The following is a 144,179-nucleotide window of genomic DNA, read 5'->3' on the forward strand; positions in this document are numbered from 1 at the left end:
TGTAGAACGGCTAATAGGACGTACATATCTTTCCTAATAATACACCCCGTAAGTGGCTGTAGTACAATGTAACTTCACCGCAGAATGGCAATTAAAATGTATGCTTTTTCCTATTAATACACCTCCCAAAAAGAAGTATAACAATCAAAATTCACCACAGAAAGGATAATAGGACATACGTATGTTTCCTATTAATACACCCAGTAAATGGCTGTAGTACAATGTAACTTCCTCGCAGAACGGCAATTAAGACGTATTCTTTTTCCTATTAATACACCCCCCCAAAAAAAATCTAACAATCAAAATTCACTGCAGAGCAGGTAATAGGACGTACGTATTTTTCCTATTAATAGAGCCCTTAAATGGTTATTGTACATATGTAACTTCACCGCAGAACGGCAATTAAGAAGTATTGTTTTTCATATTAATACACCCCCCAAAAAAAAAATTCACTGCAGGTAGGCACCTGTGGCATGTTTGGCTCCCGACCTCCCACTGCTGTCATCCTGCTGACTCACAGCCACACTACCACTTTGCTGGTTCAGTCACTGCCTCACGCGCAAGTTGACACCCTCTTCTCCGGATGATGGTGAAGCCCTTTCTTCGTGTGGCTCCCAAGTGCGATCGGCTACATCATCATCATTCACTACTGTCTGCACGTCATTGATGTCTCACAGGAGCCTGACTGCTAGCAACACCTGCTCCCATGCATCTCTCATCATCACTACTTGCCCCCGTACCAGAGGAAGCGGCAGATGTCTCCTCCATATCTTGGCTGGGCAGTAGCTGCTGATTGTCCTCTAGTAGCTCATTCTTGCTGAGAAGTGGATCCGAGCCTATAATACTTCTCGCTCTGAGGGAACAGAAAATGACAGAGGCAGGTTGAGGACAGTTGGGGGCATTTTCCCGGGCCAACCCTGGGAGCTCAGGCCTCTCGTTGCGACTCCTGCTGCCACCTCTTGGCTGGTGGTGTCTGATGTCACTTCCGACGAAGTCAAAGACTAAGTCAACCATTCAAGCACCGCTGGGTTAGATGGTCAGGCCTCTCGCTACTGCCCCCCCCCCCTTTTTCTGTTGCTACTTCTGCCTGCAACAGAAACATTTTGGCCACTGCCCATTTCCTTTGAAGAGCCTGTCACTTGTCTGTCTGACATACTGCATAATAAAAGAATTAAATTAAAATTAAAATATTATACCCCAAAAAAGGCTGTAGTACAAGGTAACTTCACTGCAGAACAGCAATTAAGATGTATTCTATTTCCTATTAATACACCCATCCACAAAAATATATAGCAATCAAAAATCACTGCAGAACGGCTAATAGGACGTACGTATCTTTCCTAATAATACACCCCATAAAGGGCTGTAGTACAATGTAACTTCACCACAGAACAGCAATTAAGACGTGTTCTTTTTCATATTAATACACCCCCCAAAAAAATATAACAATTAAAATTCACTGCAGAGCAGCTAATAGGACGTACGTATCTTTCCTATTAATACAGCCCGTAAATGCCTGTAGTACAATGTAACTTCACCGCAGAATGGGTAGCAGAGCAGAGTATTAAGACATACTCTGTTTTCTATTAATACACCCCCCAAAAAAATATAACAATCAAAAGTCACTACAAAAAAGCTAATAGTGTGTACGTATCTTTCCTATTAATACACCCCATAAATGGCTGTAGTACAATTTAACTTTACAAAGCAGAACGAAAATTAAGACGTATTCTTTTTTTTTATTAATACATCCCCCCCCCCCAATTTTTTTACCGCAGAATGGCTAATAGGACGCACGTATCTATTCTATTAATACACCCCAGAAATGGCTGTAGTACAATTTAACTTCACAGCAGAACGACAATTAAGACGTATTCTTTTTCCTATTAATACACCCCACAAAAAAGATATAACAATCAAAATTCATAGAAATGAATAGGTCCGCAATTCCGTTCCGCAAAATGCGGAATAGTGGATGTGTGAATGGACCGTTGAGCATAAATAAATAAAGAACACTTCTTTATAGGATGGCAGTCAGTAATTAGCTTTTAGGTTATACTAAAAACTATAATTGCCAGTGTTATATTCTAGTACAGACAAGTTTGTTTTACTACTATTTTTTGTATGCAACATATATTTAAGAAATATATTTTTTCCCGACTTACACACATTCCTTATTTTAATTACCAATCTTTGCCTTAACAGCATGTCTGACTTGGCTGCCAATGTGCAAATTAGCAGTGAACTATGTGAACTGAAAATACCTCAGTTTTGAAGTGAACTGTTCATAGAGAGGACATAAGACACCCAGGGTTAGGTTCAATATTACTTGTCTTTGAATATCACCTAATGATACAGTGCTGCTTGGAAAGTCATCACACAATGACATATTCTGTAAAATGTGCTGATACAAAAATGTTATCATTAAAGATGCCGAAAACTCTGGAAACTGAAAACAGTGCACACTGTATAAGCAAAAAACAAAACAAAAAAAACATTAGTTTAAAGAGGATCTCTCGCTGGGTGTCAGCCTTATTTAATATCGACCATGTTCCCTAATTCCTTAGAATTCCATTTCTGATACTGACCTGTGTCTAGACAAATATTCAAACGGCTGGAGAGCTACAGGTTGGTAAACATAGGTCTACAGTATTGTAGGAAGCGATGTAGTAAAATGAAAGCTGTTCTGTGATTAGTTGCTATGGGCAAACAACAGCTTGTATTGTAGACAACACATGTAGGGAGATGAGAGGCAGGCTCAAATGCAGGGGAGATGAGAGGTAGAGTGAGAAGCAGTGCTCTAGCAGTTACGGTTACATCAGTGTATACATTTTAATGCAGGCTGCATCATGAACACATTACTTCCAGAACCCAGTCGGTTGGACTTGACAGCTGCTGAGTTGGATCATGAATAGGGATGAGCGAACTCGAACTGTATAGTTCGGGTTCGTACCGAATTTTGGGGTGTCCGTGACACGGACCCGAACCCGGACATTTTCGTAAAAGTCCGGGTTCGGGTTCGGTGTTCGTCGCTTTCTTGGCGCTTTTGTGACGCTTTCTTGGCGCTTTTTGAAAGGCTGCAAAGCAGCCAATCAACAAGCGTCATACTACTTGCCCCAAGAGGCCATCACAGCCATGCCTACTATTGGCATGGCTGTGATTGGCCAGAGCACCATGTGACCCAGCCTCTATTTAAGCTGGAGTCACATAGCGCCGCCCGTCACTCTGCTCTGATTAGCGTAGGGAGAGGTTGCGGCTGCGACAGTAGGGCGAGATTAGGCAGATTAACTCCTCCAAAGGACTTGATTAACTGATCGATCTGCAGCTGTGGATCATTGAGCTGCTGATCCTCAATTGCTCACTGTTTTTAGGCTGCACAGACCGTTTGTCAGTCTCATTTTTCTGGGGTGATCGGCGGCCATTTTGTGTCTTGTGGTGCGCCAGCACAAGCTGCGACCAAGTGCATTTAACCCTCAATGGTGTGGTTGTTTTTTGGCTAAAGCCTACATCAGGGTGAAGCTGTCACACCAAGTGCATTTAACCAGCAATAGTCTGTTCATTTTTTGGCCATATACAAAATCTGGGGCAAGCTGCGCCTGTCACCAAGTGCATTTAACCCTCAATGGTGTGGTTGTTTTTTGGCTAAAGCCTACATCAGGGTGAAGCTGTCACACCAAGTGCATTTAACCAGCAATAGTCTGTTCATTTTTTGGCCATATACAAAATCAGGGGCAAGCTGCGCCTGTCACCAAGTGCATTTAACCCTCAATGGTGTGGTTGTTTTTTGGCTAAAGCCTACATCAGGGTGAAGCTGTCACACCAAGTGCATTTAACCAGCAATAGTCTGTTCATTTTTTGGCCATATACAAAATCAGGGGCAAGCTGCGCCTGTCACCAAGTGCATTTAACCCTCAATGGTGTGGTTGTTTTTTGGCTAAAGCCTACATCAGGGTGAAGCTGTCACACCAAGTGCATTTAACCAGCAATAGTCTGTTTATTTTTTGGCCATATCCCAGTCTAATTCTGTCACTAAATCCATACCGGTCACCCAGCGCCTAAATACTAGGCCTCAAATTTATATCCAGCTAAATCTGTCCCTAGTGCTGTAGCTGGGCGAGTTATTTAGTGTCCGTTCAAGCACATTTCTTGTTCTGGGTTGAAATACAATTCCCAATTTAGCAATTTCATAATTTAGTGGTTCCTGCTATATCAGAGCTATTTGAAATCTATCCCAAAAAGGGTATATAATATTGAAGGTGCACATTGGGTCATTCAGAATAACTTCACACACACCCGCTACTGTGTATTTCCAAGTCTAATTCTGTCACTAAACCCATACCTGTCACCCAGCGCCTAAATACTAGGCCTCAAATTTAAATCCCTCTAAATCTCTCGTTACCGCTGTACTGTTGTTGCTGGGCAAGATATTTAGTGTCCGTCAAAGCACATTTTTTGTTCTGGGTTGAAGTACAATTCCCAATTTAGCAATTTCATAATTTAGTGGTTCCTGCTATATCAGAGCTATTTGGAATCTATCCCTAAAAGGGTATATAATATTGAAGGTGCACATTGGGTCATTCAGAATAACTTCACACACACCCGCTACTGTGTATTTCCAAGTCTAATTCTGTCACTAAACCCATACCTGTCACCCAGCGCCTAAATACTAGGCCTCAAATTTAAATCCCTCTAAATCTCTCGTTACCGCTGTACTGTTGTTGCTGGGCAAGATATTTAGTGTCCGTCAAAGCACATTTTTTGTTCTGGGTTGAAGTACAATTCCCAATTTAGCAATTTCATAATTTAGTGGTTCCTGCTATATCAGAGCTATTTGGAATCTATCCCTAAAAGGGTATATAATATTGAAGGTGCACATTGGGTCATTCAGAATAACTTCACACACACCCGCTACTGTGTATTTCCAAGTCTAATTCTGTCACTAAACCCATACCTGTCACCCAGCGCCTAAATACTAGGCCTCAAATTTAAATCCCTCTAAATCTCTCGTTACCGCTGTACTGTTGTTGCTGGGCAAGATATTTAGTGTCCGTCAAAGCACATTTTTTGTTCTGGGTTGAAGTACAATTCCCAATTTAGCAATTTCATAATTTAGTGGTTTCTGCTATATCAGAGCTATTTGAAATCTATCCCTAAAAGGGTATATAATATTGAAGGTGCACATAGGGTCATTCAGAATAACTTCACACACACGCTTCTGTGCATTTCCAAGTCTAATTCTGTCACTAAATCCATACCGGTGACCCAGCGCCTAAATACTAGGCCTCAAATTTATATCCCGCTAAATCTCTCGTTACCGCTGTACTGTTGTTGCTGGGCAAGATATTTAGTGTCCGTCAAAGCACATTTTTTGTTCTGGGTTGAAGTACAATTCCCAATTTAGCAATTTCATAATTTAGTGGTTCCTGCTATATCAGAGCTATTTGAAATCTATCCCAAAAAGGGTATATAATATTGAAGGTGCACATTGGGTCATTCAGAATAACTTCACACACACCCGCTACTGTGTATTTCCAAGTCTAATTCTGTCACTAAACCCATACCTGTCACCCAGCGCCTAAATACTAGGCCTCAAATTTAAATCCCTCTAAATCTCTCGTTACCGCTGTACTGTTGTTGCTGGGCAAGATATTTAGTGTCCGTCAAAGCACATTTTTTGTTCTGGGTTGAAGTACAATTCCCAATTTAGCAATTTCATAATTTAGTGGTTTCTGCTATATCAGAGCTATTTGAAATCTATCCCTAAAAGGGTATATAATATTGAAGGTGCACATTGGGTCATTCAGAATAACTTCACACACACGCTTCTGTGCATTTCCAAGTCTAATTCTGTCACTAAATCCATACCGGTGACCCAGCGCCTAAATACTAGGCCTCAAATTTAAATCCCTCTAAATCTCTCGTTACCCACCGCTGTACTGTTGTTGCTGGGCAAGATATTTAGTGTCCGTCAAAGCACATTTTTTGTTCTGGGTTGAAGTACAATTCCCAATTTAGCAATTTCATAATTTAGTGGTTTCTGCTATATCAGAGCTATTTGAAATCTATCCCTAAAAGGGTATATAATATTGAAGGTGCACATAGGGTCATTCAGAATAACTTCACACACACCCGCTACTGTGTATTTCCAAGTCTAATTCTGTCACTAAACCCATACCTGTCACCCAGCGCCTAAATACTAGGCCTCAAATTTAAATCCCTCTAAATCTCTCGTTACCGCTGTACTGTTGTTGCTGGGCAAGATATTTAGTGTCCGTCAAAGCACATTTTTTGTTCTGGGTTGAAGTACAATTCCCAATTTAGCAATTTCATAATTTAGTGGTTTCTGCTATATCAGAGCTATTTGAAATCTATCCCTAAAAGGGTATATAATATTGAAGGTGCACATTGGGTCATTCAGAATAACTTCACACACACGCTTCTGTGCATTTCCAAGTCTAATTCTGTCACTAAATCCATACCGGTGACCCAGCGCCTAAATACTAGGCCTCAAATTTAAATCCCTCTAAATCTCTCGTTACCCACCGCTGTACTGTTGTTGCTGGGCAAGATATTTAGTGTCCGTCAAAGCACATTTTTTGTTCTGGGTTGAAGTACAATTCCCAATTTAGCAATTTCATAATTTAGTGGTTTCTGCTATATCAGAGCTATTTGAAATCTATCCCTAAAAGGGTATATAATATTGAAGGTGCACATAGGGTCATTCAGAATAACTTCACACACACGCTTCTGTGCATTTCCAAGTCTAATTCTGTCACTAAATCCATACCGGTAACCCAGCGCCTAAATACTAGGCCTCAAATTTAAATCCCTCTAAATCTCTCGTTACCCACCGCTGTACTGTTGTTGCTGGGCAAGATATTTAGTGTCCGTCAAAGCACATTTTTTGTTCTGGGTTGAAGTACAATTCCCAATTTAGCAATTTCATAATTTAGTGGTTTCTGCTATATCAGAGCTATTTGAAATCTATCCCTAAAAGGGTATATAATATTGAAGGTGCACATAGGGTCATTCAGAATAACTTCACACACACGCTTCTGTGCATTTCCAAGTCTAATTCTGTCACTAAATCCATACCGGTGACCCAGCGCCTAAATACTAGGCCTCAAATTTAAATCCCTCTAAATCTCTCGTTACCCACCGCTGTACTGTTGTTGCTGGGCAAGATATTTAGTGTCCGTCAAAGCACATTTTTTGTTCTGGGTTGAAGTACAATTCCCAATTTAGCAATTTCATAATTTAGTGGTTTCTGCTATATCAGAGCTATTTGAAATCTATCCCTAAAAGGGTATATAATATTGAAGGTGCACATAGGGTCATTCAGAATAACTTCACACACACGCTTCTGTGCATTTCCAAGTCTAATTCTGTCACTAAATCCATACCGGTGACCCAGCGCCTAAATACTAGGCCTCAAATTTATATCCCGCTAAATCTCTCGTTACCGCTGTACTGTTGTTGCTGGGCAAGATATTTAGTGTCCGTCAAAGCACATTTTTTGTTCTGGGTTGAAGTACAATTCCCAATTTAGCAATTTCATAATTTAGTGGTTCCTGCTATATCAGAGCTATTTGAAATCTATCCCAAAAAGGGTATATAATATTGAAGGTGCACATTGGGTCATTCAGAATAACTTCACACACACCCGCTACTGTGTATTTCCAAGTCTAATTCTGTCACTAAACCCATACCTGTCACCCAGCGCCTAAATACTAGGCCTCAAATTTAAATCCCTCTAAATCTCTCGTTACCGCTGTCCTGTTGTAGCTGGGAAAGTTATTTAGTGCCCGTCAAAGCACATTTTTTGTTCTGGGTTGAAGTACAATTCCCAATTTAGCAATTTCATAATTTAGTGGTTCCTGCTATATCAGAGCTATTTGAAATCTATCCCAAAAAGGGTATATAATATTCAAGGTGCACATTGGGTCATTCAGAATAACTTCACACACACGCTTCTGTGCATTTCCAAGTCTAATTCTGTCACTAAATCCATACCGGTCACCCAGCGCCTAAATACTAGGCCTCAAATTTATATCCCGCTGAATTTGAATACAATACATTGGGCCAAATAATATATTTGTTGTTGTGGTGAACCATAACAATGAGAAAAACATCTAGTAAGGGACGCGGACGTGGACATGGTCGTGGTGGTGTTAGTGGACCCTCTGGTGCTGGGAGAGGACGTGGCCGTTCTGCCACATCCACACGTCCTAGTGTACCAACTACCTCAGGTCCCAGTAGCCGCCAGAATTTACAGCGATATATGGTGGGGCCCAATGCCGTTCTAAGGATGGTAAGGCCTGAGCAGGTACAGGCATTAGTCAATTGGGTGGCCGACAGTGGATCCAGCACGTTCACATTATCTCCCACCCAGTCTTCTGCAGAAAGCGCACAGATGGCGCCTGAAAACCAACCCCATCAGTCTGTCACATCACCCCCATGCATACCAGGGAAACTGTCTCAGCCTCAAGTTATGCAGCAGTCTCTTATGCTGTTTGAAGACTCCGCTGGCAGGGTTTCCCAAGGGCATCCACCTAGCCCTTCCCCAGCGGTGAAAGACATAGAATGCACTGACGCACAACCACTTATGTTTCCTGATGATGAGGACATGGGAATACCACCTCAGCATGTCTCTGATGATGACGAAACACAGGTGCCAACTGCTGCGTCTTTCTGCAGTGTGCAGACTGAACAGGAGGTCAGGGATCAAGACTGGGTGGAAGACGATGCAGGGGACGATGAGGTCCTAGACCCCACATGGAATGAAGGTCGTGCCACTGACTTTCACAGTTCGGAGGAAGAGGCAGTGGTGAGACCGAGCCAACAGCGTAGCAAAAGAGGGAGCAGTGGGCAAAAGCAGAACACCCGCCGCCAAGAGACTCCGCCTGCTACTGACCGCCGCCATCTGGGACCGAGCACCCCAAAGGCAGCTTCAAGGAGTTCCCTGGCATGGCACTTCTTCAAACAATGTGCTGACGACAAGACCCGAGTGGTTTGCACGCTGTGCCATCAGAGCCTGAAGCGAGGCATTAACGTTCTGAACCTGAGCACAACCTGCATGACCAGGCACCTGCATGCAAAGCATGAACTGCAGTGGAGTAAACACCTTAAAACCAAGGAAGTCACTCAGGCTCCCCCTGCTACCTCTTCTGCTGCTGCCGCCTCGGCCTATTCTGCTGCTGCCGCCTCGGCCTCTTCCTCCGCCTCTGGAGGAACGTTGGCACCTGCCGCCCAGCAAACAGGGGATGTACCACCAACACCACCACCACCACCTCCGTCACCAAGCGTCTCAACCATGTCACACGCCAGCGTTCAGCTCTCCATCTCACAAACATTTGATAGAAAGCGTAAATTCCCACCTAGCCACCCTCGATCCCTGGCCCTGAATGCCAGCATTTCTAAACTACTGGCCTATGAAATGCTGTCATTTAGGCTGGTGGACACAGACAGCTTCAAACAGCTCATGTCGCTTGCTGTCCCACAGTATGTTGTTCCCAGCCGGCACTACTTCTCCAAGAGAGCCGTGCCTTCCCTGCACAACCAAGTATCCGATAAAATCAAGTGTGCACTGCGCAACGCCATCTGTAGCAAGGTCCACCTAACCACAGATACGTGGACCAGTAAGCACGGCCAGGGACGCTATATCTCCCTAACTGCACACTGGGTAAATGTAGTGGCAGCTGGGCCCCAGGCGGAGAGCTGTTTGGCGCACGTCCTGCCGCCGCCAAGGATCGCAGGGCAACATTCTTTGCCTCCTGTTGCCACCTCCTCCTTCTCGGCTTCCTCCTCCTCTTCTTCCACCTGCTCATCCAGTCAGCCACACACCTTCACCACCAACTTCAGCACAGCCCGGGGTAAACGTCAGCAGGCCATTCTGAAACTCATATGTTTGGGGGACAGGCCCCACACCGCACAGGAGTTGTGGCGGGGTATTGAACAACAGACCGACGAGTGGTTGCTGCCGGTGAGCCTCAAGCCCGGCCTGGTGGTGTGTGATAATGTGCGAAATCTCGTTGCAGCTCTGGGACTAGCCAATTTGACGCACATCCCTTGCTTGGCGCATGTGCTGAATTTGGTGGTGCAGAAGTTCATTCACAACTACCCCGACATGTCAGAGCTGCTGCATAAAGTGCGGGCCGTCTGTTCGCGCTTCCGGCGTTCACATCCTGCCGCTGCTCGCCTGTCTGCGCTACAGCGTAACTTCGGCCTTCCCGCTCACCGCCTCATATGCGACGTGCCCACCAGTTGGAACTCCACCTTGCACATGCTGGACAGACTGTGCGAGCAGCAGCAGGCCATAGTGGAGTTTCAGCTGCAGCACGCACGGGTCAGTCGCACTACAGAACAGCACCACTTCACCACCAATGACTGGGCCTCCATGCGAGACCTGTGTGCCCTGTTGCGCTGTTTCGAGTACTCCACCAACATGGCCAGTGGCGATGACACCGTTATCAGCGTTACAATACCACTTCTATGTCTCCTTGAGAAAACACTTAGGGCGATGATGGAACAGGAGGTGGCCCAGGAGGAGGAGGAGGAGGATGAGGAAGAGGGGTCATTTTTAGCACTTTCAGGCCAGTCTCTTCGAAGTGACTCAGAGGGAGGTTTTTTGCAACAGCAGAGGCCAGGTACAAATGTGGCCAGCCAGGGCCCACTACTGGAGGACGAGGAGGACGAGGATGAGGAGGAGGTGGAGGAGGATGAGGATGAAGCATGGTCACAGCGGGGTGGCACCCAACGCAGCTCGGGTCCATCACTGGTGCGTGGCTGGGGGGAAAGGCAGGACGATGACGATACGCCTCCCACAGAGGACAGCTTGTCCTTACCCCTGGGCAGCCTGGCACACATGAGCGACTACATGCTGCAGTGCCTGCGCAACGACAGCAGAGTTGCCCACATTTTAACCTGTGCGGACTACTGGGTTGCCACCCTGCTGGATCCACGCTACAAAGACAATGTGCCCACCTTACTTCCTGCACTGGAGCGTGATAGGAAGATGCGCGAGTACAAGCGCACGTTGGTAGACGCGCTACTGAGAGCATTCCCAAATGTCACAGGGGAACAAGTGGAAGCCCAAGGCCAAGGCAGAGGAGGAGCAAGAGGTCGCCAAGGCAGCTGTGTCACGGCCAGCTCCTCTGAGGGCAGGGTTAGCATGGCAGAGATGTGGAAAACTTTTGTCAACACGCCACAGCTAACTGCACCACCACCTGATACGCAACGTGTTAGCAGGAGGCAACATTTCACTAACATGGTGGAACAGTACGTGTGCACACCCCTCCACGTACTGACTGATGGTTCGGCCCCATTCAACTTCTGGGTCTCTAAATTGTCCACGTGGCCAGAGCTAGCCTTTTATGCCTTGGAGGTGCTGGCCTGCCCGGCAGCCAGCGTTTTGTCTGAACGTGTATTCAGCACGGCAGGGGGCGTCATTACAGACAAACGCAGCCGCCTGTCTACAGCCAATGTGGACAAGCTGACGTTCATAAAAATGAACCAGGCATGGATCCCACAGGACCTGTCCGTCCCTTGTCCAGATTAGACATTAACTACCTCCCCATAACCATATATTATTGGACTCCAGGGCACTTCCTCATTCAATCCTATTTTTATTTTCATTTTACCATTATATTGCGATGCTACCCAAAGTTGAATGAACCTCTCCTCTGCCTGTGTGCTAGGCCTAAATATATGCCAATGGACTGTTGCAGTGGTGGCTGACATGAAGCCTGATTCTCTGCTATGACATGCAGACTAATTCTCTGCTGACATGAAGCCAGATTGTCTGTTACGGGACCTCTCTCCTCTGCCTGGGTGCTGGGCCTAAATTTATGACAATGGACTGTTGCAGTGGTGGCTGACGTGAAGCCTGATTCTCTGCTATGACATGCAGACTGATTCTCTGCTGACATGAAGCCAGATCCTCTGTTACGGGACCTCTCTCCTCTGCCTGGGTGCTGGGCCTAAATTTATGACAATGGACTGTTGCAGTGGTGGCTGACGTGAAGCCTGATTCTCTGCTATGACATGCAGACTGATTCTCTGCTGACATGAAGCCAGATCCTCTTTTACGGGACCTCTCTCCTCTGCCTGGGTGCTGGGCCTAAATTTATGACAATGGACTGTTGCAGTGGTGGCTGACGTGAAGCCTCATTCTCTGCTATGACATGCAGACTGATTCTCTGCTGACATGAAGCCAGATCCTCTGTTACGGGACCTCTCTCCTCTGCCTGGGTGCTGGGCCTGAATATATGCCAATGGACTGTTGCAGTGGTGGGTGACGTGAAGCCTCATTCTCTGCTATGACATGCAGACTAATTCTCTGCTGACATGAAGCCAGATTGTCTGTTACGGGACCTCTCTCCTCTGCCTGTGTGTGTGCTGGGCCTAAATATATGCCAATGGACTGTTGCAGTGGTGGCTGACGTGAAGCCTCATTCTCTGCTATGACATGCAGACTGATTCTCTGCTGACATGAAGCCAGATCCTCTGTTACGGGACCTCTCTCCTCTGCCTGGGTGCTGGGCCTAAATTTATGACAATGGACTGTTGCAGTGGTGGCTGACGTGAAGCCTGATTCTCTGCTATGACATGCAGACTGATTCTCTGCTGTCATGAAGCCAGATTGTCTGTTACGGGACCTTTCTCCTCTACCTGGGTTCTGGGCCTAAATTTATGAAAATTGACTCTTACAGTGGTGGGTGACGTGAAGCCTGATTCTCTGCTATGATATGAAGACTGATTCTCTGCTGACATGAAGCCAGATTGTCTGTTACGGGACCTTTCTCCTCTGCCTGGGTTCTGGGCCTAAATTTATGAAAATTGACTCTTACAGTGGTGGGTGACGTGAAGCCTGATTCTCTGCTATGATATGAAGACTGATTCTCTGCTGACATGAAGCCAGATTGTCTGTTACGGGACCTTTCTCCTCTGCCTGGGTTCTGGGCCTAAATTTATGAAAATTGACTCTTACAGTGGTGGGTGACGTGAAGCCTGATTCTCTGCTATGATATGAAGACTGATTCTCTGCTGACATGAAGCCAGATTGTCTGTTACGGGACCTTTCTCCTCTGCCTGGGTTCTGGGCCTAAATTTATGAAAATTGACTCTTACAGTGGTGGGTGACGTGAAGCCTGATTCTCTGCTATGATATGAAGACTGATTCTCTGCTGACATGAAGCCAGATTGTCTGTTACGGGACCTTTCTCCTCTGCCTGGGTTCTGGGCCTAAATTTATGAAAATTGACTCTTACAGTGGTGGGTGACGTGAAGCCTGATTCTCTGCTATGATATGAAGACTGATTCTCTGCTGACATGAAGCCAGATTGTCTGTTACGGGACCTTTCTCCTCTGCCTGGGTTCTGGGCCTAAATTTATGAAAATTGACTCTTACAGTGGTGGGTGACGTGAAGCCTGATTCTCTGCTATGATATGAAGACTGATTCTCTGCTGACATGAAGCCAGATTGTCTGTTACGGGACCTTTCTCCTCTGCCTGGGTTCTGGGCCTAAATTTATGAAAATTGACTCTTACAGTGGTGGGTGACGTGAAGCCTGATTCTCTGCTATGATATGAAGACTGATTCTCTGCTGACATGAAGCCAGATTCTCTGTTACGGGACCTCTCTCCTCTGCCTGGGTGCTGGGCCTAAATTTATGACAATGGACTGTTGCAGTGGTGGCTGACGTGAAGCCTGATTCTCTGCTATGACATGCAGACTGATTCTCTGCTGACATGAAGCCAGATTCTCTGTTACGGGACCTCTCTCCTCTGCCTGTGTGTGTGCTGGGCCTAAATATATGCCAATGGACTGTTGCAGTGGTGGCTGACGTGAAGCCTCATTCTCTGCTATGACATGCAGACTAATTCTCTGCTGACATGAAGACAGATTCTCTGTTACGGGACCTCTCTCCTCTGCCTGGGTGCCGGGGCCTAAATATCTGAGAATGGACTGTTCCAGTGGTGGGTGACGGGAAGCCAGATTCTCTGCTATGGAACCTCTCTCCAATTGATTTTGGTTAATTTTTATTTATTTAATTTTTATTTTAATTCATTTCCCTATCCACATTTGTTTGCAGGGGATTTACCTACATGTTGCTGCCTTTTGCAGCCCTCTAGCTCTTTCCTGGGCTGTTTTACAGCCTTTTTAGTGCCGAAAAGTTCGGGTCCCCATTGACTTCAATGGGGTTCGGGTTCGGGACGAAGTTCGGATCGGGTTCGGATCCCGAACCCGAACATTTCCGGGATGTTCGGCCGAACTTCTCGAACCCGAACATCCAGGTGTTCGCTCAACTCTAATCATGAAGAAAAAAAATATACCAAGTTTGGTTGAGATCCTTTTGCTGTCTGTTGAAAAGGCAGCAATGGAGATGTGCAGTTACTGTATGTATATGGCACGTGACTGTCACTCTTCTCATCAGTCTCATGCCATATATTGATGTGAACAGTGACTGGACACGTGCTATATAAAAATATTCTAGAAATCTTGCGGTTTTCTGTCCACTATAGACTGATACTTCCTGTTCAGCAGAGATCACTTAGCAGTTATCCCATTACTATAGGATCAAGATGTATAATTTCCCTGACAATAGGTCATGGACACTGTTCACTTCCTCCCCCTCCCTGCACAATGTCCTCTGGATAGGTCACAAGGCATGCCTAGAACACTCCCCTATTAGTCCATCTCCAGATCTCAGTTACATGTGGCTGCTGTAAAGCATATCTCTGAACTATTGAGCTGATGACCAGTTCAGGCCAAATAGCTGTCCACATAATAATGTACAAAAAAATAAAAAAGGGCCACAATCATAAAATACATGTTTTTAGATATTACAAAAAAATTTCAGTTTTCAGTTGAAAAGGTTATGCCATGTAAAGTATTTATCACCTATTAACAGTATAGGAGATAAATATGGTATAGCAGGAGGTCTGACTGTACTGGGACCCCCAGTGATCTCAAGAGTGGGGGCTCCCACTCTGAATGTAGCAGTAGTATGCACATCGGTCCATAGCTCCATTCACTTTCATGGGACAGACGGGGCGCTGTCTATGTCGGTGGACCCATTGTCATTTCAATATTTCTCACCTATCCTGTGAAAAAAAATTGAAGCATTTTTTTTATCTGAAGTAGGTTTTAATAATGATTGGTAGTGTTACTTCGGAGACTTACTCCCATTTAGAATTACATGATTTCACTAACATTTTTACACTCACATAATTTACAACATAATGGCAGTGAAGTGATATATCCTTATGTCCACCAGAACCACCCTGTCACTGATAGACTGCAGGATTGGGACTTCTCCATGATTGCTTACAAATAGGAAAAATTAACTTCCAGTACTTTGTACATGATTGAGTGTAAGGATAGTCCTCTCTGATTAGCCATGTACCAAGTGTATGTAGTGTTCTTGTTTAGCTTGCAGTTACTTAACTAATCAGAAAGGTGCACTTTCCCCTCAGTCCATCAGAGACAAAGTCCACAGAGACATTTGAGATATTTCTTGCCACTTAGGGGACAGCTGTCATCTCAGATTGATTGCTCACTTTCTTTACCTAAGATTCTGTTACTTTAGTTCTATTGATATTCTTCATATTCTAAACTGATGGCTACTGGTTGTTAAAAACAATCTAATATTGCATTAGTTTCTCAGGCCATTAATTGTGTGGGTGTGACAAGTGACAAGCACTTTTTTTGATCCAGAAATATGCTCTGAGAATTCGACACTTCCCATCACCCATTCCCTTAACAGGTTATATAAAGTGCGTATTAGGAAGGTGCTGAAAGTGAGAACTCGTACAGATCATTATAAATTAGTGGCCCATCCTAATGCATAAGTGAAATTCAGAAAAGAGGATCTTTTTTTTTTTTTTTTCATCTGACTCCAAAATTGTTAAATCTTGGCATTTAAATGAATAATAAAATCTGCGAGAATTTTCAAATGTACTTGAAAAAGTATGCTTCATGTGCTCATTTAAACTATAACAGCATTGTGTTTGAGCAAATATAGACTTTTTGTGAAGCAGAACAATTTCTCCTCTACGCGTTTAGTCCCTGAGTGTAGACTACTTACAATTATGACTGATACTTGCATTAGGTAGAAAGCTATGATCATTTTCTACATACGCTTCATTATTTGACCAGTTTTGTACCTTGAAAGCTAGAAATCGTTATTCGGCAATGCAATTAAATGTTTTATTCACTATGGTAATTTAACACTTAACATTGTAAAGTAAAATTGAGAGTATTCTCCAATTATTGCAGGCTAAAAATATATAGGTCACTAAAAGAGGCATAATGCCATAGGTTATATATATATATATATACACACACATTCACCACACCAAGGCAAAAATACACAGCATATAGTAAATCTGAATAAATATTTTATCAATTACATATCAGACAACATTTAAAAAGCAGTAGTAGCGGCATACATATACAGGAAAAAAAAGAACCACAGTTAATGTGTCATATGCCAAAAACAAGACCCATTGATGAGTAGTAACCCAAATACATTTACAAGGAAAAGTCACATTTCTAAATTAAATATATCCAAGCGAAATGCCTAGTGCAATACATCATATATAGAATTCACCAAGGAGTACATAATGAACTAAGTAATACCGACCAGTGTGAAACGTGCGTAGGGGTCAGAACCACACTGGTCGGTATTACTTAGTTCATTATGTACTCCTTGATGAATTCTATATATATGATGTATTGCACTAGGCACTTCGCTTGGCTATATTTAATGTAGGAATGGGACTTTTTCCTTTTAAATGTATTTGGGTTTATTTGCATGAAAGGGTTGCACTTGGCAATTTTATATACTTTTCCAACCCCTTTTAATGATGGTGATGAATATCATATATTAGTAGGGATGAGCGAACTCGAACTGTATAGTTCGGGTTCGTACCGAATTTTGGGGTGTCCGTGACACGGACCCGAACCCGGACATTTTCGTAAAAGTCCGGGTTCGGATTCGGTGTTCGTCGCTTTCTTGGCGCTTTTTGAAAGGCTGCAAAGCAGCCAATCAACAAGCGTCATACTACTTGCCCCAAGAGGCCGTCACAGCCATGCCTACTATTGGCATGGCTGTGATTGGCCAGAGCACCATGTGACCCAGCCTCTATTTAAGCTGGAGTCACATAGCGCCGCCCGTCACTCTGCTCTGATTAGCGTAGGGAGAGGTTGCGGCTGCGACAGTAGGGCGAGATTAGGCAGATTAACTCCTCCAAAGGACTTGATTAATCGATCGATCTGCAGCTGTGCATCATTGAGCTGCTGAAATTCAATTGCTCACTGTTTTTAGGCTGCCCAGACCGTTTGTCAGTCACTTTTTTTCTGGGGTGATCGGCGGCCATTTTGTGTCTTGTGGTGCGCCAGCACAAGCTGCGACCAAGTGCATTTAACCCTCAATGGTGTGGTTGTTTTTTGGCTAAAGCCTACATCAGGGTGAAGCTGTCACACCAAGTGCATTTAACCAGCAATAGTCTGTTCATTTTTTGGCCATATACTACATCAGGGGCAAGCTGCGCCCGTCACCAAGTGCATTTAACCCTCAGTAGTGTGGTTGGTCAAGCTGTCACACCAAGTGCATTTAACCAGCAATAGTCTGTTCATTTTTTAGCCATATACTACATCAGGGGCAAGCTGCGACCATCACCAAGTGCATTTAACCCTCAGTAGTGTGGTTGGTCAAGCTGTCACACCAAGTGCATTTAACCAGCAATAGTCTGTTCATTTTTTGGCCATATACTACATCAGGGGCAAGCTGCGCCTGTCACCAAGTGCATTTAACCCTCAGTAGTGTGGTTGGTCAAGCTGTCACACCAAGTGCATTTAACCAGCAATAGTGTGGTTATTTTTTGGCCATATCCCAGTCTAATTCTGTCAGTAAATCCATACCGGTCACCCAGCGCCTAAATACTAGGCCTCAAATTTATATCCCGCTAAATCTGTCGTTACCGCTGTACTGTTGTGGCTGGGCAAGTTATTTAGTGTCCGTCAAAGCACATTTTTTGTTCTGGGTTGAAATACAATTCCCAATTTAGCAATTTCATAATTTAGTGGTTTCTGCTATATCAGAGCTATTTGAAATCTATCCCTAAAAGGGTATATAATATTCAAGGTGCACATAGGGTCATTCAGAATAACTTCACACACACGCTACTGTGCATTTCCAAGTCTAATTCTGTCAGTAAATCCATACCGGTCACCCAGCGCCTAAATACTAGGCCTCAAATTTATATCCCGCTAAATCTGTCGTTACCGCTGTACTGTTGTGGCTGGGCAAGTTATTTAGTGTCCGTCAAAGCACATTTTTTGTTCTGGGTTGAAATACAATTCCCAATTTAGCAATTTCATAATTTAGTGGTTTCTGCTATATCAGAGCTATTTGAAATCTATCCCTAAAAGGGTATATAATATTCAAGGTGCACATAGGGTCATTCAGAATAACTTCACACACACGCTACTGTGCATTTCCAAGTCTAATTCTATCAGTAAATCCATACCGGTCACCCAGCGCCTAAATACTAGGCCTCAAATTTATATTCAGCTGAATTTGAATACAATACATTGGGCCAAATAATATTTTTGTTGTTGTGGTGAACGATAACAATGAGGAAAACATCTAGTAAGGGACGCGGACGTGGACATGGTCGTGGTGGTGTTAGTGGACCCTCTGGTGCTGGGAGAGGACGTGGCCATTCTGCCACATCCACACGTCCTAGTGTACCAACTACCTCAGGTCCCAGTAGCCGCCAGAATTTACAGCGATATATGGTGGGGCCCAATGCCGTTCTAAGGATGGTAAGGCCTGAGCAGGTACAGGCATTAGTCAATTGGGTGGCCGACAGTGGATCCAGCACGTTCACATTATCTCCCACCCAGTCTTCTGCAGAAAGCGCACAGATGGCGCCTGAAAACCAACCCCATCAGTCTGTCACATCACCCCCATGCATATCAGGGAAACTGTCTGAGCCTCAAGTTATGCAGCAGTCTCTTATGCTGTTTGAAGACTCTGCTGGCAGGGTTTCCCAAGGGCATCCAATTAGCCCTTCCCCAGCGGTGGAAGACATAGACTGCACTGACGCACAACCACTTATGTTTCCTGATGATGAGGACATGGGAATACCACCTCAGCATGTCTCTGATGATGATGAAACACAGGTGCCAACGGCTGCATCTTTCTGCAGTGTGCAGACTGAACAGGAGGTCAGGGATCAAGACTGGGTGGAAGACTATGCAGGGGACGATGAGGTCCTAGACCCCACATGGAATGAAGGTCGTGCCACTGACTTTCACAGTTCGGAGGAAGAGGCAGTGGTGAGACCGAGCCAACAGCGTAGCAAAAGAGGGAGCAGTGGGCAAAAGCAGAACACCCACCGCCAAGAGACTCCGCCTGCTACTGACTGCTGCCATCTGGGACCGAGCACCCCAAAGGCAGCTTCAAGGAGTTCCCTGGCATGGCACTTCTTCAAACAATGTGCTGACGACAAGACCCGAGTGGTTTGCACGCTGTGCCATCAGAGCCTGAAGCGAGGCATTAACGTTCTGAACACCTAGTAAACACCTTAAAAACAAGGAAGTCACTCAGGCTCCCCCTGCTACCTCTTCTGCTGCTGCCGCCTCGGCCTCTTCCTCCGCCTCTGGAGGAACGTTGGCACCTGCCGCCCAGCAAACAGGGGATGTACCACCAACACCACCACCACCTCCGTCACCAAGCGTCTCAACCATGTCACACGGCAGCGTTCAGCTCTCCATCTCACAAACATTTGAGAGAAAGCGTAAATTCCCACCTAGCCACCCTCGATCCCTGGCCCTGAATGCCAGCATTTCTAAACTACTGGCCTATGAAATGCTGTCATTTAGGCTGGTGGACACAGACAGCTTCAAACAGCTCATGTGGCTTGCTGTCCCACAGTATGTTGTTCCCAGCCGCCACTACTTCTCCAAGAGAGCCGTGCCTTCCCTGCACAACCAAGTATCCGATAAAATCAAGTGTGCACTGCGCAACGCCATCTGTAGCAAGGTCCACCTAACCACAGATACGTGGACCAGTAAGCACGGCCAGGGACGCTATATCTCCCTAACTGCACACTGGGTAAATGTAGTGGCAGCTGGGCCCCAGGCGGAGAGCTGTTTGGCGCACGTCCTTCCGCCGCCAAGGATCGCAGGGCAACATTCTTTGCCTCCTGTTGCCACCTCCTCCTTCTCGGCTTCCTCCTCCTCTTCTTCCACCTGCTCATCCAGTCAGCCACACACCTTCACCACCAACTTCAGCACAGCCCGGGGTAAACGTCAGCAGGCCATTCTGAATCTCATATGTTTGGGGGACAGGCCCCACACCGCACAGGAGTTGTGGCGGGGTATAGAACAACAGACCGACGAGTGGTTGCTGCCAGTGAGCCTCAAGCCCGGCCTGGTGGTGTGTGATAATGGGCGAAATCTCGTTGCAGCTCTGGGACTAGCCAGTTTGACGCACATCCCTTGCTTGGCGCATGTGCTGAATTTGGTGGTGCAGAAGTTCATTCACAACTACCCCGACATGCCAGAGCTGCTGCATAAAGTGCGGGCCGTTTGTTCGCGCTTCCGGCGTTCACATCCTGCTGCTGCTCGCCTGTCTGCGCTACAGCGTAACTTCGGCCTTCCCGCTCACCGCCTCATATGCGACGTGCCCACCAGGTGGAACTCCACCTTGCACATGCTGGACAGACTGTGCGAGCAGCAGCAGGCCATAAGGGAGTTTCAGCTGCAGCACGCACGGGTCAGTCGCACTACAGAACAGCACCACTTCACCACCAATGACTGGGCCTCCATGCGAGACCTGTGTGCCCTGTTGCGCTGTTTCGAGTACTCCACCAACATGGCCAGTGGCGATGACGCCGTTATCAGCGTTACAATACCACTTCTATGTCTCCTTGAGAAAACACTTAGGGCGATGATGGAAGAGGAGGTGGCCCAGGAGGAGGAGGAGGAGGAGGAGGAAGAGGGGTCATTTTTAGCACTTTCAGGCCAGTCTCTTCGAAGTGACTCAGAGGGAGGTTTTTGGCAACAGCAGAGGCCAGGTACAAATGTGGCCAGCCAGGGCCCACTACTGGAGGACGAGGATGAGGATGAGGATGAAGCATGGTCACAGCAGGGTGGCACCCAACGCAGCTCGGGTCCATCACTGGTGCGTGGCTGGGGGGAAAGGCAGGACGATGACGATACGCCTCCCACAGAGGACAGCTTGTCCTTACCCCTGGGCAGCCTGGCACACATGAGCGACTACATGCTGCAGTGCCTGCGCAACGACAGCAGAGTTGCCCACATTTTAACCTGTGCGGACTACTGGGTTGCCACCCTGCTGGATCCACGCTACAAAGACAATGTGCCCACCTTACTTCCTGCACTGGAGCGTGATAGGAAGATGCGCGAGTACAAGCGCACGTTGGTAGACGCGCTACTGAGAGCATTCCCAAATGTCACAGGGGAACAAGTGGAAGCCCAAGGCCAAGGCAGAGGAGGAGCAAGAGGTCGCCAAGGCAGCTGTGTCATGGCCAGCTCCTCTGAGGGCAGGGTTAGCATGGCAGAGATGTGGAAAACTTTTGTCAACACGCCACAGCTAACTGCACCACCACCTGATACGCAACGTGTTAGCAGGAGGCAACATTTCACTAACATGGTGGAACAGTACGTGTGCACACCCCTCCACGTACTGACTGATGGTTCGGCCCCATTCAACTTCTGGGTCTCTAAATTGTCCACGTGGCCAGAGCTAGCCTTTTATGCCTTGGAGGTGCTGGCCTGCCCGGCGGCCAGCGTTTTGTCTGAACGTGTATTCAGCACGGCAGGGGGCGTCATTACAGACAAACGCAGCCGCCTGTCTACAGCCAATGTGGACAAGCTGACGTTCATAAAAATGAACCAGGCATGGATCCCACAGGACCTGTCCGTCCCTTGTCCAGATTAGACATTAACTACCTCCCCTTAACCATATATTATTGGACTCCAGGGCACTTCCTCATTCAATCCTATTTTTATTTTCATTTTACCATTATATTGCGAGGCTACCCAAAGTTGAATGAACCTCTCCTGTGTCTGGGTGCCGGGGCCTAAATATATGCCAATGGACTGTTCCAATGTTGGGTGACGTGAAGCCTGATTCTCTGCTATGACATGCAGACTAATTCTCTGCTGACATGAAGCCAGATCCTCTGTTACGGGACCTCTCTCCTCTGCCTGGGTGCTGGGCCTAAATTTATGAAAATGGACTGTTACAGTGGTGGGTGACGTGAAGCCTGATTCTCTGCTATGACATGAAGACTGATTCTCTGCTGACATGAAGCCAGATTGTCTGTTACGGGACCTCTCTCCTCTGCCTGGGTGCTTGGCCTAAATTTATGAAAATGGACTGTTGCAGTGGTGGCTGACGTGAAGCCTGATTCTCTGCTATGACATGCAGACTGATTCTCTGCTGACATGAAGACAGATTCTCTGTTACGGGACCTCTCTCCTCTGCTTGGGTGCCGGGGCCTAAATATCTGAGAATGGACTGTTCCAGTGGTGGGTGACGTGAAGCCAGATTCTCTGCTATGGGACCTCTCTCCAATTGATTTTGGTTAATTTTTATTTATTTATTTTTTATTTTAATTCATTTCCCTATCCACATTTGTTTGCAGGGGATTTACCTACATGTTGCTGCCTTTTGCAGCCCTCTAGCCCTTTCCTGGGCTGTTTTACAGCCTTTTTAGTGCCGAAAAGTTCGGGTCCCCATTGACTTCAATGGGGTTCGGGTTCGGGACGAAGTTCGGATCTCCGAACCCGAACATTTTTGGGAAGTTCGGCCGAACTTCTCGAACCCGAACATCCAGGTGTCCGCTCAACTCTATATATTAGTACTACTCATCAATGGGTCTTGTTTTTGGCATATGACACATTACCTGTGGTTCTTTTTTTCCTGTATATGTATGCTGCTGCTGCTACTGATTTTTAAATGTTGTCTGATATGTAATTAATAAAATATTTATTCAGATTTACGATATGTATTTTTGCCTTGGTGTGGTGAATCTGATTTTGTTATACACAGCAACTATTTATCTGGGAGCTAGTTTATTCTTTTGGTGGAAATTATATACATACTTTACAAGTATAAAATGCGTATGTGTGAAATAGAAACAGTTGTTTAGTAGCTGGAAACTGACCTTGATTTATCAAAGCTGGCATGTGCTACGCACGCCTCATCATAAATTACCTACCGTAGATATCAGTCATTATTTAAGTCAGTTTCTGGCATAAATAATGAAGAATTTGCAGGGGGCCGATGGTCCCCCCCCCTTCCAATGCTCTCACTTCGCCCTCACTATACCCCCATGTTCGTAGGCGTAAAATGCAGATTACAACTAGAGAAAAATCGCAAATGCAATAAAAAGTCACAAATCTGGTAGATTTGCAACTCTTTTTTACGCCAAAGGCAAAAGGGGAATAATGAAGCAATTTAAATTTTTATCTATATAGGTTCAAAATTTAGTGTTGATTTGTTTAGACATATACATAAAAGAACATTTAAGAATCTAATCAGAACAAAATTTTTAATTCTTTAATGCTGGAAAATGCTGTAACAAAAATTGAGACTGGTATTAACCTATGCATTTATTTATCATCCATTAAGGTCAGGCCACAAGCTAAACCTATTTGCTAGACATATATCGGTATCTATTTTATGATTTTATGACTTAACATACAGTATACATACAGATCTCACAAAAAAATAATAATAATGCTGTTGAAAACAACTTCACGTGCTTGAGGGTAGGTTGCATAGAAAACAATTAACTTATTTTTTTCCATTTTGTGATACTGTGATTTTTGAAGTTCCAACCAGCTTGCTGAGAATGTCATGGCTTTTGCAGGTTTTCTATTTTTGAAGTGAAGGCCTCTTCCTGAACCCTTAACTGTTCATTTATCTCGACCTGCAGAGAGAATGAAAAAGGATTTAGGGAAAAGCTGCCCTCCGCTGTACTTTGTCTTTCTAGGTCTGACATATCCATCTAGCCTTTACGTTGAGGTTACACTTCACATGCCTTCCTGTTTTACAAGCACTACAAGCCTGCCTTCAAGTGATAACAGTTATCATATTAGTGGACATAATAGGGATTACATTAGTAATAAGGCACATAGCCTATTATGTAATATTGGTTACAGAAAATTATTTATTTAAATCAACATTCAAAATCTGGGTAATACTCACAAATTTTTTAATTACTGGTGTCATTTTAAACATCAATTTCTTGCTTTCAGACTTTTTATTTAGCTTGTTCTCTATACTAACCCTCTTCCCATGCTCTGTCTCCCCCATCTAAGTCTGGTCCTGCAGGTCATTCTAAACTGGAGGGTGCAAGGTGAATATGAGTCCTATGTAATGGAGTCAGTATATAGTAAATCCATCCTTACCTTGGACCACTTAGCCTTGTTCCACAGTTGGGGTAAATCTATCCAGCAGCTGTTCCGGCACCTTAAGAGCCCAGCCCGGCATGAGAGCGTCAGCTGAAAAATGGTGCGTGCAAGCACCAAAATCCTGCTGGATCAAACTATAGTCAATGGGCTCTGGGGGTGCACAGCAGTTTCAGGCTAGGCCAGACACCGTGAACTCCTCTGTAGGAACAGCCTTCCGGATGTATTTAAGGCCTCATGCACACGACCGTTGTGTGCATCCGTGGCCGTTGTGCCGTTTTTTCAGTTTTTTTCCCCGGACCCATTGACTTTCAATGGGTCCGTGGAAAAATTGGAAAATGAACCGTTTTGCAGCCGAGACCGTGATTCGTGTATCCTGTCCGTTAAAAAAATAAGACCTGTCCTATTTTTTTAACGGAAAACGGTTCACGGACCCATTCAAGTCAATGGGTCTGTGAAAAAACACGGATGCACACAAGATTGGCATCCGTGTCCGTGATCCGTGGCCTTAGGTTACTTTCATACAGACGGATCCGAAGAGCCGTCTGCATAAAAGCTTTTTCAGATCTAAGTTTTCACTTCATGAAAACTCATATCCGACAGTATATTCTAACACAGAGGCGTTCCCATGGTGATGGGGACACTTCTAGTTAGAATACACTACAAACTGTGTACAAGACAGCCCCTTGCTGCCTGGCAGCACCCGATCTCTTACAGGGAGCTGTGATCCGTACAATTAACCCCTTCAGGTGCGGCACCTGAAGGGGTTAATTGTACTATCATATCCCCCTGTAAGAGATCAGGGCTGCCAGGCAGCAGGGGGCAGACCCCCCCACTCCCCAGTTTGAATATCATTGGTGGCCAGTGCGGCCCCCCCCTCCCTCCCTCTATTGTAATAATTTGTTGGTGGCACAGTGTGCGCCCCCCCGCCCCCCCTTCCTCCCTCTATTGTAATAATTTGTTGGTGGCACAGTGTGCGCCCCCCCGTCCCCCCTTCCTCCCTCTATTGTAATAATTTGTTGGTGGCACAGTGTGCGCCCCCCCCGGCCCCCCTCTATAGCATTAACAACATTGGTGGCCAGTGTGCGGCCTCCCATCTCCCCCCCCCCCCGATCATTGGTGGCAGCGGAGTTCTGATTGGAGTCCCAGTTTAATCGCCGGAGCTCCGATCGGTAACCATGGCAACCAGGACGCTACTGCAGTCCTGGTTGCCATGGTTACTTAGCAATAGTACAATAGTAGAAGATTCATACTTACCTGCTGGCTGCTGCGATGTTCGTGTCCGGCCGGGAGCTCCACCTACTGGTAAGTGACAGGTCTGTGCGGTGCATTGCTAAATGAACTGTCACTTACCAGTAGGAGGAGCTCCCGGCCGGACACAGACATCGCAGCTCCCAGGTAAGTATGAATCTTTTACTATTGTACTATTACAATAGAGGGAGGAAGGGGGGGGGGGCGATGGGGGGCGCATACTGTGCCACCAACGAATTATTACAATAGAGGGAGGGAGGGGGGGCGGGGGGCCGCACACTGTGCCACCAACGAATTATTACAATAGAGGGAGGGGGGGGGCCGCACACTGGCCACCAATTATATTCAAACTGGGGAGGGGGGGGTCTGCCCCCTGGTGTCTGGCAGCCCTGATCTCTTACAGGGGGATATGAGGGGTTAATTGTGCTGATCACGGCCCCCTGTAAGAGATCAAGTGCTGCCAGGCAGTAGGGGCAGTCATGTACACAGTTTGTAGTATATTCTAACTAGAAGCGTCCCCATCACCATGGGAACGCCTCTGTGTTAGAATATACTGTCGGAAATGAGTTTTCACGATCTAACTCATATCCGACAGTATATTCTAACATAGAGGCGTTCCCATGGTGATGGGGATGCTTCAAGTTAAAATATACCATCGGATTGGAGAAAACTCCGATCCGATGGTATAAAAGGGACTCCAGACTTTACATTGAAAGTCAATGGGGGACGGATCCGTTTGAAATGGCACCATATTGTGTCAACGTCAAACGGATCCGTCTCCATTGACTTGCATTGTAATTCAGGACGGATCCATTTGGCTCCGCACGGCCAGGCGGACACCAAAACGACTTTTTTTTCATGTCCGTGGATCCTCCAAAAATCAAGGAAGACCCACGGACGAAAAAACGGTCACGGATCACGGACCTACGGACCTACGGACCCCGTTTTTGCGGTCGTGTGCATGAGGCTTTACGCAGGCATGAACCTTACGCAGGCATGAAACTAGCCTTATCGGACTCCATTAGATGTCTTAATTTTTACATTTTGCACACAACTCTAGAGTACCATTAAAAGAAGGGGGCTGTAATTTATGGATTAAAAAATAACAACACAACGCTGCCAGGTTACAATCTGCTCGTTCCTGTAGTACTATAGAGAAGGAATGACACCTATCATACAGGATCAGACTTTCACTGTATGACAGGAGCCGAGTGATTGCACAGAGCAAGTATTATGCATTGTAGGGATAAGTAATAAAGGGGCGCAGCAGGACATAGATTTATGACTGCCCATGTCAAATGCTTAACTTCAGAAAGCAAGGGTGTTGCGCACATTTTGCTGTTTCCTGCCTCTGCATTACACTGCAGGGAATTTGGCCCTTGGCATGAGATAGACAGAGCTCTGACTCCTTTTACCTTATGGTATTAAAATGATTCACACATCTTGTATTTGGTGGATAATTTGTTTCATATTATTGTTAACAACTATGATTGCATAAAAAAACATTTATAAATAATAGATTTTTTTTATTTTCAAATGCGTTGTTTGCATATTCAAAGGTGCCCACCCTTCCCTTCCCTTGATTTTTCTTAAAGGGTATGTCCAGGATTAGAAAAACATGGTTAACTTCTTCCAAAAACACCACCACCCCTGCCCATGGATTGTGTCTAGTATTGCAGCTCAGCTCTACTGGAATCAACATTGTAGAGCTGCAATAACGCACACAACCTGTGGACAGGGGTGCTGTTGCTTCTTGGTTAAAGCAGCCACGTTTTTGGAACCCGGACAACCTTTAAGGACTTCATTTATGGTGACATGCTAGCAAAACCATCAACAGGCTGACATTTAGATTATAACCACTGGGTGGCCACATAGAGACAGACATAGTGTGTAAACAAGTCTTGACAGAGTATTGAAAAATCATGTATTTTTTTTTGTTTGTTGTTGTTGTTTCAAAGTTGGTCATCTTGCACCACTCATCCCAGGAGAATATGTCAAGCTGCGAGAAAAGGTAAGGAAGGCAGGGTTGCCAACCTAATTTTTATTTATTTTTTCTGAACAATTTATCCAATAATGACAGACATTTTTTGCCTACTGATACAATTTATAAAAAATAAATAAAAAATCTGCAACATTTAAAGTGCATTCAGAAGGCAATGGTTCTTGGCACCTTTAGTACAGAACACTAATCTTGGCAGTTTTTTCCCACAACTGGAGAGTGTTAGCAAAGGAGAAGATGTTGAGCACTAATAAATGAGAAATAAGGTGCTAACAAAGTAATAGGTTTCTGGGTTAACGCTTTCCATTATATCGTCTTCATAATCTTTTTATGAAAATGTTACCTGTGCATATCTTACAGCTGTAGTATAGCATACAGTAGTACTAATTTAGTGTGGTTGTTACCTTCCAATTCATGAGACATCACTTGTATTTCTCTGTGCTGCACTTTGAAGGTCTAAACACAGGTTACAGCAGAGATTGAAAGACAGAGGTCTGCAACATGATCCTCACTATATGACTACACTGCAGCCATGTCTCAAATAACAGATATATGGGAACCTACAGCAAATCAGATGCATATCTTCATATAGATGGCTTCTAGTGACCAGCAGTGTGACTTACTTTTTAGAGACAGTGCTATAATAGGGTACTTTAGTAGGAACTGTAACAGTTTCTAGGGCTTGATGCAAAATGTGTAGCAGTCCACTTTCCCAACTTTAAATTCAATTTATTGTACTGATATCTTCTTATGTGATAGGACCACAGGGGCACCTCAGGCACCAGTTCCCAGGTCTAACTGCAACCTGAAAACGCACAATTGATTTCACTTCACAAGAATAATTCAGACAATTATGTCACAGAACCTGGAAAATGCACACAGTGATAGCTCATCACTGGGAAATAAACACATTAATGTTACAATATGGGAATAATAAACACTGTGATGTCACAATACAGAGATTGAAAAAACAATACATCTGCACAAAGATAGTGATGTCACAGTACAGGAAAAAACGGTAAATTTATAGCATATAAAATCACTGGAAATGGTTATTTCTAGTGTTGAGCGAATTAAAGCCAAATTAACTGACTTTGATGCAAAGTTTCAGGAAAAAATTGATTTGCCGTGAAGCTGAATATCCTCGCACTTCGTGGTAACTATTTTTCTTGAAATGGTGGTAAAAGAAAAAACATACACACCTCATCCATTTGCTCGCAGAGAGGTCGTCACGGCCATCCAGACTGGAGACGCCAGTGCACTGGTCCGGCGCGGTGACGTCATCAGTGATGACATGTGGTTTCTTGAATCAAGCGAGCAAATGGATAAAGTGAGTATGTTTTTTTAACCTGATTAACCACTGAAAGACCTCAATTATAGCATCAGATGCCATGATCAGCAATGAACGCAGCATCTGAGGGGTTCAATCATTTGGGGGGGGGGGGGGTGCGATTGCCGCTCCATGTCATTGTGCCTGCTACATACAAAGGAATGTGCTTCGTTGCAAAATAACTCATTATGAAATCAAGCCAATTATTATTTTTTTATAACATCGCTTATCACTAGTTATTTCCCTTAGTGATGCCACTAAGGGAAATAACTAGTGATGTCACAGAGTAAGGATTCTAAACAAAGTGATGTCACATCTGTGGGGCAAAAGATCACAGTGATGTCAATACACAATAATTATAAACATGGCATCAAAATACAAGATGGATTCACAGTGATTTCACAGCTTTGGACATTCTCTTTTAGTTAGAAGGTTCTCCTGGTGATAAACTTAATCACAGGATGTTTGGTTGCTGGGATGCCTAGTGAACAGCTGTAGTCTGTATGGAAGCCCAGCACTAAGTCTTCAGTCATAATTCAGCACTACCATAGGGGAAATGAGACTGTATTCACTAATAAAAGGGCAGCAGTGTAAAATATGGATATGCCGATTCCTCCAGAGTTGGAGATGCTATCTGCAGCCACTCTCTGCTCTGGTTTATTAAAGGTGCTGAACCTGAATCTCAAGTATCAAAGAGAATCTGTTACCAGGAAATCCACAGTTAGACCAGGCACAATGCCTCGTAGGGCTAGCTCAACTGAATGTAAAGATACCTTTACTTAATGATCAATTGCTTCATTCTAGAGAAAATGTACTTTTAATTAATATTCAAAAAAACTATTAAGTGTACTGTGGGAGAGCCCAAGATAGTCCCTCTCCTTCATGATTTATGGAGCCAGGTGAGATAACAATGCAGGAACATGGCTCTGTCAGTCAGGAAGGAGAGGGGCCAGGCAGAGGAAGTAAAAGAAGCAAGAGTGTCTTGTGCCCACCCTCAGTGCACTGAATTGCTCATTTGCATATGGATTAAAAGTAATTTTCCTCCAGAATGAAGAAACAGACCACTAAATGAAAGGTATCATTACATTCAGTTGAGCTAGTCCTACAAGACATTGTGCCTGGTTTACTGTGAATTTCCTGGTGACTGATTCTCTTTAACTCTAGATTCCTCAATAAGATATTTAAAAATGTTTTTTGCAACTGCTGTAGCTGACACTACTATATTTTCTCTTTAACTGCTATTATTATGTTGGTACTGTGGCTGCACCTATTATATATATGGCTTCTACGGTTAACATCATTATATTGGTGCTATATTGGCTGCTATTATTTGGAAATCCTAAATATTTCCAAACATAGAAATATCTCAGGATCCATTGTCTCTGTGCTCTGTCTACATATTCATAATTGTGTGTGTGTATGTATGTTTGTGTGTGTGTATATGTGAGTGTGTGTATATATGTGTGTATGTGAGTGTATATGTGTGTGTGTATATATGTATGTATGATTGTGTGTGTATGTATGTATATGTGTGTGTATGTATCTATGTTTGTGTGTATGTGAGTGTATATGTGTGTGTGTATGTGAGTGTATATGTGTGTGTGTGGGGGGGGGGGGGTTCTGTTTGCAACAAGATGCTCATGTTGTTCTGACTAAAGTCAGAAATACTTTTTGGCAAGCACGGCCGTCTGTTCTAAAGAAAACATAACTACACCCCTTACATTTCTATATCTAGAACAAACATAAACTAATCTACGCTTCAGCTTCACAAAATGTCACAGTCCAGTCTGCACACTTCCTTACAATAACTGTAGTAAGCTTGCTTATATATCAAAGTCAATGTTCAGACAAGTTAACAAGCTATTCATGAGATAAATCCACTTCCTGCAATGACGGTACAATACATTTTTGTGTAACATAAAACCACTGTGTATCTTATACTCCTTTTTATATGTTTTTTATATTATACTGAGCATTATAGTACATTAATCTTGGTGAGGGCACATCTAAACCTGCTCCCAAGTGAAACTAAGGTACTCTCTGACAGCTGCCTGAACGTTTGAAATGGACAGGCAGTAATGCATTGAAATATATAGGTATTATGCATTATAATAAAAAGAAGTAAAAAAAATTAACGTTTCCTTATAATTAAGGAATACACAATGATTAAAATAAAGAAAACCAAACAACAGTAACAAAATATAAAAATATATACATTATATTATGTAGTCCTTTCATCGTAACACCATACAATTATTTTAAAGTGTAACTGTCATTTTTTTTTTTTAAATCCGTAATGTGTAGGGGGAAGTGATACTAAGCATTTCAATAATATACTTTAATTACTGAAATCGTACATTTCTATTAGAAAAATAGCTCTAAAGTGGGCCATATTGAGCCTTAACAACGCTCCTCTGTCTTCTGTTTACCTAGTAAGTAACAGTGTTATGTAAACAGAAGACAGAGGAGCGTTGCTAAGGCTCAAAATGGGCCACTCTAGAGCAATTTTTCAAATAGAAATGTACGATTTCAATAATTAAAGTATATTACAGAAATGCTTAGTATCACTTCTCCCTACACATTATGAAAATAAAAGTAGAATGACAGTCACACTTTAACAACTTCAGGACCTTGTGAATTTCAGTTTTTGCATTTTTGTTTTTTACTTCCTGCCTTCCCACAGCCATAACTTTTTATTTTTTCATTCACATAATCGTATGGCGAATTGTTTTTGTGGGACAAGTTGTACTTTCTCATGGCACCATTTACTATTGCATATGGGTTTTGCTTTTAGGACGTTCACTATGCTGTAAAACTGACCTGTGTTGTTCATTTTCTCAGTCAGTATGATTACAATGATACCATATTTATATAGTTTTTCTTGTTTTAATACTGAAAAAAATATTTTTATTATCATCTCCATATTCTGACCCCCATAACTTTTTTTTTATAGTTAATGGAACTGCATGAGGGCTAATTTTTTTGGGAGTGTTAGTTTTTACTGATACCATTATGGATCTTCTTTTTTGGGAGGTGATGAAAAAATGGTGAATTGGTTATTTTTTCCATTACACTGTTCACCGTGTGGGAAATATATTTTTATAATTTAATAGTATGGGTGTTTTTGGATGTGTGATGCCTATGATGTTGTTTTTTTGTTTTGTTTTTTATTCTAGGGAAAGGGGAGTGATTTAAATTTTTATATATTTTCTAACTTTTTTTTTTACTTTTTAAAGTCATCATAGGTGACTATAACATGCAATCAGTAGATTGCAATGTGTATTCTGTAATGCATTTCTTTCCATTACAGAAAACAGGATTCAGTATATTCTAATGCTGTGCTGCCACCTACAGGCCAGCATTGGAATATACTAGTAATCGGCCTGGGAGCTTTGTACAGGCTCAGGCCTATTACTAATCCACCTTCCCTGTTCTCAGCCACGGGAAGGAAGTCCGTGCTGGGAAGCGTGCAGCTGCTGGTTATATCGCTCCCAGATGCATGGTCACCTTTGACTATGGCATCTGATGGGTTGAAAACAGCAGAAACCCGGCAGTTATGGCGCCTCTGTGCTTGCAAGCAGGCACCATCTATTGTTTAGTGTAGGTCCGGAAGGGGTTAAAACATAATCTAAGCCGTTTGGGCAAATACAGAAAAAGGAAATTGTGCATTACAATAAAAAAAATATATAAACACACTCTTAACATTTAGGTGGTGCAGAATTACACAGAAAAAGAGCTCAAAATGAATAAACAAGACTTCATATAGCAATGTAAAAAAAAAAAAAGTTATGGCTCCAGTAATGCAATGAGAGAAGAAAAAATAAATGTTGCACTCTCAAGGTAAAAAAAAACGAACTGAGTGCTTAAGGGGTTAAAAGCTCCTATGAACAATGGTCAAAAGATCTTGACTAATCAGGATTGCTTACAAGCAATGGTAAAAATGTTTAAAATATTGAAAATTTCTGTACCTAAAATGATAGATCATGGAGACCTCTGCGTTGGCTACGACTGCTTTTTCTTTATAGAACTTTACATAGTCCCAAGCATTTGGATATTAGGTGTTCCCTTGAGATGTACTTTAAAATGCATTTTCCAAGGCTAGTCTGCATTTTACAATCTTATAAACAGAGCCAGAAGTAATTTATTTTCCAGACCAAATTGATGCAAGTACTTGTACTTTTAGACTATATAACCTGCATCTGCTTTGAATTGTATGAAGATTAATACAAGTACTACTCCATGAAACATGGACATTTATTTTTGCAAAGAGGAACTTAAATGTTCTATAATGCCTATCTTAAATGTTTATAGTGCTACTTTTCTACTTATTTTTAAAGTTAATAAAACCTGAAATCGAAGGATAAACTCCATCTCTTACATGTTTGCTTGATCTGCTTATGACTAAAACTTTTTTTATAATAATATAAAAGAAATTGCAAAGAAATGTTATTACCGTATTTTTTGCCCTATAAGACGCACCGGCCCATAAGACGGTCTTTAACCAAAAGGTGTGCTTTTGGTGGGTTTGGAACTAATGGTGGTCTGTGGATGGCTCTATTACTGGGGATCTGTGAAGGACACTGTTATGGGGGGATCTGTGGATGACGCACTGTTATGGGGGATCTGTGGATGACGCACTGTTATAAGGGGATCTGTGGATGACGCACTGTTATGGGGGGATCTGTGGATGACGCACTGTTATGGGGAGATCTGTGGATGACGCACTGTTATGGGGGGATCTGTGACGGACACTGTTATGGGGGGTCTGTGACGGACACTGTTATGGGGGGGTATCTGTGGTTGACACTGTTACAGGGGGGATCTGTGGCTGACACTGTTACAGGGGGGATCTGTGGCTGACACTGTTACAGGGGGGATCTGTGGGTGGCACTGTTGCAGGGGGGATCTGTGGGTGGCACTGTTGCAGGGGGGATCTGTGGGTGGCACTGTTGCAGGGGGTATCTGTGGCTGGCACTGTTGCAGGGGGGATCTGTGGGTGGCACTGTTGCAGGGGGATCTGTGGGTGGCACTGTTACAGGGGGATCTGTGGGTGGCACTGTTATATATGTGTCATCCACAGACCCCCCCCACCCCATAACAGTGCCATCCACAGACCCCCCAGCCCATAACAGTGCCATCCACAGACCCCCCCAGCCCATAACAGTGCCATTCACAGACCCCCCACCACTTAACTGTGCCATCCACAGATGTTCCCCTTAAAACTGTCATCCACAGACCCCCCCCCTCCCCCCCCCCCGCCGTTCCAGTGCTGCAGTATACAGACGTGGACAAAATTGTTGGTACCCTTTGGTCAATGAAAGAAAAAGTCACAATGGTCACAGAAATAACTTTAATCTGACAAAAGTAATAATAAATTAAAATTCTATAAATGTTAACCAATGAAAGTCAGACATTGTTTTTCAACCATGCTTCAACAGAATTATGTAAAAAAATAAACTCATGAAACAGGCATGGACAAAAATGATGGTACCCCTAACTTAATATTTTGTTGCGCAACCTTTTGAGGCAATCACTGCAATCAAACGCTTCCTGTAACTGTCAATGAGACATCTGCACCTCTCAGCAGGTATTTTGGCCCACTCCTCATGAGCAAACTGCTCCAGTTGTGTCCGGTTTGAAGGGTGCCTTTTCCAGACTGCATGTTTCAGCTCCTTCCAAAGATGCTCAATAGGATTGAGGTCAGGGCTCATAGAAGGCCACTTTAGAATAGTCCAATTTTTTCCTCTTAGCCATTCTTGGGTGTTTTTAGCGGTGTGTTTTGGGTCATTGTCCTGTTGCAAGACCCATGACCTGCGACTGAGACCAAGCTTTCTGACACTGGCTAGTACATTTCTCTCTAGAATTCCTTGATAGTCTTGAGATTTCATTGTACCCTGCACAGATTCAAGACACCCTGTGCCAGACGCAGCAAAGCAGCCCCAGAACATAACAGAGCCTCCTCCATGTTTCACAGTAGGGACAGTGTTCTTTTCTTGATATGCTTCATTTTTTCGTCTGTGAACATACAGCTGATGTGCCTTGGCAAAAACTTCGATTTTTGTCTCATCTGTCCACAGGACATTCTCCCAGAAGCTTTGTGGCTTGTCAACATGTAGTTTGGCATATTCCAGTCTTGCTTTTTTATGATTCGTTTTCAACAATGGTGTCCTCCTTGGTCGTCTCCCATGTAGTCCACTTTGGCTCAAACAACGACGGATGGTGCGATCTGACACTGATGTTCCTTGAGCATGAAGTTCACCTTGAATCTCTTTAGAAGTCTTTCTAGGCTCTTTTGTTACCATTCGGATTATCCGTCTCTTAGATTTGTCATCAATTTTCCTCCTGCGGCCACGTCCAGGGAGGTTGGCTACAGTCCCATGGATCTTAAACTTATGAATAATATGTGCAACTGTACTCACAGGAACATCTAGTTGCTTGGAGATGGTCTTATAGCCTTTACCTTTAACATGCTTGTCTATAATTTTCTTTCTGATCTCTTGAGACAGCTCTTTCCTTTGCTTCCTCTGGTCCATGTCGAGTGTGGTACACACCATATCACCAAACAACACAGTGATTACCTGGAGCCATATATATAGGCCCAATGGCTGATTACAAGGTTGTAGACACCTGTGATGCTAATTAGTGGACACACCTTGAATTAACATGTCCCTTTGGTCACATTATGTTCTGTGTTTTCTAGGGGTACCATCATTTTTGTCCATGCCTGTTTCATGAGTTTATTTTTTTACATAATTCTGTTGAAGCATGGTTGAAAAACAATGTCTGACTTTCATTGGTTAACATTTATAGAATTTTAATTTATTATTACTTTTGTCAGATTAAAGTTATTTCTGTGACCATTGTGACTTTTTCTTTCATTGACCAAAGGGTACCAACAATTTTGTCCACGTCTGTACAAATATAAAATGTCTCATTCAATTAAGTGATTAAACATGCCCCCTCATGCCTGATATTACCGTCCATCCTAACAGCTTCTGTACAATGCAGGCAGGCAGGCAGGCAGGACGGCCGGAGCGTCACTCACTGGCGTCACTTGCCTGCTTCATTCATAAAGTAGGCGGCGCAGGCATGTGACATCAGGGAGTTACGCTGCCGCCTGCCTGCATTCTACAGAAGCGGTTAGGGTGTATGGTAATAGTAAAAGTGGGGGGGCATGTTTAATCACATTTTATATTTGTACAGTGCAGCACTGGAGAGGCAGGGCCGGACTACAGTGACTGCACTGCCCCGCCGCAATTGCCGGCCCGCAGCATATCCACCCAGTCCCTCCCCGCTCGCATATACATCGCAGCCTGCGATGTAAAACTTCAGCATTCACCCCATAAGACGCAGGGGCATTTTCCCCCAAAAAATAAATTTAAATCCTATAACCCGGCACCCGCCATCCCCGAAATACAGCGAGTCTGGAATCCCAATTGACCTCTTGTTTGCAAAAAGTTTGAAAAAAAATTACAAAATGTCCCTATATATCACCAATAGCCTGCACAGGAACTGCAGAACTGATATAATGTTATGGCTACTGCAAGGGTGTGGTGCACATTATAAACATTCGGAGTTTAGTGGTCGGATCCCTGAGTTCCAGAATTTCACTGGTGTCTACAACCTCTTCATGCCAAACATCTTCCCATATCTCAACTTACAGGACAAGAAGGTAACAGAAGTTAAAGGGGTTGCTCACCCTTAGAAAAGCATGGCTGCTGTCTCCCACAAACAGCACCACACCTGTCAACAGGTTCTGTGTGGTATTGCAGCTCAGCCTAGAAGAAGCATTTACCTACCGCCTCACCTGCTGCCGCTGCCATTCTGATGCTTATTATGTCCCCGATGGTCTCCGATATCTGGTCCCGGCTCACCAACAAGGAAATACCGGAAGATGTCAGCGACTACCTGAACAGGCATCTCCTGCAATTTTTTATGTATTGAGCCCATACAAGGATGCAGAAGCCAGCAGAAACCTGGTCAAAAATCTGTAAGGTGAGTAATGCTTAATGCTTTTTTTCCCCACCATTCTACCTTAATGTATCATGTCAAAAAACTTCTATGCCTCCACTGCACCAATCACTGGTCTTAGCATTAATACTAGCATGCACTGTACAATACCACTCAAGCCAGTGACTGGGTTCAATGGTCATGTGTATGTACTGCACATCATTGTGCAGGTAAATAAGCAAAGAGCAATGGGGACCACCAGGGATGGTGGAAAATTTGACATTTTTTTAGACATTTATGGCTCCTAACTTATTTCTTAGTCTTAATGTAATTAATAAAAGAACAGTTACACCAAGTGACCCATTCTGCATAATGTAAGATTTGCTTTTCCATGAGTAACTGCAAGCCTGCAAAGGCCAAGGCAACCAGGAATGACATGTGATATTTTATGTGAATTTTTAATAGTTATGTTTAGATTCTGCCATCTGTTTTATGTAGAATTTAAATATCGTAAAGTGAAGTTCAGGAATAGTTATTTATATTATAGAAGGATATAGCATCTAAAATAACCTGAGAGAGAAGACAGCCACGTAAAAGCAGGGTTATTGGAAATAACAGTTACATTTAATGTCATACTGCATTTTTTTACAGTTATATTTCTATTTCAGGAAACAATTAGAATAATAGATTCCATCCACTCACCACCCCCGACGCTACATTGAAATAAGAACAGCTTGGAAGAAAAGAATCTTCTAAATACAACTGAATATTCTAAAATTATGATTTTTAGCCCAAAAAATGAATATTTCTCCAATAATTACTACATTCTTTAAAAGCAATTTCAAGTTAGACAAATTTGAACTGAAAGTACTAACATGATTATATGTATATAATAACTATAAAATCGCATCATCTGCGGATATCAGGTGATATGTCTGGTGATTCTTAAAAGGGTTTTCCGACATATTTTCACTGATCCTCTGGAAAGTGATCAAATAACAGATGATGGCAGCATCTCCAGAAATTCCTCTTTATTCTTCGCACTTAGGGTCCATTCACACGTCCGTTTTTTCTTTCCTGATCTGTTCCGTTTTTTCAGGAACAGATCAGGACCAGATCTGGACCCATTCATTTTCAATGGGTCCTGGAAAAAATCGGACAGCACAATGTGTGCTGTCCGTTTCCGTTGTTCCGTTCCGCATGTCCGTTTAAATATAAAACATGTCCTATTCTTGTCCTGAAAAATCGGATCCTGGTACAATACAAAGTCAATGGATCCGCAAAAAACGGATGACATTCGGATGTCATTCCGTATGTCATCCGTTTTTTGCGGATTCCGTTCCTGGAAACACATAACAAATTTTTTTTATTTTTTTTTTCAATTTTTTTTCAAAGAAATCCAAACAACTTTATTTGATTATTGAAATGTATACATGTTTCCGTTTTTTGCGGATCCGCAAAAAACGGATGACATACGGATGACATACGGAAACATTTTCAGGAACAACGGATCCGCAAAAAACGGACCGTTTTTCAGGATGAAAAAAAACAGGACGTGTGAATGGACCCTAACAGAAATGTGTACAAACAGAGCAAAAACTGCAACTTTCGGCTACAAGGAAGCCTTTGTCAAGCATAATAACCAGTGCTAGGATCACAAACATATATAGTGCATGTAACACCTCCCAATACTACGAAGAGGCCAATCAAGCAAATTGCACAATGCCCCAAAATTTAAAACCTCCAGTACCATAGTGGTCTTAATCAGATATGTATTACTTACAATTGTGTTCAATTAAAAGGACCTGTATTACCTCATGGAGGGTGGGAGCCAATGGAGCATATCCACCAAGTGCCTCGGTTCAACATTGGCGTGCATCAGATAGGATAAGTGTCTCCATCACCATGGAGATCAACTCTGTAATAAATAGAGGGTACAATCTATCCATGTCATTGTGACTATAACCAATCCAAGTGGTGCCACCAGTATTCGGGGCAACCCATAATGTTGAGGACTCCAGATACCGTGTGATCACACAATAAGAAGGTATATTGCTATCCGATTTCTAAAAATAATACTTCTGCGGGCAAAAAAAAACAAAAAAAAAAACATTAAATACCGGTGCCCAATAATGTGTCGATAGTTGAAACCGGGCGCTAGGATTGCCCCAATCTGCTCCGCCCTCCATCTATAAAAGATAGTGAGAAAATAGTGACATGTAAAGATAAAAACATAATACTTAAAAACATGATCAACAAATGCTCTATACTGTTGAGGACATATAAGGTATAGAGTCATTCACTCTGACCTAATCTGGGCCACACACATTGAACTCAATATTGAGTCCATGCGGTTGTAATGCCTGCAAGGTGAAGATCCATTTCAATTCCTTCCTCCTCAGGATTTTCTCTCTATCACCAACTCTTCTCAACATGCCAACTGAATCAATAACTCGGAATCTCAACTGATTGACAGAGTGACCACACTGCACAAAATGTTTGGCCATCGGTTTGTCCAACATCTTCTTCCTGATTGTACTCTTATGTTTGTTTCTTCTTTCCCTAATTTCCATAGTCGTCTCACCCACATATATTAAACTGCAAGGGCATTGTGTCATGCATATAACATTCCTAGATCTACATGTGTAGAACCCTCTGATGTTGTATGTTTGTCCTGTATAGGGATGTACAAATGTATTTCCCTTTATCATGTCCCAAGCAGGGAAAATTGCCAATTTTTCAGGGAGCTAGATATCTCTGTTTATCTTTTTGTGTACTCCCTATTTCATTTTTCACCAATCTATCTTGCAAATTGGCATTCTTTTTATATGCCATAAGTGGAGGACTCTCAAATTCCCTTATAGATGGTAATCCTTTATGGAGGATGTGCCACTCATTCCTAAGAATATAAACAATCTTTCCACTATGTCTGCCATATGTGGATACAAATGAAATTCTATTGGTTTCCTTCACAACCGGGGTCCTGTGCAATGTGGTCTCTCTATCAATCGCAAAGACTCTCCTACTGGTATTATGCAACAATCTATGGGGATAGCCTTATTACACATCTCATTCACCCTATCTTGAAATTTCACATCATCCGATACCACCCGCCTGACCCTCAGGAGTTGGCTCCATGGAAGTGACTCCCTCATACGTCGGGGGTGATTGCTGTCATACCTCAGAAGGTTATTCCTATCTGTAGGTTTTTGGTACAAATCAATTTTAATATCTTCATTTTCCACATATACCTTGACATCAAGTAACTGTACTTCATTTTGAGAAGTTGTTATTGTAAATTACAACCCGGGGACACCTCTATTCAAATGCTGGTGAAAACTGTCAAATCCTCCATATTCCCACTCCAAATCATGAAAATGTCATTGATGTAGCGGCACTAGTGCCATGTATGCGGACTGATTTACTAGCCTATCCTCCACCCCTGCCATGAAGATGTTGGCATCTGTTGGGGCCACATTTGACCCCATTGCCACACCTTGCTGCTGTTGGTAAAAAGTGTCCCCAAAGAGGAAATAATTCCTCCTGAGGACCAATTCTAGAAGCTCGAGAACAAACTGAACCGCATCTGCAGAGAGTCCCGTGCTGGTAAGCACCACATCAACGACCTCAAACCATACTCATGATCAATAGATGTGTATAACGATACTATATCAAAACTAACAAAGGAAAACTGGGCAGGTAAATTTATGTCTTTCAGGAAATGACTAGTATCCCTGATATAGGAAGGGGCACCTACAGCATGGACACGGAGCAATCTATCAAGAAAAATGGAAATCATGCTAAAGAAAGACCTCCTGCCAGACACAATCGGTCTGCCAGGAGGGTCTGCAAGCTTCTTATGAATTTTGGGGAGAATATACAGTATTGGGGTGATGGGGTGCTGTATTCTCAAATAATCACTCAGATCCTTATCAATGAGTCCATTGTCTAGGGCTGTATCAATGATTCCATTCAAGGTCTTCATTATATCACATTATATATGTGGGCGAGATGACTATGGAAATTAGGGAAAGAATAAACAAACATAAGAGTACAATCAGGAAGATTATGTAGGACAAACTGGTGGCCAAACATTTTGTGCAGTGTGGTCACTCTGTCAATCAGTTGAGATTCCGTGTTATTGATTCAGTTGGCATGTTGAGAAGCGGTGGTGATAGAGAGAAAATCCTTAGGAGGAAAGAATTGAAATGGATCTTCACCTTGCGGGCATTACAACCGCATGTACTCAATATTGATTTCAATGTGTGTGGCCTAGATTAGGTCTGATAGGTGAGTGGATGAACCTATTCCTTATATGTCCTCAACAGTATAGAGCATTTTTTGATCACGTTTTTAAGTATTAATGTTTTTATCTTAACATGTCACTATTTTCTCACTATCTTTTATAGATGGAGGGCGGAGCAGATAGGGGCAATCCTAGTGCCCTGTTTCAGCTATCGACACATTATTGGGCACCGGTATTTAATGTATTATTTTTTTTTGCCCGCAGAAGTATTATTTTTAGAAATCAGATAACAATATACCTTCTTATTGTGTGATCGCACGGTATCTGGAGTCCCCAACATTATGGGGTGCCCTGAATACTGGTGGCGCCATTTGGATTGGTTATAGTCTCAAATACATGGATAGATTGTACCCAGTGTTTATTACAGAGTTGGTCTCCATGGTGATGGAGACGCTTATCCGATCTGATAGATGCGGTGAGATGGCGTAGAAGTCAGTTGACCACCAAGTGATCTATTAGGTAATGAGTGACGCGCTGAAGCACGCTGTGTGATATGTGCGGTGCCTTGTGATGATGTTTTGAGCAGGGGCAGTAATACTAGATGCATGTCAATGTTGAACCGAGGCACTTGGTGGATATGCTCCATTGGCTCCCACCCTCCATGTGGTAATACACATCCTTTTAATTGAACACAATTGTAAGTAATACATATCTAATTAAGACCACTATGGTATTGGAGGTTTTTAATTATGGGGCAATTTGCTTGATTAGCCTCTTTGTAGTATTGGGAGGTGTTACATGCACTATATAGGTTTGTGATCTAACACTGGTTATTATGCTTAACAAAGGCTACCTTGTAGCCGAACCGTTGCATTTTTTTGCTCTGTTTGCAAGTGCGAAGAATAAAGAGGAATGGAGATGCTGCCATCATCTGTTATTTGATCATTATTCTATGGACTGCTGAGGATCTGTGGTTGTGGTTTGGCTGTTGCATTTTGTAAAGGTCATTTAGGCCCGTGGGTGCTGCTCGTTACTGCATTGTTTTCACTATCCTCTGGAAAGGTCATCAGTGGGGGTCCGACACCAAGGACCCTTACTAATCAGCTGTTTGAGAAGGCACTGATGCTTGCAATAGAGCTGTGGCCTTCTCTCTGCTCACCAAACACAGCACTGTCCATTTGATAACGAGACCGATGAAAGCAACGTCACATGTCCTAGGAATAGTTGTGAGAAGGCTGTGGCAATACTGCGAGCACCAGAGCATTCTCAAACAGCTGATTCACCGATCAGATAATGATGACCTATCCAGAAGATTGGTCATCAGTAAAAATAAAACCTCTTTAAGTTCCTTTTATATGTCACAAAGATCAATATAATGATTGGGGATCTCTTCCCCATAAGTAAAATCTTTCCCTAATCTTTCACTACAGGTACTGGGTTGATATCTAGATCCAACCTAAAATTGACCAGCCAAACACTTTAAGGCCCTATTAAATTTGCTAACAAATGGGCAACTAATCACTACCAGCTAATTAGCTGCATTTACATGCAGCAATTATCATGGACATATGGGGATGAATAATCATTCATCCCTATACAGTTGTACATATTTTTTGACTGCACATCTTCATTTACACAGGGCAGTGTAGAAGTACGATTTTATGTTCTGCAAAAAATGTGATCACTCCATAAATGAGAGTTTGGCTCACCCTCCTTTACATGGAGCAATTATTGGGAACAAGTGTTTGGATGAACATTCCTCCATGATATTTATATCCTGAACCTTGGATCTGTGTAAAGGGGATTTCCAGGACTTCCATATTGATGGCCTATCCTTAGGGTACTATAGAAACAATTCCTAGCCACAGCACTGATGCAAAAGATGCTTCTGATGGCTGCTCGTCCCTCTTTAAGGTTCCTCTCCACCCACAGGGACAATATATCATAAAAACAAACAGTTTTAGATGACACACCAACTTTGGGTTTTCAAATATGCATTTCTTTATTCAGCCATATGAGGTGCAGTGTGGCTTTAGCAATGTTTCGGGTCAATATTATCATGACCCTTTTTCAAGCTAATCCATGTGCTCCTCATGGCATGCGGCTGACATGGCAGCCATACACTGCCAGGTGTAATTTGCAGACTGCATGATATAGAAAAGAAGACGCGGCGCAGATTAAGATATAGTTTTGTGATAAATGATTAAACTTGCGATTATAGGGGTTTTCTGAGACTTCAATACTGATGAACTATCATCTGGTTAGGTCATCAGTATCTGATTGGTGGGGGTCCGACACCCAGGACCCCCGCTGATCAGCTTTTTGGAGAAGGCGAGCGCCACAGCCTTCTCTATGATTTCACTAGGCCAAGTGACAACATGTTCAAAGAATAGAATAAGGCTTAACTGCAATACCAAGCACATCCGCTATACAATGTATGGCGCTATGTTGGGTGACCATGGAGAGGGCTGTAGCTCTCACAGGAGAGCCAATGCCTTCTCAAACAGCTTATCGTGGGGGTCTCGGGTGTCGGACCTCCACCAATCAGATACTGATGACTTATCCAGAGGATAGATCATCAGTGTTTAAATCTTGGAAAACCCTTTTAAAGCCTGAGCTACACTGTAATTTTTTGTAACACCACTAATTGTTTTTAACTATTAAATGACAGTCACAGTCATCAAGATTGCATTAAACCTAGTGTATTGTTGGAACTGTAGATCAATTAAAAGTTAAAATGAATTTGTAGCCCTACAAAAGTTGCAGTGTCACCTAGCAGTTTTCTACAGTTACATGTATAGTTAGGATAGGTTCCCATTTTGTTTTTTGAGGAGGTTTTGAGGCAGATTTTCTTTAAAGGGGTTATGCCATGGATAATGTAAAAAATTAAAATGTTACATAATCTAGTACATGACAACCTTATCTAATAAAGCTAGAACCAGCCCTGTACCTCACATGAATCCAGAGATCTCCCTATTCATTGTTAAATGTTCTTGCATGGCAAGACCACTTACTGTTATCTCACATACATATTTTTATTATAGCCAAATTTACCACCCTAACTCCTCCCACAGTTTTTACACTACATAGACAGTAATATACTGAAACGTGCAGATCGTTCCCGATTGGTGTGCTATTACTTTGTGGAACGTTTCGCCGAATGGTTCACGAAATATCTGCGTTTTTGTGGCGAAATTGGTCCCATAGGAATGAATAGCGGAGCTGAAAAATCAGGACATGATTTGTAAACTACCACCACTCCCTCATTTTCAAGCCCACCTACACAAATCTTATATCAAAACATTCAGCTATCCCTGCTGCCACTAAAAATGTCATATCCCTGATAGTTTTCACAATATGACCATTTGTTTGCAACTCACGCCGCCTATGGACATTCATTGAAACGCCACTCTAGCCACCTCAAATTTGAAGGGCAATTTCTAAACTGCGACTGTGCCTTCGTTTTTAATATTTCAGAGACATACTATGCATCAAAATGTAGGTCTGGGTCCTACAATATAAAGCTCTTCGCTGTAGGATTTACAATTTTTAAACTGTTTGAAGATGACAACCGCCAGTGAAGTGAGCAAGTTGGAGCAGTTTGTTTTTAACCGCTCTTCTCTGCCCTTGCTGTAGAGTGAGTTGCCATATGAACCCAGTTGTGTGAGCAGCCAGCAGAGTGACAAAAGCTAGAGTGTGAGCTGAAATATCAGGACATGATTTCTAAACTGCCACCACTCATCATTTTCAAGCCCATCTACATAAATCGGCTGCTAATGTTTTTATAAATGTATGTTTTAATGTAACTGTGAAGCACTTTGGGCAACAACATTGCAATTAAATGTGCTATATAAATAAATAAAAGTTGAAATACATTTCTCACTCAAGCTTGACATGTGCACTTTTTAAATTTGATCAATCAATTGGTTAGTGTAATGTTTACTATCTTTACTCACTCCAAACACTCCACACAGTTACTCTGCCTACTCCATAAAGTTACTCTGCCCAGTCCAACCTTTCCACAGTTACTCCAGCCACTCCAACCACACAACAGTTACTCAGGCCACTCCACCCAGTTACTCCGCCCACTCCAGTTGTAGACTACTGGTGGAGGCAAGAACACTTCACACAATTCCCCCAGAAATTGTAGCTTTTCTAGTTCTAATTGTTCTGCTACATTTATTTTAAAATGTCAGCCTAGAGGATGTGTCCTTTCTCATGGCTGTGTCCTTTCTGCTGCAGCTGGTGTCCGTTGAAGGATAGAACTGAGCATGTGCTTCCGTCTCAATGAACGGGAAAGAGAAATTAGAAAAAGAGCAAACAGCAGGTGGCACTATACAGATATATTTCATTAAATAACTCTATAGCCATAATACATTTTTAATTACATGCAATCACAAAGGTATTCAGATCCAGGTGCTTTTTTAAAAGCTGTAGAATATTTTTGGTGGGATAACGACATTAAGGTTTTTCAGCTAAAGCTAGAAGTGGATTCAAAAGAAATTGGAAATATAATGTAAGGGGACACGTTTCTCCTTCCTGCTGAATCCACTTGGCATGGCTTTTGCTGAAAAACATGAACAGAAATCTAGAATGAAAAGTGTGAATGGGCACTCATATACGGAAAATATGGGACAAAATTTATTTATTGGGTTATCAAATAAAATAGATATTAATATACAAAAAAACAACCATAAAAACAGCTATAAGATAAAAGGTCAGATATATACCAGAGAAGCAATGCTGTTTGGGCGAAGGTCACAAATCCGAAAAACCTCACTCTGTTGATCCCCAATATAATTAAGAAAGGGGGGGGGGGGATGTATTGAATAAGTCGCCTTCGCCAACTCAGCAGTATGTTACTAGTCGATATTCTCGAATATACCGTATTTTTCGCCCTATAAGACGCACTTTTCCCCCCCCAAAATTGGGGGGGGGGGAAGGCAGTGCGTCTTATGTGGCGAATACTTCAGTTTGTATACCGCCGACCGCATGCTGCGCAGCGCGGTGGCGGGTCTATTAGTAGGCATGGATGAGGGAGGAGGGGCCGGCATCCAGCTCTGTAACTACAGCGGGCCCGGTGCAGTCACTGTATTCTGCTACACCGGGCCCGCTCACTGTAGGAATCCTAACTGCAGGCAATGCAAACAGTAGTTTTTTATGCAGCCTGTACTTACGATACTAACTCTCCGGCAGCCAGCAGGCAGGAGGCTGAGCTGGTGGGCGGGCGCTGAAAACGTAACTCACTATGTCACGCGCCGGCTCCGCCCACTTTATGAATGAAGAAGGGAGAGCCGGCGCGTGACATAGTGAGTTACGTTTTCAGCGCCCGCCCACCAGCTCAGCCTCCTGCCCGCTGCCTGCCGCATAGTTAGTATCGTAAGTACAGGCTGCATAAAAGACTACTGTTACGGTACCTTGTCTGCTGTTAGGATTCCTACAGTGAGCGGGCCCGGTGTAGCAGAATACAGTGACTGCACCGGGCCCGCTGTAATTACAGAGCTAGATGCCAGCCCCTCCTCCCTATTGGGGGTCATTCTATGGATAGCACTGTTATGGGGATTTGTTGTTGGCACTGTTATGGGGGTCTGTGGATGACACATAGCGTAAAAATCTATTTATGTGTCATCAACAGATCCCCCATAACAGTGCCATCCACAGTGCCCCCATAACAGTGCCATCCACAGTCCCCCATAACAGTGCCATCCACAGTCCCCAATAACAGTGCCATCCACAGATCCCCATAACCGTGCCATCCACAGATCCCCATAACCGTGCCATCCACAGATCCCCATAACCGTGCCATCCACAGACCCCCATAACAATGCCATCCACAGACCCCCATAACAATGCCATCCACAGACCCCCCATAACAGTGCCATCCACAGATCCCCATAACAGTGCCATCCACAGATCCCCATAACCGTGCCATCCACAGACCCCCATAACAATGCCATCCACCGACCCCCCATAACAGTGCCATCCACAGATCCCCATAACAGTGCCATCCACAGATCCCCATAACCGTGCCATCCACAGACCCCCATAACAATGCCATCCATCGACCCCCCATAACAGTGCCATCCCCAGATCCCACATAACACCATTAGGCACACCTTTTGGTTCAAAATTTATTTTTTATTTTTTTCCTCCTTAAAAACCTAGGTGCGTCTTATGGGCCGGTGCATCTTATAGGGCGAAAAATACGGTATATCACCAATGCAGACGCTAAAAACGTATTAAACAATATTATTATTAGACGATATAGTTTAGTCCCAATGTTCACCATGGTGAACATTTAAATACCCCATCTCTCATGAACAAAAGTGCACTTTAAAGAAGAAGCAAAATGATTTCTTTATTTCTAAAGGACCTTAAAATACGTCACTAACCTGCGCCTGGAGTTCGTCACTCTCACATTGAGTCAGACTCCGGAAGTAAGCGTGGAACGCACATGGAACGCGACTCCATAGCCCGGACGCTGGCATCTAACGTGGAGCAGGAGCCGACTCACCACTCTCAACAAACGTGAGAGCCAGGCAAAGGTAAGCCCACATAGTGGGTAAAAATAGTGGGGAAATTGAAAATACTGGAAATCCAAAGCACCCAGCTATACATTACAGCTATCTCCAGCCATTTAACAGAGTGGACTGAACCTTAATACTGTTCTGCTAATATTGCAGAGACTGGATATACTTAATAAGAACTATTAGCTGAATGTGAGAAGCCACCTACGTGAAGCACCTTATCTGATATTTATCACATTATATCAAACAAGCGGCTACCAAATACTCATTTGTTTTTTCTCAATGAACATGGGACTAAACTATATAGTCTAATATATTGTTTAATACGTTTTTAGCGTGTGCATTGGTGATATATATTCGAGAATATCGACTAGTAACATACTGCTGAGTTGGCGAAGGCGACTTATTCAATACATCCTCCCCCCCCTTTCTTAATTATATTGGGGATCAACACAGTGAGGTTTTTCGTATTTGTGACCTTCGCCCAAACAGCATTGCTTCTCTGGTATATATCTGACCTTTTATCTTATAGCTGTTTTTATGGTTGTTTTTTAGTATATTAATATCTATTTTATTTGATAACCCAATAAATAAATTTTGTCCCATATTTTCCGTATACGAGTGCCCATTCACACTTTTCATTCTATATTTTCAATCTATTTTTGAGGGGTGTCTCAAACGTGTTTGGTGCACCTGCCTTGGGGGAGTAGGAGTGAGCGGATCTCTGTAACAAATATTTTTATGAACAGAAATCTGACTTGAAATCTCTTCCTATCTACCCTCATGGTTTTCTGCGGAAAGTGTTGTAGAAATTGCTTCTAAAATAGTCTCTTTAATTGAACCACATGCATTTAGTTATGGTTTTTGATGTGTGGGCAAGATGACACCTTGTGCAGCACAACTTATTATACCTATGAGGTAGACAGGAGACTGAAGAATGAAATTAATAGCATTACACACACAGCCCATTGATGCGAATGGTATTGCATAAATTTCCCCTGTGGTGGCAGTGCAGGAATATTGAACACCTACTTCAAGGTTTCCTCACAGATTACAACTAAATCCGTGGGGGATCACTTTATGATCAGCTCATTGTCAAGGGAACTTTCTAACATGTAAAGAATGTCCCTTTAAATAAACATTCCTCAGCCGATAGCAACTATTCACTTCACTTTATCTTCCATAAAAAATTTTTTTTTTACTTGACTGCATTTGTATACATAATATACACATTTGTATTAAATAAGCCAAATGCCTGCAGATGTATTATGATTATTTTTACACTCATAACTGACATGTCAGTAATTTCCTTTGTATTTCTGTCTTATTCTGTCGGTGTTAACCTTTATCACATAAAAGTCCATTCATGAAATATAAAGAAAAGACATCTAAATTGGGGGTAATAAAGGTTGCCTGAATAATTACACCATTTGACACACTGTAAAATTCTATCTGCTGTAGCGCTGTGCTGCAACTCAGAGAATAATTAGGATTTAAGCTGTATATTATAGAAGATTTGATTCACTTATTCTTTTCTTTCATTTATTTTAAACATATGAAATCCTAAGTGATTACATTAAGTCTCAGTGAATGAAAGACTCACACATAAATTAACATTTTATGGGGTTGTCCGGCCTAGGAGCTGACAACCCTAATGTTCCTAGATTGTGGCCCTTTAAAAAACAAAACAAAAAAACACTCACTTGTCCTCAGTCCCACCGTACCTGTGCCTCTCTAATGACAGATTTTACCAGTGAATTGAGAGTAAATTATCAGTGCAGGAGGCAGGATGGAGAAGAAGCATTTTATAAGTGGAAAAAAAAGGCATTTTCCTGTAATAAGATATATTACAAAGTTTCTTCTTTCTGTTTATTCTTCTTGTACTATTGATACATAAAATATTTTTGGAAGTATATGAATATGAATTGACATCACACAATTTAATGGCATCATCCTAGGTACCAATGTGCAGCAAACTGACACACATCAGCATTGAAGTAAAAGGGGCATGTATGCAGGGAAACATGGTGAAGCAGCTCCATCACTAAGTCTTCATTCTAAGGGTCAATGTAGAACCCAGCAGTCAGGCCCCCATGATTAATACATAATGGGATATGGTATTGGTATGCCATCACTTGATATGATGGGTAGACTCCTCTAAAATTGCACTTTCATTGGTTCAGTATATATGAAGAATGGGCAACCCAAGTCCACTATTCATCTGATATCCCAAAAGCATATGTACAGAGATCTTGTAAACTTTGTATTAGAACATAATGTTATTGGAAAACACCCTCCCAAGTTCAAAACACTTTGCTTTACAGATATACGATAGACCTCTCATAGGTAACACAAGTAACACAAATAAAGCATACCTCAACTGGTTCTGTGTCTTCTTTAGGAACTGGTGGTGATAGGAATTTGGAATATATTTCACAGGGTATCCCTTCTTCAAGTGGTACTGGGAAAGGTGCTTGTGCTGGTTTAGCAATCTCTATTATTTGCTGCAGAAGAAGACAATTCATTTAACAGATTGTAATTTACTCTGATCAATACACATATAGTTTGTTTAGCTATTATATTAATTAAGATTCCCCCCTTAGCTATTGTTCCAATACTGCCTCCATCTGACAAAACAACACTTAGCCATTATCCCTTGTATCTTCCCCTTTTTTCCTAAGCACCACTTTTTTTCTTTCTGTTGAGCAAGGGGTGGTGATTATTTTTTTTGCCACATTTGCTTCAACATTAGGTATACCATTTTGATGCGATATTTTGCACCAAAAATACATCGAATTATAGGCACAATCACATTGAGAGCGTCTCCTAAGAGCATGAAATTCTATGTAGCTCTTGCCCTGATATGTTTTGAATCAGAAATATATTTCCAAGATTCTCTCAAAATGATAACTTTTAGAAAATTCATTATAGCTAAACCTGTAATTTAATGCAAATAAATATTTTTAGAAAATACATTTTCAGTCAGATTAAACAGAAAGTATGGTAATGCCTGCTTTCACTCAGGAACATAATGTACTACATCGGTTGCATTAATTGCCTTTTACTGTAGAAAACACATTGAAAAAATGGTTCTGATAATCTACAAACATCTTAATTTTCTCTTAGAGCAGCAGTGGTATCTAAGAGAAACAAAAAGAACATTTTGTCTTATAAGGCAGAAAAAACACACAGTATGAAAGAAACTTGATTCTGTGATTTATTGTGTCTCTGCTGAGTTCTTTTGATCCTTGACTATGCCCTTTATCCTCTACTCTACAATATGTACTTTTATAGCTACAACATCAGTCTAAAGAAAAACACTGAAAAGCTGCTATTTTACTTAAATTTCTGGATAGAGGCCAAGGTATGTTGCTTCTTAGTTTGTTTGAAAACCAAAGCAACAAACAATTCCGAAATTTTATTACTCATTAACAAACAGCCAAATACCCGCTAAAATCAAAAGATTTTAAAGGCTTCTGTTTTTATCACTGTTTTAATATTTTGGTAATTTATCTGTGATGACCTACTTGTATACTGTTTGAGAACTGGAGTGTCTACTGTATGTCCATGTACAGTATATGAGTGGTGGAAAGTCACTGCAACTACACAAGATTTGCAAATCTGTAGCATGCCCTTGAATCAGTCTTGTACCGCAATTTGTTAGAATGGACTAAAATTTCACAAGTATGCAACCTTTGGACCAATTCTTCCTTTGGCAGGAATCATTTTAGCAAATGCTGAGTTTGCTGTGTAACAGGTCACACTGCTCGATATTCATTCTCCTATGGAGATACAATACTGTTGATTGTTCTACTATAAGACCTCATAAGAAGCAATCAAATACGTATAAATATTCGATTGAATATTAGTGTTATATTCGTCGAAATCGAATATTCGTAATTATTCCAATTATCGTGAATAATATGCAATTTAATTAATTGCGTATTGCGATTTTTCTTTTGATAGTATAAGGCAGTTATGGCGAACCTTTTACAGACCGAGTGCCCAAACTGCAACCCAAAACACACTTATTTATCTCAAAGTGCCAACACGCACTTTAACCTGAATGCCAATATAGTATATCTTCCATGTACTTTTTTCATGTAGCTGTAATAGCCTGCCTACATTCAGTGCGCTGCCTGTGCTGTTCATAGTGAGCCCTGCGCTGATGAATGGCAGGAAAAGTCTAAGGCATACTGGTACACCATACCAGGGAGTGGGTGCCCACAGAGAGGGCTCTGAGTGCCACCTCTGGCACCCGTGCCATAGGTTCGCCACCACTGGTATAAGGCAACGTTCCTATGACTAATTGACTATGGCTAGGCTAATATGTGTATTCTACGAAATTTCGTAATATTGCTCTAACTTCGTCTTTTAGAATATAACGAATATTCTAAAAGACGAAATTAGAGCAATATTACGAAAATTTCGTAAAATACACATATAGATTGTAATTTAGCTAATATAGTGCTATAATCCTTTTTTTTCTCAAATTTTTTTTGCCTCTTCTGAACTTAAGTTTTGTAAAATATGTACACTATTAAAAAAATTACTATAGCAGTATATTAGCTAAATTACAATCTATATGTGTATTTTACGAATATTCGTAATATTGCTCTAACTTCGTCTTTTAGAATATTCGTAATATTGCTCTAACTTCGTCTTTTAGAATATTCGTTATATTGCTCTAACTTCGTCTTTTAGAATATTACGAATATTCTAAAAGATGAAGTTAGGGCAATATTAAGAATATACGTAAAAAGTTGAAATCGCAATTTGATTATTATAACTTGAATTAATCGGATTGCTATTTCAACTTAGCACTGCTATATTCCATATTAGGCTAGAATTACCGAATATGGAATATAGCAGTGTTAGGTTGAAATCGCAATTCGATTATTATAACTTGAATTAATCGAATTGCGATTTCAATGTAATTCTCAAATCCGACAGTACATTCTAGTATATGGAGACGTTCCCATGGTGATGGGGACGTTCCATGAGCACGGAAGTCGGCAGAAGTGGCAACGGGCACTGACTGGAGCAGCTAGGAAGCCAGGAATCCAAAGGACAGGTAAAAACAACTTTAGGGAAGTGGGAAAGAAAAAAATAGAACAATTAAAAAACAAAAACGAATATTCGATTTTGCGAATATATAGAACTATATTCTAGATATTCGCGAAATCTCGAAGTTGCGATATTCGAGAAAAAAATTCGCTATTCGAATATTCGCACTCAACACTACTGATTGGTAGAGATCTGACCACTGAGAGTGAATAAAGCGACAGTAACACATAAACTATACCACTCCACAGACACAGATGCAAGGGTGTGTGTTGCTATGTGATTTGCACAGTGGTGGGGAAGAGAACCACTGCTCATATGTTCTGCTTATCCTCAACTCACATTAAAAGCGTATCTTAAATATAAGCCACCAATGTAAAATCATGGTAAACCCTTTTAAGTATTTACTTAATTACATCTTACACATTGGCTTAAAAAATTGTAAAATAATTATCTTTTCATGTTTTATTAATAATTTGCAAAAAAAATCTATGTAAATATTGTGTGATGTCTAAAAGGTGCCCACTTCAATATCACCAATCTGACCTGCATTTAGACTATTCAGTCTACTGGTCCTATCTAAATTATTTATGAAAGATTACATAATATAAAGAGAGAGACTTAGACAATGTGTGAACTTAGTTTCTCCAGTCAGCTGCTTTCCCACATGAAACATCTGAAATAGCAACTAGAATTTTAATACTAAAACCCTCATATTTACCACATGTGCTACAAGGGTCAGACATTTAAGACATCCATCACATTACCTGAAGGTTTTACAATCTAAGACAATCTCTTTGTTTTGAAGCATTTCACATGACTTCTGTAATCCATACATTTCTCCTCCATCAACCCACCATCAATCTGTTATATTAAACTACGTGAAACATTTTTATGCAAACATTTATATTAGCATGTCTTTTATTATTGGGTATTTTATTATTAGCCTAGATTTTATTATTGTGAAAAATAATACAACTTATAACTAACAACTTCCTAAACTCACACATAAATTTGATGAAATTGTGTGAAAAATCAATAACAGCTACTTCTGACCACTTTTAATATGCTAATGTTGGACATAATTTGTTATGGAATGTCTGTTAATAAAATTCAGTTTTGGCGAGAGAATGCCAGTCTCTCTCACCCACAATACTAGTTATTCGGGGTCCCACTACGAAGATCTTTTCAGACAATAAATGTTCCCTCTGCCGGTAAGAAAAATAGCAAAAATTATAATAAAAACATAAAAACAAATAATACATTCCATTTATAAAGTGCCCTGTTCCCACCTCAATCGGGTGTCCGAGGCCAGGTCAAATTTTAAGAAATTGACTTATCTCTAGTCATACAACATTATCAGCCACAACTTTCTAATTAGAGTTAGGAACAAATGTAAAGGAAACTGTCAACCATGTGGTACCCTAGACAGTGACCTATATGGCCATCTCAGGCACGAGGCTTGCCTGTCTCATAAATTAGTCATGCTCCATAAAATGTGGTTGCCCTATGCATGCTTTCAAATTGTTACATCAAAACATTCTTGCATTGTTAATTTAGCTAAATTAACTATATATGCGGGCAACAAGAACAGAAAATAAGGTATAGACACAATCCCTCACCAGGTGACTTCTATCAACATATCTCAGACAGTTTAGACCAACTAGTGGAGTCAAAAGGGAAAGTATTCAGCATGAAAAATGGACTGTTAAAACCGTCCACTTTGGCTAATCTTAGTAACTACATATAGTCTCTGACTCCTGGGCCTGGTAAACCCTATGATTAGCTACTTTTATTTTTTTTATGGCTCCCAATTGGAGTTTCAGTTTTTAAAAGCATGTGCATCTGTCTTTAGAAGTAACTGCTTTTCCAGACCGAATCTAAGAAAAAGAATCATTGAAACGTGAAGGTTAAATATGAAACCAATTAAATAAAATGAAGTCCCATGAAAGTTGTGTGCCCTCCATTTATGTAAATTTTAGACCATGTCTGCTTTGCATGTTTTAATTAGCTGTCATCAATTTCATCTTTTTAATAGATTAATGGATTATAATTATGTAATAATTGATTATTACATTTACTAAAGAGTAATATTGTCACAAATCCAAAATATATTTAACTTAAATATAACTGAAGCATACGATTCATATCCAGTATTTTGTGTTTCAGTATTTTTGCTGTTTGCATTGCTGCAGATAACTATTCTGCTTTATGACCAAACCACATAATAAATAATGTAAGAGCAAGAAGAATTATTTTGGAAGATCAGAACAGGAAAATGAGCTGATTGATGACTGCATAATGAATGAAATCTACAGATGTGATTGCTGTAGGAAGAAATGACTTTGCATAAAGTTACTCATATACTGTAAAGATTTTCGTTTCCCCTGGCACAGTATTATCAGAAATTAGCTTTGTGTAAAATGCCAGCACTGTTCATTATATGTACATAGTGGAAAATTACTGTTATTTAAAGCATTATAAAATTAATTCTGGATTACGGTTCCTCCAGCAAATACTAATATGGGATTTAACATAATTTGTTCAGCTGGAAAAGTAGATTGGATGTTTCTTATAGAATAAAAATGTTGGTAATTATTAATTAATGATAAAAAAATAAAAAAACAATTCTGTTAAGAAGGGAGATTGTCATAATAAAAACAAAAAATGTAATATATAACTATATCAATTATTATTATTATAATTATTATAATCTACAGTGCCTTGCAAAAGTATTCACCCCCCCTTGACTTTTTTCGTATTTTGGTGACTCACAACCTGGAATTAACATGGATTGTTTGAGGATTTGCATCATTTAATTTACAGAACATGCCCACAACTTTGAAGATTTTTATTTTTTTTGTGAAACAAACAACAAATAGGACAAAATAACTGAAAAAGTCAATGTGCAGAACTATTGACCCCCCTAAAGTCAATACTTTATAGAGCCACCTTTTGCGGCAATCACAGCTCCAAGTTGCTTTGGATAAGTTTTTGCCCATTCCTCCTTGCGGAACTTCTCCAGCTCCTTCAAGTTGGATGGTTTGCGCTTGTGAACAGCAATCTTTAAGTTTAACCACAGATTTTCTATTGGATTGAGATCTGGGCTTTGACTAGGTCATTCCAACACATTTACAGGTTTCCCCTTAAACCAGGAGAAAAAAGGAAAAAGCAATGCTGCACTCCAAAGCAATTTTGAGCCGTCGGTTCCTTTATTGTGGTGATAAGTTATTTGTACAGTAGTGCAACCTCCATTAGTGTAATTCACAGTCTACGCGCTTCGAACTCTCCGGTTCTTATTCATGACTCCATATAAGACTCTGATCCGTTAAAGTATATATAGGCACCTGGAGGAAAGGTTCCTCCCCTAAATGGGGGGAGACAACTTAGGTGCCCATGTTAACGCTAACATATAGCAGGCAATTTGAAGCTATTAGGAAGATTGTTCAGGGCAGTATTTCCATCCTTTATGAGGACGATGCCCTGTGCAGTCTCCTTAGTGAGGGTTGAAGGGTAATACCGAGACGTTCTTCCACTTTAGCTTCTGTTTCTTCCAGTTCTAAGGCTAGTGTTCACACTTGGTTAAGATATACAGGCTTTGCACGTTGTGGGGGCCATCCGTGCAAGACATGCAGGTATACCACACCCACAAAAACCTTTAGTGACTCAGAACACAGTTCAGACTTTACGATAAAATCTTATATAAATTGCAATAGCTCAAATGTTATTTATATCATTAGATGCACTCAATGTGATCTTTCATATGTGGGTAGCACCACACGCAAATTTAAAAACAGAACATTTAAACTATATAAGTAATGCATGTTGTGTCAATATTTCAGGAGCTGCCAAACATTTTGTAGAGAGACATAATAGAAGTGCACGTACCTTTAGTGCTTTTGGGATAGAAAAAGTGACCTCTCCCCCAAGAGGTGGCGGTATCAAAAGAATACTACTGCAAAGAGAGGCATACTGTATTTTTTTCAATTAAAAAACAGATATCCCAGAGGCTTAAATTATAAGAAGGAATTGATGCACTTCTACTAACTCTAACTCTCTTGTTTTCAAGTGCTATAGAATTACGTTGATGTCACTATTCTTCGTTGTTTTTCCCTTTTTTTGGTTGCCTCACATTAGGCTTTGTACACATGACACAGTCTCTCGGACTACTGAATTGGCACACGGCTTAAATCAGTTCACCGATATTATAGATTTCATTGTTAATATGCATACAAGCATATATGCATTTTTTTGTGTTTGATACACTTTCACTATTAAAATCATGGGTGTAGTTTATCACATGTTAAGAGGCTTCAGTCACCATGTGGACTTCTGATCCAGCTTGAATACTTGGGCACCTGACTTGTCTCCCCCCATTTAGGGGAGGAACCTTTCCTCCAGGTGCCTATATATACTTCCACGGATCGGAGTCTTACATGGAGTCATGAATAAGAACCGGAGAGTTCGAAAAGCGTAGACTGCGAATTACACTAATGGAGGTTGCACTACTGTACGAATAATAATCACCGCAATAAAGGAATCGACGGCTCAAAATTGCTTTGGATTGCTTTTTCCTTTTTTCTCCTGTCTCAAGAGGTCTCACCATGGATTCCTGTGCACCCAGGGACTGTAATCTATACAGCAGGTGAGCTGGTTTACCTTACAAGTTTATTCCCCTTAAACTACTCAAGTGTTGCTTTAGCAGTGTGTTTATAGTCCTGCTGAAAGGTGAACCTCTGTCCTAGCCTCAAATCACGCACAGAGTGGTACAGGTTTTGCTCAAGAATATCCCTGCTTTCAGCACCATTCACCTTTCCCTCAACTCTGACCAGTTTCACAGTCCCGGCTGCTGAAAAAAATCCCTACAGCAGGATGCTGCCACCACTATGTTTCACTGTGGGGATAGTGTTCTTTGGGTGAAGTGATGTGTTGGGTTTGCACCAGACATAGCGTTTTCTTTGATGGCCGAAAAGTTAAATTTTAGTCTCATCAGACCAGAGTACCTTCCTCCATACATTTTGGGAGTCTCCCACATGCCTTTTCGCAAACTCACAACGTGCCTTTTTGTTTTTAACTGAAAGTAATGGCTTTCTTCTGGCAACTCTGCCATAAAGCCCAACTCTATGGAGCATACGGCTGATTGTTGTCCTATGTACAGATACTCCAGTCTCTGCTATGGAACTCTGCAGCTCCTCCAGGGCTAGCTTAGGTCTCTGCGCTGCCTCTCAGATGAATGCCCTTCTTGCCCGGTCCGTGAGTTTTGGTGTGCGGCCGTCTCTTTGCAGGTTAGCTGATGTGCCATGTTCTTTACATTTTGTAATGATAGATTTGATGATGCTCCTGGGGATCATCTAAGATTTGGATATTTTCTTTTATAACCTAACCCTGACTTGTACTTCTCAACAACATTGTCCCTTACTCGTTTGGAGAGTTCCTTGGTCTTCATGTCAGTGTTTGGTTAGTGATTGCTTAGGTGTTGCAGCCTTTAAAAAAATGTCTATATATGTAATGACAGATCTTGTGACACTTAGATTGCACACAGGTGGACATCATTTCACAAATTATGTGACTTCTGAAGGTAATTGATTGCACCAGAGCTTTTTTGGGCTTTCTAACAAAGGGGGTGAATACATACGCACATGCCAATTTTCTATTTCTAAACAATAGTTTTATTTATATCTTTTTCTCATTTCACTTCACCAACTTAGACTATTGTGTTCTGATCCATCACATAAAATTCTGATTAACAAAACATTGAACTTAAGGCTGTAATGTAACAAAATATGAAAAAAGTCAAGGGGGTGAATACTTTTTCAAGGCACTGTATTTTAAGAAAAATCTAATTAATAGTGCAGACTGAGATGAAGAATGGTATCAGGTGAATGCCGCTTACATGCTTTTCTCTCTCTCTTTAACATCAACATGGTGCAAACCCAGCTTTGAGATGGACAGTGAGATGTCTCACTGTCCCTTCAATATGGAAATGGGGCAGATTTACTAATAATGTCACACTTTACACTAGGAAAGTAAATCACAGTCTTAAAGGGGTTGTTCCACTAATATAAATGTATCCTATTCAAAAGGTCTCACTTTAATATCACTTTTACCAATATCACCATTTATCAAAACTGCCTACTATTGCACCCTGTGACAAATCTGTTTTGGTATTCAGTTACTGTAGGTTATGACCTGCATGGCAGCCTTGTAATGTAGGATGTAGGCAGCGTTGCTGGTAAGAACAAGAGGCATGGTTAAGTGTCATATGATATGCTGATGTCAGGACACATCTCACTGCTCTAAGGTATGATGGGATAGCAGACACATGACAAACCATTAAGTATGATTCAAGCATGGGGGTAAGAGAAAACTGCAAATGAGGTAAATTTGAAGAAAAAATTAATAAACTGTCCAAAAAGAAAAGCTAGGGTAATTAATGAAAATGCACTTTAGTGGAAAAAGTAGTTTATGGCACAACCCCTTAAATATTAGTCAAATGTACTATTTTGGCACATGGACCTTGATAAATTTGGAGTATTGTAAATCCTGTGCCAGAGTTACATTGGAATTCCATCCATGCGCCAAAAATCTGTCCTTGTGCCAGAGCTTTGTCTGTGTGGCAAAAATACAATGTGCTAAAAACATGTCCTTGCATGAAAAAAATGTGTCAATGCACAAAAAAAAACTGTCCAGACTAATTTCATACCTATACCTATTGCCGCACCGAATTGCATTGAGGTCATGCCTCCTTCCCAGTGAAGCTACTCCTCTTTCTTGTAAAGTCAGACTCCCTTATGGAACGGGGCATAAAATACTTTGTGTAAAACTGTTGGGAAATGTGATACAAAGCCTATTTTCAATAGTAAATCTGCCCCACTGTTATTTCAGTTAGGTTGTTAGGCAGCACATTCTTTACAAATAGTCTGTTATACTACTAGGGTCTATAGCTCAAAGCAGAATCACTACTGAACTGGAGTCTGAGAAGGATCAAGGCGTCCTGCCAAGTTCTGAGCGTTGCTATTGTTTACTGTGTACTGATATTTTAATAGAAAAAATAAAAGTATTGTTCCAGTAAGAAAACTAGTTTTCAAATATACATTTTTGGTGGAAATTCTTAGGTAACCGTGAGGGCGCTTCCTTTTAGGGCAACCTCCTCTTTTACTTTTTGCTGGACAACTGAACCAAAAATCATGTATACCTAACCCATTTATATAAGCCACACTCCAAAATAAATTCAACCTAACTCAAAAGACCTCAATTCCCAAGATTAATTAAGATACCAGGGTTATGTCTCATTCACACATCAGAGTTTTAGTCAGTGATTTCCATCAGTGATTGTGAACCAAAACAGGGATTGGAGCCTCCACAGAATATTTGAGAATGACACAAATATTTGTTTTCACAAAGTTTGCTGCTAAACTGCTTTTAGATCTTTGTTTCAGTTGTTTCAAAGGCTTTTATCGACAATTACATGACATTTATGCAAAGAGTTAGTATTTATAGTGTTGGGCCTTTTTTTCAGGACCTCTGCAATTCGACTGGGCATGCTCTCAATCAACTTCTTGGAGTTTGTCAGAATTAGTGGGTTTTTGTTTGTCCACCCGCCTCTTGAGGATTGATCACAAGTTCTCAATGGGATTAAGATCTGGGGAGTTTCCAGGCCATGGACCCAAAATGTCAACGTTTTGGTCCCCGAGCCACTTAGTTATCCCTTTTACCTTAAGGCACGGTGCTCCATCGTGCTGGAAAATGCATTGTTCTTCACCAAACTGTTGTTGGATTGTTGGAAGAAGTTGCTGACGGAGGGTGTTTTGGTACCATTCTTTATTCATGGCTGTGTTTTTGGGCAAAATTGTGAGTGAGCCCACTCCCTTGGATGAGAAGCAACCCCACACATGAATGGTCTCAGGATGCTTTACTGTTGGCATGACACAGGATTGATGGTAGCGCTCACCTTTTCTTCTCCGGACAAGCCTTTTTTCTGATGCCCCGATGTTTTTTTTTTGAGAGAAGTGGCTTCTTTGCTGCCCTTCTTGACACCAGGCCATCTTCCAAAAGTCTTTGCCTCACTGTGCATGCAGATGCGCTCACACCTGCCTGCTGCCATTCCTGAGCAAGCTCTGCACCGGTGGCACTCCGATCCCGCAGCTGAATCCTTTTTAGGGGACGATCCTGGCGCTTACTGGACTTTCTTGGATGCCCTGAAGCCTTCTTAACAAGAATTGAACCTCTTTCCTTGAAGTTCTTGATGATCCTATAAATTGTTGATTGAGGTGCAATCTTAGTAGCCACAATATCCTTGCCTGTGAAGCCATTTTTATGCAACGCAATGATGGCTGCACACGTTTCTTTTCAGGTCACCATGGTTAACAATGGAAGAACAATGATTTCAAGCATCACCCTCCTTTTAACAGGTCAAGTCTGCCATTTTAACCCAATCAGCCTCACATAATGATCTCCAGCCTTGTGCTCGTCAACATTCTCACCTGAATTAACAAGACGATTACTGAAATTATCTCAGCAGGTCCTTTAATGACAGCAATGAAATGCAGTGGAAGGTTTTTTGGGGGGATTAAGTTAATTTTCATGGCAAAGAAGGACTATGCAATTCATCTGATCACTCTTCATAACATTCTGGAGTATATGCAAATTGCTATTATAAAAACTTAAGCAGCAACTTTTCCAATATTTATGTAATTCTCAAAACTTTTGGCCACGACTGTAAATGTTTAATGAGGGTGTCCCACCCATGAGAGTTTAATCACTGCCCTCTCTTACTGGTGATTTTTTTGTCCTTTTCTGGTCTAGTAAAATTGTGTGAATGCAAAGGTCTTTAAATCATGTTATAAGAATTACTGTGCGAAAAATACAATTGCTTGTATATTCTATTAGATGCTCTTCATCAGTCGTGCAAATGTGCAACTAATTCTGATAATTCATAGAAGATAATATGGGTGGAGGTCAAAGCTGTTTGTTCATGTACAGTGCATACAACAACAAAAATCATGGACAAGGTTTTTTCTGATGGACACTATGGATGGAATCTATTTTTTATAGAGGACCTTTTATCGGTCCAAACATTGCGAACTAAGTGTCATAAGCTGTACAGCGGCGCCCAGGGATCTCACTGCGCTTACTATTATCCCTGGGCGCCGCTCTGTTCTCCTGCTATGCCCTCCGGTATCTTCGGTCACTTGGTTATAGTAGGCGGAGACTTAGGGGACTTGGTTATAGTAGTAGGAGACTGCCCTTGTTCTCCTGGGCATTTCCTTCTCCCAGGCTGTAGTGCTGGCCCATCGCAGCGCAGAGCTCTGGGAGGTTTTTTCTCCCAGGCTGTGAGCTCTGCACTGCGATTGGCCAGCGCTACAGCCTAGGAAAAAGAGACGCCCAGGAGAACAAGGGCAGTCTCCTCCTACTATAACCAAGTCCCCGAACATACCGGAGGGCATAGAGGGAGAACGGAGCGGCACCTCAGTTCACAATGTTTGGACCGATGAAAGGTTCTCTTTAAAGGGAACCTGTCACCTGGATTTTGGGTATAGAGCTGAGGACATGGGTTGCTAGATCGCCGCTAGCACATCTGTAATATCCAGTCCCCATAGCTCTGTGTGCTTTTATTGTGTATAAAAACCGATTTAATATATATGCAAATTAACCTGAGATGAGTCAGAGCTTGAAAATATGACTCTTCTCTGGTCACACAAGTAAGATATGACTCTTTTATGTTAATTTGCATATGTATCAAATCGTTTTTTTTACACAATAAAAGGACACAGAGCTATGGGGACTGGATATTGCGGATGTGCTAGCGGCCATCTAGCAACCCATGTCCTCAGTTCTATACCCAAAATCCCGGTGACAGGTTCCCTTTAAGGACTGTCTGTGAATTTACAATCAGTTGGCAACCCTGCTCTGGAGGATCCAACATGTCTGTGCAAGAAATGTACAAGCAACTGAGTTCAGTGGGCACACCATGTACTGCTTCATTTGTCTTGCAGTGGCACTACAGGAATATTTTAAAATTATTGGATTTTCCCACAGGTACTTTGTGTTCTAGCAGCAGGGTGCCCTGTGATTACTTTATTCTCAAGGGAAATAATGTAGACATCCCATATAAGTGGAGAACCTATTCAAAAATGATTATGTTCATTTGCCTTGTCCTATGGCATTAAAGCAGATCTGTCCACTTAATAGCTTTACAGCTTCTGATTCATAGTCCTAGTAGTTAAATTGGCACAACATTGATCTACATATAAATATAGGTGCTCCAAGAAGAGAAATAGGTCAACATTTTATTGTGGCGCTTTGACAACTAGGAGTACAGACCCACAGCTATTATGCTGCCCTTACATAGAGCAGGACATTTCCAGATATGGCCAGCCCAGCTGATGTTGTCTACAAAGAAAGCCAACCACTTCAGATAAATGCTTTTTTTAACAACAAAAAAAACTTTTACTATGTTAGTCAGTGAAATATGGATTGGGTCAGATACTTTTCTGCAAAACAAGCTAAAAAGTTTTAGAAAAATATAACTTTGCATGTAAATGACTTCTAGGGGTTGTGACACAGAGTCAACTGCAAATTCTGTTAAATTTACAGCATTACCAGAACTGTGACAATTTCAGAATTATTGTGTTGTCATGCATCTTTTTCTTACTTACTTTCTTACTTAACCAAATTTGAATTCTCTGCCAGCTAGGAGATGGTGCAGGTGTACAATTATGCCAGCTACTGGTGTAAATGATAGTAAATCCGGTGGTCAGTGGGAGGCCATGCCCCCTTCTGTTATGCCTCTCCCCTTTTACAGTCACTTTTCAAACATGGTGAGAAGTCACAAATTATGGTGTAAAAAATTGCAGGTTACTGTATATACTGGTAATATGTAACTTTTTACACCAAAGAGTTGCCTAAATAAATCTGCCCCAATATCTGAGACTTGCCAGCAAAATGCTTAATAACTCAGATAAAATACAAATATTATCATAAGGCTTCATACTATTTTCAAAACGCTAAAGAGACCTGAAAATATGTTTTTTGGCAAACAATACTTTATAATACAGGTATATTGTATTGCTACAAAATACACAATTTAATCACATTCTTTGTTATTTGAATTCAGCTTAAAATCAGACACTTAAGACAAAAGAGAGTCAGTATGAGGCGGTGTGTGGGACTCTGAACTTGTATTAATTCATATTCATTAATATTAGTTTAGAATTGAATGCTTTTCTATTTGTTCTCACAATCTGTCTCTGGTACAGTTCATGTGCCAGCATGATTAAAACAGTATTTCACTGCAGGAAGTTTTATTTAAATAAAGAAAGTGCAGACAGGATCAGCATCATTTAAATTCGTGTTGTTTGCTGCCAATGTACTGGGGTTTGGGAATAGCTCAGATAGCCAAATTAAATCAACCATTTGTGCTGTTTTTCCAGAAATTCTGGGTTACAGCTTTTAATTACTTTATTTAACTCAAGCAATCTATTAACAATGTAAAAAACTAAAAATATGCTAAGCACATTCAAAAACATTTAACATGTTGTGGATTTAAAGCAAATCTGTCACCATCACAGATCTTTTCAAATAACTTCTTGCTAATAAGTAGATAGAAATGCTTCAACTAAGCAGACTCCTATTTGCCCTCCCTTAAAATCCTGAAATGGGGTCAACAATGAATCATGACACATTATTAAATGGGCAGGGGCCATTTGAGGCAAAGGGAATAGGTGGACTCGGACTGCACTCTGCTAGGACTGCAGCGTGTGAACAAATTAGCCTCAAACATTGCACTCCTGCATAGTCCTGAATACAGTTATGTCACAAAATGGTATTCAGGGCAATGCAGGGATGAATATTCATCCCTGCATTGCCCTGAATACCATTTTAGAGAGAGAAAGAGAGAGAGAGAGAGTGTGACACTGCACAGTACCACTTCTCCTGTCCTGTATACTGGGTGTAATTTTCAGTATCTGCTCTGATTCTGTGTGTGTGTGAACATTGCACAGTACCACTTCTCCTGTCCTGTATACTGTTTGTAATTCTCAGTATCTGCTCTTATCCTGTATATGTGCACACTGCACAGTACCACTTCTCCTGTCCTGTATACTGTCTGTAATTCTCAGTATCTGCTCTTATCCTGTATATGTGCACACTGCACAGTACCACTTCTCCTGTCCTGTATACTGGGTGTAATTTTCTGTATCTGCTCTTATTCTGTGTGTGTGAACATTGCACAGTACCACTTCTCCTGCCCTGTATACTGGCTGTAATTCTCAGTATCTGCTCTTATCCTGTATATGTGAACATTGCACAGTACCACTTCTCCTGCCCTGTATACTGGGAGTAATTCTCAGTATCTGCTCTTATTCTGTATATACGGACATTGCACAGTACCACTTCTCCTGTCCTGTATACTGGGTGTAATTTTCAGTATCTGCTCTTATTCTGTATACATGGACACTGCACAGTACCACTTCTCCTGTCCTGTATACTGAGTGTAATTTTCAGTATCTGCTCTTATTCTGTGTGTGTGAACATTGCACAGTACCACTTCTCCTGTCCTGTATACTGGCTGTAATTCTCAGTATCTGCTCTTAATCTGTATACATGGACACTGTACAGTACCACTTCTCCTGTCCTGTATAATGGGTGTAATTTTCAGTATCTGCTCTTATTCTGTGTGTGTGAACATTGCACAGTACCACTTCTCCTGTCCTGTATACTGGATGTAATTCTCAGTATCTGCTCTTATTCTGTATACATGGACATTGCACAGTACCACTTCTCCTGTCCTGTATACTGGGTGTAATTCTCAGTATCTGCTCTTATTCTGTATACACGGACATTGCACAGTACCACTTCTCCTGTCCTGTATACTGGGTGTAATTCTCAGTATCTGCTCTTATTCTGTATACATGGACACTGCACAGTACCACTTAGTGGAAGCTTAAAAAAATGAATCACGGGCTACGTTTTTTCTTCTGTCAGACACTACAGAGGACAGGAAAAAAATTAACAAATGGTTTGTAACCATGCAATAAGAGCAGATACTGAGAATTACACCCAGTATATTGCACTGTGCAAACCTGGTGTTCCACCTTTTCTGCAAGCAGGGCTCTGAGGAAGGGGTCTGAATTAAATGGACTGACCAGGAGTTTTTAACAAGCTGATGCCAGTTTCTGTTTTTCACTGGCTAGCCTCTTTAATCTTGGGATCTGTGTGATTCAATGCATTATGTTGAAGCTGTAAGTAGTGTCAGGTGTATGCCAATAAAAAATTTAGGCCATCAGTTGTCCAGATTTTTTTTTAATAGGCTGTTAACCCATGGACAGGTTCTAGTCTGTGTTTATTTTAGCGACTGTCCTTATTTTGTTGTCCGCAGTCTGTATTTACTGTGGGGTTTGTGTCTGGTCTTGGGTCTAAATTCATTCTAAGGTGTGATAACGGCGTTGTGATCACTATCTGTGATTAAGTTAGTGATGTCTGTGGTGTATGTAAGTGGATGGCATAGTGTATTACGTAACACACATTCTGTGCTTTCGGAATCTAGCTCATGTAACTATTGAAAAATAGTGTGTGTGTGAATGATGGTGTGTGTATGCTGTCTATATGTGTGTTTGTATACTCTGTATACTGTATGTGTATATGCTATGTGTATATGCTCTATATGTGTGTTTGTAAATGCTATATATTTGTGTGTATGCTGTGGATGTGTGTACTTGTTGAGTGTTAGTGACCACACACCTATTCCTAGTTGTCTGGATCCCTCAATTTAGCTCTTAGTTGTGGACCAAGGATTGGGGCCACAGACAGACCTGGTGCCTGAGGAGGTGAATAACAATGAAAAACAGGTACTTGACTTATACCCTTTCATAGACCCTTAACCCTTCATTAACAAATACAAAAGAGAATAATAAAAAATAGTGGAGTTTTTTTTTTTTTGCAGCAGACATGCCCCCGAAATTTGCAACAAAGTCTGAATGTTCTATGTTGGGTTTTTCCAGGCAGCTTTTCCCAAGTCTGACCACAGATTTTACACTTTGCACTGCAAATTCTTAAATTTAGGGCTAGATCTCAAGCACAATTCTGCAACATATTCAGACTCTGTTTTTTCTGACATGCACGTTGATAATGTACAACACTTGCAAGGGGGGGGGGGGGGGGGATTTTGAGTGATGTGTAACTTTAAAATCTTTGCCTGCTCTTACAAAAATTTTAACAGGTATTCCATAGTCATATCTTACAAAGAAATTTTTATCCTTTTCAATAGTTTATTGCTATGGTTTACCGTTGACCATTCTGATGTGACAAATACCACCCAAATTTAGGCCTCTTTCACACTTGCTTTCAGTGTTACTATGGCAGCCAGGACACTATTAAAGTCCTGGTTGCCATAGTAGGAGCGGGGAGCGGGGGAGCAGTATACTTACAGTCCGTGCGGCTCCCGGGGAGCTCCAAAATGACGTCAGAGCGCCCCATGTGCATGGATGACGTGCCATGCGAACACGTCATCCATGCGCCTGGGGCGCCCTGACGTCACTCTGGAGCGCCCCGGGAGCCGCACGGATGGCAAGTATACTGCTCCCCCGCTCCCCACTACACTTTACCATGGCTGCCAGGACTTTAGCGTCCCGGCAGCCATGGTAACCATTCAGAAAAAGCTAAACGTCGGATCCGGCAATGCGCCGAAACGACATTTAGCTTAAGGCCGGATCTGGATCAATGCCTTTCAATGGGCATTAATTCTGGATCCGGCCTTGCGGCAAGTCTTCAGGAGCATGCTGCCGTATTTTCTCCGGCCAAAAAAACGTTCCGGTCCGGAACTGAAGACATCCTGATGCATCCTGAACGGATTTCTCTCCATTCAGAATGCCAGCATGAAAGCTATGTTATGTTTATGCATGCTATGCTATTATAACTTATGTGCTGTGTAACTGCACCCATATTTGATACACCATGCTGTGAAGACATAAGTAGTCAGTGACAGCATTCTGATACACTGGGATTCATATAGTTTGGGCAGAATGTTCATTGTTACTGCAAACTATGGCACTGTTTATTTTGTGAAATTAAGTTCTATTGTGAGAAACACACTGTAACTTAGTGGGCAATGCCCTGTACATTAATGACACTTAATGCTTAACTATCTGGCTACTTGGCATAGGGAGAGCTGAGACAGAGGTTAACATGAAGTTCTCACTGGCATCCTGCTTGTGTTTGTGAGCACGCTCCTCAGGGGACATAAATAGAAGTGAGTGCAGAGACTTGTGTCAGAATCAGATGTAGGAGAGCTGAAGAGAATTGTTAGACAATACAAGTCTTGCATTTGGCAAGCTAGCAAGTAGGGAAAGTAGAGGCAAGTTACAAAGTAAAAAAGCTGTACCACTTTAGCGGCTAGTTAGGGAAAATGAAGCAGCTGAGCATTGCTGTAGAGTGGGTAGCCTGGACCATAAGGGCAGCCAGAGACTTCCTAGCCCTCGCTCTATGGAGCAGCCAGGTCTGGATACAGATAGCAACCAGCTGCCATAACACTGCATGTGAGATGTCTGTATAGTGCACAACCTGGGTGTGTCACAAGAAAAAATCTTGACCTGTAGAGCTAGAGAAAGTAGATAGCGTGACCTAAAAGCGCCAGTGTAGATAATTCCGAACCACCATAAGATGTGACAAGGCTAATAAGCAGATGAATCCATCTTCATTGCTGCCAAGCCAGAGGAGGCTTCATCCAGAGTGTCAAGACCCAGGGAAGCTAGGTGAAACTCACTTCTAGTGAGGGAAAGGTGAGTGCCTCTGCAGGACACTAAGTCAGACTAAGACGGTGCCCTCATTGAGAGATACATTTGCAACCATAAGCTTGTTGCTTCACATATGCCTGTAGCCCGCATGCCTGCTGCCTCTTATCAGACTGCTGTAACCACCAAGCTTGTTGACCCACATGAGCCAGTAAAAGCTATTGTTCCAAAGTATCTGCCTTTTTGCTTCTAGAAGAAGATGCTGAAATGGGGACGCTGACCACAGACCATGGGTCACTAGCCCTGTAACCAAGGAGCCATCCGAACTACTGAGCTACAGATTGCAGGCCTCCAGCCTTGTACCAGGGTACCAGCCTTCTGAGATAGAGAGGGACAACTAGCTCAGGCCTTTCCTCAGTATCAAAGCCTTTTTCTGCCAAGGAGGAGACTGGAGAAGTCAGACTCTCTGGTCTTATTTCCCATTGGGGTGCACCACACCTTACCACCCCTTCCGTAGAGCAGCAACATGTGGTGACACCTTGACAGTGTCCGGGGGACCCAGCATAGGGTTTGGGGCCACCCCAAACCCGGCCATTGCACATGCAATATATAAGGCTTTTTCAGGCCAGACTCAAAATAAAAAATAAAAAATGGAAAGCAACGGAACCACCATTATTCATGTAATGGAAAAAGTTATAATATGGTAAAAATAGAAAAAATTATATATCAGAATAAGGGTAAATTATAGATTTAATCAGATGTGGAAATCGTGGTTTTCTCTTCTCTCTCTATGGGTTCCTCCTTTTGCCTTCTCTTTATCCCAGGATGAGTTGGGTGGGAGGGGTGGTGGAATAAGACTGTAAATTATGTCTATTGCATTTGGTAATCCTCATCTGGTGTAGTTTCTTTTTATACTTTATGAAATAATCATAAACAAACTTAATAAAAAAATTGATAAATGTATTTACCATGTTTTATCTGCCATTGCAGCAATTAGTGCAAAAGTTTGAAACTGTAAAAAGTCTGCTAATCTATTTTACTTCAGGTTCAATATGCAATAAAACAGCAGGTGTTGTTTTCCAGTATCCAGATTACTTTTGCGATATTTTACACACACTATTGCTTGATTTACATTTTTATATAACCCACTCAGGAGACTTTCTTTTTAGAGGCATTTATTCCTGTCTAACAACAATGACTGGTACAGTAAACAACATTGTCTAAGTGCTCCATTGCCTTATGTTCTTGTGAGCACATTTTCTGCTGCTTTGTTTGATCAAAGAGGGATGAGTTGTATTTCTCAAGTTTCATAGCAAAAGGCCATCATAATTCATAAATCTACACTTCCATAAAGATAAATACTCTTTACAAAATTAGCTAATGAATAGAAAACATGATTCATAAGCATATGTAATGTCTCTAATACATCAAATATATGAAATGCACCAGCAGGTTCTTGTTTAGAATCTGTAAGCCTCTAGTTTAAAGAAGCTGCTTATTGATCATACCAGTAAAGGGGATTTTTGGCAGGAAAGTGATTTTCACTGTAAAAATGTACATTGCATTCGGCAAGTCTTCAGATCCTTTTACTTTTTCTTTCCACATTTTGTTATATTGCAGCCTTGTTCTGAACTCAATACCCCATAATGAGAAAGGGAAAACACAATGTTCAAAATCTTTGCTAATTTATTTAAAATAAAAAAATAAAATCTTGCATTGACATAAGTATTACCGACCCTTTACTCAGTACTTAATTGAATCATCTTTGGCAGAGTTTACAACCTTTAGTCTTCTTGGGTATAATGCCAAAAGGTTCGCACAACTGGATTTGGGAATTTTCTGGGAACATTCTTCTCTGCAGATCCTCTCAAGCTCTGCCAGGTTGGATGAGAAACATCAGCCATTTTCAGGTCTCAACTGAGATGTTCAATTGGGTTCGTCAGGGCTATGGCTGGGCCACTCAAGGACATTCATTGAGTTGTTCCTAAGTCACTGTTGTCTTGGCAGTGTGCTTAGCGTCATTGTCTTATTAGAAGGTGAATGTTTGGCCCAGCGCTCAGGGTCATGGCCCAAGGTCTAGAGCACTCAGGGTCATGTTTCTATTAGGAATTAGGTATATCAATGTACTTTGCTCTATTCAGGTTTCCCTTAACCCTGAACAGTCTCCCTATCCCAGTCACTGAAAAACACTCCGAAGACATGATGCTACCACCACCACCATGCTTCACTGTAGGGATGGTATTGGGCAGTTGATGAGCAGTGCCTGGTTTTCTCCAGACATGACACTTAGCATTGAGGCCAAAAAGTTAAATCTTGGTTTCATAAGACCAGACAATCTTATTTCTCGCAGTCTGAGAGGCCTAAAAGGTGATATAGGTGGTGTTGTAGTGATGGTTGACTTTCTGTAAGTTTCTCCCATCTGCACAAAGGATCTCTGGAACTATTTGTACCCTTCTCCAGCTCTGTTCCTTAACACAATCCTGTCTCTGAGCTCTACAGGCAGTTCTTTCCTCCTCATGGCTTGGTTTTTACTCTGATGTGCATTGTCAGCTGTGAGACCTTATGTAGGTGAGGTTATATCTTTACAAATCATGTCCAATCAACTGAATTTACACAGGTGGAATCCAATCAAGACATAGAAACATTCCAAAGATAATCAAGACAAATGAAAGACCCCCAGCTTTAAATTCCAAGTGTTATAACATAGGGTCTGATTTTTTTTATATTAGCACTGCAGCAACACAACAAATTGTAAAAAAATAAAATAAAAGGGTCTGAAAATGTTTTCACCATATACTTTATAGCTCAAAGATCTACCAATTTCCCAATGTTAGCCATGGTTCTTACACTTCCATTTGAGGCTTGGTCTTGAAACAAGACAGGTTTCTGTGCCACCACTTGGCCAGTGCTGTGTGACAAGGAGATTGGCTAATTGGTCCATTTCAATAACTAAGCCATCCCCTTTATTTGTAGATAGTTTTGTTAGACTGAGTGCCCAATCACTACTATATATTTTGGTCAAGTCTGCATTGTGATGATACCCAGCATACTGTATGGCAGTGTTACTTAATCTATGTATGGCACTAGTAATGAAAAGGTGACGTGAGTATATTTTGTCTCTTTTCTACTTTTGTAAGCACTGTACCTTTTCTATAATACATTAGTCCTTGTATGCAGTAAAAGAATCCATAGTGTTTTAACCTCATTGCAACCATGCACCGTCCATGTACAGCACTTGTTATAGGGCTCTGATCTTTATCATTGTATGAACAGTGCAGGATTAAAGCTCTTGCAATCTAACAGGAGCCGATTGGGTCTCTGGCTGTCAGTAACAGCCGGGGACTCTGAGCAGAAGACAGCAGCAGTTCATTAGCGCTTCTGCTTTCCCCTTTTCTGGCCTGGGTGCATTGCACTCAATTAGTTGTACAGTGAATCGAGACAGTGGCCAGGTGCATTGGGCTGCAGGGTATTAGAAAAGCTTGATCAGCACTGTATCTGTATAATGCCGTCACAGGGAGAGCTGTTTCCCCCTGAAACTGGGACTACTTTGGTTCTCGCAGTTACAGTAGTAAAAAAATGCAAAATAGAAAAAAAACAAAAATGTCAGTGTCCCCCAGAGGTCTTTTAATGACTTCTTGGGGACCAAACGACTGACTCAAAAAAGGGAACCCATTTTAATAATTTATTTTGGTGTCGGTTTACATATTGCAAAAATATATTATAAAAAAGCCTAATGTGTCACGTAAAAAAAAAATTGCAAACATCGGTAGTCCAACAAATAAAAAAGTTACAGCCGTTAAACCACCACATGTGCTAAATTACAAAATTGTGTCTGGTCATTAAGGCCTTTCCAGGACTGGTTATTAAAGAGTTCAAGAATGTTTAGCTTAAAAGTACTGCCTTTTGGTGTATAGCAAATTTGGGTCTCGGCTATGTTTGGGGTCTGATTTATGTTCAATTTGTAGCCTAGCAGTTGTGCCAATATCATGTACTGAAATGGTGTATACATGGGAGCACTGTACTTGCCCTCTGTATGATTCTGATATTCAGTCACTGTATGGCAGTACTGTGGATTGTCATTTTTTCATGATATAATAAACACATTATAATGCTATATTTTCTATTCACATAAGTTTTTGTGTGATGGGGGGGGGGGGGGTGTAATTATATTACTGTTAATCGTATTCTTTGCCATCAAGTTTATTTAGACTCTTGGCACCTGTATGAATACTAAAAAAAATTTTTCCAATGAACGTCAATAGGTTTTCATTAAGTCACTTGAAGTCTTTGCTTCCCTCAGCATTCACAAAAGTGTTCTCTAACAACACAGGCCAAAACATCAATACCTTTTCTATCCAATATCCATAGGGTGCCACAGAAAAGACCATAGCCTAGACAATCATGTTCCTTGTGTTCACTGATACCTTTCGACATATTTTCTAGGACTTTCATCCCTGCTCTGAATTGGATGCCTTTAACATATTTGTTTGACTGTTTAACCCTTTGGAATCTGTAACTGATCCATCTGACAAATTATTTTACTGCATCAATGCTAAAGTTTAAGAGGTATTACAGTTTCAGCAAATAAATGTAATTTATTGTATTATGAGTTATAAGTTTTATAATTTTCAAAAATTCTGAATCAGTTTCCCACAGTTTTCATGATCTCTTGACATTTAATGAGAACCTACACGGATTACTTCCTGTGGATAAAAATCCTTGTCCTGGTTATATTTAGGGCTTATGAGAGTCCTAGTGGCCACAGTTATTAAAAAACTGTCAGCCAAGAGTGCATCGTTTTTATCAATGGGGAAAAGGTAATAAGACCATCAGGTACCTGGAAGGATCTGGAAAAATTCTTCACACATATAAAATGAATGAGTGTGATCAAATCATGCCTTAAATGTATGTGCGCCTTTACAGTACAGTCATCAGATCTATGTTCTGCAATAACCCATGCACCTGTGTGTCTATCACTTGTTCAGAAAAGATTTTTACGCCCTGAAAATAGATGATGATTTTATTTAGTAACAGCAGAGATCTAATAGAGATCTAGCAAAAATGCATGACTTTTTATTACAACTGAAACTGTATTACCCCTTTAAGGTAACCATAAACCTTAGGTGGTGAAAAGACAAGTAGTGCAAAGTGCAAACATGAAACGATTTGTGAAATTTATGGATCAAAAAAGAATGTACATTTATAGATCAGGGTGCACTTGCTGGAACAAATAGCAGAAACTGTCTGAAAAAAAAAATCTATGTTTGAAAGGTGGAGCGATAAAAAAGGCAAATTGCCTATTTTGAATTCCCCCCCCCCCCCTGTTCCACCGTTTACCATACGGGATAAATATGTTTATATTTTAATACTACTTGTTTATTTTCATTTTTAATATGGGGAAAATGGGGTGGATTTTTATATTTCATTCATATTTTTCAAAAGCTTTATTTTTAAACTTTTTTATTAAGTTCCCCTGGTTAGCTTGAACATGAGATCATTTGATTGCTGATCCAATAGACTGCAATGAGTTACTACTGCAGTCTATGGGAGATTTGCTATGGTCCTATGGAGCCCTGCCACATCACTGTGGAAGGCCTCAGAGCATTCAGAAGGCCAGAGGGTGCCACAGCAACTGAATGTTTCCCTCGACCACAGGAACTGATATTTTAAATGTTTAAATGTTCATGATCGGCATTATCGCCAATCAAGGACATTGCCTCCAGGTGCCTGTTGTGTAAAACAGGAGACTCCCGGGGGCTATGGCATCCATTCCACTTCTGAGAAGGCACCATGTTAGAAGACCAGACTTTCACTGTACATATATGGTGGAAGGGGTTATTATGTGTTAACAGGAACTTACTAATGTAAGGTCTGTTCTGTAGCTAATGGGAATGTGTAATCAGAAAATGACCTATTGTTTTGATGTTAAACAGATACATATTTGTATAAAATGTTTATAATGTTTTTTCTTAATTTTTCCCTGTCACTATCTTTATAAAAAAAAACATGCAGCTTTCACACTGGCCATTAAGCTTCTCAATGCCAAGACTTCGTATTCTTTGAGAGCAGCCGGAAGGACAATAGACACAATAGACTGGAGCTGACTTTACTTTTTTACTTCTATGAGAGAATTTTTTAGGCATTCTCTGTGACCATTGTAAATAAGATAAGCCGTGGTTTCACCTACTGTTAATGGTGGATCCTGTGTTATCTATATAGAGGTGCTACTTGTTATTGCAATACTGCCTATTAAGATAATGATATGGCTACTGAAAAGTAACTTGTACTGAACAGATTATTAGGCCTAGTGGTCATTGCAAAAACTGCAGAATTGCATTTAACCCCTTAAGGACTTGGCAATTTTTTTCAAATCTGATCAGTGTCACTTTAAGTGCTGATAACTTTAAAACGCTTTGACTTATCCAGGCCATTCTGAGATTGTTTTGTCGTCATATATTGTACTTCATGACACTGGTAAAATGAAGTAAAAAAAAACATTTTTATTTATAAAAAAAATACCAAATTTACAAAAAAATTGTAAAAAAATTGTAAAAAATTGCACATTTCCAAGTTTCAATTTCTCTACTTCTATAAAATACATAGTAATACCTACCAAAATAGTTATTACTTTACATTCCCCATATGTTTACTTCATGATTGGATCAATTTTGGAATGATATTTTATTTTTGGGGGATGTTATAAGGCTTAAAAGTTAAGAAGAAAATCTTGAAATTTTTAGACCACTTTTTAGGGACCAGTTCAGGTCTGAAGTCACTTTGTGAGGCTAACAATAGAAACCACCCAAAAATGACCCCATTCTAGAAACTACACCCCTCAAGGTATTCAAAACAGATTTTACAAATATCGTTAACCCTTTATGTGTTCCAGAGTTAATGGCAAATGGTGATAAAATTTCAGAATTTTGATTTTTTTGGGCAAATTTTCCATTTTAATCCATTTTTTCCAGTAACAAAGCAAGGGTTAACAGCCAAACAAAATGCTATATTTATTGCCCCGATTCTGTAGTTTGCAGAAACACCCCATATGTGGCCGTAAACTACTGTACAGGCACACAGTAGGGCGTAGAGGGAAAGGTGCGCCGTATGGTTTTTGGAAGGCAGATTTTGCTGGACAGTTTTTTTTTACACTATATCCCATTTGAAGCCCCCCTGATGCACCCCTAGAGTAGAAACTCCATAAAAGTGACCCCCATCTAAGAAACTACACCCCTCAAGGTATTCAAAACTGATTTTACAAACTTGGTTAACCCTTTAGGTGTTGCAGGTGTTGGAAAATAGAGATACAATTTCAAAATTTCACTTTTTTGGCAGATTTTCCATTTTTATATTTTTTTTCCAGTTACAAAGCAAGGGTTAACAGCCAAACAAAGCTCAATATTTATGGCCCTGATTCTGTAGTTTACAGAAACACCCCATATGTCATAAACTGCTGTACGGGAACATGGCAGGGCGCAGAAGGAAAGGAATGCAATATGGTTTTTGGAAGGCAGATTTTGCTAGACAGTTTTTTTGGACACCATGTCCCATTTGAAGCCCCCCTGATGCACCCCTAGAGTAGAAACTCCAAAAAAGTTACCCCATTTTAGAAACTACGGGATAGGGTGGAAGTTTTGTTGGTACTAGTTTAGGGTACATATGATTTTTGGTTGCTCTATATTACACTTTTTGTAAGGCAAGGTAACAAGAAATAGCTTTTTTGGCACCGTTTTTTTTTTATATTTACAACATTCATCTGACAGGTTAGATCATGTGGTATTTTTATAGAGCAGGTTGTCACGGACGTGGCAATACCTAATATGTATACAATTTTTTTAATTTAAGTTTTACACAATGATTTCATTTTTGAAACAAAAAAAACATGTTTTAGTGTCTCCATAGTCTGAGAGCCAGAGTTTTTTCAGTTTTTGGGCGATTATCTTAGGTAGGGTCTCATTTTTTGTGGGGTGAGATGACTGTTTGGTTGGCACTATTTTGGGGTGCATATGACTTTTTGATCGCTTGCTATTACACTTTTTGTGACGTAAGATGACAAAAAATTGCTTTTTTTTTACACCGTTTTAATTTTAATTTTTTTATGGTGTTTACCTGAGGGGTTAGGTCATGTGATATTTTTATAGAGCCGGTCGATACGGACGCGGCGATACTTAGTATGTATACTTTTTATTTATTTATGAGAGTTTTACACAATGATTTCCTTTTTGAAACATAAAAAATCATGTCTTAGTGTTTCCATAGTCTAAGAGCCATAGTTTTTTCAGTTTTTGGGCGATTATCTTGGGTATGGTATGATTTTTGCGGGATGAAATGACTGTTTGATTGGTCCCATGTAGATTGTAAGCCCTCACGGGCAGGGCCCTCTCTCCTGTACCAGTTTGCAACTCATCATGTTTATGATTAGTGCAATTGTCTGTGTTATGTATGTGCACCCCTCATCATATGTACAGCGCTATGGAATGAATGGCGCTTTAATAATAAATAATAATAATACTATTTTGGCGTACATGCGACTTTTTTTATTACTTTTATTACCTTTATTGGGAAGTAAGGTGGGCAAAATTTAAATTTCCTCAAAGTTTTTAATTTATATGGCGTTCACCGTGTGGGGAAAGTAATATGACCGTTTTATAGATCAGGTCGTTACGGACGCGGCGATACCTAATATGTGTAGTGTATTTTAATTTTTATTCAGTGATAAATGTGTTTTTATTTATCTTTACTTTTTTTTTTACTTTTTTTTTCCCAGACCCACTTGGTTCTTGAAGATCCAGTGGGTCTGATGTCTGTATAAAAAAAAACAATACACTATATAGTGTATTGTACTGTATTTTACTTACACATTGTCTGAACAGATCTATGCCTTTAGCACAGATCTGTTCAGCACCATGGACAGTAGGATGCCTGAGAAGGTGTCCTGTTGCCATGGGAACCTTCCCCGTCTGCCACAACTGAGCATACGGGGAAAGGTAAGGAGGGGGGCTCCCTCCCTATGTCACCCCATCCTGTCTGGGGGCTGCAAAGGCACAGCAGCCCCCCGATGGGAGAGGGAGCTCCCTGACTGTTAACCCTTTCCATACCGCGGTCCGTATGGAAAGGGTTAAACGGCTGACATCGCAGCACAGATGTCAGCCGTTTATACCAGAGTGTCAGCAATGTGCTGACACTCTGGTATAACCACTGGACACCAATGAATATTCAAGAGGAGGTGGGCGGGGATCGCGATCCCGTCTGCCATACTGCCCGCCTCCCGCACCGCCTGCAACCCCCCCCGCTGACATAAAATCATTCAGGGGTGCAGGGGGTGAAAAATCTTTTTTTTAGGCATTTTAAAGTTTCTTATCCGCGGGGATCGGAAACTGCAGAAAGCGCTGCAAACCACAGGTCTTAATTGACCTGCGGTTTGCTGCGATCGCCGATACGGGGGGTCATATGACGGCGTTGTGACAGGATGCCCACTCAATGATTTCAGCGGGCATCCTGTTCCGATTACCCCCGCATTTCCGCAATCCCGTTTTAAACTCATGATGTACCGTTACGTCATGGGTCCTTAAGGACTCGGGAAACATGCCGTACCGGTACGTCATGCGTCCCTAAGGGGTTAAAAAATATAGTGACATGGAAAAAAAAACACTAAATATTCTAAATAAAATATGTTTAACAAAAAAAAAAAAATTTGATCACTGGGTCATTTTTGATACATTACTTTTAATCTGCTCAACGACATTCATTCACTCTCCTCAGACATTAAGTCCTAAAGCTTTGATCCTCACACAGTCATCACAGTTCACTCAGCCCTCCCCTTGGTCGACTAAACAGTCAATGCTGCAGTTTTCACAATGACCACTAGGCCTAATAATCTGTTCAGTACAAGTTACTTTTCAGTAGCCATATCATTATCTTCATAGGCAGTATTGCAATAACAAGTAATCTGCATTTGTGAACACAGGTTGTGCAGCCTGCGACCCCTTTTATGGCTCTGAGGACATGTGGGCTCAATGAACTATGATGAGAGCTGAAATGATAGTCTGTGTAAACAGAGAGGGTGCTGAGACAACCCATCCCCTTTCTCCTCTCTCCCTTTCAAACGTTCTGATTGGGGGCAGCAGCCAGTGAAATAGGAGCTCTGTGCTGCAACAGTCCAAGCCGCTAAATGTTGCTTGGACTCCAAAGCAGCATTATATGCTGCTGTAGCTGAGAGCTCAGGAATGATGTTCCTCAAGCACCAACAACTCTGCAGCTGTGTCATCCCAACTGAGTAGAGAAGGTCTAAAAGCTGCGCAGCCACACACCCGTGCAGCTTAACAGGAACACTGTATGGCTACATATCAAAATCGAAACATTCAGATTCCACTTGATGTGAAATTATGTTTATTGGGTGATTTATCCTTGCTGAAGAGTAATTCTTTTAACGTAGTATATTTTTGCTAAAAAGATTATCACAAAAGACTTGATGGCGAGTTAAGATCCTCCTTTAAATGGATGGAAACATTATTTCTCTAACATTATTGTGGTTGATTAGAAGCAAAGGTCTTATAAGAAGTTCTGGAATATATGGTGGGATTATCATGAATTTGTGGTAGTTATTTTTCCTCTCGTCTGTGGTTGGGGGGGTTGCTCAAGGAGAACAAAAGGAATGTTGCCATTTTATCTGCTGAACAGGAATATTTTTACTTAGCAAATTTGTATTTTCTGATGTGTATATATGTTTTTGTACATCATTTTCTTATAGAGTAGACAGCTATGCTATAAGGTAGAAATAATAAGATACAGATCTGAGATAGAAAATACTGTATATTTAGAGTATTTGAAGGCCGTGGTAATTTTAAGATGTAATTACATGCTTATATAATATGCTTATTGAAATGCAATGTACTTGTATTTATTTAATTAGGGTATACTAGAGCAGGAAACAAATACATTAGAAATGTTATTATGTTCATAATAATCTCACTCCATTAACATTAGTAATATAGTCATACAAGCCATGTATCATCTGTTTCATACTTACTGAAGCCAGTTTTGCCCAGAATAAAGTGGTTTAGTGGTTTGAACTCACATTAGTCATTCTGACCTCATAGCTGGCAGTTGCTTAACATGGGAAAGCCAAAGATCTTAGAAATTAAAATACAGCATATTCTACTGTTCTCCTGAGTGTGGAAAGAAAAGATAAAATAATGCCTACTCTGCATATAAAAGTTTTCAAATATGGCCTAGTTTAAAGATGTGTTGTTTTTTTCTTGAGCTCAAAAACATGTGTAAATAAAATAATCAACTGAACTGTGACACTGTACTGGAATCTTTCCGCTGAAACCTGAAGCCAGCTTGAGAATTCGGAACTATTACAAAAAAAAAAAAAAAACATACTAAGCATTACCCTAATACAAAGACAAGGAGCACAAATGGTGTAGTCACACAACTAACAATTATATTTACAACTGCTCCACTCGCTGCGCTTATATGTTTTCACTCATAGAACAAACTTTAACTGCTCTTAAAATGTAGATGAATCTATAGACAACGAATTAAGAGCCTTCACACTTGCGCCTCCTGCTGGTTCCCAGAGTAAGTGGTCTCCAACAATTTATCTATGCAATGCAGCTTGACGTCAAGTTATAATACAGATTTGTTCTTGGTTCACCTTTGTAACTTGAATATATTGTAACATCAGATTATAGGAAATAAGGTCACAGAAAAATAAGATCCTAACTACTAGAGAGGAGCGAATCTGATTTTAGAAGAATCAGAATTTCGAGAGAGAGAAGAAGGAGACTATTCCAGGTATTCATAGCACTTTTGATTTGTGTTGAATTGATTTTTACCCGAATCAAATTTCTTAGCCGATTTGACGAACTGGACCAAGATGAATTTTAGCAAGTTTGGTCATCCCTAATCATAACCAATACAGTTAAAGCATATCCTAATATATAAAAGTCATAATGAGAGATCTGGGAACTAGTGAATGACTTCTTCAGGGTTATACAGTGACTATGAAATAGATCTGCCTCACCTGGTGTCTAAAGGATCAGAATCAGATGTAATCCTGGGAGGTAGCCGTACAGTACATGTGGTACAGGTAGCAGTATAGTACATGTAGTACAAATAGAGAGCACTACAGTGTATGTAGCCAGGTCTAGAACAGCACAGAGCATTTTGTACAGGTACAAAACTGTACAGAACATTTAATAAAAAGAGATAGCGGACAGAACGTATAGCACAGATAGATAACAGTACAGTATATTTAGTATAGGTACACAGCAGCACAGTATACATAGTACAGGTCGAGAGCCATACTGTACATGTAGAACAGGTACAGAGCATTTAGCACATGTAAAAATGCAGCAGGACATGTAATACATGAAGACAGCAGTACAATACATAAAATATGGGTAAAAAGCTGTGCAGTGCATATAGAACCTCTAGAAAATAGTACAGTACACGTAGTACAGGTAGAAAGCATTAAGCAACATGTAATACAGGTAGATAGCAGCACAGTACTTGTAGTAAAGATAAACAGTGGCACAATGCTGGATAAAGTTTGGTCGACACCTAGATATACATTATTTCATCAAAATAATTTTTTATGGGTTAATTCTGTTCATAGCAATCAATTGCTGGAGAGACTCTGCTTTCTGCTGGAACTCAAGCTTAAAGCCATTAATAAAAATGACAGATACATCGACTTTCTTAAAAGAGACAACTGCGTCTGCTTGTCGGACTATGGCCACGTCAAAGGATTAGTAATATCTACCTTGTGACGTCTTTCTTGATTAAATGAACATCACAAACATATTCTATTAAGAGAACACACAGAATTATCAGCAGACGGGATTGTGGTCTTACAAAAGTAACAATAATACTGGAAAGAAGACATGTTCCAGCTCTGAGAGAATACGCACGTTCCACGAATACTAAACTGCTTAATGGTGTGTCAAATGTGAATATGGGATTGAGATCTTGCAAGTCATTTTTGAGATTTAACTACTATAATGTTGTTTGGCATACACAAAGCAATACTGCCACAGTCCATTTTTTGCAACTGAATCTAATCGTTAGCCCGGGCATGCGCAATAGTTACTGTGATGCCGTACAAGGAATGGGCATCGCAGTGCGCATGCGCAGGCCAAAGCAATGAGTGCGCCGGCGCGGGATATCGGCAGCATAATAAGTTAGTACAAAGGCAGTCAGAGGGAAAGGATGGGCGGGCAGAGGGTAGGAAGGGGCGGGGGGACGCAATGAGAAGGCTGAGCAAGCAGGGCACCTAAGAGAGTAACGCCGCCCTGGGCACTTGCGAGCCCTCATTTGCATATCTTATAAAGATCGTTTTTGAGGGTTCTATAAGTCCAGGATTGATGCCAGAGGTAAAGTTTTTATTAACTGTAAGCATGCTAGGGAGCTGTGGGAAGGGTTAAAAAAGTGAAATGCTGGTGACAGACTCCCTTTAACTATTCAAAGTTTTTGCTGCATGAAGATCATTTTAGGCGAAGATTACGTATAAGGCACCAAATACTCATCTAACTACTAACCAAAAACGGAGACCAGTAATCACAATGTTTCAAGACAAAACTGCAAATAAGGTCTGTGGTAGTCTGAACACATGTCTATAGTCTCATGATTGGCTAATATTGATTCTCTCTGTTCTTTTCCAATGTTTTCACTCTATAGTGTTGAGATTGTTCCATGGAGCTTTTTCACATTCACATTATTAGATTATTTAAGCTGGCATTGCACAGGTATGCACCAACAGCTACCTTGCCCTATGCATGTTCAGATTAATAAAGAACCCACTTACTATCATAGGCAGAGGGAGAAATGACATTGCCAGTCACATCCTTATCTCCTGGGCAGTTGGTCCCTACAACTTAGTGGGATCCACTGACATTTATCTTGCGCGTATGAGTACAGTAAGAGTCAAACCCATCAGTTTAGCTTGTTGAAAATGGGCAAGCCACGTCCATTTATGGCAACCAATGGTAGCAAGAGCTTGTGGCAAACTTATGGGGGCACTGGTTGGTGCATGTGGTCAACTGCACAGTGAGGACGCAACTGAAAGCTATTACTGGCGGCTAAAATGTGCCACACATCTAGAGTCAAATGAGCCTCTGTTAGGGAGAATGTCTTAACCCCTGACAATGGCATGATTGCGGTGGTGGAGGTGTTATCTCATTACCTTATGATGAGCAATAGCAGTAACTCAACATTGCAGGGCAATATAAGGTGGAAAGACAAGTCTATCTCGCAGGATAAATTGTCTCCAATTCTGACTCCAAAAATCTGATTAATATGGCAGCCTGAGATGAAGAATGGCCTGATGTGACTGCTGTCAGCTTGATTTTCCCCTATTGATGTCGATCTGATAACATTATCTAATGCTGACGTTACACAGCCCAATTGCCAAGCCGATTGCAGGGAAGGAACATTCATTGCCGATAACAGGCCCATGTAAATGTGTAAATGTACTGATAAATGAGCAAAACACTTGTTCATTGGGTGAAATCATCTTTCATGCAGCAATCATTTCTGAGCAGCAGATCGTGCTGTGTACAGAGTACTGCAGCCTCTTCATACAGCTGATTGGTGGTTGTCGCGGAAGTAGGACCCTCGTGGATTTCATATTGATGACCTCTCTTAAGGATATTCCATCAATATGAAAATCCCGGAAAACTACTTTAAGTATTTCAATCACACTTTTTTCTTCTGTATTAAGCACCTTTTTTGGGGGGAGGAGGGGGGAAGTAGGTGACAAGTTTAAATGGGTTGTTGCCCAGCTGATTCAATGAAAAAAAAAAAGGTTTAGAAAAGTTCAGGAAAGTACCCCACAGTCAATCACTTACTTAGTCAGGTCTCTGGTGCAGGTAGTGATTGGCTTATTGGTCATTTCCTATATGTTGAGAAGGACCAAGAGGTAGAGACCGTAAGCGTCTGGGGATCAGTACTTTTTTTTATTTTACAGCCCTTTGGTACTATTCGAAAACAGTTTAACATGTCACACAACATTTATTTTCAATTAAACACAATATACCATATAACCCAATAAAAAATCAAAAAATGTAGAAGGCTATCAATCTTCTTTGCAGAATACACTACTATATCTGTGTGGGGGGAAAAAATAACTTTTTTGAAGATGTATAAACTAACAAATATCATTTTTCCATAAAATGATCTGTGTTCTTATCATTTTTAAGGAATGAACTTTCCTATCTATGTTATAACAGAGTCAGTTTTATGTCTCAGATGAGGAATTTCACAGAGACGATATTAAATGTGCTCTCTCCCCTGATTTCCATTATTCTCCTTTCCAATATAGAATTCTCATTATCATTACAGCAGACCGTCATCTATTTTTATAGTAGCCTGTTGTTTGTAAATTAAATAATCCTATTATTTTCATTGTAAAATCCTGGTGTGAGTCTGGAAAATATTTTTTTCCTCACTGAAGCAGAACGTCAATAAATCCTCTTTTCTAAGAGGAGAGTTGTCCTATGTATTTCACAGCTTGCCTAAATGTTTCCAAAGTTCTGAGCCAAGGTAATAAAATGAAAGCGGCCAGCTATCGAGGACCAGAATTGTTTCAATGCTTGCAAATAGAAAACTGTCACAGGTAACAATGTTCCCTCTGTGCTATGACATAGTAATAACACATTAAAATTACACAAATTGGCACAAAGATATATAAAAAAAAAAAAAAACCACTCTATAGCTACTCAACAATGGAGTCGGTGAAAAATATAAATCAAAATACTAGTAATAAGTTTCAGAGCAAAAAAGAGGTCAAAGCAAAATGCTCACCTAACACAAAAATCATTAAATGACAAAAGCAGCAGAAATACTGTTAGGATGTAAAAGGAACACATTATTGAATGCTTAATAAAGATAGATGTGTTCAAATTATTCAGGCTGTACATAACTCCCCCGAGAGCGCTGAAGTAATTGACTGAATTCATTTCTAAACCAATAAAGAAGTAATCTCTTGAACAAGACAGATATCAAAAGATTAAAGAAGGCCAAATATTGTGCCTGCTGTAAATTAAAAAGAAAGGTACTTTTACCAATTAAACGCTACTGCTATTATAATTCCTGTCTTGTTTTAGAAAGATTTAGGAGCCGAGGTAATGATATGTATAAAAATCTTTTCCTGTGAGTAATTTAATTAAAGAAACAACGGTCTAAAATATGTGCATACTTAACCCCTACTACCTGTTAAACCAAGATCTATATCCTCTGCTATCAGCAAGTTTGTATGGGCACCTTTGCATCCTTTTTGTTATTGAATAGCCTCTATTATATGATAAAACACATTTTTGTAATGAGTTTTGATTACAATTTCTCAAGCATCTGTCTTTTACAGCATACATGTACACACATACAGCTCAGGCCGCTCAGTCCTGTTCAGAGTAAAATCCATAACTCTGTAGCCTTTCTCTTTTCTCTCCTGAACAATAACGATATGTACTAAAATATTTTACTGTGTGTAATTTAGTTAGACTAAAATGTGCATATACTCAAAGAGGACCTGTAATCTCTGCTGACATGTCTGTTTTAGCAACTAGAAGCTATGAATGAATTACTAGCAGTTTGTAGTGAAGGTCAGGTGGATGTTACCAGTCAGATACTATCCAATCAGCACTTCCAGAGTCAGACTGTGCAGGGGTGTATAAAAAAAAAGACAACGAAGGATGAGGATAAACAGACATACAAGCAAGCCTCCTAAATATACAGTATTAAACAAATCACATGATTAAATACAAATAAAATCTAGTGTGCACTGAAACAATAATTATACCCCACAGGAGTGCCCATCTATGACAAGGAAAAAGACCACCAGGCCAACATGACTGAAATGGTACACCGATTCATAAATCCATACATCCAACTTTAAAGTCGTAAATGTATAGTTACCATATAAAATCAAAAAGCATAAGACATGTGTATATACAATGCATTTGGAAAATCTTCAGATCCTTCAACTTTTTCACATTTTGTTATTTTGTAGTCTTGTGTTAAAAAAAAAAAAATATCCAGATTCTGCACTCAATACTGCATTATGAGAAAGTGAAAACAGAATGTTCCAAATCTTTGATAATTTATTAAAAAGGAAAAACTAAAATCTTGACTGAGTATGGGTATAAGTATTCAGACCTTTATCTCAGGACTTAGATGAAGCACCTTTGGCAGCGATTATGGCCTCCAGTCTTCTTGAGTATGATGCTACAAGGTTTGCACATCTGGATTTGGGGATTTTATGTCATTCTTTTTCTACAGATCCTCTCAAGCGGTCAGGTTGAATGGGCCACTCAAGAACATTCACAGAGTTGTCCTTAAGCCACTCCTGTGTTGTCTTGACTGTGTGGTCAATGTCAATGTCTTATTGGAAGGTGAATCTTCAGCCTAGTTTAAAGTCTAGAGCACTCTGGATCGGGTTTTAATTAGGAATATCTATATATTTTAAAAAGGTGACGGCGAAACGCACGTCGGGGCACAGTCTAACGGTGTGACAGATACCTGGGTCAGTATGCATTGTTTTTTGCTGATTGTACGATAATTTAGCAAGTAGTGTGCTTGATAGTGTCCGTAGGATCCAGGGTCTTTAATCTGGCTCTGTGACGATACTTTGTAGACAGGATAGCACTTTATATATGCACTGATTGTACCTTGTCCATATGATTGCACTAGCACTTTATTTATATGAATGGTAACTGCCATACACCCGAAGTCTGATGGTTAATTTTAAATGTTCTTAATGTCTGTGAGGCCAGCAATGGTTATAACTCTGTGTACCAATAAAATTGATGATTATTTAGAAGTAACTGTGATGGAGTTATGATTTGTTATTCAATCTGATCTATGTATCTATGATTGGTTATCTATATATTTTGTCCATTCCGCACTAAACTGCCTGTCCTAGTCACTGAAAAATACCCCCACAGTATGCTGCTGCCACCACCATGCTTCACTGTAGGGATGGTACTGGACAGGTGAGGAGAAGTGCCTGGTTTACTTCAGATATTATGCTTAAGGCCAAAAAGTTTAAACCAGAGAATCTTGTTTCTCATAGTCTCTGAGTCCTTTAGCTGCTTTTTTTGCAAACTACAGGCAGGCTTTAATGTATCTTTTACTGAGGAGAGGCTTCTTTCTGGCCACTCTGCCATAAAGCCCAGATTGGTGGAGTGCTGCAGAGATGGTTGACCTCTTGAAGTGTATCCCATCTGCACACAGGATCTTTGGAGCTCTGCCAGAGTAACCATTAGGTTCTTAGTCATTTCTCTCAGGAATGACCTTCTCCCCTTATTGATCAGTTTGGTGGGGCAACCAGCTCTAGGAAAAACCCTGGTTGTTCCAGAATTCTCCCACTTAAACATTATAAGAGACCAACTTTCAATGCAGCAGAACATTTTTTATACCCTTCTCCAGATCTGTGCCTCCACACAATCCTGTCTCTCAGCTCTACAGGCAGGTCTTTCCTCCGCATGGCTTGGTTTTTGCTCTGATATAAATTTTCTGCTGTGAGACTTTATATAGACTGGGTGTCTTATCCAAATTATGTCCAATCAACTGAATTTACCACAGGTAAAGGTGTGGAAAAGACATAAAAGCCCCCAGAACTACATTTCAAGTGTCATAGCAAAAGGTCTGAATATTTAAGTCAATGCAAATTTTCATTTTTTCTTTTTAATACATTTTTAAAAATGTTAAAAAATTCACTTTTCACTTTCTCTTCATCAGGTGTTGAATGTAGATTGATGGGGGGAAAGCTAGATTTTTATTTTATTTTAGTACAAGTATGCAATATAACAAAATGTGTAAAACATGAAAGGGTCTGAAGACTTTTCGAATGTGCTAAATGCTGTGCAAACTATTAATAAAGTGCTAAGTGCAATAAAATATATAAATACAATCACAATGGCAAATCACAGATATGTGAGAAAATACTTCCACGCCGTGCCATCTCCCTTCTCTCTTGCTGTCTGCTGCTGCGGTCCCATAGACATACAGCAGCAGAGCAGGAAGAGAGATGGGACAAGGCAAGTGCACATTGCGCGCGCTGTCTCCTCATACAGCTGATTGGCGGGGGGTGCCGGGTGTTGGAACCCCCCCGATCTGATATTGATGACTTATCCCGAGGAAAGGTTATAAATACTGAAAACCCAGACAACCCCTTTAACACACAGCTTCCTTATGGATAACTATGCAACAGATGAAAATAATTGACTACTTATAAAAACACACATAATAAATTAAGTTGCACACAAAAAAATGCATGGGAAAGATGAAGTCAGCATCTGGAAGTAAGTAAAACAGAGTCTATATATGCGCACAGCATACACAGACTTCAGCCCTTCCAATACTTGAGATGGAAGAATTTCTTTCCTTCCTTCTTTAAATAAAATGGTTCTCTGATCATGGTACTATAAAATGTCCTTTACACAGACCGACACAGTATGCAATTTTGGGGAACTAACCATTCGGTCCTGATAATTGCCTGCTCATCAGAGGAGGTGCGAGCTGCATTTACATGTAGTAACCATCTTCTCTATATGATCCCCGCTTACCCAGCAATAATGATTTTGGTGCCTGCATAAAAATCATCACACTACTTGTTCATCAGGTGATCAGAGGCACCTTTACATGGGCCAAGTATTGTAAATGAGCATTTGTATGAACATTGATTCCCAATAATCAATGCAATAACTGGCACACATAAAGGAGTTTGTATTCTAACAACTGAACACAACAGTGTCTGCAAAGCTACTTTTCTGTTCCTTTACATAGACTTTATTGGTACCTGGACTGCAAAAGAAGATTCATCTGGTTACAGATAATGGAAAGAATAAATACTGGAGTGGGCAGTTCATGAGATAACTCTTCTCAGGTGCCGAGGGACTCTCAGTGTGGTTTTGAGAGGTATGCAATGGCTCCCAGAAACATTTAATTACATTTTCAGTTTCTGTCCAGAGAAACACTTCAACTTGAAACACTTCAACTTAATTTTAAAAAAAAAATGTTAAAATACCATGGTTGACCAGACCTTCAACATATCAATGTCTTACATTGTCAGTGTAATTTTGCTAAAAAAGGAATTGCAATTTCAAGCAATGATCTCATCAACATATCTGCTAAAGTCAATATGGTTTTAATGAACCATAAATCTGATGCAAGAGATATACTTAATTAACAGGGGTTTAGCAGCTTTGATGCATTGATAAATAACCTTTAAGGTGACCCAGTGATGGTCACAGGCAAATAGGAATATGAAATTGTCCAAAGGCAAGCAGAGCTGCCCCCCTTCCTAAATGTTAGCTTTGTTAACTTTTATAAATCTAATTAATTGTGGTCTTAGTGTACAATGGTCATTTTATGATCTCAGCTTTCACATAATTATAGCTTTAAAACTTGTTCAAGTGTCAGTATCATTACTTAATTGTAACATTAACTTCCAAGTCTAAATGCATTAAATAAGCTATAATTTTAAATATTCACAGCAGTAGCAAGCATAATGGACATTATGGGTTGCACCTCTAAAATTTTCACAAATGCCATAAGCTGTTTCATCAACCAAAGCAGACCTGGGTATACAATGGCATAAGCTATGAGGGCTTATGTTTAAAAACAAGGGACCAGGTAGACTATAGCAATGGGAGGAATTTATCATGAAAGGAATATTTGAAGTCAGTTTTGCTTGAGTCTGTGTTGGCGTACTTTATCAAATGTCACAAGTTGTTTGACAAATTTGTCTTATCCTTAAACCTAACACTTTTGTCTACAAAAGCTACTCCATTTTTCCTACACAACTGTGATTTTTTTGTGACTTTTTACAAAAGTCACATAGATAAATCTGTTAACCACTCTCACTTCCCACTCATATTTCAAAACTCATTTTGTGAATTTTTGAAGCCAGAATTCTGGAGTGAAGGCATGATAGGGTCTATGGAGCACATTTATTAAGACCAGCATTTTAGACACCGGTCTTAATAAAGTCCGAAAGCTTTTCTGCTTCAATGCAAATGGGTCACAGAAGATAATGCATTCCAATGACCATTCGCCATTAACATTTGTCGAGTTTGCTTATGAGATTGCTATTTCATTCGACCAATTGTTGGTGGTCAAAGTTTGCATTAATGAAAACTTCTTAAATGTATGACATGCTATTTAGGTATAATGGGACTTAAACTTTATAGGCTATGTATACCTTCAGGGGCAATTTTTTGCTATGTATAGGCTATGTATACCATCAGGGGCAATTGGTCGAATGAGATTGCTATTTCATTCGACCAATTGTTGGTGGTCAAAAAGTTTGCATTAATGACAACTTCTTAAATGTATGACATGCTATTTAGGTATATTGGGACTTTATAGGCTATGTACACCTTCAGGGGCAATTTTTTCTATGATTGTATTTTACTCATTTTGGGCTAAGAAATCTTTTTATTTTATTTAGTCTTTATTAAAAAATATTGAGCCGTTCTGTCACAAAGGGTTAACAGTTTTTCGAGCTGTGTGAATTGTACTTTTTACTTTCATTTTGTGCTAGTCATCTACTAAACCTAGACTAAAAGGACATAAACATTACATGAGCTGCCTGATTGAACAGAGTGAAAATGTAGATCTTGCTACTAGATAAAGTCAAGGCTGCAGAAGACTTTTTAATAAAGACCAACTGACAAAATGATTTTTAGCTCAAAATAAGTACAATGCTATAATAATAAAAATGTCATCAAAAGTGTAGAGCCTTTAAATGTAATTTAGAAGAATATAAATGTAAAATAATACTTTTACTATTAAAAGCTGAGTTGAGATAAATAGAATAAATAATTAAGATGAATTATGGTGGGTATACTTCCATAAGTTACTTACATGGGATTTATATGGTGATGTCTCTTATTTTTATTATGTTTAACCCATGAAGCATAAAATAATATTTCATATACTTTTGTTTTTCATTTTGTTTTTGACATTAACAGCATGTGTTCATATGTATGAGAGTAATACATATTTAGTTTAATAAATGCTCCTCTATTACTGAAAATGAATTAAAATCCTCCCTGGGTCTATAGAAAAGCGCTCTCCATTCCTCATGGCTTCTGAAGTAATTTCTTTATGCTTAACAAAGGCAGTATATTGAGAGCTCAACTGGGACTGTACCTTAACGACAGTACAGAGCAATGCAGCCTCATGCCACCTCTGTTTTGGATAGATATATTTCTCTACATACTGACTCTGATGGCCCATGCCACAATTTTAATTCTGTCAAGTTCATACAGAAACCAGCAGAAAAAAACCATCCATATAAAATGGTGGGCATATGGAGGTACAGTTGAGAGCTCGTGCACCTCTGTCAAACCTATTAGAGCTCAGCACAAGATGGAGCCAAAATATGAGCATGTAAAGTGCCCTTTCACAATAAGGAAACCATTTTAATCCAATGAGTATATAACATCAAAAATATAACTTTAAGAATAAAAGCCAGGTATTATTTCTAGCTATTATTTGGAAACACCTGATTTACATTGAAAGTTCCTCAGAACGACATCACTTTGAGAAGACCCTCTTACTGGCCGATTTCTTCTGTGTCTGATTTTCCTATCTATTACACTCTATGGAAGTTGCCCCTCTACGAGCAATCCACCTTCTAGCCAGCGAAAAAAAACATATTTTTAGCAAATTTTTCAGTGGGAACTAGAGATGAGCAAATCGAATCCCACGAAGTGGAATTCGATCAGAATTTCAGGATAAATTAGATTTGCCTAGAAGCCGAATTTCCTTGTGCTTCGTGGCAGCGAATCGATTTAACCTGAAATAGTATAAAAAACAAAAAAATCCAAACCTAACTCCATTTGCTTGCAACGGGCCGCCCGCCTCCATCTTGCTTGCAGATCTTGGCCGAAATCCCATTCAGCGTGAGATTACATAATCAGGCTGGCCGTCGTGATGACGTCATACATCACCACGCCAGCCGGAGTTATGACGTAATCTCACTCTGCACAGGATTTCGGCCGAGATCTTGAAGCAAGATGGTGGCGGCCGGCCCGTTGGGAGTAAATGGAGGCGGTAAGTTTGAATACATTTTTTTGTATTGTTAATTTTACACTCAGATGCCGCAATCATGCATGAACGTGGCATCTAATGGGTACAATGACGGGGTGGCGCTATCACAGCTCTCTGTCATTGCACCTGCTACTTACAAAACATGCGCTTTGTGATGAGTAATTAGTCACAAAGCAAATTTTTTTGTGAAATTCAGCGAATCAGCCGAATCAAACTATTAATAAATTCGCTCATCTCTAGTGGGAACCTCTGAAAAGACCACACAGTGGAGGCTGTCTGAGAAATATAGAGTGCAGCCTAAGAGTACTACACTGAACAGCCCGCACAATTGCTGAATAAGAGAACCTGCACACTGCTTCTGAGGTGTCAAAGTTAGCAGTGAGGAAGGAAAATAAAGAGAGGCTGAGGACCAAGAATGAGAGAGCCATATAGGGGAAAAGGAATGAGAAGTGGAGCCTTGCTGTAGACTAGGAATAAGACAGGATCCATGCTGTGGACTAGCAAAAAGAGGGATAGCAATGTTGGGACCATAAATAAGAGGGGAGCCTTGCTGGAGAGTAGGAATGAGAGACACAGAAATGCTGAGGGCTATGAATAAGGGAGGAAGCATGCTGGGAACAAGGAATAAGAGGGGAGGCATGGTGGGGACCATTAGTGAGATCAGAAACAATGGAGGGTGCCAAGAATGAGAGAGAGAACCATACTGGGGATCAGGAAAGAGCGTTAGAGTCATGTTGAAGACTAGAAATGAGAGGGAAACAATGGTACCAGGAATGAGAGTGGCGCCATGGTGGGGACCAGAAATGAGGGGAAGAGTAATGTTGTGGACAAGGAATGAGAAGAGGGGCCATACTTAGGACCAGGAACAAGAAAGCCCATACTGGGATCCAAGAATAAGAGGGAAGCCATGCTGAGTAGAAGAAGGAGAGAGCGAGCCATACTAGGGACTATGGATTGGATGGGTGGCATGATGGGGTCCAAAAATGATGGGGACACTTGAATTGGTAAAGGAAAGGGTCATCATGGGGACTGAGAACGATAGGAGCACCTATGATTATGTGGGCTGAGGTAGATTTGTGTACAGCACACCAGCTGTTTTATTAATCATAGGCTGGGCCTGATTCTGTGTGTTCTGAGCCTGGTTCTGATATGCTGATGTGATGCCAAGCATAAACAACATGATTGTGGGGTCATTTATCATTATTTGTGTATTGTACGTATTTGCTCACTCTATTAGCAAATTCATTCTGTATACATTTTTCATTGAGATGATCACCCCCATAAAAGACAATTTTTTCTGTGCAAATTTGGGTGGTGGACTCAAAGAGGCATATGCTTTTGTTTTCAGACAAAAATTGCTAAATATAAAACAACTGTAATATTCTTTGAATATTATTGCTTACCTCTGCACCTACAACCATTTGATCCCTTGGGACAGTGAACATGCATTCATAAAGCCTATAATGCTGAAATAAACTAAAAAGTAAAAAAAGAGGAAAGAAGAAAATTAAATCATTATGCAAATCGAGAAAGATAGATTACATTTAACAGGCAAACACAGTTATGCAACACTTTGTGCCAAAAGTGCACCACAATTCTGGCGTAAAATGCATCTCAAGTTAGTAAAGTTAGTCAAAAGTGTCTAGTAATACATCACATTTATCATCTCCCATGAGCCACTGTGATAAAACTGGTACATCAGTTACGCCATCTACTGTACGTGCGCTATGCTAGGTAGTCATCTAGTAGAAAATGTTAGGTTATTAGCAATCATTCCAGTTGGGACATACTGGGTAACATTTACTAATCAAAATGTGCCAGAATTCTGGTGTAATATGCATGAAAAAAGTGTTTTAGACACTTTTTTCTGCTTCATCTGACAAAGAGGCATGACTCAGCAAGAAAAAGACATGACCTGCCAGAAAGGAGAAAGGCTTAAGACGTGACAAAACTTTGCTGCAAGATTCTGGTATAAAATTGGACTAATAACTGGTTTCAAATTAGAAAAGACTAAAGTGCAACCAGGATCAGCCTCTGTGATACATCTGGATCAGTTTTACACAGTTTAGTCTAAGAGGGAATGTTTTCAACATAGGTGGTAAGTATCAAGTTACTAGTTCCAAATTAATAATTTTGCATTGTATCTTCAGGCTGCACAGAAACATACCTGATTTTAAAGTAGCTGATAATATCTTTAGCTTGGTCGACACTCAAAACTGTTAATTTTCCTTTATCCTTAAGCACACTATGCCCTATGCCTGTCAAGGCTCTTGTTAGCTGTAATATGTTCTCTTCAAGTGACAGCCTTCTATCTGAAACATAAGACAAACACAGCTTAGCACACTGGTGGTTATGCAGTACCCCAGAATAGGGCAATTACACAACTATTTATTGATATTTAATGATATACAGTAAATTAATGTTAGAATATTAATGTTATAATGTATTGTATTGTATCTGCATACTTTTGTATGGATCAGTCAGGGTTAACAATCCTGACTCTGCCCTTGTAGAAGAAGACCAGGAGGTGGACCTAGATACACCTCTATCTGTCTAGTGTTAGCTGAGGAAGAGAAAGGAGCTACATGTGCTCTCTCCTCAGAAGACTAGACCTAAGTCTCAGAGAATCACTATCTCTGAGATACTTGTATCAAGAAAGCCATCTCTATTCTACAGTACTCTATTGTACAGAGAGAGGAAGAAAGAAATAACTAGAAATTCCAGAATCTGCATTGCTGACAATTGGAGTCAGTCAGTACAGTATTGGATGTTTGTCTGACATTGTTAATACACCCTTCCACACTTTGACATAGTCATGGGCAGCAGTATCCTAATTCTGTACCCCTCATCAGGGAATTACAAACAAGTGTGCAAGAACTTTATTGCCAGCCTTAGATCCTGCAGAGAAAGAGATTTGGACAAGACAGAAAGAAGGAGTACAACAACCCCCATTATAGCTCATATCCATATTACTATCGGGGAAGATTTGCACTGTAAATTGTTTGGAACTGTGTTTGATACTGTTGGATGTACTACAACTCCCATTCTGCACTTTAGTAAAGAGAGACTTGTCTATTTTCTACAATTGGCCTGGCTACCGACTCCAGCGCCATTCGCCGGCCACAGCATCTACATCTCCTGTCTTGCACCCGTAACAAGTGGGAGGGGCAATGGAGAACCCACTGCCAAGGCACAATTACAGACGATGCCATTCACTCTGTCGCAGGTAACACACTGCACGCATCCCACCATCGCCATTCGCTAAATGATTCACTGAACAGGACGTATACACTGCACTGTCTGAGACAGAGTGAATGGCATTCACTCAGTTACTGGCTGCGCACTAAACGTAGGCTGTCTCAGGCCTGCGGCCTATAAGAAGAGTGCTAGGTGCGTGTGCGCTGATGCAGGCGATGCCTCCTCAAGGCCTTAATCAGACTGAACGCTACTCCAGTGTAGAGCAACTGTCTGCAGCACCACAGGAGAGGCAGTCCAGTCTCTGAGCACTGCTAAGTGAGCAGTGATAATAGCAGACGTGCAGAAAGTAGTAATTTCAGTGAGTGGAGGTGGGGGCTAAGTAGGGATTGGGACTAGAAATGGAGGATTACTACTGTGGGGGCTTAAGTGGCATCTGCTCTGAGTAGTACCAGTAAATTTCCAACGGGCCGGATGGAGACACCGTTTAGGCTTCCAGGTGGTGGGCGTTAATCTAGAGTGCTATTGCACATCTTACAATCTGGATGTGCCATCGGTCGATGTGCACATTACCATATAGTTTTACCAGGGGCCGCAACTGTAATAAAGTAAAGAGAGTATCTCTTACAATTTTGTAACAGAAAGTACTTGACAAAAGTAACTCGTTTTTCATTCTGAATTATTATTAATATAACATTTATCTGTCACCAGTTTTCTGCTTTCAGGTTCTAACAGCTCTAGCACATGCCAATGAGTCCCCATATTCATGAGCTCACGGCTCTCCTCGCCCACTTGCCTATGATTGACAGTTGTTTCCATATGTATCAGCAGCAGGTGGGTGGGGAATGCTATGAGCTGTCACTAGTTTATGTAGCCCTTACTTAGGACACCATAAAACTGGTGACATAAAAGGACATATATGTTGGGTACATTTAGAATAAATAATAGCTATATAGAAGAGGACAAATATGTATCTGATTTTTAAAACTATAGTTCAATTAGAGATAATCACATCTTTTCAGCATTTTCTGTACAGACAGGATGTGTGTGATTTACTGCAGCCCAAAAAAGGGTGTCCAGCCCTTCTCATCTTGAGGAGGAAAAAAGTTGTTTCTATCCCCAAGATAGATCATAAAGCATCACTGGAAGGTGCACATATCACTGTCCTTTGTATATAATATATAATCCAGTATAAAGAGCACCAGATATTATCCATATGCTATCGTCAGGGGTGTAATACCAATTATTTAGTCTACGATTAATAAAATATATGTCATTTCCTGATGAATAGATCTCAGTATATACACTGCATCTAATAAGCATTTACCTTGAAGATTTTCCATTAGTAAATGTAATAGTCCCATTAAACTGCTCAACTGCTGTAAGTTAAAGTTTCTGTCTTTTCCCCAGCAGAATCCAGACATATAATAATCTACCAAGACGGCTTCTTTCAAATTCATCTCAGGGTCTTCAACATTAAGACACCCTTCCATTAGCCTGAGAAAGATAAAGAAGAAACAAGTAATGTGAAAACATCTTTCCAATAAACACAAAGTGCTAAAGAGAAATAAGGCATACACAACAACCTGATACAAAAAATTTGGTGCACCCCTCCCTGAAAACAATCTCTCCCCCTAACACATGTATTTAGTAACTACTATTTTCATATTCACATCTGTCTGCAGACTTCATCACCGATTGTTATATATTAGCGCAAGCAAAAAGCAAAAAAGATGGACACCTCTATGGTGTAGATGTGAACAGGGCTTTGCCCGTTTTATGCATGGACTGCCCCGTGCTCATCTGAAAAGAATGGCTCTGGCAATTTGGCAAAACATCCAGGTGCCTAGAACAAACATATTGAAGATACAAAGTCACACCTTTATGATCAGCCCTTTTTCGGTAAGCCAAGATCCTGGTAACCAATGCATCTAGATAAATGCTCCTGGTGCATATTTTTTTTTTTGTTGTTTTTGCTTTTCAAGCTTTATTGCTGGCTACAAATCCTACAGAAATTGTCTAAATGGGTCATGAAGTCTATAGTAAGTGGTGGCTGGAGTTGCCGAAGTCAGTGCTCTACTGTTTCCATAATTCCCCCAGCAGTGGATGGGAACTACGCAGACAATGTGGCACAGCCAGCTATGCTGTTTCCAGCAACTTACAGGAGTTACAGAAACAGCGTAGCTAACTGGGCTACTGGGCTACGTTGTTTGTGTAGACCACATTCACCCAACCAGTGCTGGAAAGTTGGTAGGAAGCTTTAGTGTATGTTTATACTTCATCAAAATATTATGCGGTTTTCTATTGAGTCATTTTTTTTTTTAGTGTACTTAATGTGGTTTTTAGGCCTTCCATTCATTTCAACTGGAATTTTGCGGCAATCGGCAAAAAAATGAACACATTGCTTTCTTGTTTCCAGTATTGAGTCATACCTGTTTTTAATACAGTGCCGCCTGAGGTCCTGTGGATATCGAGCATTCAATATTGACCTTGCGCACATGGATTCCTACAGATTCTCAGAATCTTTTTATGATATTATGTACTGTAGATGGTGGGATAGTAAAAGTCTTTGCAATTTTATGTTGAGGAACATTTTTATGAAATTGTTCTATAATTTCTAGACAGTTTTTTGCAGATTGGTGAACTTCCTTGCATCTTTGCTTCTGGGAGACTCTTCCTCTCAGACATGCTCTTTTTATACCGAGTCATGTGCGAGTAGATACTGTAATTGGTACAAGTGAGTGACAAAATTCAATTTTCATATATGTTGTTGCAGCTATGTTGATAATCCATAATCACTAATTATTGTGTTCACATACCACTTGTTTAATAAGATTCCGTCCATAGCAACTGCTCCTCACAAGACTTCTTTCTGACTATCTTCTCAACATGGCCGCAAATGCCCTTACCCTGAGGCTAAGACCTCCCTCCCTAACTACCCAGATTTAATTAGGCTCACCTCGGGAACGCGCAGCCTCACCCCAACCAATCGTCTTTCTCCATACTTAAATATGCCCTCTTCCTCCTGAGTAGTTGATTGCGAATATTCTAATAGCGAATTTTGATCGCAAATAATCTAATCGCTAATTTTTATCGCGAATATCGGCACTATCCCGGTCCGACGGGAGCGCACACGCAGCGTTCAGGAATGCCCACTACTACGTCCTCCGTCTTCTGTATATAGAAGATAGGACACAGAGGACCACCTAGCAACGCTGTTTTAGCCGCACCACTGAAATGCCTGGGGGAGGAAAGAACATGCTGCAATTACTAGGTAATACAAAACCTATATATAAGTAAAAGTATTATCTAGGGAACTAAGGTAAACTTAGTCAGATCAATCCAATTACGTAAAAAAAAATATATATATATATATGACAGTTAACCTTTAAGTTGCAAATTGCTTCTCCAGGTGCTTCTTTATTAGTACTGCCCATTCCAATTTTTTTTTTAGATGCGTTACGGCCATCAAGTTCTAAATGAGTTATTTTTTGTGAAATGGTAAAATGTCACACTGTCAACATCTGATATGTGTTCTATGATCTAGTGTGAATAAAATATTGGGTTGCTGCTTATTTGGGGCAGTTGTTATGCATCACTGGGGCTCAGCTGACCTCTCTACTGCAGCCATGCTTAGTTAGAATAAGTTCCTGATTGGTAAAGCTAGTTTCACACTAACATTTACCACCTCGGGCAGACTGTTCCAGCAAGGAGATCTCTGGATTCGCCACTGCCGTAAGCTATTGCATCATCATCTGGCCTCAATAACTATAATAGGGACTGGCGTAAATCCAGCAGAAACCCAGCAAATATGCTGAGAATCGGCATGTCAAAAACCGCAAGAAAAAACCCGCAAGCAGCGGTTCTTGTACAGCCAGATCTCAGCATGCTTGCCTGGTGCGGCCATGTAGCATCCGGCAGTCCCGGATTCAGACATCTCCGACAGCCTGCCAGAGATGGTAAACGCTAGTGAGTAACTAGCCTTAGCCTCTCTTTAAAAATGTTTTGCATCAGCCATGGGTTTCCAGTGCATTTCTATTCAGTAAATCCTTGTGTATTTCTAGTATCCAGTTCCTTGTGTAGTCGGGCTGGGTATTCCTAACCAGTCCTTTTTCTTGCAGTTTATATATTTTTTTGTTTCAGCCTTTCCTTGTTCAGCTATGCTAAGTTTTAGTTAAGATAGATTTATAGAAAGTTTCAGAGAAAGCTACAATCAGGGTCAGTTAATGCTTGTTTGCTATTCTTGGTTATCTTCATCTCTCTGTTTCATTACCTGACTGACTTCTCCTCCAGAGACGGACCTTACAGGGAAATTTCCCGGTGGGCCGATGTCCAGGGGGCCACCTGGGTCCTCCTTATGGCCGGCCAGTAGAAGTTTTTGGGGATGTATTTTGTGCTGCTGGGGTAGTATTTGATGATGCATTGTGCAATTTGGCTCTGTTGGGGTGGTATAATGTGCCACAATATGGTATTGCTGGCCCTGCCTTCCATCAATTTGGACCCAACTACAAAACGGGGCCACTTTTAGTATTTTTTCCAGGGCCACTTTAAGTTCCCAGTCCGCCCCTGCTCTTCTCCATCTATTTAAGCCATCATGCCTCTACCATCATCATTTTATACCTGTCATCTAATAGTGAGCTTCTACTTCTATATATTTGTTACTTGTCAGGGTTGATACAAGGGTCATAATATTATTATTGTGACCCTCTGGTTGTTATACAATTCAGCCCAATTATAAATTCTGCGGGTATTTGTGTAACGGGAGACAGCAGTGGTACCCAGGAAAGGTGACTGTTGTGGGTGAAATTCCATTTGCAGTCTTTTAAACAATCAACATTTGATACAGCCACATATGGAAAGCGGTCCTCCAGAAACTTTAACCGTAGCATGGGGAGGCTGCACCATCAGACTCAGCCCCAGTATCGAAACAGACATTCATGGGGGAGGGGTGGGTCACACAAGAGGTCTATGATAAAAAGAGAGTGGACTGTGAAAAAAAGTATGGCCGTAGATGAGATAATTCATATGAATATATTGGTTCTGCTAGCTCAGTCTAGTAGGCGTTCTACTTATCCACTACTTCTACATATCTGTACCTCAAACTATTAAACAGCCTAATAAACAGGCATTGTCATCCTATACAACTTTCCCTATTAAATGATTTAACTGCAGCCTGCCGTTGTTGGCTACGCCTTCAGTTGTACCCCCTGCACACCTTCTCTTTCCATACCCAGTGCTGTGAGAGGCTGGCTAACAGCTTCCTAACTTCTTGCTGCTGGAGGGAAGTTTCTTCTCCCTACACACTTCTGAGGCTCTGTTCTGTGAAACCAGACCACTAACCCAGTTGCTAGCATGTCATTATTTACTGCTAGAGGTAAGATGGAGAAAGCACACAATCCTCACCATATCATAATCTAAATATCTGTTTGCAAGCTGTAATGCAGCTACAATTATTCTTAGACAATTAATGCTAGCAAAGCTAGTTTTACTACCATATATAGTGACAAACAGTGTTCTTTATAGAATACCAATAAAGTACTCCCCACACCCCATAATAGCAGCATTGCTTGATAACTTAGGGGACTGAACGTCACACAAGTGTAGTATCCCAGACATGGCGGTACTACTATTGTAAATGGTTTGTAGTGTAATGCAAGGTAATGTAATGTCATACTATACACATTGTTCAACAGCGTAATAATATTACTGGCTATAGCTACTAGAGAGAGATCGTTGATCCAGGGAGTTATCCTGATTGCCTGATTGGAGTCGGGAAGGAATTTTTAATTCCCCTAAAGTGGGGAAAATTGGCTTCTACCTCAAGGTTTTTTTTTTTTGCCTTCCTCTGGATCAACTTGCAGGATAACAGGCCGAACCGGATGGACAAATGTCTTTTTTTGGCCTTATGTACTATGTTACTATGTAGATAGGGTACGGTTGGCAGTGTCTGGAGACAGGAATGTGAATTACCAACCCATTTCTCCCCCTCTTAGTAGGAGTGGGCAGGTCCGACTTCCTGCCAAGGGAGGGGAAGAGTAAGAAAGTATAGAGTGAGGAAGCCTGCAATTCAGCTCTGATTCCTCCAGGCCCTGAGGATCGAAGAGACAGCTCATCTAGGAGGAACACTGCCCCAGAAAGCATGCAGAGTCCTAGGCTACAGATGATATGTAAACTATGGCGTATTTGTGTCAGTAGAGTGATCACACAATCAAGCTATCAAGACTCTGCTGCAAGGTGGTGGGAAAGACACCACCACTGGATTTCAATACATGCATAGCTAGAAGCCTGCATCATACAGTGGACACCTACAGCCACAATTGCCAGAACACAGCCATAAGGAAGGGAAACTTTTGAGTGTCAACTTTTCCTCCATTGCCAGCCGCCAAACCCCATTATCTGGGAGGAGAAATTGCATTTTGTATGAACTGCTGCTATTTGTCGTTGCACTCAGTAAAGAAAGACGTACTTTGTCCTATAATCTCTGCCTGGTTCCATCACATCACTTATTCACTATACCGAACCCCAGGGAGCAACGGCTTGAGGGAGCACACTGTGACACAACATCTCATCAGGGCCACTACCACTCTCATCCTCTGGACCGGCTCCTCAGGGGCTCGCTCAACAGAGAAATGTACACCCATTTACAGCAATGGCTGTAGTAAGGGCTTATTCAGATGACCGTATGAATTTTGCGGAACAGGTGCAGACCCATTAATTTCAATGGGGCCGTAAAATATGCGGACAGCACACTGTGTGCTGTCCGCATCCGTAGTTTTGTTCCGCAGCCACTAGTTCCTCTATTTTAGAGCATTAAAACTGATTTGGCAGCAATGTAATTGGAGGAAGACTTTAATGGACATGAAAGGAATATGACATTTATTAAACTACTGAGCGTATTGTTTGTGAAGATGGCATTTCAATGAAATGTAAATTGTAACCTAAATAAAAATCTATATCTAAACATTTGGCTGCATTAATAAATTATGACTTAAACATTATTAAAGCCTGGCTGCAGCTGGAGTTTAATTTCCCTTATCAACATGATTCATTCAATGAAATCATTATACTACACATAATTATTAGTGGAGAGCTCGGAGATTCATTTAAATAAAGGTTTAAAAATGACTTTAGAGTATGCATCCATATTTCAACTTTATCTTTATGGAATGTCATTTTGGCTTTTTCAGTAAAAATGAATACAGAAGGCTAAATACGACATACGAGTTGTATGCCTGTATTACAGACCTCAAAAAGGACAATATAAACAGTCATAGGCCATTCATGGAAATCAATATTCTTCTTGTCAAAGGGGTGTGTCGTTACACAGTCTGACACAAGAAACACTGATTGGACAGTGTGAGACAGGGCAGAGACACACCCCCAGTAACACAGCGGGCACATATGAACATGGCACCAACACAGATGTCTTCAGCTGCCAAGCGCACATGTAACACGTCAGCCAGTGTCACAGGTACAGATCTGTTAACAGATGTCCTTCAACTTTCTCTACATGATACATAAATGCCATTTGCTGAAGTGAGACAATCCCTTTTAAGGGGTTGGACACTTCCTAACAATTTTTCATAAATGCCAATAAACTGCATGCTATAGCACACTGAGGTGGAATGCTGGTATATCCCCTCAGTGGCTGGTCAGAAGGCCCTGGCTGCCCGTCTATGGCCTAGGTCGTCCCGTCCATGGGTAGCAGGATGGTAGTGGTCACGCGATTTACTGACATGACTACTTTCTAGGCTTTTCCCCGATCCATCCTCTACTGTGCAGATATCGGACCAGTTCAGTTACTGTGTACCCCTACAGTACCGAACGCCGACACTCCACAAGTGCAGAGAAGGGTCTAATCAGCCAATTGCTGGTTGAGGAGGGTCAGAGCTAAGGCCAGTGATTGTCTCAGCAGGCCTTACCTGAACTACAGTTAGATGTCTAGTCCATTTAGGAGAGTGCAGCAGGCAATGGAATGAAATTCATGGATGGCAACAAAAAAAGTCAGTTGAAATTGTACAGTATATATCATGGTAGATAATGGTAGTAACGTTGAATCTATGGCTGCCACCTCTAAGGCCTCCTGAAACAGCTATTCAAGTAGGAGGAGTGTGTTATGCCAAACTTAGAAAGGCTAAATTCACACAGTGTTCGAAATTCGCCTGGACACTTTGAGATGGTCCCACCAAATGTATGGCCAGGCCTACACAGATGAAAATGTCTGCTACTGATTGCCCTTAAGAAAATGCCCACTGCATGGTATTTTATGTACTGAAAAATACAGATGACTGTGTTATTCAACACAGCTGGGGCTGCAGGTTCCTCTCATCTACTGGCTAAACATATGCGAAATGGTCACCTCCTCTATACATACATTTGGGATTTAAAAGGTATTGGCATGTCAGACTCGTACAGTAGTGGTTTAAAGATCAAACCTACTAAACTAGGCAGGCTGCTGGGTAGGGTTAATCCTGCTGATTAAAATGATACCTGTCTTGAGAAAATTGGTTGTTGCGTTCCTTAAAAAAAAGACTTTATTTTTTATGTAAATGAGGGCTTTGGAGCACTGAAGGGTGGGGCCAGCACTAGAAAACTGAGGAGCTGAGCTACACTGAGAGGCTAGCCCCCCCCACCCCCCCCCCCGAACTAAAGGCCTCATTTTCATAAAGAATAAAAGTCTTTTTGAAATACTGCAACTGATTTTCACAAGACAAGTATCATTTTAATCAGGAGAACTGATCCTACTGACAGGTGCTCTTTAACACCCCGCTAGCAAAAGAAAGGAGCAAGTGATTCCAATGGATCCTTATCCATGCCAACATCAGCGGTTGGGGGAGAGAGTCAGGAGGCCACTATACACATTAGATGGTGGACGAATGCACCAAACTCTGCAGGTTCAGGTGATTCCCATTGAATATATATGGCCAGCTTTAAGCTACATGCACACGAACATTGTTTGTTTCCGTACCGTTTTTTTTGCGGCTAGGATGCAGACTCATTCATTTCAATGGGTCAGCAAAAAATGCGGACAGCACACCGTGTGCTGTCGGCAACAGTATGTCCGTTCCGTAGCCCCGCAAAAAAAAAAAAATAGAACATGTCCTATTCTTGTCCGCTTTAGGCATTGTTACAATGGATCCGCAAAAAACAAAACGGATGGCATACGGATGTCATCAGTTTTTTTTGCGGATCTGCAATTTGCGGACCGCAAAACACATACGGTCGTGTGCATGTAGCCTTACACAATATTTTGTTGTTGTAGTAGATGACATAGTTTAGATTCAATAAGGCCGTTGGGTAGTTCATTACAATCCGGGATTCTATGAGAGTCTGGATGGTTTTATTACATTTAAAAGGAATGTGTTATCAGAAAATCACTTTGTTTTTATGTTAAACTTTTTTGGGTGATTTTTTTTTTTTTTTTTTATGTTTCCATGTCATTATCTATATTTTACAAAATTGTATATAATCCTTCAATTTTCACACTGGTCACTAGGCTAAAGTATGTTAAGACTTCCTATCTTTTGAGAGCAGCTACACGGACCATAGACACACTAGAAGGAGGGGACGTCATTGACTCTATGGGATAGTTTTTTAGGCATGCTGTGTGACCTGTGCATAAGTCAGGAGGTAGCAGATAAGATGTGATATCACCTATTGTAAATGGTGGTCCTTGTGTTATCTGTATAGAGGTGTTACTTGTCATTGTAATTCTACCTGTGGCAATAATGAGATAGCTACTGAAAAGTTACCTGTACTGAACAGGAAATCATGACCTTTTATTAGACCTAGTGACCAGTGTGACAATTGCAGGATTATATACATTTATTAATGTAGACATTGGGACTGAAAATAAAAAAAAATAAAAAATCTCTAACAAACTACGCTTAACATAAAAACGTGATTTAAACAATTGGTAATTTTCTGATGACACATTTCATTTAAAGTTAAACTAAACAAATATGAACATGTTAGATCCAACCATATGAAATCAAGTGCAACAACTAAATAAAGCATGATGAGATGAGCAGAGCTGTAACTGCTCCCGGCACAATAAAGTGCCCAAAGCTCTGGGTTTTTGAAAGCTTCTCTAGACACTATATAAATTATGGATTATGTACTAGATGATCATAAACCTCCAGCAGTCATTCCTCAGTGTCTGTCAGGCTTCATGAACACATTCCAGATTCTTTCTCGTAGATGTCACTGCCCATGCATATCTTTGTCAATTAAAGGAGTATCCATCAATACAGTGATCCTTACGGATTTGATACACACAGAGACTTTAAAGCCTGTATTATACATACCGATTGAGCAAGCGATTGTCGGGAGGGAAGGGTTCCCTCCTGGCAATCGCTTGCTAGCTAGCTGAGGAAACAGCTGCTATTACATGCAGCTATGTTCTCCTCAGCATGGGGAGGAGCAATTGCTTATACCATCGCTTGTCCCCATGCTGTCAAGTGGTTTGCCGACGGCAGACCGTAATTAGACGTCTCTAGCTTTCAAATTTTGGGGGGGCAGCTATAACAACTATACATTTACACAAGTATGCTTAGAAATGCTGTGATACTTTACCCAATACCTAAAACCGCAACAGGGAAGAAAAGTCCTGCTGTCTGTGGTTTAAAAAAATAAAATAAAAATCACTCTGATTTCAACATGTCCTAGCTGCCTGTGGATGACACTTTTATAGGGAGGGGGATCTGTGGATGACACATACCGTATATAGCATCTTACGCTATTTGTGTCATCCCCATTTCCCCCTCCATAACAGTGTCATCCACAGATCCCCCTCCCTATAACAGTGTCATCCACAGATCCCCCTCCCTATAACAGTGTCATCCACAGATCCCCCTCCCTATAACAGTGTCATCCACAGATCCCCCTCCCTATAACAGTGTCATCCACAGATCTCCCTCCCCGCCACTCACAGGAGTGTACATTTGACATTTCTAAACTGTAATCCATATCCTGCAGTAAGTTTAATTTTAAATCAGGATTAAGCGGCCGCTCATCTCTACTAGTACCTTAACCTTACACCACTCGGCTAGCTTCAGTAACAGGGCCAGGTACTAGTTGTTATCGAGCGAGCGCTGATTTCTGCTGGTCAGAGGATACAGATTACAGTTTAGAAGAAATTTACACTCCTGTGAGCGGTCCAGTGGCTGATCTAGAGCCTGGTCTCGGGAGGGGCACTTCCAGATTATTTTCTGTACGCCGCCACAGAACAAGGGTGCTTTTAGAACAGACTCCACAGTGTAGAGGTATACTGTATATTGTGTGGCACAGTGTAGAGGTATACTGTATATTGTGTTGCACAGTCCAGAGGTATACTGTATATTGTGGGGTACAGTGTAGAGGTATACTGTATATTGTGGGGTACAGTGTAGAGGTATACTGTATATTGTGTGGCACAGTGTAAAGGTATACTGTATATTGTGTGGCACAGTGTAGAGGTATACTGTATATTGTGTGGCACAGTGTAGAGGCATACTGTATATTGTGGGGCACAGTGTAGAGGTATACTGTATATTGTGGGACACAGTGTAGAGGTATACTGTATATTGTGGGGCACAGTGTAGAGGTATACTGTATATTGTAGGGCACAGTGTAGAGGTATACTGTATATTGTGGGGCACATTCCAGAGGTATACTGTATATTGTGGGGTACAGTGTAAAGGTATACTGTATATTGTGGGGCACAGTGTAGAGGTATACTGTATATTGTGGGGCACAGTGTAAAGGTATACTATATATTGTGGGGTACAGTGTAGAGGTATACTGTATATTGTGGGGCACAGTGTAGAGGTATACTGTATGTGTGGGGCACAGTGTAGAGGTATACTGTATATTGTGGGGCACAGTGTAGAGGTATACTGTATATTGTGGGGCACAGTGTAGAGGTATACTGTATATTGTGGGGCACAGTGTAGAGGTATACTGTATAGGGAGGGAGAGGCTGGGGATCTCAAACCATGGGGGAGTAATAAAGCCCACCATAATGCCCCCCCCCCCCCCCAGTAGAAATAATTTTCCTTATAATGTGAAATGCCTCCAGTTGAGCTAATGTCCCCATAATGTGCCCGTATAAAATACCCCTATATAGTGCCCTCAGTAAATGCCCCCATAGTACTCCTCTCCCCCTTCCTCCTAGTGCCCCCCATAATGTACCAGTATAAAATGCCCCATATATTGTGCCCCAGTAGATGCCCTCAGTGTCCCCCATAATTTGCAAGTATAAAATACCCCTTCTTAGTGCCCGTAGATTACTCCATAGTACTCCTCTCCCCCCTTCCCCATAGTACCCACCATAATGTGTCCCAGTATAAAATGCTACTGTACAGAGCCCCCCATATAAAATACATAAAATACCCCTTCTTTGTGGCCTCAGTAGATGCCCCTATAGTGCCCGCCAATAATGTGCCAGTAATAAGTGCCCCCATTATATGCCAGTAATAAGCCCCCATCATGTGCCAGTAATAAGCCCCCATCATGTGCCAGTAATAAGCCCCCCATCATGTGCCAGTAATAAGCCCCCCATCATGTCCCAGTAATAAGCCCCCATCATGTCCCAGTAATAAGCCCCCCATCATGTCCCAGTAATAAGCCCCCCATCATGTGCCAGTAATGAGCCCCCCATCATGTGCCAGTAATAAGTCCCCCCATCATGTGCCAGTAATAAGTCCCCCCATCATGTTCCAGTAACAAGAGCCCACCTAATGTGCCTGTAAAACTATTGTAAAAAAAAACAAAAAAAAAAAAAAACTTATACTTACCTCCATGTCAGTGATGCGATGGCCGGCCAAGTGCCTGCAGCCTATTAGAGGAAGGGGAAGGGACATGCCTCTCCCTCCCCTGCCCCGCCGCAGCACAGGCAGATGACTAGTGCTCATCTCCCTGTGCCCGGCTGCAGCCGCTCAGTTGGGGGGGCACAGCGTGATGTAGGGGGGGCCGTGGCCCCCTCTGCCCCCTCCCCCTGACTACGCCACTGGAGACCACGATTTGCCGTCGGCAAACTCTCATTTTTAAGCAAGCAATCATCGGGCAATCGGCGGCAGTATTACACTGCAAAATGATCGCTAGCAAATGTCCCTACGAACGCTCGTTAGCGATTATCGGCCCAAAAATCAGTGTAATACAGCCTTAGGCCTCTTGCACACGAACATTTAGTTTTTCTGCTTCCATTCCGTTTATGCGGATTCCCTTTGTGGTCCACATGCACAACCATTTACTTCAATAGGTCCGCAAAAACAACGGAAGGTACTCCGTATGCATTCCGTTTCCGTATTTTCGTTCCGTTCAAAGATAGATCATGTCCAATTATTGCCCGCAAATCACGTTCCGTGGCTCTATTCAAGTCAATGGTTCTGCAAATAAAAAAAAAAACTGAATGTATACGGAATGCATCGGTATGTCTTCCATATCCGTTCCGTTTTTGCGGAACCATATATTGAAAATTGTATGCCCAGCCCAATTTTTTTATGTACTTACTGTCAGTGGTGTATCTTGGTTTTGTGCTGCCCTAGGCGAGACTAAACTCGGGCACCCCCCTAATGTAAATTTGACCCACCCCTTCTCCCCCCTCTAACCACTCAACGGGTCCCAACCCCCTTACCCCATAAAACAACTAAGTAATAGATTTTTTGTGAATTACTGTAATTTAAGTACTTACAGTTTTTGAAGACAGCAGGTTCAGGGATCAGTGCATTGGTGGCCGGGGCCTGGCCTCAGTGTTCACGGTGACCGTGTGCAGGATCCATTCTGCACTTGGACGGCAACGTGTGGACGCAAAAGGCAGGGGAGGTCGGGAAGAAGTCAGGAGGAGGCGGAAGTAAGTCTTTCAATTCCTTCACTATGCGGCGCCGGCGATGCCGCTTGCATAGTGAAGAATCAGATCGGACAAGGAGCAATACAAATATTTAGCATATTGTGTAACTATCACTAAGCAAACAAGGCATTTTGCCGCCCCATTGGCAAGTGCCGCCCTAGGCAAATGCCTTGTTTGCCTTGTGATAGATACACCCCTGCTTACTGTCTAAACATTATTGCATGCTTCCGTTCACAAGCGGAAACCAAACGGAAAAACGGAACGGCAAAACGGAACGGAAGCGGAACGGAAACACTACGGAAAAAAATGAAACTGAAAAACTGCTCCATTTAAAACGGACCGCTAAACCATACGATCATGTGCAAAAGGCCTTAGGCCTCCTGCACACGACCGTATTTTTTTTCCATTTGTTTTTTTTGTGTTCCATTTGCGGCCCGTATGCGGAACCATTCACTTCAATGGGCCCTCAAAAACAACGGAAGGTACTCCGTATGCATTCCGTTTCCGTATTTACATATTTCCGTTCCGTTTAAAGATATAACATGTTCTATTATTGGCTGCAAATCACTTTCCGTGGCTTCATTCAAGTCAATGGTTCCGCAAAAAAACAGAATGCATCCGTATGTCTTCCGTATCCGTTCCGTTTTTGCGGAACCATCTATTGAAAATGTTATGCCCAGGTGAACGCATTGCACCCGCACTGAATCCGGACCCATTCATTTTTATGGGGCTGTGCACATGGGCGGTGATTTTCACGCATCACTTGTGCGTTGCGTAAAAATCGCAGCATGCTTTATATTGTGCGTTTTTTATGCAAGGCAGGCCCCATAGAAGTGAATGGTGCTGTGTGAAAATCTCAAGCATCCGCAAGCAACTGCGGATGTGGTGCGATTTTCACGCATGGTTTCTAGGTGACGAATGGGATGGGGACCCGATAATTATTATTTTCCCTTATAACATGGTGGTTAGCCACTGGCTTCATAAATAAAGATAAATTTGTTGGGGTAGCTGACCACGCTCACTTCCTACCCTTGCCACAACCCCTTTAAATAAAGTGGGGAGGGTGGAGTGAAAGACGAGAGATATAATAATTTTTTTTAAAGTCGCAGTTACAAATTCATTAAACACATGTGGGTCATTCGTTTTAGATCGCTCATATCACGTTATAGCACAGTTGCCCAACCTAAAAATAGTACCTGTATTGTGTCTTTCCCTCGTCCACAAGCTGAAGAAAACACTTTATAAAGATATGCAGATTAGGTTCCGCAAATCCCCAGGGGCGGTGTTATGGCCATAAGTGCCCAGGCCCCTCTCTGATATGTTGGCATAACTGCTCCCCTTGGGGTCCTCTGACCTGCCCTCCTCTCCTAATTCATCCTCCTCCTCTGGCTTAGATCTTGTGCGCGCGCCGGTCAACACCGGGCCTGCACATGTGCACTGTTAAGATCAGTGCCTCTGCGCATAGTGGGCAGAGCAGTGCACATGCACGGACCAAGAGGTGATGGGCACACGCACGAGATCTAAGCCAGAGAAGGAGGATGAATTAGGAGAGGAGGGCAGGTATGAGCAGTGTAAAACGCTCAAAGTAGGTGACAGACTCCCTTTAAAGTACCCCAAACACTGGTTATTTTTGCTCCATATACTTGTTCTTCATGTCAGCGCTTTCCTTTCCCAGTTTTTTTTTTTTGCCATCACTGCAACATGATGACATGAAAAACAGGTCTATACGGCAAAAGTACAGTTTTTGGAGTACTATGAAGATAAAAAAGTTCATTCTAGGACTGGAGAACCCTTTTAAGGAGATTACTAATAACAATTTTTATTGGTTACATAACAAATATAGCAAAGATTTATACCTTTGTATTTCATCCACATCTTCAACCTCCATAAGAGCCTTTATTTGTGAAGGAGACAGGAACTCTCGTATTGAAAAATTCTCCAGCTGCTCTGCAGGGACTTCATCCTGACCAAGAAGAGAAAACAACTTTCACTTGAATAAAAATCCAAGAGACAAAAACAAAGAATACTAAATGAAAACACCAAGGCCAAAATGAAAATGGGGAGGGGATGATTTCTTACTGAGTATAGTATCATGCATATGAATGGAGTGTTAGAAAATCCCATTCATGAGTTTAGGGTATAAGAGTTGTGGGAGACGGACGTGCAACCCCAGGTCCTTTTGATGGTACAGAAAATGGTAGGCGGACTCAACACTTGAGATGCAATTGCAGTTACTGCGGGAACCGGAACCTGTTGGGAATGGAGTAGCGACAGGACCGCAGTGAGTCATTTTTTAGGTTAAGGGATACAGTTTAGGACCAATGAGGTGCTTGGCTCCAAGGTCAAACAACCTCTTTAAGGCTCCATTGACACGTCCGCAATTCTGTTCTGCATTTTTCGGAACGGAATTGTGGACCCATTCATTTCTATGGGGCCGCACGATGTGCTGTAGCGGATCCGGAATTGCGGATCCGCACTTCCGGGCCGGCAATTCCGTTCCCCCAAAAAATAGAACATGTCCTATTCTTGTCCGCAACAAGATTAGGCATTTATTATTAAGTGCGGCCGATATGCGGTCCGCAAAATGCGGAACGCACATTGCCAGTGTCCGTGTTATGTAGATCCGCAAAACACACATGGATGTGTGAATGGACCCTAAGTTTTTACTGTACATATTATATATGTCTTCTCTTCACAAGAGGGCACATCACTTATAACATCACATAAACAGTTCAACAATGCAACAGGTCTTACAGTCAAAGGGTTAGCAGTCTCTCATATGGAGGCGATCATAACCACACTTATATTTATTAGTCCATTCCCTACAAGATGGTGGCCATATTTACACATATCAGTTCTTCCCGCTAATAGGGACCATTAAAACAGTCCATATAAACGCCACCATCCATGTAGGAGACAGTCCCATCAGTCACACAGCCCACATAAGTTTATGTAAATGACAAGACAGCCACATAGTTGGTGTCTTGGTTGGGGTATCTTGCAGCTTGTCACTACCTGGGCCATCTGTCACTCCTAGAGATGAGCGAATTTATGAAAAGTTCGATTCAGCCGATTCGCCGAATTTTACAAAAAAATTGGCTTTGTGATGAATAACTTCGTCATGAAGCGCTTTTTTTGTAAGTAGCAGGTGCAATGACAGGGAGCAGCGATAGTGCCACCCCCCCATCATTGTACCCCTCAGAAGCCGCGTTCATACATGAACTACATAAATTAACATTAAAAAGAAATGTCATCAATCTTACCGCCTCCATTTGATTGCGACGGGCCGGCTGCCACCATCTTGCTTAAAGATCTGGAGCGAAATCTTGCGCAGAGCCAGATTACGTCATCACGCCGGCTGTCACCACGCAAGGGATTTCGGCCGAGATCTTCAATCAAGATGGAGGCTGGCAGGCCCGTCGCGAGCAAATGGAGGTAAGTGTGATTTTTTTGGGGTTTTTTACACTATTTCAGGTTAAATCGATTCGCTGACACGAAGCACAAGGAAATTTGGCTTCTAGGCGAATCGAGTTTATCCTGAAATTCGGATCAAATTCCACTTTGTGGGAATCAATTCGCTCATCTCAAGTCACTCCCACAACCCCATAGGGCAGCGGTTCTCAACCAAGGGGTCGCGACCCCTTTGGGGGTCGATCGGCCCTTTCCAGGGGGTCGCCTGAGGCTTCCTATTAGAGCTGCACGATTGTAGCATTACATTACCCTACTTCGTGAGATTTCCGTCACACTGCTAATGACGTGAGGAGGCGTTCCTGAGTTTTGACGATCTGTGCATGCGCAAACCGACAGTTTATGGAAAATCTCAGCGGAGTTCAGCTTCACACCGGGACACTGCGCATGCGCCGGCCGGAGTTAGCCGCGCTTGCGCACTGGGCCGTAATATTTCCCTACTTAAGGCTCTCCTGCGCATGCGCAGTGTCCCGGTGTAAAGCTGAACTCCGCTGAGATTTTCTGTCGGTTTGCGCATGCGCAGATCGTCAAAACTCAGGAATGCCTCCTCACGTCATTAGCAGTGCAACAGGAAGACAGGAGGTAGGGAAATCTCACGAGGTAGGGTAGTATAACGCTACAAATAGGAGAGAGATTGTTTCACACAGGAGTAACATACTTTACACGCAAAGACAGTTATGTGCGCAGTTTAGGACACATGAGGGGACACATAGGGCCATGAGGGGGACCAGCATAAGATGCTATATGTCTTATGCTGGCCCCCCTCATGGCCCTATGTGTCATAGCACACATCCCCTATAACAGCGTACGCCACAGATCCACCCCATAACAGTGCCATCCACAGGTCCCCCATAAGTGTCCTCCACAGATCCCCCAGAACAGCGTCCTCCACAGATCCCCCAGAACAGCGTCCTCCACAGATCCCCCAGAACAGCGTCCTCCACAGATCCCCCAGAACAGCGTCCTCCACAGATCCCCCCAGAACAGCGTCCTCCACAGATCCCCCCAGAACAGCGTCCTCCACAGATCCCCCCAGAACAGCGTCCTCCACAGATCCCCCCAGAACAGCGTCCTCCACAGATCCCCCCAGAACAGCGTCCTCCACAGATCCCCCCAGAACAGCGTCCTCCACAGATCCCCCCAGAACAGCGTCCTCCACAGATCCCCCCAGAACAGCGTCCTCCACAGATCCCCCCAGAACAGCGTCCTCCACAGATCCCCCCAGAACAGCGTCCTCCACAGATCCCCCCAGAACAGCGTCCTCCACAGATCCCCCATATAACAGCGTCCTCCACAGATCCCCCATATAACAGCGTCCTCCACAGATCCCCCATATAACAGCGTCCTCCACAGATCCCCCATATAACAGCGTCCTCCACAGATCCCCCATAACAGCGTCCTCCACAGATCCCCCATATAACAGCGTCCTCCACAGATCCCCCATATAACAGCGTCCTCCACAGATCCCCCACAACACAGCGCCCTCCACAGATCCCCCACAACACAGCGCCCTCCACAGATCCCCCACAACACAGCGCCCTCCACAGATCCCCCACAACACAGCGCCCTCCACAGATCCCCCACAACACAGCGCCCTCCACAGATCCCCCACAACACAGCGCCAATTACAGAACTACCTAACACCTTGTAATAGACTGGCATACATCCTGCATATCAGATATTTACATTACAATTCATAACAGAAGCAAAATTAGTTATGACGTAGCAAGGAAAAAAATTTAATGGTTGGGGGTCACCACAACATGAGGAACTGTATTAAGGGGTCACGGCTTTAGAAAGGTTGAGAACCACTGCCATAGGGGATAATGCAGGCCAGCAGCGTACACTGTCTTGACTGAAAATGATGGGGGCTCACTGTACAGCTACTGTACCTGCAAATACTACTTGTTCACATAGCAGTAGGCAGCAATAAATGGCTCAAGATGATGGATTATAGGGGTCCCTGCAAAATCTTTGAGAAAGCAGGTCCCTGGGGAAAAAGGATACTGGTTTTCTTAAAAAATCAACCCAGTTTTCTATATGGATACAAGCTGGTTGAGATGCTGTGCTGGAGGACTGGGGGCCCACATTTATCAGGAGCCCTCTGGGGGCTTCACCTGTTCCCCTGTGGGCCAGTCCGAGCCTGCCTGGCAGGAATAACCCTGGTGCTGCTTCACCCTCCTGCAGCTCAGTGTCTCACCGGCCACTTTGGTCGGTGTCATAGACCTGCCCAGTGATTTTATTGTAGTCCCGGTCTGTGGCCTGGTCATTGGGCCTTATCTGTGGCCCAGTCATCATCAGGCAGCCACCTCTCTTTGGTCATTGTGACCACAGCCAGGAAATTTTCTTTCACCTGCTCCATGGTTTTCTGGATTAGGCTCTTGTCCATTACTCTTCTAACGAAGGGCCTGTTTCATACAACGCTAGCCTCGTCAGTACAATGGACTGCCACTTCATCCCCTTCATTCATCAACAGGGGCTGTTCAGCCTTTCCGTTCTCCTGCTCTGTTATAGGAGCAGGAGAATCTGAGCCGAACTGATAGACTATAATGGGGTCCGTTAGGTTTCCGCGCAGAACTTATGCACAACTTTTGTCTCCGCTCCAAAATCATCTTCTGAGCGGAAACTGACCCCATTATAGTCTATGGGGTCCGTAGGCTCTGTTCGGCTCAGTTATGTGCCGAATCCGTCCTTTCCATTCTCCTGCTCCTATAACGGAGCAGGAGAATGGAAAGGCTGAATGCTGACGTGAACTCAGCCTTACAGGGTACACTACAGGTTTGCCAACAGACAGCATGCCCCCTAGATCTCTTCTGTATTTATTGAAGATTTATACATTGCATTGTAAAGGGTTAAATCTGCTTCAAAATTCACATATTAGAAACCAATCACAGCAGTGAACAGAATATGTGGTTCATTCACATGCTGCGGTTCAGTTGCACTTTTTTTTTTTTTTTTGGTGGGGGGGGGCGGGGGAGTGGAGGTTTATTTAAAGGGACTCTGTCACCACTTTCTAACCCCCACTTTTTTAACTATCGTTTTATTCATGGTGCCCTTCTGATTACAGTTGTCATCTTATATGTTAGATCTGCGGTGCCGTTTAGGTAAAAAATCGATTTATATCACCTGTCAATCAGCTAGATAAGGTGCCCAGGGCGTTCCTCTCCTCTTGAATCTGCCGCCTGCCGCCGCCGCCGTTGGTGCCCAGCTCCTCCCCCGGTCTCGTCAGCGCTGCCTCAAACAACACAGATCCGCCTCCGGCTCTCCCTCAATGCCCCCTCCTTTTTTTCGGAAATCTCGCGTGTGCGCACAGGCCTGCGCCCGTGCGTACGCATCCTTTTCTCGCGCATGCGCATAACGCGAACTTAGAGCGATGATGCCGAAAGGATGCGTACGCACGGGCGAGATTTCCGAAAAAAAGGAGGGGGCATTGAGGGAGAGCCGGAGGCGGATCTGTGTTGTTTGAGGCAGCGCTGACGAGACCGGGGGAGGAGCTGGGCACCAACGGCGGCGGCGGCAGGCGGCAGATTCAAGAGGAGAGGAACGCCCTGGGCACCTTATCTAGCTGATTGACAGGTGATATAAATCGATTTTTTACCTAAACGGCACCGCAGATCTAACATATAAGATGACAACTGTAATCAGAAGGGCACCATGAATAAAACGATAGTTAAAAAAGTGGGGGTTAGAAAGTGGTGACAGAGTCCCTTTAAGCAGAATAACAACATTTGTGGCAGAAAACATAAAAAAAAAAGGAAAAAAACGTGCAATAAAACCGCTCCAGTGTGGCTGCATTGTGGGCCTGTGGTGACAAAAAGCAAGTTCTTGGTCTGCAATGTGTGAATAAGCCCTTACTTCAGAGAAAACTAAGTAGAGATACAAACATAATTCTACAGCTCATCAGATGATGGGTCACAAACTCCAGCATCTCCTGCAGATTATGGGGTGAGGTGCAATCCTCTAAGAATAAAGACACACACGGGCAACAGTTTTATAATATATCTGAAGACGATCCGACAGCAGCCGTCACAGACGAGCATTACCTGCCCCTCGGTCACGTTCTCCTCCTGCGTCGCCATGTTCCCGGTTTAGCGTTCTGTTGCCAACAGTGACCAGACGGCGCCGCCCACGTGACTGGTCACGTGACGAGCCGCGTTACTCCAGGTATAGACTGGAACTGTCCCTGCTTGTGGCTGCCCTGCCCGGTGTCATGAAGATGCAGAAGGGGCATGACCGGTCCTGGATGGCTGAGGGACATTGTCCGACTTGTTAGCTGCCGTATTTCTACAAATCCTGCTACTTTTATGGTTTGTTTTCTTTTAAATAAGATATCCTTTCAAAATAAACAAATAATAAATAAATCCTATAAATAAATAAACAAATCTTTTTATTAACCCCTTCTATCCCTGGTGAGTTTTCACCCTCCTGCCCTGGACATTTTTTGCAAATCTGACTCGTCACATTAAGTGGTAATAACTTTGGAACACTTTTAATTATCCAAGCCATTCTGAGATTGTTTTCTCGTGACACATTGTACTTCATGATCGTCATAAGTTTGAGTCAATATATTTCACCTTTATATTATGGAAAAAAAAATGACCCAAAATGTAGAAAAATGTGCAACCTTCAAAATTTCAATTTCTCTTATTTTAAAACAGAAAGTGATACCTCATAAAATATTTATTACTTAACATTCCCCATATGTCTACTTTATGTTGGCATCATTTTGTAACTGTCATTAAATTTTTTTAGGACATTAGAAGGCTTAGAATTTTAGAAACAATTCTTAGGCCTCTTTCACACGGGCGTTGCGACAAGGTGCGTTGCGGGAAAATGCGTGATTTTTCCATGCGAGTGCAAAGCGGTTTAATGCGTTTTGCACGCGCGTGAGAAAGATCGGCATGTTTGGTACCCAGACCCGAAGTATCGGTGTTGTGTAGATTTTATTATTTTCCCTTATAACATTGTTATAAGGGAAAATAATAGCATTCTTAATACAGAATGATTAGTAAAATGTCGATTGAGGGGTTAAAAATAATAAACAAATTTAACTCACCCCATTCACTTGACCGCGTAGCGGATCTCCTGTTCTTTCTACTTTCTTCAGGACCTGGTTAAAGGACCTTTGATGACGTCACTGCGTTCATCACATGGTCCATCACACGGTCCAATTGGCCATGTGACGGACCATGTGAAGAGCGCAGTGAGGTCACAACGGGTCCTTTTCATCAAAAAAGAAAGAAGACATGCCAGGCTGGATTCAAGTGGATGAGGATGAGTTTAGTAATTGTTTTTTTTATTTTTTAACCCCTCCATCACTATTTTACTAAGCATTCTGTATTAAGAATGCTATTATTTTCCCTTATAACCATGTTATAAGGGAAAATAATAAAGATCGGGTCCCCATCACGATCGTCTCCTAGCAACCATGAGTGAAAATCGCACCGCATCCGCACTTGCTTGCGGATGCTTGCGATTTTCATGCAGCCCCATTCACGTCTAAGGGGCCTGCGTTGCGTGAAAATAAAGAGCTTGCTGCAATTTTCACACAACGCACCAGTTATGTGTGAAAATCACCGCTCATGTACACAGCCCCATTGAAGTGAATGGGTCCGTATTCAGTGCGGGTGCAATGCGTTCACCTCACGCATTGCACCCGCACAGAATTCTTGCCCGTGTGAAAGGGGCCTTAAAATTGTTAAAAATATTTCCAAAACCCACTCTTTAACCTCTTAAGGACTTAGGACGTACCAACACGTCCTAAGTTTCAAAGTACATTGCGGTGCGGCGGGGGTTAATAGGAACAGGATGCCCGCTAAAATCATTCAGCTGGCATCCTGTCACAACACCGGGGGGGTCATGTGACCCCCCCGTATCGGCGATCGCCGCAAAACGCAGGTCAATTAAGACCTGCGGTTTGCGGATTTTACCTGCGGTTGCGGCGCCGGCAGGCGGTGCCATCGGGCCCCTATGTGGCTGTAGGGGGGACCCGATGGCATTGAAGGCAGCGAGATGTCTAAGGAAGGCATCGTGCTGCCTTCCGGTGATGAGCCTGTGAGATCCAGCCCCCTGGATCTCACAGGCCGGAAGCTGTATGAGTAATACACACAGTATTACTCATACAGCCAATGCATTTCAATACAGAAGTATTGGAATGCATTGTAAAGGATTAGACCCCCCAAAGTTCAAGTCCCAAAGTGGGACAAAAAATAAAGTGAAAAAAAAGTGAAAAAAATAAAGTTTTCCCCCCCAAAAAATTACGTTTCAAGTAAAAATAAACAAAAATGTAATTTTCCCCAAATAAAGTTAAAAAAAAATTGGTAACAAATAGGGGGAAAAAAAAGTAAACGTATTAGGTATCGCCGTGTCTGTATCGACCAGCTCTATAAATATATCACATGACCTAACTCCTCAGATGAACACCGTAAAAAAAAAGAAATGTGCTAAATAAACCATTTTTTTGTCACCTTACATCACAAAAAGTACAACAGCAAGCGATCAAAAAGGCGTTTGCCCACCAAAATAGTACCCATCTAACCTCATCCTTCAAAAAATGAGCCCCTACCTGAGACAATCGCCCCCCCAAAAAAAAACTATGGCTTAGAATATGGAGACACTAAAACATCATTTATTTTGTTTGAAAAAAGCTGTTATTGTGTAAAACTTACATAAATAAAAAAAAAGTATACATATTTGGTATCGGCGCGTTCGTATCGACCAGCTCTATAAAAATATCATATGACCTAACCCCTCAGATGAACACCTAAAAAATAAAAAATAAAAACTGTGCTAAATAAACCATTTTTTTTCACCTTACATCACAAAAAGTGTAATAGCAAGCGATCAAAAAGTAATATGCACCCCAAAATAGTGCCAATTAAACCTTCATCTCATCCCGCAAAAATGATACCCTACACAAGGTAATCGCCTAAAACATGATTTTTTTTTTGCTTAAAAAAAGAAAACATTGTGTAAAACTTACATAAATAAGAAAATTGTATACATATTATGTATCGCTGCATCTGTAACAACCTGGTCTATAAAAATATCACATGATCTAACCTGTCAGATGAATGTTGTAAATAACAAAAAATAAAAACGGTGCCAAAACAGCTATTTCTTGCTATCTTGCCTCACAAAAAGTGTAATATAGAGCAACCAAAAATCATATGTACCCTAAACGGGTACCAACAATATTGCCGCCCTATCCCGTAGTTTCTAAAATGGGGCCAATTTTTGGGTGTTTCTATTCTAGGGGTGCATCAGGGGGGCTTCAAATGGGACATGGTGTCAAAAGAACCAGTCCAGCAAAATCTGCCTTCCAAAAGCCGTATGGCATTCCTTTCCTTCTGCGCCCTGCCGTGTGCCCGTACAGCGGTTTACGACCATATATGGGGTGTTTTTGTAAACTACAGAATCAGGGCCATAAATATTGAGTTTTGTTTGGCTGTTAACCCTTGCTTTGTTACTGGGAAAAATTGATTAAAATGGAAAATTTGGCAAAAAATTTAAATTCTGAAATTTCATCTCCATTTGCCAATAACTCTTGTGGAACACCTAAAGGGTTAACAACGTTTGTAAAATCTGTTTTGAATAGCTTGAGGGGTGTAGTTTCTTAGATGGGGTCACTTTTAAGGAGTTTCTACTCTAGGGTTGCATCAGAGGGGCTTCAAATGGGACATGGTGTCAAAAAAAACAGTCCAGCGAAACCTGCCTTCCAAAAACCGTATGGCATTCCTTTCCTTCTGCGCCCTGCCGTGTGCCCATACAGCGGTTTACGACCACATATGGGGTGTTTCTGTAATCTACAGAATCAGGGCCATAAATATTGAATTTGGTTTGGCTGTTAATCCTTGCTTTGTAACTGGAAAAAAATTATTAAAATGGAAAATCTGCCCAAAAAGTGAAATTTTGAAATTGTATCTCTATTTTCCATTAATTCTTGTGGAACACCTAAAGGGTTAACAACGTTTGTAAAATCAGTTTTGAATACCTTGAGGGGTGTAGTTTATAGAATGGGGTCATTTTTGGGTGGTTTCTATTATGTAAGCCTCGCAAAGTGACTTCAGACCTGAACTGGTCCCTAAAAATTGGGTTTTTGAAAATTTCTGAAAAATTTCAAGATTTGCTTCTAAACTTCTAAGGCTGGGTTCACACGGGCGTGTCCGGATTAGGTCCGGATGCGTCCCGGTGTATTGCGGCAAACCCGCGCGATTAGGTACGGAATTGCAGTCAGTTTTGACTGCGATTGCGTTCCGAGGTTCAGTTTTTATCGCGCGGGTGCAATGTGTTTTGCACGCGCGTGATAAAAAACCGACTGTGGTACCCAGACCCGAACTTCTTCACAGAAGTTCAGGTTTGGGTTCGGTGTTGTGTAGATGTTATTATTTTCCCTTATAACATGGTTATAAGGGAAAATAATAGCATTCTGAATACAGAATGCTTAGTAGGTGGTCAATTGAGGGTTAAAAAAAATTAAAAAATATTAACTCACCTTCTCCTCTTGATAGCGTAGTTCCCGGTCTCTTCTTTACTTCTTTAATGATGAGCTGTCGGCTAGGACCTGTGTGTCACGACTGTGACTGATCCAGACAGGTCTGGGAGGAGAAGGTCGCAGCGACTTGCTACTCGCGATAGCTTGTGAGTTTGCTCTGTGGTTCAGGGGATGTCATCAGGGTTTTGCCTTGTGAACCTTTTTGTCCTGACTGGGAGTTTGTAGGCATCCTTCTCAGGTGAGTCCTGTCTGCCACTCCCAGCTACTATATTAGCTTCAGTTTCACTTGCAGTCATTGCCAGATATACTGTCACGACCGCTATCCCAGCAGCAGTCGTGTCGTACCAGACGGAGGGGAAGGGGGACCCTTATCTATGGATGGGAGATAGAACGGCCACCCCTGACTAACCCTAAGCTGGCACCTGTCTGCCCTGATACCCTAGACGGGGTGTGAACCCGTGCGGCGAGCAGGATGCCTAAACCCTCAGTCACCCTAGCAAGACTAGACTGGGGAAAGGCAGATAGGAGCACTAGTCACCATCACTCATGTCTAGGAGAACAACAGGGGAAGACAGCAACAAACAAACAATCTATAACAGAGATAGACTTATCCAGTCACGAGCAGAGAAGGGGATCCCAATAACGACAGTCCACGCCAGACAAGAGCTCCACAGCAATACCGTCAAACGATCTCCTTCAAAGGTCAGAATAACACTGGAAGTAAGGACTATATCTGGCAATGACTGCAAGTGAAACTGAAACTAATATAGTAGCTGGGAGTGGCAGACAGGACTCACCTGAGAAGGATGCCTACAAACTCCCAGTCAGGACAAAAAGGTTCACAAGGCAAAACCCTGATGACATTCCCTGAACCACAGAGCAAACTCACAAGCTATCGCGAGTAGCAAGTCGCTGCAACCTTCTCCTCCCAGACCTGTCTGGATCAGTCACAGTCGTGACACTGTGGTGACTTCAGATCACATGCTCCAATCACATGGTCCATCACCACGGTGATGGACCATGTGATTGGAGCATGTGATCTGACGTCACCCCAGGTCCTAGCCGACAGCTCATCATTAAAGAAGTAAAGAAGAGACCGGGAACTACGCGATCAAGAGGAGAAGGTAAGTTAATTTTTTTTAACCCTCAATTGACCACCTACTAAGCATTCTGTATTCAGAATGCTATTATTTTCCCTTATAACCAAATTATAAGGGAAAATAATACAGTTAATAGACTGTCACCTAGCAACCATGTGTGAAAATCACACCGCATCCGCACTTGCTTGCGGATGCTTGCGATTTTCACTCAGCCCCATTCAGTTCTATGGGGCCTGCGTTGCGTGATAAACGCACAATATAGAGCATGCTGCGATTTTCACGCAACGCACAAGTGATGCGTGAAAATAACAGCTCATGTGCACAGCCCCATAGAAATGAATAGGTCCAGATTCAGTGCGGGTGCAATGCGTTCACCTCCCGCATTGCACCCACACGGAAATCTCGCCCGTGTGAACTCAGCCTAAGCCTTGTAACATCCCCAAAAAATAAAATATAATTCCCAAAATGATCCAAACATGAAGTAGGCATATGGGAAATGTAAAGTAATAACTATTTTTGGAGGTATTACTATGTATTATAGAAGTAGAGAAATTGAAACTTGTAAATTTGCAATTTTTTTATAAATAAAAATGTTTTTTTTTTTTTTACTTAATTTTACCAGTCTCATGAAGTACAATATGTGACGAAAAAACAATCTCAGAATGGCCTGGATAAGTCAAAGTGTTTTAAAGTTATTAGCACTTAAAGTGACACTGATCAGATTTGCAAAAAATGGCCTTGTCCTTAAGGTGAAATAGGGCTGAGTCCTTAAGGGGTTAATCCCATCACTAACACAATAGAACAAAGGGACAAATAAACGAACACATTCAATTGGGAGTCTCAGAGCAAAGTTAACTTTTATTGCGTTTATGGATTCACAACATGCAACTTTAATGGGGAATAGGAAAGATGTGGCCTATAAACTCAACCAATAAATCATGGTTTATAGTTCCCTCTAACCCAAATAGGTCAGAGTGGGGGTCTTCATAGTCCTGTGTCCAAAGCCTGTAGGAAGGAGGCTAGCCCTCAGGCTTCTACTGCAGACACAGTGATGGTTCAGTCCGTCACTTGTCTGGCACAAAGCCAACACATCACCCAAATAACACCATCCCCACAATGAAACATGGCGGTGTAATCATCATGCTGTGGGGATGTTTTTAAGCAGCTGGGACTGGGAAACTGGTCAGACTTGAGGGAAACATGGACAGGGATATTCTTGAGCAAAACCTGTACTACTCTGTGCGTGCTCTGAGGCTAGGACGGAGGTTCACCTTCCAGCCAGACAATGAACCCAAACACACAGCTAAAGCAACACGAGTGGTTTAAGGGCAGGGGTCGAGTGGAGGGGGAACGCATGGGAACAGCATTCCTGCACTTTTTTTATGGCAGGAACGCCGTTCCCTTTCAGCCTCAAGCCAGGAGAACGAGGCTGAATCAGAATCAGATTCACAGGGGGAGACAGAGCGCACTGTGCAGGGCAGGCTAAGGGAGGAGGAGCGGCTTCAGTTGAGAGGAAGCTGTCTGTGCGGTGCTGCTGCCTGCAACTGCCTCACTGTGACTCCTCTCATGGCACCCCACCCCCTACTGACATCATCTCCTTCTGTCAGCCAGATACGCTGTACTTCGGGCAGAGCGTTCGCAGCTGACATATAGCTACAAGATCATTTAGAACAGGCATGTCCAAACTGCGGCCCTCCAGCTGTTGCAAAACTACAACTCCCAGCCTGCCTGGATAGCTTACACCTATTAGGGCATGCTGGGAGTTGTAGTTTTGCAATAGCTGGAGGGCTGCAGTTTGGACATGCCTGATTTAGAATGTCTTTCAGAAAAGTTTGTCCTGGGATTCGAACTCACGACCTCTACACATCAGAGGAAGGCATTTACCCTCACAGCCATGAATGCTGTCTAGGTAGTTGCTTTAAAAAAAATTAAAATTAAAAATTAAAAAAAAATATAAGACTTCTACTTATACCTAGTGTACTGATACCTAGTGTACAACCATACACATGACAGCTGCCCACTGTGTATGGATGTAGCAGAGCTGGGTGTGTTGGGGCAGCTGTCATGTGTATGGTTGTACACTAGGTATCAGTACACTAGGTATCAGTACACTAGGTATAAGTAGAAGTCTTATTTTTTATTTTTTTAAGCATCTACCTAGATAGCTTTTATGGCTGTGAGGGTAAATGCCTTGCCTCTGATGTGTAGAGGTCATGAGTTCGAATCCCAGGACAAACTTTTCTAAAAGTGTTTTTTTTATTTTTATTAGACTTCTACTGATACCTAGTTTACTGATACCTAGTGTACAACCATACACATGACAGCTGCCCCAACACACCCAGCTCCGCTACATCCATACACAGTGGGCAAAGTTACCTACAGTAGAAGTCTTATATATATATTTTTTAAGTAACTAGCTAGACAGCTTTCATAGCTGTGAGGGCATATGCGTTGCCTCTGATGTGTAAAGGTCATGAGATCAAATCCCAGGACAAACTTTTTTTTTTGTCTGCAGCGACACAAATTACAGCATGCTAGATTTTCTGTGCTTTTTTATTTTTTGGAGGGGGTGGGGGGGGGGGGTTGCAGTGGATCTTGGGTGAGTTCCCACACTTTTTTTCCCAGGACTTGACCCCTGTTTAAGGGGAAACCTGTAAATGTGTTGGAATGGCCTAGTCACAGCCCAGATCATAAGCTACTGCGATGCCATGCCAGCAATGGGCATTGCAGTGCGCATGCCCCGGCCAAGGAGGTCAGCGTGCAGGGGCGGTATCTCGCTGGGGGGGAGAGAAAACAGATGGGCGGGCAGAGGAAGAGGCTGGGCGGGGATAAGAGCCGAAGAGGCAGAGCTGCCTGGGCTCCAACGCGGTGGACGCCGCCCTGGGCACTTGCGAGCCCTCATTTACATATGCATCAAAGTTCGTTTTTGGCAGTTTTAAAAGTCCACAAAAGCATATACAGGTAACGTTTTAATCATCTGTGTTGCGGCTACAGCGCTAGGGGAACTGCTAAAAAGGGGAAAATGTGCTGAGAGAATATTTTTATGGTATTCTTTTTATTATATTTTTTTATTTTCTGTTTGTATGACTTTCATATTGTATTTCACACAAAAAAACACAAAATAAAAATACACCTCAGTCCTATCCCATCATGGCTCTGAAATGGAAGCCATAATGCCAATGTGAACTGGGGCTGGAAACATGAGCTGTCTTACCTTAATTTTCCACTGCATGTAATCGCTGCTGCCCATGGGATGCCTGCTGGAGGTGATGTTCGTACGGGAGAATGCTACAAGGATTCGTAATCTATCATCTGCTGTTAATAAAGGATGTACTTTCAAGTCCTAGCTGCAGTGACCATTCACAGTTTGGAGATATACAGATTAGCAATGGGAAGGGGTTAAATCAGCCTCTGCTGAGTCAATCAAAACTAACGGTCCCTTTACACTGAATGACTTTTCAAACCACAGACAAATGTGTTCCCTGGAGACGGATCTTGAAAAAGCCATGCACTAGGAACAAGTGCTATTGTAAATGTAAAAGTTGCTATGAATTGCGTTTACATTTTCCTATGAATATTTTTATGATGGCATGATCAAAGAAGATCAATGATAAATTAGAGTTTCATTCTCTAATGCTAATCCTTTTATTCATTTATGCCAATGATTGTTATAATATCAACAGCCCTTAAGGTGAACCTATCACCAGATTTTACACCTATAAACTGTTCTGACCATGCTGTAGCACTTATAAATACATATTCAATTGTATGATGGTCTCCAGCAGAGAAGAATCAAGGCTATAAAATTCCCTGCACCATATAATAGTGTATCCAGTCCTATCCAGTTACTGTAGTTCAAAACCAGCACATGCACAGAACAGAGGTGAATGAGTCAGAGGGTTCATTTTTATTCTGTACCTGCACGGGTCAACATCTGAATACATTTAAAGAGGCCTGTGGATGATTTGGAAGGCATCATCCACGTCATTCACAAATACATATCCTGGCATAGGGGTGGTTAAGCTGGACACTTGAGCAGACTGGATATTCTAGTGTAGTGCCCTGGAGCAAAGGTACTTTGGATTATGGGCGTTTGTGGACATTTGCCCCTATTGCTACCACACAAAGCCATCAGCTCCCTACTTTATTGCACTTTGAACTTGCACTGTGATTTATGCTGTTGTGTGCACTGTTTTATATTTTTGAACTGCATTTTGTTATTTTTATTGCAATATATCCTGTTCATTTGCTCTGTTATTGAACTATATCTGTACTGCACTGTAGAAAGGGTTAATATACAGCCAGCTAATACTGAGACACATTGGGACTTTCTATCTGTATACTGAAGCTAGTAATTTTCCATTGCTGTCATAAGAGACTATGAAGAGCTGAGTTTTGGAGGGAAGAGCAAAGTGATTTTATGACTTTCTGATTTAGTTCTGATGTTTACATCTCAAGACATGTTTATGTCTGGAAAGACTGCTTAGTCATTCCCAAAAACTCTGTGAAAGTCTATGACGGACTGAAATTGCAACAATGTTTTTGTTTAGGCATTGCCACTCTACTCCATCAGAAGGTTGTAGTTCAGCCAGAAACTGTATATAAAGAGAGTAGTCAGAACCCCTAGTTGTCTTCAGAAAGGGACCAGTGTTTAACAGAAGAGATTCTGCCAGACTGCACAAGTGACCAGAAGAAGACCCTGAGATAAGGATACGCTGCCACAGACCCTTGGTCACCAGCTTTTTGACCAGAGGGCCAGTCAGATGACTGAGTCACCAGTCCTTTGTCAAGGGTACCTGCCTTCTGAGAGAGAGGGGGGGTAGCTAGCTCAGGCCTTTCCTCAGCATAGAAACCTTCCTCTGCCAGGTAGGGGGCTAGAAAGCCTGCTCAGTGTCTTGTAGGTATTGATCCTGACTCCCTGAACTTGTTTCCCATTGGTGTGCACCATGCCTTACCATTTCTACCGGAGAGCAGCAACATGTAGTAGGACCACCCCAAACCTGGACATTGCAGTAGACTCTATTTGTATCATATCTTATGCATCTGTTTGAATTACATACAGTATTTCGCAACGTATTTCTTCAATGGATGCCTACTGTGGTATGATACCTGGCATAAAGAGACAAACATCACCCATAGGATCCCTTTATTAAAATGTATACTGGGTAAACATTTTATTAATTAGATGCATAGCTGAGTACAATAATTTATAAAATAAAATAAATACACTAATGGATAACTGGACCCTTTTTGCATATGTCAGTGATATGGCACACTACAGATATATTTGCCATATTTCCTGGCGCTTACAACAAATGTAGTTGAGAAACCTGATCTGAACAGAGCCTAAAATATTTATACGTGTCTTCCATTTTTAAACACACCATGGGTGCTTCATTCAAGCTTTCCTAGTCGTTCTCCTTTAAGTCACCCTGTGTGTTATTTAAGGGGATTCTCGTCATTGGTGTACTTCTTACCTGTTAATAAAATGATTCAGAACGGCTGTTTTACACAATGTGCACTATTGATGAGCTTCTGTTGTGATTGAGTGAACACAATTTAAATTTTATTCTAATCTTTTATTTATAAAGTGCTAACATATTCCAGTCCACTCTGCTCAACAGGGAGACAAAAAGATCAGAATATCGGTAGCAATAAATCATTTACATATACAGAGACAAGGAAGCAAATGCGCTCTGTTATACCATCCCGTTGTGCAATCATTCAGACCTAATAAATCAATGCATATTCATGTAGCTAATAACCTTTAATATTTACCCAGTTACAATTTAGATCAAAGTCTCCTTTTAAATCAATAGCTATATTTTCCTATTTTTATAATTATAAGCTTAAACAACATCCCTGCTCTACGCTTCCTTGTTATTTCAATGAATGATAATTTTAATGTAATTATTGTGAGAAAAATGATTAAAATACTTGTATATTTTTATGTCTAGAACGGCTGTGTTTCATTGACAGCTATACTACCATCTAGAGGATATTTTGTACAATGCAATGCAGTCCCGCAAGCTATAAAGTATGCTAATAGATCGGCAGTATTAAGCAATTACATTGATATACAAGTCTGCAATCCTGAGCCAGTGCTTTTATGAATAACTTTTTATTTGCTCCAGAGTGTACATGACATTATTTAGTGATTAAAATTAAAAATAAGATATTGGGTAATTTTTTACTTAAAAATAATAATAATAATGAGATCATAATGTAATGTAGACCTGTAGTCATATCAGTTAATTTATAATCAATTTTCTACCATTATTGCGTGCAGTTTATGTGAATTACTGTGCCAACAAAAAACCAAATGTGAAAATTCAGCACTCGTAATATTGTGAATAGTAGACAAATAATTTGCAGAATATAATCTGTCAGTCAACGTAGTAAAATGAATCTTGCTTAGGAACATATTAATGGGTTTTTCTACTTTTGAAATCTACCAGCATATCAGTTGCTAATATTAATATATTACATTGAGGGGTTCTGTCAATGAGAACCTGTACTAAAGGGGAGGGGAAGGGACATACACAGGTCTCATAGGGCCCCTACCAAAGCTTAGTATTGTCTCCCTGCCCCACCCAGTTTCCCTGTATATGTGCTTTGAACATTCCCAGTCAATGCAGAATGCTAAGCATGACTTCCCAGCAGGGGCGTAGCTATAGGAGGTGCAGAGGTAGCAGTCGCTAATGGGCCCAGGAGCCTGAGGGGGCCCAGAGACCCTTCTGCCGCATAAGAAGACGCCGGTATTATAGAAAGTGCATGCTGGTCAAGTTACACTTCTGGCTAGAAAGAAGCAATTAGGTCAAGAATTTAGCATGGAGGGGGGGGGGGGGTGCCGTTTCAATCTATGCCTGAGGCAGCACGAAGGATATGTGCTTTCTGGCCCCTGTCCACAAAGAACTAAGGGAAGGGGGACCCAAGCTGAACTCTTACAGCAGGGCCCATGAGCCTTTAGCTACGTCCCTGCTTCCCGGGTTTATTAAAAAGAAGTTGTAATAAAAGAAAACTCACCCTTGTTTTCAACCACTTTATCTGACTTCTGACTTACTTTATCTGTTTTATAAAGAGTGGAACAGGTGCTTCATAAATATGGCGCTCATTCTGAACACTATATTTTTCAATGTATTTACGCCAGATACCTGGCATAAATAGATCAATTAAGCTTATGCAGCTCCATGTCTGCTGCTTCCCTCAGAGTATATTATAAAATTGTCATCCTGAAGCCACCACTAGGGAGAGCTTGGTCCAAAGAAATGTATACAGCTACCATTGCCTGCAATGGAGTTATAGTTGCCTGTGATTGTTTTTCCTGCATCACTAGCGTTGTTTCTATTTTCTGGAATTGCTGGTTATCTGACTTCGACCTGACTTTGATTTTGCCTCATGATTTTGCTAAATAAATTTTCTCCTGGTTTTCACATGGCTTGGTACTGGACTCTGTGTTTATTTTTAGTGTTGCTTTTTAACCCGAGTAGTCGTTCTACTCCCTCTTTACCAGTTAGGCCACATGCACTTAGTCAGAATAGGGACTGTCGCCAAGTTGGAGGGCGCTATTTAGGGCAAATTGTCCAAGTAGGTAGGGAAAGTGGTGTGAGTGGCATTCCCTACATTACACATGGAAGGTATGCCACTAAGGAGGGGTCACAACATGCTGTAATTCTCTGAGTCCCCTTACTATTGTGCAGATTTAAATTAATAGGGTTGTGCAGAGGTTTTGTATTGATGACCTATCCTCAGCAGCGAGTGTAATTACAAGTACTCGCTCCATTTAAGTGAATGGAGCGAGTACTTGTAATTACACTCGTTTCAACATGAAGAGTAGTGTAATAAAGAGCAAGTAGCTCCCGCATGGAGCACCGCCATCTCTTCAAACAGCTGATGTGCTGGATGTTGGATCTCTACCGATCAGATATTGATGATGTGACAAACTCCCCTCTTTTGAGGTTGCCAAGAGTCCTTGGAGAGGACTACTTGCCAGCCTCTTACCATGTGACTATGGTCCCATGTTGTATGCACCGGTTTTATGCAATAGCGACATAGTTATATAAATTCATGTATTTTGCTGTCTTTTGCTACCATGTGGCTAATGGAGTCTGGCCTCTGTCCTTGGGAGATAAGTGGATCACTTCTCAATTGTCTCCAGGACAAAAGACTGTGTAGAACCGGTTTTGGACAGAAAAGCCGTGAGTACAGCCAGGCCAAAGAGACTTGTACTAACTTTTGAATTCCTGGTCTAATTTGTGCCATTTTGGGATGTGTTAAATGTCTATGTGTATTGTAAAGGGTGGGACATTGTATATTTGAGTAAGTGATGTCTGTCCTATTGTCTCCCCGTGTGTATTGGCGATTTCCCTTTGTCCTGAGATATAATGGAATTACACCTCGGTTGTCTCCAGGACAGAGGACATTGTGTATTGTCCTGCCTGGGATAATTATGTTAACCATTGTACCATAATTATATCACAGGCAGACGGGAGGATGTTATGTGGGTTGTAACCTTTGTGTTATTGGTTAATGTATGTTTGTTGTGGGTGTCTCCCTTGCATGGGAGCAGGGGATAAAAGAAATTGTATTTTTGAATGTAGTGCCTTCCAGTAAAGTATTTCTAGCATTCAGCTTGGGCTCATGTATAGACTTATTTTGCGATACCAGCGATACTAGCAATAATAGCGATTTATTGCTCTGTGGATTACTTGGCAGTGCTATTTCAAGGGAAGAAGGGAATACTAGACGGTGACACGGATGATACCGTCACAGATGACCTATCCTTTAAGGCTTTATGGACACAGCAGAGCTGGAGCAATGGGCATTCTATGTGTCACTATTTGGTGGTTTAATATGGCAGGAAGATACAAGATATAGAGCTATTCTATAGTAAAAATGATTATTGTAGAGGAGATTAGGTCCAGGACACACCTTCTGGTGGATCATGGCATGATTTGAAGGTAATGGCTTTTCATAACCAATGTTGCTCAGATCAAAAAAGATCATTGTTGCAAGTGCAAGCGTAGAGTAAATGATTTCTGAGACTACAACTGAGATTGTAATGAGCAGAGAGCGGATTTAATGCATTGTTTTTGGAGATGCCCCAGATTGTTTAGATATTGGACAGAAATAACAGATATTATATATCGAATTTTGAAGGTTCAAATATCAGAAGATCCCATGACCTGTATTTTGGGGGCAACCGAACACCTGGGTCTAAATAGAGATATAAGTATGGTCCTGAGTAAGGTGCTATTTCAAGCTAGACTCTTAATACTTAAGAAATGGGTAGGTGCTGACCCTCCAACAGTTCGGCAGTGGAGAAAAGCAGTGGATGATCTGATTAAAGAAGAACGGGTGATGGAGGGCCATAGTAGAAAATAAAAAACTATGGATGAAATATGGAAGAGGTGGCTACTTTAGGGCTGGATAGACAATTTTTTTATTATTTTTTTTATTTACTTGGGTATGTACAGAATTTGATTGGAATGTTTTCTCTCTTTGAAGGTTCAAAAAAAAAAAAAAAAAAAGGGGAAGGAAGGGGGAGGAAAGGGAGGAAGGGGAAAAAGGGGAAAAGAGGAAAAAAAAAAAAGGGAAAAGAATCTCCTGTTACCATTTTCTACTGCTGAGAGTGTGCAGTTTAGGTATTATTATTTATTTTCTATTATATTCTTTTCGTATATTTTGTACTCTCCTACATGGCTCCACATGGTTGGAGCACTACTCCTGTGTGCGTACACTTTGGGCATATTTACTAACACCCTGGACCATTCACATCCTTTGTACAGACATCTATGTTCTTAGTCATTCGCCAGACGTGAGATCTCTTGTACTTGTATGCATAATTGTTAACTGAATCTGGAGTGTCTGTCACTATATGATGTTCTGATGTAATGATGAAAAATGGTTACATTGTTAAAAAAAAAAAAAAAGAGATTGTAATGAGCAGAGATGTAAATGTATAAATTACAAGTACTTTATTGAATCTGTACTCATAATATGTATAGCTCTACATTCATGCAATATTATTGATATCTGTAAAATGTTTGCAGTTATGTGTATTTTATCTTGTGCTATCTGTGCTTACATTCTTGGCTGTCCCTGGAGGGGGTGCATGGGTGGAGTTTTTTTTTTTTCCCCCTGTATTTGTATTGAAAACAGCAAATGATTAAGTGATCAGATATTTTTTTTAAAAGTTATAATTATTATAGCAATAAATGTTTAATTGATAAGCTGTACTAAGGAAATAGCAGATTTCCATGTGGGGTCAGAAAGGAAATTATTTCCTGGAAAGCAAAACTGGGGCTATTGCTTTTTCATTTTCTCTATCAGACAGTTGAACTTGATGGATGTGTTTTTTTTTTACAACCTGTGCAACTCTATATTGAAATGTGGTATCAATGATTACCTTTATATGTATACTCTAACAATTAAAGCTTTATCAGTTATAATGTATGTAAAATATTTAAAAAATGTTTTAACTCCTTCATCAGAACACAAAGACCCAGCAGAAGAGAAATACCATGGTCCGTCTGAGTCAGTGCTAGTATGAAGGATAGGTGAGGTCACTGGGGTTCCAACCTCTGGTTCCCCCACTAGTAATGAGAATGGAGGTCCTAGAGTCCCCTGTGTGGCTGTAGCTGTAGTGCACATGTGTAACCACTTCTCCATTCACTTCTGTTGGACTTTCTGGAGACAGCTATGCACTTTACTCTGCAGTTGTGTAGACAGTTAATGAGGCAGTAGTCATTCATGTGCACTACCATTCCAGAGGACTCAGGGACCCCTGTTCAAATGATCAGTGGGAGTCCCAGCGGTCAGAACCCAACAATCCAACAATCATACATTTATTACCTTTTCCTGTATATAGGTGACAAAAGTTGCTCATAGGCCAACCCCTTTAAAGACTTGGGGGGGGGGGGGGGGTGCAAACCATGTTTGTGCCTTTTCAAATGCCATTGCTCCAAATCTTGGCTCAAGTGGTGCTTCTACCCCACCATTTCCACTTTCCCAAAAAGGGGTTATGGCCAGGGCAGAGGGGGGAGGGGCCAGTGGGCTTGGCAAATTTATTTTCTTTTATTCCAGTATTCTGGTGTAAAAGAAGACTGAAATCTACGGCAGCTTGAGGCTGCCATAGATTTCAGTTTCAGCGTGCAGACTTTGTAGGATGGGCCTAGTTTATGACAAGACATGCACCTTGTCATAAATTAGGTGCATCCTCCGGCAAGAGTTTTCTCACAAGCAAATCACCTAGGCCATCACTTAGTAAAAGCTGGACAACACCTTTAAATCCAGGGTTTATCTAGATAGGCTCTATGAAAGGCTCTTATCAACCTGTTAGCATCTACTACTATTGCCGATTCTGAGGACCTTTCTTCCCGGCCATACTCATTCAAATCAACAAGCTAAAAGAGCTGTCTACCATGCCACTTAAGGCCCTCATATATGGTCAGCCGAACTTGCCAGGAGTTGTGAAACGCTAATGTCTAAGAAGAGTCCCCAACTTTCCCCCAAAAGATGATGTTGATGGAGAAAAGTATCATGCAAAATGAATATTTTTGCCCCATCCTTTTGTTCTCAGGGGAGATAAGCTGCCGCCAAAAGTGTCTGGCCTTTCTCCATCCTCCTCATTGAATACACTAACACATGTATGGAGAATTTTTTAGGAAGTTGGGAGAGATAGTTGTCAGTTAGTGATCATTAAGCCGACAGCTACTGCATGTGTATACTCAGAGTAAAGGATATTCTGAATCACATACACAGGCTGACCATTGACCAGAACATATGAGGTTCTATGGACAGACTTTCTAAAAGGCTTAAGCAGGGAACAGTGCAAAGCCTTGAGTATTCTCATGCTTCCTGGCAAATCCATAATCCATATCTATAAAATTAGTAAATCTGTTCCACTGGTTCTGGTTTATTATGAATTAGCTGTATAGTGCAATGATAATCTTCAGACTCTACAAAGACTATTATCCTGAAAGAGCTGTATATTCATAGCCTTTATCTATGATGTATCCCAGTGAGCCTTGGAGACTACTTGGCACAGGGGAATAGAATAAATTAGCAATTTACATGACTCCACCAATATACTTATGTGAAGAGTCGACTTCTTGTTTCCTAAAGCTGCAATGAATGTGATGACATGCAGATCTCTTTTAAAAGATTTCATTCTATTTTGCAGTTTAATGAAAAAAATAAAAAGGGAAATGGAAGTAAGGAAACAGGAAAGGGCAAACAAGAAGCAAGAGATGTGAAATGACAAGGAAATGACACTGGAGCCAACAACTATGTAAAGGAAACCTGGTTTACTGTGTAAGTGATAACTGATAGAAACCAAAATTTCACATATTAAAGACAGAATCATTTGTTATTTGGTTTATGCTTACACCTGGATAATAATGAATGAATGTTATTTAAAATGGAAGATATTGGGAGCATTTTTTTTTTACGATAGCCCTCTGTATCCAGGAGAGTCCAAAAATAATACAGTTGTAATTTACTGATTATGTACATGACCCTTTTCCCTATAGATTTTGCACTGGTTTAACTGGTTAAAGGATCACCAGTATTTTACTCCTAATCATCACAATTTAGTATGGACTTTCATTGTTAGATGAGTAATAGTGTTGAGCGAGCATGCTCGGCCGAATACCTGTTCGGCTCGAGCATCACTATGCTCGGCACATGGCGGTACTCGGCCGAGTATTGCATGGGCTCGAGCGCCATGCTCAAGTCTCCTGCTACTAAGCTACTAAGCAGCCAATAAACGTGTAGGTAAGTACGGCCATCACTGTAATGCCAGTAGCCATGTTGGCTACTGGCATTACAGTGATTGGCTGGCTGGAACGCGTCATCGGGTGCTCTGGTTTGGCTCATTGCAAGTCTGGGAGAGCTGCGCTTAGGAAGGGACAGATAGTTTCGGGAGTGTGATCGCAATATATTAGATAGAAAAATGTTTCAAAGACCCAAAAGTCCTTTTAAGGACTATTGTGTGTGGTGGCAGGCTGGCAGCAATATAATTTAGGCAGCAATTTTTTTTCCGATACTTTACAATACTTTTTCGATAGAGGGTGTCTGCAGTGACTTGTGACATCTGTACTGCAATACCTTATGTGTGTCAGGGTGCTGATGGTGCATGCAGAGGCCGTGGCCCTGGGCGCGGTGAAACTGTGCCTGCTGCCAGAGAACAAGAAAAACAATCATCCAAGATACCTAGCTTCATGTCCCAGTTTGCAGGGCGGTGCAGGACACCACTCTTGAAGTCAGCCCAGTGCGAGCAGGTGGTCGGTTGGATTGCAGCAGATAGTGCTTCCAGTCGGTTAGGCACCACACTGTCTTCCACCAAGTCCAGTCTCAGTAGCCAGGAGTCTGGTCCACACAATCCTCACCCTGATCCTCCTTCCTCCCACCATTTACAGTCTGGCCAAACAAGTGATCCCACACTAGGATATTCCGAGGACCTCTTTGCATCGTCATTAATTGATTTGGCCCTCTCACCAAGCACGCTTGAAGAGGGACCTGAGATCTTGTGCCCCAATTCCGAACCTCTTGAGCATCCAGAGTCACAAGAAAATGATGCTGGGGAATGGTAATTAGTGTTTAATGAGGTGGATAATGATAAGGCACAGTTGCCAATGACATAACCGCAATTACTGTCTCAAGAGGTTGAGGAAGAGGATGACACACAGTTGTCAATCACTGAGGTTGTGGTTAGGTCAACAAATCAGGAGGATTATCAGAGTGAGGAAGTAGAAAAGGAGGTGCTGGACGACGAGGTCACTGACCCCACCTGGGAAGGTGGCAACAAGCCGAGCGAGAAGAGCAGTACAGAGGGGGCGGGATCTGCAGCACTGAAACAGGCTTGAAGAGGCAATGGGGTGGCAAAAGGTAGAAGGCGGGCACCACCGAACAGGCCTGCAACTGTTCCACGGAGCACCTCCTTGCGTAAATCTCCCTTGCCAAGGGGTAGGTGTTCGGCAGTATGGTGCTTTTTTGAGGAAAGTATGGATGACAAAAGAATAGTAGTTTGCAACCTGTGTCACACCAAAATGAACCAGGGCGTGAACACTAGCAACCTCACCACCACCAGCATGATCCACCACATGGCATCAAAGGACCCTAATAGGTGGGCTGAACACCTGGGTCCACAATCTGTTTCCACGGGTCACACAACTGTCTCCTCTTCCCCAGTGTTACATGTTGGCCAATCCCCTGTCCAAGATGCAGGCCCGGATGCCTCCCGCCCTACACCTGGACCTTTGCAAGCACCATCAGCGACCACATCCACTTCCCTGTCTCAGCGCAGCATCCAAATGTCATTACCACAGGCATTTGAACGCAAGCGCAAATACCCAGCCACCCACCCACAGGCCATAGCACTAAATGCGCAGCTTTCAAAATTACTGGCCCTGGAAATGTCGCCATTTAGGCTTGCGGACATTGAGGCCTTCCACAGCCTGATGTCGGTGGCCGTCCCTCGTTATGCAGTCCCCAGCCGCCACTATTTTTCAAGGTGTGCCGTGCCAGCCTTACACCAACATGTGTCCCTTAACATCACCCGTGCCCTTACCAACGCAGTTACTGGGAAGGTCCACTTAACCACGGACACATGGACAAGTGCTTTCAGCCAGGGATGCTACATTTCCCTGACGGCACACTGGGTAAATGTTGTGGAGGTCGGGAGCGACTCGTACCCTGGGATGGCACAGGTGCTTCCAACGCCCAGGATTGCGGGCCCCAATTTCATCAGGGTTTCCGCCACAACCTATGTTAGTGGCTCCAATCCCCATTTCTCCTCCTCCTCCAAATTATCCGCGTGCTGCACCAGTCAGTCATCAGTCGGTAGCTGGAAGCAGTGTAGCACTGCAGTGGGGAAGTGGCAACAGACTGTGCTGAAGCTGATCTGCATAGGTAACAGCACACCGCAGCAAAGCTGTGGCAGGGGATAAGAGACCAGACTGAGTTGTGGCTCTCGCCACTCAACCTAGAACCAGGCATGGTTGTGTCTGATAATGGACATAACTTGGTGGCGGCTTTGGAGCTGGGCAACCTTAGACACATACCCCAATTTGCCTAGGCTTCTGGTGAAGGTGCGCCGCCTGTGTCACCGACAGCTTCAGCCGGCCTGTCAACACTGCAGCAGTGCATGAAATTGCCAGCTCACTGGCTGTTGTGCGATGTGAGCACACGCTGGAACTCCACATTCCACATGTTGGCCAGGCTTTGTGAGCAGCAGAGGGCAGTTGTGGAATACCAACTGCAACATGGTCGTCACCTTTCCAGTCAGCTTCCTCTATTCACAAGTGAGGAGTGGGCATGGATGTCTGACCTCTGTGAGGTTTTACGCAACTTTGAGGAATCACCAAAGATGGTGAGCGGTGATAACGCTACTATCAACGTTACCATCCCACTTCTATGTCTTCTCAACTGCTCGCTGCTCACAATTAAGGACGACGCTGTGCATGGGGAAGAGGTGGAAATGGGGAAAGACATTACACAGGTTGATGATAGCCAGACCACCCTCAGTTCGTCTTCTCAGCGAGAATTGGAGGCTGAAGAGGAGGAGGAAGAGCAGGAGATGGTTGCCTCAGCTACAGAGGGTAGTACCCATGGAAGTTTAATTCCATCTGTTCTGCGTGGGTGGGCAGAAGAGGAAGAAGAGGATCAGGAGATTGGGAGTGATCCTCCTGATGACAACAGCAAAGTGTGTGCCTGTTGGTACTCTGGCACACATGGCTGACTTCATGTTAGGCTGCCTTTCCTGCAACCTGCGCGTTATACGCATTTTAAACAACACGGATTACTGGTTATTCACCCTTCTCGACCCCCGCTACAAAGAGAACTTCTCATCTCTCATTCCTCTGGTGGAGAGGATGAGCAAAATGGTGCAATACCAGAGGAACCTTGTTGGAAAATTGCTCCAAAGTTTTCCATCTGACAATGCTGGTGGCAGAGTCCATACTTCGTTGGCCAACCGAGGAGGGGAGGGGAAACAAGGGGAATACACAGCAGTTCCAACAGAGGCAGGGCAACACTCTTCAAACCCTGGGACAGTTTTATGACACCCCGCAAGCATCCTCACCCTGATGTGCGGCCTATTGCCCAAAGGAGAGACAAATTTTGGAAGATGGTGAAGGAGTGCATAGCAGCATAGCAGACCGTGTCAGCGTCCTCAATGATCCCTCAGTGACTTACAACTACTGGGTGTCCAAGCTGGACAAGTGGCATGAACTTGCGCTCTACGCTTTGGAGGTGCTGGCCTGCCCTGCCGCCAGCGTTTTGTCTGAGCGTGTATTTAGTGCTGCTGGTGGCAACAGATAAGAGCATCCGCCTGTCAACTGAAAATGCTGACAGGTTGACTCATATAAAAATGAACAAGGCCTGGATTGACCATGACTTCTCGACTCCACCATAGGAATGCTGATGAACATAAAGGCACTTTACATGGGATGTTTTTAATATAGTTAATAGACTGTATTCTCATTCACCCCTTGCACCACAAACAATGGTGTATGGTTGAATCTTCCTTTTCTCATCCTCCTCTTCCATCATATCAACATGCATCGCTTATACGTCAGATATAATGCCCTCGCATATATGGCCTTCGAATATAATTTTTTAGAGGGTCTGCTCACCAGCAGGCCCTCACATCAAATTTTTTAGAGGGTCTGCTCACCAGCAGGCCCTCACATCAAATTTTTTAGAGGGTCCGCTCATCGGCAGCCTCTCAATCAAATTTTTTACACAGGGTCCGCTCACCAGCAGGCCCTCACATCTAGTTTTTTACAGGGTCTGCTCACCAGCAGGCCCTCACATCTAGTTTTTTTACAGGGTCCGCTTACCAGCAGGCCCTCACATCAAATTTTTTAGAGGGTCTGCTCACCAGCAGGCCCTCACATCAAATTTTTTAGAGGGTCTGCTCACCAGCAGGCCCTCACATCAAATTTTTTAGAGGGTCCGCTCATCGGCAGCCTCTCAATCTAATGTTTTACACAGGGTCCGCTCACCAGCAGGCCCTCACATCTAATTTTTTACAGGGTCCGCTCACTAGCAGGCCCTCACATCTAATTTTTTAAGGGGTCCGTTCACTTGCAGGCCCGCAACTTAAATCTTTTACATGGTCAGCTGACCTGCAAGCCCAAACCTAAAATATTTTACATGGTCAGCTCACCTGCAGGCCCGCAACTTAAATCTTTTACAGGGTCAGCTCACCTGCATGCCCGCAACTCAACTAAATGTGAATGAGGCCCTCCTTTATGTGATATACAGGTTGTATAGGAGTGCTTCTTCCTTGTAATTTTTGGCAGCACTTGCACTTTATATACAAGTAAATATACAGGAAATAATGTTTTCAATCAATTTTTCCTATTAAATCAATTTTATACTTTGGTTTTGTGCGTAAAACCTTAATTAGATTGTGGGCCTGGTGATCACTTTAAGGCCTTTTAAGCAGTATCAGCAGCGGCATGGTGATAAAAATGAGTGGCAATCTGACGTGTGGAGATGGCAGCATGAGGAGGCCAAATAGTGGCACAATGACTGAGTCTGGATAAAAGACTAAGGCCACAGATTGTTTAGAAAGATGCAGATGGAAAGAATCTGTGGAGCTATATCATGGTCACCTGCAGATTAATGCAGACCAGGGGTGTAGCTATAGGGGAAGCAGGGGAAGCCGCAGCTTAGGGGCCCTGACCCAGAAGGGGCCCATCCAGAAGGAGGAGGACTAAAGGATTTTTTCAGGGCCCCCTCAACAGTATTACACAATGAAATTATATACAGTGACAGTATAGACAGTGTATAAAACGGATGCAACAGCTACCGGCCCTGGTCTTAGAGAGTGATCTTTACTAGCCACAGGAATGGGGGTGGCATGAAAGAAGGGGTTGCTAAAAAATTACTGTGGGGTGGAGCCCCGATCGAAAATTTGCTGTGGGGCCCAGTCATTTATAGCTACGCCACTGATGCAGCCCACAAAAGCAAGCTAGGTTTATCGATTCCAAAGTCTTAATTAAATTGTGGTCTGGTGATCACTTTAAGGCCTTTTAAGCAGCATCAGCATCAGCATGGTGATAAAAATGAGTGGCAAGGTGACATGGTGTGGAGGTGGCACATGAGGAGGCCACATAGTGGCACAATGACTGAGTCTGGATAAAATACTGAGGCCACAGATTGTTTAGAAAGATGCAGATGGAAAGAATCTTTGGAGCTGCATTACAGTCATCTGCAGATTAATGCAGCCATCAAAATCAAGTTGGGTTTGTCGGTTCCACCTCTTCTCACCAGCATGCCCGCACCTAAAATCTTTTACTGGGGCAGCTCACCAGCAGGCCCGCAACTCAAATCTTTTACAGGGTCAGATGAGCTGCAGGCCTGCAATTCAAATCTTTTACTGGGTCAGCTCACATGCAGGCCCGCGACTCAAACCTTTTACAGAGTCAGCTCACATGCAGGCCCTTGCAAGGAATTTTTTAGAGGGTCAGCTCAGCTGCAGGCCCTTGCATATATGGTTTAACAGGGTCAGCTCACCTGCAGGCACTCGCATATAATGTTTTACAGGGTCAGCTCACCAGCAGGCTCGCACCTAAAATCTTTTACAGGGTCAGCTCACCTGCAGGCCCGCAACTCATGCTGCCTTGCTTTGGTGGCCTTGTTAGGTGCATAAAAGAACATAGAAAGTTGATAGGGAAGATATCCAAATGGATCGTGGACGATCAGGCAGAAGTTTTCTTCAAAGCGGCAGCAGGGCCTCTATTGTATAACGTTTTCTCATCCAAAATACTGCAGTGACATTCCCTGTAATTTTTTATTACTCATTCCAATAACAGGGCATCTTAAGAGTCCTGTATTGTTATTTATCGTCACTACCTCCACGATTTGGGAGTGTGTGATTTGAGTGACACCCGCTTGCCTTTTACTGAGTTTGAATTAAACACTGATTCCCCGTTACCCATAGTTTAAAATGGTTTTAAGCTGACAATTACATTGAAAGTTGATAGGCCAAACATCCGAATGGATCTCCGCTGTCATGAGGACGTACCATCGTCCCCAGGTTAACTAGAGTCACCAAAGCAGCAGCAGGCCACCGCCCATAATGTTTTAGATGGTCAGATCAGCAGGCCCTTGCTCCTAATGTTTTTGAAGGTCACCAGCAGGCCATCAATCATTATTTTTAAAGGGTGTGTATGATGCCCTCCTTTATGTGTAACCTAAGGATGTATTGGAGTGCTTCTTCCTTGTAATTTTTGGCAGCTCTTGCACTTTATATACAAGTAAATATTCAGGAAAGAATGTTTTCTTTTAATTTTTCCTCTAAAATCTATTTTTTGCCCCTTGGTTTTGTGCGTATTATTGTCATTATGTAAACGTGGCGTACTATTTGGACAACATAGTTCCCAGCAGCGACCAGTAAGTCTAAGATGTATCCATACATCCTCCCCATGCTGTTACAGAACCATTTTGGTGGTGTTACCAACAAGTTCTGATATTTTCTTATGAACCAGGCACCCTCCCCTCTTCATAGCAAGGGGTACCTGGTTTAATGCTCGGGTTCTCCCATTGACTTCCATTATACTCGGGTGCTCGATTGAGCACCCGAATATCACAATGTGTTCGCCCGAGCCCCTGAGCAGCCGAGCACTACAGTGCTCTATCAACACTAATGAGTAAACATAGCCATAGTAGGTTGCAGTAGTCATTTCTGGCATAATTCTTTCAGATTAGGTAGATGTCAATACCATTCAAATTTTAGACAATTTATCCTTAACCACAGCTGCAAGAACAATCAACAATCATCAAACAATCGTACTAAGCAAAAATATACATTGGAAAGTATCAGTAAAAATCTGCATAAAACTAGTTTGGAATGTTAAGGTGTAAACACAGTAGGCAGGAATACACAGACAGTGAGCCCTAACTGGAACGCCTGCCCACTTTTCCTGCCTACTTGCAGTGCAAAGCCTAGGAGTCAGCAACTGGTCGGCGTTCCCTACTCCACTAAAGTTCAAGACATACACACACAGAGAAAGAACAACACAGAGATGAAGTGGTACAGAAATGGGTCGAAACCAAGCGGGCAATATAGTACCAAATCACAAGATGGGGTAGTCAAATAGCCAACTTGAAATTATAACTAGAGATGAGCGAATTTTTAAAAAATTCAACAAAATGTCAACAAATTTTAGGGAAAAAATTTGGTTCGATCCAAATTTATTTGCGGTGAATTACGTTAAAAAACGTAAAATAATACTGTGAGTCCATATGACATGCAGATAACAGGCGTCGCTCTTAGAATCACTGCACACTTCACTAAGGCTACTTTCACACTAGCGTTCGGGGCTCCGCTTGTGAGTTCCGTTTGAAGGCTCTCACAAGCGGCCCCGAACGGATCCGTACTGCCCTAATGCATTCTGAGTGGATGCGGATCTGCTCAGAATGCATCAGTCTGGCACCGTTTGTCCTCTGCTTCGCTCAGCAGGCGGACACCTGAACTCTGCTTGCAGCGTTCAGGTGTCCGCCTGGCCGTGCGGAGGCAAACGGATCCGTCCAGACTTACAATGTAAGTCAATGGGGACGGATCCGTTTGAAGTTGACACAATATGGCTCAATTTTTAAACGGATCCGTCCCCCATTGGCTTTCAATGTAAAGTCAAAACGGATCTGTTTGCATTATCATGAACAAAAAAAAAATGGTAATGTTCATGGTAATGCAAACAGATCCGTTCTGAACGGATCTAAGCGTTTGCATTATAGGTGAGGATCCGTCTGTGCAGATACCAGACGGATCCACACCTAAACGCAGGTGTAAAAGTAGCCTAATTTGGGCAGTCACAGGACCAAAACTGACCAAATAACTCAAGTATGAACTCAGCCTTACAGGTCGATGTTAGCGCCAAGAACATGCACACTCCTTTTACACCGTCGTCAGCTGATTCCACATAGATGTCAACAGAACCTGTTCTATTAAATTCTTATACAAGTAGAGCTCCCCCCCCCCCCCCCCCGACAGAGTGGAGAGGGTGTCAGCAGTAAGTTTGTGTTGACGTCACTGATTATTTTGCTCTTCCTCTGATTTGTCAGAACAATAACCCACAAAAACGGATCCTGTCTGTGGAGGTCAGCATTTGATCAGTAATCCATCAGTATGGCTACTGCCAAAAAAAACAGGAGTGGATTCAAAACAAAAATGACACGTGAACAAAATATTTGCATGTCTTCTGTAGTTTGTACCCACTCATGCTTTTGGCTACCAAATCATCAGCCAATTCTGACTGGACCATTCAGGCCTTGCAGCTGCTAAACAGAGAGAATCGATTGTGCGTCTCATTTTTCCTTCCTTCTGACAGATCAGAAGAAGGGTCTAATAAATGATGTCAGCTAGGCCGAATGGCAAAATAGTGGCCCACTCATGAAGTGGGGAGGGTGAGGACAGCATGAGAAGTCCACAGAGTGGCCCTATGACATAGTGTTGAGGTGGAAGAAGCATGAGGAGGCCACAGAGTGTGGGGAAGGCAGCAGCAGCATCAGGAGAAGGCCACAGAGTGGCACAATGACAGTGTGGAGGTGGCCGCAGCATCAGGATGCCACAGAGTGGTACAATGACAGAATGTGGAGGTGGCAGCAGCATGAGGAGGCCACAGAGTGGAAAGGTGACATAGTGTGGAGGTGGCGGCAGCATCAGGAGACCACAGAGTGGCAAGGTGACATAGTGTGGAGGTGGCGGAAGCATCAGGAGGCCACAGAGTGGCAAGGTGACATATTGTGGAGGTAGCAGCAGCATCAGGAGACCACAGAGTTCAAGGTGACAGTGTGGAAGTGGCAGAAGCAGCATGAGGAGTCAACAGAGTGGCAAGGTGACATAGTGTTGAGGCAGCAGCAGCAGCATCAGGACACCACAGAGGGGCAAGGTGACATAGTGTGGAGGTGGCAGCAGCATCAGGAGGCCACAGAGTGGCAAGGTGACATAGTGTGGAGGAGGCAGCAGCATCAGGAGGCCACAGAGTGGCAAGGTAACATAGTGTGGAGGTGGGTGGCAATACCAGTACCAGCTGAAGATGGTGTTTGAAAGAAGGAACACTTGGCATCAGATGTATGGCATCAGGCAGGTGGCAGCATCAGAATAGTAGCTGAGTCAGGTAGCGAGAAATAACCGGTCTCTTTAGTAAAAGTGTTAACATGGCACAATGGATGATCTAGTCCGATGTATCAGGCATTGGTGGGTGGAAATCCTGGCTGATCCATGCCTGATTCATCTTGACAAAGGTCAGTCTCTCAACATTTAGGGTGGACAGGCGGGTTCTCCTTGGGGTAACTATGGCCCCCGCCACACTAAACACCCGCTCTGATGCCACATTACTGGCTGTGCAGGACAGCTTTTCCAATACAAACTTAGCCAGTTGCGGCCAAAAATCCAGTTTGGCTGTCCAGTAGTCCAGCAGATCTTCAATGACGGCTGGCAGGGTGCACTCCAAGTATGCCACCACCTG

The 144,179-nt window shown here is 41.9% G+C and overlaps 1 protein-coding gene across 1 annotated transcript; it reads right to left on the reverse strand.

Moving 5' to 3' along the window:
- Positions 1-23,617: 23,617 nt before the first annotated feature.
- Positions 23,618-116,198, reverse strand: CABCOCO1 (ciliary associated calcium binding coiled-coil 1). Its single transcript, XM_044300110.1, has 7 exons — positions 116,145-116,198; positions 110,490-110,596; positions 96,133-96,302; positions 93,778-93,922; positions 93,014-93,086; positions 50,136-50,264; positions 23,618-23,976 (listed from the first exon to the last, which is right to left on the reverse strand). The coding sequence occupies exons 1-7, from the start codon at positions 116,178-116,180 to the stop codon at positions 23,902-23,904; spliced, it is 735 nt and encodes a 244-aa protein (XP_044156045.1). The 5' UTR covers positions 116,181-116,198; the 3' UTR covers positions 23,618-23,901.
- Between the last annotated feature and the right edge of the window lie 27,981 nt (positions 116,199-144,179).

The sequence above is a fragment of the Bufo gargarizans genome, chromosome 6 (assembly GCF_014858855.1).
Source record: "Bufo gargarizans isolate SCDJY-AF-19 chromosome 6, ASM1485885v1, whole genome shotgun sequence".
Taxonomy (NCBI): domain Eukaryota; kingdom Metazoa; phylum Chordata; class Amphibia; order Anura; family Bufonidae; genus Bufo; species Bufo gargarizans.

What these genes read in the sequence shown, in the direction of transcription:
- CABCOCO1 (XM_044300110.1), bottom strand. Translation starts at nt 116,180, where the DNA reads ATGGCGACGCAGGAGGAGAACGTGACCGAGGGGCAG. An exon ending in AGAACGTGACCGAGGGGCAG is followed by an intron (nt 110,597 to 116,144) that starts GTAATGCTCGTC and finishes CTTCTTGGTCAG; the next exon opens with GATGAAGTCCCTGCAGAGCA. An exon ending in ATCAGCTACTTTAAAATCAG is followed by an intron (nt 93,087 to 93,777) that starts GTATGTTTCTGT and finishes TTTACTTTTTAG; the next exon opens with TTTATTTCAGCATTATAGGC.